This window comes from Thamnophis elegans, chromosome 5, assembly GCF_009769535.1.
Source record: "Thamnophis elegans isolate rThaEle1 chromosome 5, rThaEle1.pri, whole genome shotgun sequence".
In the NCBI taxonomy this organism is placed as follows: Eukaryota; Metazoa; Chordata; class Lepidosauria; order Squamata; family Colubridae; genus Thamnophis; species Thamnophis elegans.
In genome coordinates this window covers 1,223,882-1,368,060 of record NC_045545.1, presented here as the reverse complement: position 1 = coordinate 1,368,060, position 144,179 = coordinate 1,223,882, and the positions used below count along the sequence as shown (strand labels likewise).

Sequence of the window (144,179 nt, the reverse complement as noted above, 5' to 3'; positions counted from 1 at the left end):
TCTCAACCTTTCTTATGGTCCAACTTTTACAACTATACAATGCAACTGGGAAATCCACAGCCTTGACTATACACACTTTTGTTGACAGGGTGATGTCTCTGCTTTTTAGTATGCTGTTTAGATTTGCCATAGCTTTCTTCCCCAGGAGCAAGCGTCTTTTAATTTCATGGCTGTAGTCCCCATCTGCCATGGTCTTGGAGCCCAGGAATGGTTTACTATTGCCTTTTCCTTTTCAATGCGAAATAAGCCTCTGCTATTGTCCCTAAAATAATTAATCTGTCTCCAATATCTTCCTATATTGCTGCTCTTTAGTGTAGGGGTACCTTGGGATATCCTGCTAGGATTCTGTATTCCTGGGAATACACCCCGAGAATTCTTCTCCCATCTGTCCCAGGAACATTTTTCTGCCATGTGAGGCAATGGGGTGGAATCATACTTTTTCTAGCGCCACTAGGTTTTAGAGCAGTGTTTCTCAACCTTGGCAACTTGAAGATGTCTGGACTTCAACTCCCAGAATTCCCCAGCCAATGCTGGCTGGGGAATTCTGGGAGTTGAAGTCCGGACATCTTCAAGTTGCCAAGGTTGAGAAACACTGTTTTAGAGCTTATGTTCTTCTAAGGGTCATTATGTATGAATAATTGAAAATCCCTTGATACCACAAACATTAAAATTATTTTGACTGAAATATTAAAGTGATATTGGGACCATATTTCAGCCATAGGTAGAACAACTGCACAAGTTTGTTAGAAGCATTGTACTGAGGCTGGATGACTGCCCCTATTCAGGAGGGCATTCCACTTGCAACAAACAGGCAGTTGTCTTACAAACTAATATACATGTTATACACTACGACATTCTTCCTTCGTATTCCATTTACATTACAAATCTACATCACAATCCCACAGGCAAAATGCCTCCATCGTGGAAGTAATTCATCAAAAGGGAGAGAGTCAATTCTTTACTTTCCCTTCCATTATACCAATGCAACTTTCAAATGGCTTCCATTAGTATAAACGGACGCTATTTTAAAGCCAAGAAACAAAAGGGGAAAAAAATCTTTCCTTCTTCTTTTTAGATGCTGTGGGACTGGGAATCTTGGAAAGAAAATTAAGACCCCTAATAGAGGAGAAAGATTTACAATTGGGACCTTAAGAAAAGAATTGAGGCTTCAGGAAGGGGTTTCTGGATAATATAAGTGTCAGCCTCTGCTTTGCTGCTGCTTCGGCTGCCATTGAAACGGGGAGGGGGGGGCATGGGATTTGGGAGGGGAATACTAATTGTGCTGGAGGAAGATTCTGGAGTTTCTGCTGCCTGTCTTACTGCGCATGCGGTGGAGGTTTCCCGCCAAGGCCTACGGCACCGACATTCCATCTTGGTGATGCCTTTCGAAGTTATCTCGCACCCGACACTTGGGAGAATTATGATTGGACTGTAACTGGGATGCCAAGGGGTGGGGAATGGGTTATTCTATATATCATTTGCTTTCGCGCCTAAATAATCAGTCTTCGCTTTGCTACGCTTCTGATCATTTATAATTAGTAAAAGTACACTTGATTTCTATCAATGGAGTCTCGTGGTTTTCTTTCCTAATTATTCAATGGAGGAGTGCTGACAATAAGAAACTTCCACAGCCACTGACGTTAGGAACTAGGTAAATTTCCTGACTACATTTCATTGAATGTAACCCAAAGACATTCTGAAGCATATTTCAAGTGAAAGTCAAAGTTAGATCCTGGTTTTAAGTTGTATACATAGAGTAAATATTTACAATAAAGCTGTGCAGTTTCTAAAACCATGTTTTGAATTAAAGTCATATTCTATAACAAAAAAAAACTGTAGAGCATTCTTATATGTTGGACCTTTTTGGCAACGTCTTTTTTTGAAACATTTTTTTTTATTTTTTGTTACATATTTTAACTTCTTTTATAAACAAAGCGTTGCCCGGATTTCCCCCCTCAACATCTTCTCGCATACATAGTTCATTTTACATCATATTTCCATTTCAAATTTCAGCTATCTTATTTTCTGCACATGCAGAAAAGAATTTATATTTCTGAACGTTGGATTTAAAAAATATACATGGGGAATTATTATTTTTTAAAGGAAACCAGAAATAATTACTTTAAAAGCTGGTTCACATCAGGACAATTTATGTTTTAAAATTGCATGGAAGAAAGTTATGTAATAATGAATACTAAGAAAGTTTGCATTTTTTTTTAAAAAAAAGGTATAATTGGTAGATTTATGTGTAAAATGCGCATAGTCAGAGAAAGGCTCAAGTTTGTCAGAGCAATGACACCTTTCCTAGCATGTTAGAGTTTAACTAGTTTCTCTATTGATTCTAAAAGAATTATAAAATCACTTTATACAAAACAAAATAAAAAAGCAGGAGTTGGATTTGAGAAAAATTCACTCTGCTCTTCCTCTTCATGTAGAATTTCTATATCAGGAGAGCGCAAGCTGAAAATTTGATAGATATTTGCTGATCCTTTGACATTTCATCAGATTTGGCAATAATTCCTTTTCCAAAGCAATAATGGGGTTGCTAGATTTGAAGTTTACATTGAGAACTCTCTCAATGCTGCCGTTCAGTTTGATCTGATAGGAAGAGGAGTAAATGCATTGTCTTTGGGAAGGGAGGAGAAGCCTGACAAATGAATTGGATTAATCCGGTGTGCAGTTATCACCGATCATCTGTTATAGGGTAAGAGAAGATAGGAGGAAGGGTGGCTTTCGTTTTTCTTTGTTGTCTCCTTGAACAAAAGATCCCAGACTTAACCTGTGAGTTGCATGCATTATGCTGATTTGAGAGTGCATTCTGCTATAAAAAAAATAAATCACAAAAGAAAAAAGATGAAATAACTATGAATATAGTCATCTCAGTGGTGGGTTTCAAAAATTGTTCGAACCTACTCTGTGGGTGTGGCCTCCTTTGTGGGAGTGGCTTGCCGCCCATGTGACCGGATGGGAGTGGCTTGCCACCCATGTGACCGGATATGAAGATGCCGACGACACTTGTCAGAACCACCTTAAATTACCTCCCACACAGCACTGGCCTGCATAAGAATAGGATGTAAACTTGTTTTTTAAAAGGCATCTTTGGTTTGCATTAAAACAACTTCAACACACGCAATGTTCTGATTGCACCACAAACGCAGTAGTCATCCTTACCTTTCACAGAGGCACTGAGTTTTATAAATAGGAGCATGATATTGTGGAATAATCATATCCAAGGACCAGTGGTGGGTTTCAAAAAATGTTGGAACCTCTTCTGTAGGTGTGGGCTCTGAGTGCCACCTCTGGTTCACCATCACGATCCTAGGCAAATGAATCCAGGTGCATCTGTAACTTGTATATCTAGCAGTTTTCAGTCCCTCTATTCTTGAAGTCCCTGTTGCAAAACCTTGGATATTCTCTTACTAGCATCTACGTGTATGTTCAATTGTACGAGCGTTCTTTAGTTCTTTTTTGGCATTTGAATATATCTTTTTCCAGTCCCTTGCCCATCTACTTAAAAATGCAAGTTGCACTTTAATCTGCATCTTTTTTGTAAACATTTGGTGGTTATTTCATTAAAATTGATTTTGGGATTATTAATATTTTTCAACTTTCCATGTATTTGAGCAACCTCTCTTTTTCTCCTGTAGATTTCTGCCTTCTCTTGTGCCCATTTTTTTCACTAGTTTACTTTGATTCCTAAAATAAATACCTTATTTTTCACAATTATATTCAACTTCTGCAAAGAGCCGAGGTGGCGCAATGGTTAGGGTGCAGCACTGCAGGCCACTTCAGCTGACTGTTATCTGCAGTTCCGCGGTTCAAATCTCACCGGCTCAAGGTTGACTCAGCCTTCCATCCTTCCGAGGTGGGTGAAATGAGGACCCAGATTGTGGGGGCGATATGCTGACTCTGTAAACCGCTTAGAGAGGGCTGAAAGCCCTATGAAGCGGTATATAAGTCTAACTGCTACTACTACTGCTACTACTAACTTGCTTGATTAGTTATGAAATTATTTCTTACTGCTTTTTTGTGAAAATCGGCATTTACATATTTCCTTCTCTATCCGTTGTCTCTTCCTTCCTGCTTCTGCTAAGCTATTCAACAGACAGCCATTATATTTTATTTTATTTTATTTTTTACATTCTAAGGATAATTTTGTTTTCCTCCACCTTTTAAGATGTCATGAATTTCAGTCTGAACCTCTTCAGAAAATTTTGTTTAGCGGGTCTAATCTATTAGAAATATATTCTTCATTTTCACCATATAATCATGCGGAACATTTCAGAGGTTGTTCCTTCTTGATTTGAGGATACTGTTTTATTTAGCTTAAGTCGTAATTTTTCATGGAGTTTATTATCTGAGCTGTAGTCAGCAACAGCACATGTTTTTGCTTATTCAATATAGCTTCTTGATGAGCCGAGGTGGAGCAGTGGGTAGAGTGCAGTACTGCAGGCCACTTCAGCTGACTGCTAGTTCAGCGGTTCAAATCTCACCGGCTCAGGGTTGACTCAGCCTTCCATCCTTCCGAGGTGGGTAAAATGAGGACCCGGATTGTTGTTGGGGGCGATATGCTGACTCTGTAAACCGCTTAGAGAGGGCTGAAAGCCCTATGAAGCGGTATATAAGTCTAACTGCTATTGCTATTGATTGTTGCTTAGACAACCGATACTCAGTTTGATTTTGGTTGTCCATCAAGTGATAAAAATAACTGCTATAAACATTTAATTTTCCCAGTACACTCTTTCCCACATACAGTTTTTGTAATTGAGAAACTGGGAATGTTTTTCCAAGCCAAATCAGGACAGCTCTTGTTAGCATCCAAGAAGAAAGAATGCGTATGGGAATCTATACACAGAAGTCGGGAGGGCGAGCGTTACTTGTCACTAAGTATTTTTCAAGCTTTTGTCAGGCTTCCTATGGAATTATTTCCTTTGGGTTGCTTTTGGGACTTAGTATGTATTCTGTGCCAGAATCCGATTCCAGTTCCCATGTCTTGAAAACAAGATTGCCAAGATAATTTGTTAAGTCATTGGGACCTAACTATGAAGTCAGTATGAGAAAAATTGCTTCTACGGTAATAATGAGAAAAGCAGATTTTGTACTTGCGGTATTTCATTAGCAAAGTTTGTCGAGATCTAATCATCCAAGAAATGCAGAAGAATATTGTAAAGTAACCCATTGTTCTCTGTTTCACACTTAGCATCTATTTATATTCTGTTATATACTCTGTACACCAATGTGGAATGTTAGTCGTTCACATTGTAAATATACCGGAAACATCATTATTAATATCCAGTACTTGAGAGACCGCCTTCTGCCGATTACCTCCCACAGACCCATTCGATCCCACAGATTAGGCCTCCTCCGTATCCCATCTGCCAGCCAATGTCGGCTGGCGACTACTCGGAGGAGGGCCTTCTCTGTGGCTGCCCCGGCCCTTTGGAACGAGCTCCCCGTGGAGATTCGGACCCTCTCCACCCTTCAGGCCTTCCGGACGGCCGTGAAGACCTGGCTGTCCCAGCAAGCCTGGGATTGAGTTCCCCCCCCCCCCCGCACTCGAATTTGCTGTGTCTGTTGTGCTTTTAAGTTGTTCGTATTGTCTGATTGTCTTTGTCTTACTTTTTGTAATTTCCCCTCCCTTGGCTTTGTTCAGCCGCCCTGAGTCCCTTCGGGGAATAGGGCGGCCTACAAATTGAATAAAATCCAAATCCAGTAGTATAAATCCTTACAGGTGCTTTTCTCTGACAAAAAAAAAGAGTTTGATACTCGGCCCCATTCAGACGGCATTCCACGGAGAGCTTCAATTATCTTAGAGTGGAGAGGAATGTGCATGTTAATCTTTTGCTTTGGTGGGTTCCTTTGTGAGTTCTTGCCTCCTGTCTCCTGTTTTTGGAAGTGGGGAATTTCACACATCCACCATCCTCAATGGAATGCAATCCAGCTGTGAGTGCTGAGATTTGACTATGATTAATATGTCAGCCTAGTTTCATCTTTGGAACTAATTAGTGTAGAACGTATGCTAATAAATACAGGTGCAGCCATCCAGTATGAGTGCTTAGTTGCACACATTGGGGAACTCAATTCATTTTCTGGAAGAAAATAATAAATTAAGAGATTCACGATTTCCTTTGGAATAAATGAAGATGTTGCAATGGCAAAACCCAGAGAATGCATCTGAGCTTGTGGTGTCCATTCAGAGTTATCATTGTAAGCAAAGTTTTTCAGGTAACCCAGTTAGAGAAACAGAATCTCAGATCATAATCCTTCCAACAACATTTTGCTAAACAGTTCAGTTAGCAATTGCTAACATGCAAATGCTTGCTCCGAAATTAGAATAATTGATCTGTGATCCATCTTACAGGATTGGTTTATATATGTGTCCTAGTCTTCCCATCCCCACCCTCAGTATCTGTACCTGAAATTACATTTCTTGTTGGTCAGCTCAGGAAAGGAAGCCCCACCCCAGAGGTGACCTTACTCCACCAAAACTAATGAAGAATAATATTGAAGGCTGGACTCAAACTCTGCCATTACCCTTTAACTATATTCTGCACCACTGGATTTATCTGTGAGGATTGGGGCCTGGCGATTATAGTTCTAATCATCAAGAAGGGAAAGAGAGAGATGACCCTGCTAGCTGCAGGCCAATTAGCTGCTCAGCATAATCATGCTAAGGACCCCATGATAAACTTAAAGAGTAGCTGTCATCTGCAACTTCGTTTAATAATCAGGAAAGAAACCACTCTACTCCATTTGTTTGAAATCAAGTGTACTTTTACTAATTATAAACGAACAGTAGCAAAGCTAAGCTGAATCTGGTTAATTAGGCGTGAAAGCAAAGAATATCATGTATAATTCAATCCCCTCCCCTTGGCACCCCAGTCCATAGTCCAATTATAATTCACCCAACTGTCAGGTGGGAGATAACTTCAAAAGGCATCACCAGGATGGAATGCCGGACAGTTAACCTTGGCGGGAAACTCCCTTCCTCCACATGCGCAGTAAGATGGTCAGGTCAGCGTCTAGAATCTTCCTCCAGCACATCATTCATTCCCCTCCCAAATACCATGCCCTCCCCTCCCTGTTACAATGGCAGCCGAAGCAACAGCAAAGCAGAGGTTGACAGTAGCTGAATCGGGAAAATCTGATAGCAGAAGAGCAGGCCAGTTTCGGAGAAGGTAGAGGCATCATTGATCAATGCTTGATCCTATAGTACTTAGTTTCCCACCTTGGAAGGGGTATAATCAGAATCCATCAGAGCACCTCTCCAGATAACTCACGGTGTCTCAAAATTACTTATGATAAGAGTTGAGGCAAGAGTGTGTCTTGCTTCACAAATCTTGGGTTAAAGCTTAACTTCTGTCCTCAAGCCCTGGTGCCATTAATTTTCAGGACAATTTTCAGCCTATCTGGATTACATTTGTTTTATCTAAACTTCTCCATCTGGACTTCTTCCCCTCCTACTTGTTACAATACATGGACAGGTGAAACAAACCCTGAACCAAGGAATAGAACAGTGATGGCGAACCTTTTTTTCCTCGGGTACCGAAAGTGCCCATGCGCACTCGTGCTGACACCCATAATGGAATCCCCCCACAGGCCCCGCCCCGTGCATGCCGTGCAACCCCCAGTTTGGTGCTAGCAGGCCTCCCTGAAGCCTCCTAGGACCAAAAACGGGGTGCCGGGAGCGCCGCATCCCCCAACCCCACGCATGCATGTGCGACCCCCCCATAAACATATGCTCACATGTCTCCCAGCAGAGACCCAAAAATCAGCTGGCCGACAGGAGGCGCGCATGCATGCGCAGTGAAGCTGAACTGGGTGACGGCTCGTGTGCCCGCAGAGATGGCTCCACTCTACCTGGTTCGCCATCACAGAAATAGAAAATACCGAACATTAGGCACACCTATGGAAGGTCCCAACCTCCTGTCACCATCACACTACAGGTGCTGCCATTTACCTCACAGATAGAAACACCCAGCCGTCAAAAAGGTTATTCATTCCAGTTATGGGCCGCTCCAACTTTATCTTGACTACAACTTCTAGTAGGCTTCCTATCTTTGGACTTTCATTACAGTGCCCTTTACACCATTCACAAATTTGAGTTCATCTGCAAGGAGGGGGAGAATAAAATCAAAATAAATCAATTGTCATACTAAAGAAATGAAGTGAAGAAGAAATTGCGCTAGGCTTCTTTCTGATTTGAACCAAAAAGATGCTCTGATTCAAACATCATCGAACAAAGTATGTAACTAGTGAAAAGTTTAACAGTCAATGGTTGTTAGTACTAGGCTTGTAACACGATATTTTTATTTCCACAGATTGCCCTGTCAAGCTATAATATTTTGGGGAGGTACAAGAGAACGATCTACAGAGCTGGAAAAGAAGCTGAAAAAAGGGAGAATGGTAAATATTTAAAAAATAATCAGAAGGTAGTGTAGATTTATCTTTACCTATTTTCAAAGATAGAACTAGTACAAAAATACTTGTTTGCAAACTAGCTGCAGTCTGCTTCCCCTTCTGTGATCATTCTTAAATGATTTTTTCTTTATTCAGGACTTTTTTATATTTGTAGAAATATTTGTAACATTTTTTTTCCAATTTCCATAAGCCTTTGAATAAAATATAAGTTAATTCTGTGTACAGAAGTATTCATATAACCTTGGCACACGCTTTATTTGAATTTCTCTAATATGCATGTTATTGTGTGTGGATTTTGAACTAGAAAACTATAACACAAAACTCTTCCAATTAACATAAATTAGTTTAAAAATATGTATCTGACTAAACATTTTCCCCATCTCTATTTGTAAATGCCATAATTGTAGATTAGTTTATTTCCTGCTGCACTGAATAAAAACAAATAAACAGAGCCCCCCCCCCCCGAAAAAAAAACCTCCTACTTTTTTCAGGCTCGTTTTTCTTATTCATTTAAGTTAAAGAAATGGAGATTTAGATGTACCCTTTTAAAATCAAACCAAATGAAATTCTCACCACTCTGCAAATTCAGTAGGTATTACGATGGTTTCCTGTATAAGAACCATGGTAGATGATAGATATGGATGGATGGATGTTTGGATGACTGATAGACAGGCAGGGAGGCAGGCAGACAATGCCTTCAAGTCATAGTTGACTGCTTGGACAAGTATCTGCATTTTTTTAAAAAAGCTTTCAGAACGTGGTTTGCTGTTGTCCATTTCCCAGGGCAAAGAGAAAGTGATTGGCACAAAGTCGCCCAGCTGGCTTTCTATTTAAGGCCAAACTAAAGGTATCCTATGTTCAAGGCACTCTTAAGAATAAAATATCTATTAAAAATACTTGCCTATCTGGAGTCAGCATATCAACAATGGTCAAGTATACAGACATTTTGACTAAAGCATCAGAACGTTTCTTGAAAAAAATGAAAGAATTAAATGTGTGGGGTTTTTTTTTAAGAAAATGGCCCCACTCTTGTTTTAAATGTTAGATTACCTCCATTGTGTTCAAAACTATCATTAAATTTGTTTTAATTGAAATTCAATGGTTTTATTGATTGTCATTTGTTGTTGTTGTTGTTTAAGTAGCAAGCCAGATTGTTTTTTTTCACATAGAAATTTTTTTTATTTTCCATTTTCATAGCATATAATCACATGTATACTATTACATAGTCAATATCATGTTGTATTATTAAGTAATTACATCAATTCATCTTACCATACAAAAAAACCAGTTATTGGCTCTTCTGCTAAGAGCCGAGGTGGCGCAGTGGTTAGGGTGCAGTACTGCAGGCTACTTCAGCTGACTGTTATCTGCAGTTCAGCGGTTCTAATCTCACCGGCTCAAGGTTGACTCAGCCTTCCATCCTTCCGAGGTGGGTGAAATGAGGACCCGGATTGTTGGGGGCGATATGCTGACTCTGTAAACCGCTTAGAGAGGGCTGAAAGCCCTATGAAGCGCTATATAAGTCTAACTGCTATTGCTCTCCGTACACCATATTTATACCTTATCCGACACTTTCTTCCCCCTCTCTCCTCCCCCTTTCTACATCCTTTCTTAAAATTATCATTCAATTTTGAAGGACTAGATGTAGCAACCAGATGTAGGTATGGAGAGTAAAACTGCTCCATTTAGAATTTAAATGGGGGCACTAGATACATTTGTTGGTCCACAAACATTTTAAAATTAGTTTCCATTTCTTAATTATTTTTGACAGGAAACCTGTACCTCATTGTACATATTTCTTCAGTAGTTCAACCCCAAATCATCCTTGCTTGGCAATAGTGTCCTGTTCTCTAAATCATCCCACAGATGATAGAAATTGTGAAAAATGTGAGAAAAATAATAATCTATTCTCAGATATTAAAAATCTTAACAAATGAAATATTTACAGGTAGGATAATATGTATACAGGTAGTCCTCTAACATATGACCGCAATTGAGCCCAAAATTTCTGTTGTTAAGTGAGTCCTTTGTTCACTGAATTTTACCCCATTTTACGACCTTTCTTGCCAGAGTTATTAATAAAATTATTGCAGTCTGGAGAAATCTGGGAATTGAAGTTCGCAAGTCTAAAGTTGCCCCGTTTGGGGACTCCTGTTCCAACTAGACATTTTGAAGAGCAACCTGTTTTATATTCCCAAGGGTTTTTCTTTTGAACTCGTCAGAGACACCAAGGTTCACTTCCAGGTTGAAAGGATTAGCAGTGGCATCACTGTTGCCTGGGCTCTTTCATGTCCCTGGAAGGAGCTGGAGCGGAGGACAGGCGCTCAACCCTGCCCCATACAAGCATCCAGATCTTGGGTGCTTGCTAACCTCCAACCTAGCATCCTAACCACATAAGTCACCACGCTCCACTTGTTCCCAAGTTATCAGTCCATAGTAAAAAACATAATGTGCAATCTAATGTGGATTTTACCTCCTGCTATACTAATTTCTAATCCTATGAAAATGTAAATACCGTATTTTCGGAGTATAAGACGCACCTTTTTCCCTCAAAAAAGAGGCTGAAAATCTGGATGCTTCTTATACATTGAATACAGCATTTTTTTACCGCCCCCTTCACCAAAATGGCCGTGCATGGCTTGTAGGACGCTTTCAGAGCTCCTGGGGGCTAGGGAGGGCAGAAGCGAGCAAAAAAGTGGGCTGTGGTCTAAAGGTCTTGGCCATACCAAATTTGCCTCTTCAAAACCTTGGTGCGTCTTATACTCCAGTGCATCTTATATTCCGAAAAATACGGCAATTGTTTCTTCATTCTCACTGGGGAAAAAGCTGAAAAATAGCATGTATGCTCTTACAAGATTTCTGTCATAGGTTGCACGTTCTTAATGTAAACTACCTTATGAAAAACAAAGTTACTCTCTTCATCCACAGTTGTAGTTGTTTATCAGCACAGTGCAGTTATTCTTAAAATTTCCTTTTCGGCTTCTTATCTTTTGACATTGAAAGTGAGTTGAATGTGCTAAAAGTCTTGAAAGCTGACTACATGTCCCATGCTGTGATTTCTGGCTTCCTGCATATGGTAACATAGTACCACAAGCTGTGAATTCATGAAAGAATAGAATTACTTTTGACTTCTCACCAAATTTAATAGCAATATTTCAAACATCTGTGTCTAAAGGTCTTGGCCGTACCGAATCTGCAGCTGTTCAGTGGAAATCTTGCTGCAATAATAAAATAGTGAGAAATACAATATCAAAACCAAGATTCCTCATCACTTTTCTCAAGTAACTGTAAGGGTGGGACTTTAAATGAATCATTTCTTCATGTGTTCCTGATGCAACATGACATTTGTCAGAAAGATTGACACTGTACATATTGATCATAACCTTTTCACAGTTATTTTTTGAGATAATACTTGTAAAAATGTGACGCAGTTCATCTGGAGAAACCTGGCTCTCTATATATCATTAAGAAAATTAGTTCGGCATATCTAGTAGTTAAAAAACTACGCAAGGAACATATTAAAGTGCTATCAATAGCTATCAGTACAGTTTTTGTAAAAGAATAACCCATCTCATTTTATGGACAGTCTGAACTGAGATGCCGAAACCTGTGGTGATCAGAATAATGTTTTGTGATAAATGGCTGAAATCTGTAAAAAAAAAAGTTTATGTTAGGACTTAGCCATAATGAGTCTGTTATAGAAATAGTTAAAAAGATATAGTTCAATTTAAAAAAAAAACAACTATAACACAATATCAGATTAGAGTTTAGATTGACAAATCTAACAAACTTCATCTGATTAAGACATCGTCTTCGGATCTATTGATACTTTTAAGCATATCGATTATAAGTGCAGTAGCTACTATTTTATATTTTCCCAATTTCTATTTTTTTTATATGAGCTTGTATAACTAGGTGAACTGTCGCTGGCATTTCTTGAGTTTGTTGCAATGAATAACCTCAGTTGTAAAATTGCTATGCTTTCTAATTTTTGCACAGTTAAATAAATGATGTGAAATAATGCATGTTAATTAATTCTCTTGCTGTGAATCATCATCCTATATATTGGGGCTATAAAGGCAAAGGAAACCACTTAAAAATCTAGATAACTTGCACTGTTTTACTCAAAGATGCTTTTCCTTCTGTTCACACATAAGCCTGTTTCCTTCCTCCACACTTTTTTCAAATATCAAAATATAGCCCATTCGCAAAACGGTGCAGTAACCCAGAAATAATAACAATTACTTTAATATTTTGGTACCTAACAGAGCAAGTTAAGTTTAGGTTAGAATGCTCTGACATGTACAATTACACTGCTGGCCTGCATAACAAAAATGAGGACAAAGAGACATTTGTCCTCTCCACGTTCTGTGAAACTGTTTCTTTGTGTACTTCTGGACAAAGCTACTCCCTGGTGCAAGGAGTGAGGAGGGATAGGGAGCAAGCAGCTGATGTACATTCCAGCTCAGTTCATGGACACGGTAGCTAACCAGAGGGAACTTTGGATCCATTAGATCAGTGTTTCTCAATATCAGCACCTTTAAGGTTTATGGATTTCAGGTCCCCAAAATTCCCGGCTGAAGAATCCTGGGAGTTGACATTCATACATTTTAAACTTGCTGAGATGGAGAAAATGCATTAGATTCTAAGCTATTTTAGCCAGACTCGCCCCTAGGCATATGTCTGGAAGCTTTATGGCCACTGGAATTTCCTGACCTCAGAGAAAAAGCTAATCTCATCACTGACAAGGAAGAAGGATCTGATCAGGTTTCTTCCTCCAAGGATAGTATTTTCTTTCTGACCACAAAGGCAGACGCCAACGTATCTAACGGTCCCTGGGATGCCACTTGGTACTGGAACCATACTTCTTTTGCTTATCATATATGCACCTTGTTCTTTCATACAAACTTTATTAAGGTAAATTTACAGTTTTGACATTTTGTGTTGTCATGTTTGAATAGAATCTAAGCCATGCACGACTCCCAAGAAATATTTCAAAATGTCTTTGTGGCTGGTCATTTATGAGACTTGATGATAAAGCGTTTCTTCGAACTATTCCAAATTCATAATTGTATTACTTCTGATTTTCATTTTAACCCTTTGCAGATACTTCGCAAAAATTAGAAGGAGTTTCTACCAACAGATGTATGGCTGTAACTCTGATGAAACATTGCTTAGAAACTTCATGAGAGGTACAATGGAAGTTTTGCAAGCACAGGTTTATTCATACTTATGGAGTCAGGTGGATGTAATTTGTATCAGTTCCAATTTCTGTTTTATGGTTTTTGTAATTTTACTGCGGTTATGAGTATGCCTAAAGTTCTGCTAAAACACGATTGATCCAGCAGATAGACTAATTTCAGTACGAGAATCCTAAAAAGCTTTCAATTCTGCTGAAATCAGTTGGACTTAATTTTGGCTAGAACAAATTATTCTCACCTAATGCGCATATTGTATTAAATAACAAAAAAACAAATCAGATAATGTCCTGATACTGGTAGTGATTTATGACATCATTATTCTGCTCTGATTATGTAACATTAGCAAACTATTTATTATATTAAAATAATGAAAACACATTTAAATAAACTAACAATATTCATTCTGACCTTCAGCCTCCTACGTAAAAGTACAGATTGTTTCTAATTAACAGGCTTAAATATGCCACTCGGCATAACTGTTAAATATTCTGTACCGTACAGCATTCCTGTTTTCAATTTAGGTCAAACTATCAGGATGATGAAAAGAATCGAAGATGGAAGATGAGATGCTCTATTTCACATATACGCCCTCTGGAAGGGCTGGCAAAGGCAACCACTTAAATTAAGCTCAGGTCATCAGACAAGATATTTAATCTATTCCTAAGACAGACAACTTCTACAGCCGAAATCCCTGTGGCCTTTAAAGCAACACAATGAACTACTTTGTCGTGTTCTCCTGTCAAGTCACGTTAGGTTTCTTGGTTTTTAGAAGTGATATTTCATGTACTCTTATGAGCAAATTGCTCAGAGCAAGGAAAAGTGTTTTGGTTTATTTATGACCTACTAACCTTAAATAAAGAGAAAGAAGAGGTTTCAGCCAATGTGAATGTTCTCAGAAGCCTGGAGATACGAAAGGTACATAAAATAAATCTGGCATTTGTGGCACAGACTAGCAAAAGGCACACATGGCCAATCCACAGGGTTTCTTTAAAAAAGAAGATGGGAACCAGATGATGGAAGAAGTAGGGGTGAAAGTCACTCTTAACCAATAAATAATAGAAAATGCAGACTATAGAACTGAAAGTTTAGAAGCAAGCAGGGATTTTCAGATTGTATTCAAGGTGAGAAATAAACAGAAGAATGGATACTGAGCTTTCAAGTATGTTATTAGTAAAAAGAAATGGAAATGGAAAGCAGCCAGCTCTATTGTTAGGAAATATAATCTCAAGAACGACAACTAAGGAACTCATTTGTCTGATTGATATCATGGAAGTAAAATAATAAACTGGGGAAGGGAGAAACTATGGGAAAAAGAAAATAAATATAAATATAGAAAAGAAGAATATAATACCAATAGCACTTGGCTTATATGCCAGCCTGTAGTGCTTTACAGCACTCTCTGAGAAGTTTGCAAATGGCACTCTGCACGGCTGGAGAGGGGGGTTGCACGAGCAGCTGTTCAGCTCCCGCTCGCGCGCCTCCCAGCCTCACGATGTCCTGGCCCAGCTCTCCCTACAGAGCCAGGGCACCTCCGCTGCCACCGCCATCCCAGCATGGCTTTTTCGGCGGCTTCCAAACCGAGTCTTCCGGCAGTGGCTGCTCTGGACATACGCTCTATGGTTCTACGCTCTGGGAGTACGCTCTGCCGGCAGCTGGCCCACAAAACAATAGAGCGTATGCCTAGAGCGGCCACTGCTGGAAGACTCAGTTTGGAAGCCGCCGGAAAAGCCATGCTGGGATGGCAGCAGTGACAGCGGAGGTGCCCTGACTCTGCAGGGAGAGCTGGACCAGAGCATCGTGAGACTGGGAGGCGTGCGAGTGGGAGCGGAACAGCTGCTCGTGCAACCCCCCCTCTCCAGCTGTGCAGAGCGCCATTCACTGGCATTTTGAAGGTTCCAAGCCGCGAGAGCTGGGTGGCGACGAACAGGCGCTCACACGGCTTGGCGATGCCCCTGGGTCAGTGAATGGCACTGGGCCTGTTGTCCAGGGGGGCTTATTTGCGGGGAGGACTTATATTTTTGCCCACCAGAAAAATGTGGCAAGGCCTTAGTTTCAGGACAGGTCTTATTTTCGGGGCAACATGGTACCAATATATGTACATATATGGATGGTTTCCAGATTGAATTTAAATCTGTATCAAATTTACTTTACTTTATTTTAGACATCAAAGCATACTCCCAGAAACTGTCTAGGGATTCTTCCATTGAAGAGATCAGGTAAACTTTCCAGAAAGAGCAGTGTAATGTCCTTGGAACAATTATATGTAATGTTAATTCAGTATACCAAAGAAGAAAAAGTGTATTAAATATTCATAAATTGAAATGGGAATTCAGTTAAGAATTGTTTCATTCTAACTCAATCATTTACAAAATTGTTGAGTATTATGACATTGCCAAGTATGAAAGAATTATTGTCAGGTGGCAAGCCCATTGCCTTCAAATTTACATCTGCCTTAGGCATAATTAGCAGAATAAAATAACAGAGTTGGAAGGGACCTTGCAGGTTTTCTAGTCCAATCCCAGCTCAGGCAGGAAACCCTATACCAGGGCTGCCAAACTCCCAGCCCAGGGGCCAGATGTGTCACGCCCACACCTGGTTTAGTGAAGGGGGGGGGGGGAGTCCCAATATGACACATGACAACATAAGTTTGACATCCCTGCCCTGTAACATTTCAGATAAATGATTGTCCAATCTCTACTTTAAAATTTCCAGTGTTGGAGCATTCACAACTTCTGGAGGCAAGGTGTTCCACTGATTAATTGTTCTAACTGTCAGAAAAATTCTCCTTGATTGTTGTCTCCTTGATTAGTTTCCATCCATTGCTTCTTTGTCCTGCCGTCAGGTGCTTTAGAGATTAGTTTGACTCTCTCTTCTTTGTGGCAACTCCTGAGATACTGGAACTCTACTATCATGTCACATCTAGTCCTTCTTTTCATTAAACTAGACATACCCAGTTCCTGCAACCTTTCTTTATATGTTTTAGCCTCCAGCCCTTAGGCAATAATACTGTAAAATATTTATTGCAAAAATATACAGTATATATAAGAATAAATGCACGAGATGTCAATTTGGAGCCAGTATTGTAATAGTAGTGTTATTTTTTATATTTAACAATGGGCTATACTTATAATTTTGAGTTTACGTTTGATTTATTTTATTTTAATAAAGAGACACATTGCTCTGATGTAATATTTTTCTTCAGGGATTTATGGATATTTTTCTCTGCGTATTTAAATCCCCAAACAGGGAAAATTTAGATTTTGCTGAGCATTAAATATAGTGCAGTGGTGCTTTTTGATAATTCCTCAATAGATGGATTTGATAATAAGATAAGAAGACAGGCTTAAGATACAGAAGGATCTTGATGAACTTGAACATTGGTCACTCTCTAATAAAATGAAATTCAATGGTGAAAAGAGTGAAGTTCTACATTTAGGCAAGAAAACCGAAATGCACAGGTACAGTATAGGTGGTACCTTGCTCAATAGTAGTAACTCTGAGAGGGATCTTGGAGTCCTAGTGGACAACCATTTAAATAGGAGCCAGCCGTGTGCAGCAGCTGCCAAAAAAGCCAACACAGTTCTAGGCTGCATCAACAGAGGGATGGAATCCAGATCACGTGAAGGGTTAATACCACTTTACAAGGCCTTGGTAAGGCCACACTTGGAATACGGCATTCAGTTTTGGTCGCCACGATGTAGAAAAGATGTGGAGACTCTAGAAAGAGTGCAGAGAAGAGCAACAAAGATGATTAGGGGACTGGAGACTAAAACATTTGAAGAACGGTTGCAGGAAATGGGTATGTCTAGTTTAATGAAAAGAAGACATGATAGCAGTCTTCCAATATCTCAGGGGTTGCCACAAAGAAGAGGGAGTCAAACTATTCTCCAAGGCACCTGAGGGTAGAACAAGAAGCAATGGGTGGAAACTAATCAAAGTGAAAAGCAACTTAGAACTGAGGAGAAATTTCTTGACAGTTAGAACAATTAATCAGTGGAACAACTTGCCTCCAGAAGTTGTGAATGCACCAACACTTGAAGTCTTTAAGAAGATGTTGGATAGCCATTTGTCTGGAATAGTATAGGGTTTCCTGCCTAGGCAGGAAGGGGTTGGACTAGAAGACCTCCAAGGTCCCTTCCAACTCTGCTATTGTATTGTATTGTTATGGAAACAGTAATTTTTAAGCAGAATTAGTCTACCAAATTGAAAATAATGTCTTTTTTAAATTTTCCTTCACTTTAGACATTTAAGGATGGATACTGTGAAGTCTTTGGAATTCTGCTTCTTCTGGTTGCTTCAGTGAACATTCAACGCTGTCGGTGAGTTTGGGATTAAAGTGAAAACCATCGACCGTTGATTGTACCCTCCAGCTAACCATCCTCCTCATTGCTTCATGCTTTCAGAATTTCACTGAAGATAGCCATAAAGCCAACACCCAAGGTGATTTGTTTGTGTCTTCCCTTGCAGAATTTCACTTTGGTCTACACACACAAAAAAGGTCACAATCAACATTCATTGCTGTCGGTGGGTTTAACTTTGTGGACAAGCTCACTGAACAATGAATGCAACTGTGGCCCCACTTTTTACAGTCACAGCCAAGACGAATATTGCTTTTGGATATAGCGCCTGAAGTGGATAATATGACTGAAAGCTTTGGATCAAGAGAGCTGTGTGTTTTAAAGTATTTGTTTTTGTTTGTCTGACAAAGTTAGGGAGTCAGGAAATGCAAAATGCTACCCGTGGCATTTCACTATGATATAACCAAAAAGTCTGTTCTTTTTCTCTACTAATTGTTAGCCGGATTACAGTTTCTCCAAAGAAGAAAAGAAAACATGTCAACTTGAGGGATAAAATGAATTTATCCAACTTTGATATGATTAAACTCAGTAAGTCTCATAGACCAAATGATTATTGCTAAAATCAAATTTTCATTTCTTTTCAGTTTCTTGCAAAAAGTCCAAATGTTGTTTCCAAGAAGAAATAAAAAATTGTTGAAGTATTTTATTTAATCAAGGCTGTCAATTTAGCCATCTCCACCAATTCTATGAGCTTCTTCTACCATTCTTCCATTGTAGATATTTGTAAGTCTTTTAACTTCAGCATATAAATGTCTTGTCATTATCATATATAAAAAACAAAATTCCATAAAATGTTTTTCATTTGTTTGTTTATTAAAGAAACCAAAAGAAAAGCTTCTGGTTTCAATTATATACATTGAGTTTTAAAATCTTCTGCATCAAAATACATATCTAATCCCAATATTTTCTATTTTAGTTACATGTCCAAAGATGAAAAAACATTCCCTCAGCTTGATTACATTCCTGACAAATACTTGAAATTCCATTATACATTTTTACAATTTATCTGGGGTCATGTATCAACTATACATCATTTTATAAAAATTCTATTTAAGATTATAATTTAATGTAAACCTCACCCTTTCACTCTCCAACTGTGTATTCTATCCCAACATGTTTGCCCATTTTAACATACGATCCTTACATTATATAGCCTGTATTTCCATTTTTGATAAATGAAGATAAAGAAACCAATGGCATGTACGCCTTCTCTTGTTTTTAGGTACAAGGCTCCTTGGGAAAAATTCAGAAAATCAGATCAGTTCACCATCTTTGTTTAATTATCATCTCCCTCCTAAAAACACTTAGACTGACAACCATTAAGGGTTTTCAAGAGGCTATTTTGCCTTACACGTATTCCAAATTCTAATATGGCACAACTAATAAATAGCAGTAGACTTATATACCGCTTCATAGGGCTTTCAGCCCTCTCTAAGCGGTTTACAGAGAGTCAGCATATTGCCCCCAACAATCTGGGTCCTCATTTTACCCACCTCGGAAGGATGGAAGGCTGAGTCAACCCTGAGCCGGTGAGATTTGAACCGCTGAACTGCTGATCTAGCAGTAGCCTGCAGTGCTGCATTTAACCACTGCGCCACCTCGGCTCTTATAAAATCATTTTTGATATTTACATTCACTTTAACTTTGTTGTACCACAGATAATCATGCCATTCATATCTTAATCCAAAACCCTCCTGTTTCTTAAAGTTATCACTCTTTCATCCAAACTGAACAGTAAGTACCAATAAAAGAGAATATTTGTAACTCAGGGTTAAAATAAGGGGACAGACGTGCACAAATGAGTTCTGAAGAAAACAGAAAGGAAGATATTTTTAGAACCTTGGAGTTTTGGATTCTCCATATTGCACTATGACAAAATATTATTTACATTTTGTTCCTTTTTGCAATTCACAGATCAACTTTCATGTACTAGGCATCAAAAGTTTGCATCTGCATATGTTATTCTAATTTCTATTGAATATTTTCTTTCAGTAATATAGATTCCCCATTTTCCAACAGCTAGTTTCTTTTTCATTAGAGTATCGACAACAATATACCCTTGCCAAAAGACTTTTTTTCTTTAAAAAAAAACCCTAGGAGATCTTTTTGTTCTTGTAAGATTCAAAGCAATACTTTCCAAGTGAATACAAGAAATTAGCACACAAGATAGTTAATTTCAGAACATAACACACATGATTTTAATTACTACAAAAATAACCTACAGTACACTGATGCAGTTGCAATTATTTTTAATTATCTCTTCTTTATCATAGTAAAGGAATCAAAAGCAGGCAGTGAGACGTCTTAAGAAAAGGGATATTTGCATAGCTGAGTGAATATCAGATTGAAATACTGATATTTGGTAGTAGTTCAATTTCTAGAAGGAAAATTCTGGGTATAAAGATTGTTAGGAATTTTAAAAAATGTTTTTTTTAAAAAAAGAATGTTTATTTTTTCTTTATTCTGTCATTTCATCTGACCAACTAAATATTTAAAATATTACCCTTTCAAGTGATTTAAGTCTCAAGCTGCGTTGTATTCCCTGCAATATATGACAGCATTAAAATGAAATACTCATCCTTGTGGAACAAAGAAACGGGACAACCTGCCCTTAGAGCTGCTGGGAATGTCTTTACAATTTCTCAACACAATTTATTTTTTACTTGCTCTGCCAGAGGACTCAGCAGCAATTGTCATTTGCACTGTGGGCACTTCAGCAAGGGACAGGCCATCTGTACGCAGACTAACCACATGCAATTCAGAGGACCTTTGGAAAGTTCAAGTTGCCCCCGAAGCAGCAAAATACATTCAGAATCAGTGCCAAAAGGCAATACCTGCTTTGAATCCATCTCCATTTTGTCCTGAAGGAGGGGCGGTGAGGCAACAGGATTATTTTTTTGATAGAGTGAAATAAACAATTGAGAGATAATTTTCACAGTATGAAAAAAGTTTGAAAAGTGGACTCTGAACAAGATGGCAGATGTTGAATTTCAGCTTGAACTCCACAGGTAGGCTTGTGGCATTTCAACCTACGGATCCACAGTAATGTCAGAACAACATAATAATTCCAGATTTAGAATCTTTAGAGGAAGTTATGTAAAAGAAATTTGCCAAAGGTGTGAACAGACATTAAAAGAGGGGACAATCCAGGAAAGGCTTTGATTGATACAGCAGTATTGGGGGAGGCCTGTGTATTTTATTGGTTCTTTGCTCATATGAAATATAAAGGCCACTTCAATCAATAAATACTTCCAAGAAAGCATGAAGAAAGCAGATGCTCTAATTCAGTGTTTCTCAACCTTGTCAACTTGAAGATGTCTGGAGTTCAACTCCCAGAATTCCCCAGCCAGCAAATGCTGGCTGGGGAATTCTGGGAGTTGAAGTCCAGACATCTTCAAGTTGACAAGGTTGAGAAACACTGCTCTAATTGCTTGGCATTAAAATCTGGCATACATGATCGCTAAACTGGAATTTACAGCCATTGCTGGACCATCCTAAAAATATGGTTATTTTGTTCACAAGTTATCTTAGACATGGTTTTCTCCAATTTTCGAATTATATGGTGTATGAATACATAGTCCTGAACCTACCCACAAAGATCATTACTGACTATTCCCAAAATTGAGGTCTTCTGAGAAATGAAAGTCTATTTTTAGTAGAACTTGAAAGCACCCATCTAAATCTGTACACAGTAACATTAGCCATTACATCAAAGGTTCTCCTCGTCCAGTAACCTGTTTTCCACAGTGACCAAACACATTTTTCTAGGAAACTCATTGTGATTGTAGGTTGAATACTATGTGAATTCATTGTATGGATAGAAATCCTGCATTATCCTTGATTACAGAAAGCAGAAAGTATGATGCGGTGGTTGTGAGAATCATTTTGTTAAAGGTTAGCTAAGTCACATTCCTACAAGATAGCAAAAGGTGCCTTATAAAGAAAGATTGAATACTTTTAAGTACAGGAAATTCATTGTGTAAATTAGATTTCTTCCAAATCATGCAGAAGTCAATGAAAACACTATTACTCGATGAAGCCGTGAAACTGTTGTACACCATCATCACACAAAAAACTTGTGCTTTTCTGCCCATGGGGACTCATGTAGATCATCACTTTATTCTAGGTTATCTTAACTGCAAAATTCTTATTAGGAGAAAGGAAATATGCACTGTCCATTTAGATGGATAAAGGAAATGTTCACCCACAGACCAAATGCAATTTCCTGAAACGCTACATTGCAAATAAAGTATAGTCAATAATTTTGGGGTTGCCTGCTCACAGTGCTGTTAGTATACTACTTTATGCTGAATATTGGTTTTATGATTTGGGTGTAAAATCGATCAATTCCAGAATAGTGTTTTGTTTTGTTTTCAAAAACTGATAGGGAAGATTCTTGATATTAACAAATAATAATTCCTTAAAATGTTCATTGTTGTTTATAAGCCCCAAATTCTAATTTGGGAATACAATTCCTTCCAAAACAGTCTATTGAATTTGCTGGGTGTAAATTGTCTGAAACACATGGAGGATAATATATGCATTTATTCTATAGTTCTTATTGGTTATCTATATCTCAGAAAACGCATACTAAAAATTAGCCACTGTTAGCGTGAAGAATAATATCCTTGTGGAGAGTTTCTCAAGATACTGGCTTCCTTCCTGACATATATTTCTTTTTCCTTTATGCTTGTCTAAAACAAATACAATTTAGCTAGAATTATTCCAAATCAGTGACCTAGAAGTTGTGCAATTAAGTGCCTTCGGCTTTTGTGAAAATGTGTTGAACAAATCATCTTTTGAAAAACTGGTTGAAAATATCTATATTTAGCTTTATGGACATCCAAAGGACCTTGCTGCTTTCATGAAAACGATGAAAGCATATTGCTACAATTTATGCTCTTTTGGGGTACATGTATAACACCATAACGCATCAAACAGCGAAGGAGCTTATGCTACTATGCCATGGCACCATTTTTTGCCTTCTGATTCCCATTGTTAGTTTTGCAAATTCCATTACTTCATCTACTTTATTATAGTGATAATAACAAAGTAATGCATACAAAAATGCAATTAGCAAATTCAACTTTCAGTGTTTTATAAATACTAACCGGTCAGTGTTACATAAATATTAACAAACCATATTTCCTCAACAGTTAAAAATATGATCTGCCTGCCTAAAATGGCTTGAAGGTTGCATCATTTATAAAACAATATAAGAAACCTGTGTTGGAATTTTCTCAAAAAGATGCTGAAAATGAGGAAATCCAGAAGGAGCAACGGCACTGCATCATCTAAGTAACAATGCTTGGGGTGAATTAATTGCCAAGAAGCATTCTGAGGTAAATTAAGGTTAATATTATGCTCTGCAAATTTTATAAAGTGCTGCAACAGAGCTTAACAAATTCAAAGAGAAGCACATTCTAAAATTCTCAGTTAATTTATAAGCCAAGCTAAATAATAAAAGCTTGGAAGTGAAAGAAATTCACATTTTCAACAGGGTGTTGTACTCTATGCATGAAAATTTCAAAGTGTGATTCTGCCAAATAAAGTTGTTTAGCACCAATAATTTACTGAAAATAATATGAATGAATTAAAAAAAAAGCCTTTGCAATACAGTTTAGCTCCAAAATTCAGTTCACATTAATATTTACTGTATCTTCTTCCAGTTCTGTAAGGATATTCTGGATTATCTATCTAGGTTTTGCTTCCTTTATGTCAAAGTTAAAGATACATTTACTGACTGAGAAATCATCTAGAAATTACTATACTGAGATTTTTTTAAAAATCAGAATACAACTTTAAAATCTCATAATCTAGACCAGGGGTGACACACTCAAAATCCAGGGACTGGATCCAGCCCATGAGGTACCTAGATCTGGGAACACTGAAGGACCAGCCTATGGTGCTTCTGCCAATGAAAACGGGCTCCTGAGCTCCATTTTCAGTTGCCATGGCCTCCTGCAACCCTCTGCCAGTGAAAATGACATTTGGGAAGGCCTCCAATAGCTTACCATGGCTGTTGGAGCCACTTCAGCTCCAAACACATGTGTGAAGTGACATTAGCTTATGAGAAAGTGTCATTGTACCCTTTTGCTTAGAAGCAAAACTGATGTATCCAAGCCTCAAATGAAGTGAAATGTCCCTTTGAGGACATACCAGCCTCACATCTACATTTGGAAATGGGACTGTAGTTAGGATAGGATCCTATCCCTTTTTTGGGAAGGAGCGTGATGTATAATCTCACTAAAATGTTCACAACTGGAGTTAAGAGTCTGTTACTGCAACCAACAATTAATTCATCAAGTCAATGTCACAGATTGATCTGTACTATCCACTATTTCTTAACAAAGAAGACTCAGAACTGTGACAGCTGCGGGAGTTTCACATTCCATAAAAAATAATTTTTAACAAATGTTTCTAGGACTATCCTGTCCAGGAATTACTTTAGATAAAAAAATATTGTATTGCTCAATGTCTTTTTAACATCTAAAAGCCAGTAACTTGCTATACTTCTCATCATGTTTCCAGCATTATTGCCTAATACGATTCAATAAACATTCTGTTTTGAAAATATGAAGTTTGTTCATTCATAACCCACTTAGACTCTATGACTTGTACTTAGCCTATTACCAAATTGAAAGCAAGAAAAAATGAAGCTATCTAACTCGCTCCTTGCTAATTGTGGTCCTTTTTATGCTATTGGTGTTTTATTTAACATTTCTTGACAAATGTTACTTGCCTAGAGAAGTGGGAGGGGACATATGCTTGTACCTTTAAAAGTTCTTAATTAATTCTATTTACTTCTGAACATTCAAGTAGATCTCTTCTTTAACTATGGAAAGCCGTCTTTACAGAATTGCTGAATGAACTGAGAATATTTCAGCCTGAAGTAAACACACCGGGGAATTCAACGGAAGCGAAGGGAGGGAGTGACAAAATCCTGACATTGCCAATAACAGCCTTGTCAGAATTACAGTCTTGCAGCCATTAATTTCTCCCAACTTGTCTTTATAATGAAGCTTGAACATTTCTCCGTAGGAGCCCATGACTGTGACGAGAGCTGACTCTGAGCCAGATTTTGTGCTTCAGATGCCAACGTTCACATTTTTTAGACATATAAACCAATAAAGCTCAAAAAAAAAGAAGAAACATCAACGCTATCCTTTTCTCCCAAGCTGGAAAAGATTCAGTAGCAAAAAAGGATCAACTTTGTGAAATCTTTGTCAAAGGAAAAAGAATTATCTTGAGTTAATTTATCATTTAGAGGAAAGAAAAAAGACTAAATTAACTACTTTAAAATCATCCCCCCCTATTATAATGATAAGGGAAAGGAACTACAAATCCCATCACTTCTGGCTACAGGAGATGGCACAGGTGGTTGCCCCAAATGTCAATAACACCATCTGATGTGTAAATCATTTTAATTATCAAGTACAATCAGTGCTAATTGATGCATTTCTGCTGAAATAAGGCACAATGGCATACTCCCTCCTACAGAATGATTTTAACCTTAACTACTTCTGGCTATGCAGACAATTGCAGGTGGAACTAAGACAGGTGTGCTCTTGAGTAGCTCCAAAAGGAGTTACAAAACAGACAACGATCTATCAGCTGAGCCTTGGTTAGTATCACTTGGGGTCAACTGAGGCCATAATCCTGGCTAAGAAAGAAAGTCTCCATGTTGATAAGACTACCTCGGTACACCCACGTTACACCTATGCTCCGCGAGCTGCACTGGCTACCGATCGGTCTCCGGATACGCTTCAAAGTGCTAGTCGTAACTTATAAAGCCCTTCATGGTATTGGACCTGGGTACTTGAGAGACCGCCTGCTGCCAATTACCTCCCATAGACCCGTTAGATCACACAGGGTCGGCCTCCTCCGGGTTCCGTCCACCAGCCAATGCCACCTGGCTACTACCCAGGGGAGGGCCTTCTCTGTCGCAGCTCCGGCCCTTTGGAACGAACTCCCCGCGGAGATCCGGACCCTCATCTCTCTCCAGGCCTTCCAGAAAGCCGTCAAAACCTGGCTGTGCCGGCAGGCCTGGGGTTGATGAGTTCCCCTCCCCTCTCGACTTGTATGGTTGTATGATTCTTGTTTATTTTAATCACGTGTATTGTGTTTTATGTTCCCTTTTTTCCCCCCCTTTGAGTTGTTCGCCGCCCTGAGTCCCTCCCGGAGAAGGGCGGCATACAAATAAACTAAATCTTAATCTTAAATCTTACCTCCTCTCTTGCAATTCATATAAGGAAAAGAAGGAGCCTAACTAGAATATACAGATATTTAACCATGATTTGTTCCATTAATTTTCTGTGACACACTGATCACACCGAGGGGGGGTTGCATGTCCAAGGCTAACTTTGGGTTGTAGCCCAGTGTATCATATGACTATAGCCATGTTTCTTAACCTTAGCAGCTTTAAGATGAGTGGACTGCAACTCCCAGAATTCCACAGCCAGCTTTGCTGGCTGTGGAATTCTGAGAGTTGAAGTCCACCCATCTTTTTTTTTTTCCCCCAAGATTAATCTTTTATTACATTTTCATTTTCCTTTATACAATCACTTAAATACTGTGCAGTTAAAAAAAAGAAGCAATAAACAACTCATAACACTTCTATCCTACATACACCCTTCCTTCTACCCCTCCAACTTTCATTTCTCCCTTCCAACAATCCCCTCTTCTACTTCCCCTCCCCCTCAGCCATTCCTTTCTCCCCTTCCCACCATCTCACCCTCCTTACATTCCCTTCTCACTCCCTCTTAATTCCCCCCTCTTCTTTCCCTCTACACCTCGCTTCGGTGTATTTCTAGTATTCATTGGTCTATTCGTTTTGTACTAAAACAAAAAAAGAAAATAAAAGGAGAAGAAAGAAGGAAAGAAAAAGAAAACAAAGCAACAGTATCCAAGTGCATTCATTGTTCTGAAAATTGAGTCTATATTTCCACCCTCCCCCCCACCCACCCCCTGAACCCCCCTCCCTGACCCCCTTCTGACTTCCCAGATCCCATTCCCGGCATCGTTCTTTATCAAGCAAAGTCTGGAGTATATTGAAACCAAATAGCTTAGAAGTTACAAAATAATAATAAAATAAAAAAAGAACAAAAAAGAAAAGAATAATAAAAAGAAAAAAAGGAGGGAAACCCCCCCCCCAAGAAAGAGAAGTCAATAAACTCTCTAACATTAAACTCAGCTTCTCATTATTTTTAAAATCTTAAACACCCATCTTAAAGCTGCTAAGGTTAAGAAACAGTGGACTATAGTCTAAGGATAACATGCAATTAAACTTTAACACTGAAAATGAGTACAAAGGACATATTCAAATGTCAAAGCTTTTTATCGAGTTAAAGGAAATAGTATTGTACTATGTCTTGCTAGTGAGAAGAAGCATATGATATACTCAGAACTTGTCTTTACCTGGTCAGAGAGAATATATAACTATATATACACAGGGTTTCCAAGCCTAAATTAAAAAAAAAACCAAAATGTTCCGTGCAACTGTTTCTGTGTTGAAAATGAAAACGTCACAAAATTCTGCTTTATTTAGATAAACTATTTTGGATTCAAGCAATATAGCCCCAAGATTCAGACCAAGGGGACCCAGATAGCCTTGACAACAACACACTTAAAACATGACAGATGTTCATTGCTCTAGGTTCGTATCATTTTTTTTTATTCATTGCATAAAACCTCAAACATATGAAGTCATGGCAGCTCACTTACAATGACTGATCAGCTGTATGAGAATAGCCATACTTACTCAAAAGAAAGATGACACAGGATTTTTCATTCCAGCCCTGCTATATCCCATCTACCAAGGAAAGCTAATATTCTTTATTTGTCATACTCTAATTTCTCAGCAAATTGAAGACTAGTCTTCCATTTCAAATAGGGTTTCCATAACTGGATCTAAAAATCTGGATAATATTACTATAAATAGATACAGAAGCTGGCATGTGAGATTTAGATCTCAAGGAAGACCAACTACCGATCACAATAACTTTAATCACTGTTAGTTTTGATCCAAACAGATCCAGATAAACCATTTCCTCTAGAATCTTCCGTAGGTGAATCACCTGGTGAAACAGAGAAAGGCTCTACTGTTTTTTAAGATGTTCTCTGGAGAAATGGTGACACTCCAGTGTTTCTCATTATTGTCAGTAATGGATAAGCTTTTGGGAACTTGGAATCCAACTATATCTGAGAAACTCTCAAATAAATTACAGTTGAATACATGTTTTGTAAAGCAATTGTTAATCAACCAGGCATATTGGCACAACTCGGAAAACCCGAATCTGAAAGCTTCCCGGTTTTCTCCACCCAAATGAAAGTCCAAGCCCCTGCCCAGCACCCATGTGTCCGCCAGATGGCCCAATCAAGCACTGTCACAACTGAAGATGCCTCCCAATCACGCCCCTCAAGGTGCAGGGCGAAGTGTCCTTGACTGTCTGAGAAAGGAATGTTATGACTATGTATCTCCCATATTCCATTTAACCCTCCCTCCCATTTTCCCACAGCATTAAATGTGGCAGGCCTGAAGGTCCAGTGCAAACGAAGACTTCTAGACCTGACAAAAATAATATTTCACAACAATCAGAATTTTAAGAGCTGCCGTAATTTTCCCGCAACTGCTGTTTTTTTTTTTTTCGGATTAAGCTAACTTGGAATTTTTGTTCCTCTGCTGTTTATCTCTCTCTCTTTTCCTTCTCTCCCCCCACCCCTCCTTTTTGGCTGCATGCAATTTGGCTTCCTATTTATAGTTCGTATGTCTCTGAAAACATTAAATTAACTTTTGGATGAAGGTCATGTTTAGATTTTGGTCTACGGGGACATAAAATAAATCCCTTGGAATTTAATTCAGATTTATCCCCATAACGGGGTAAAGGGGGTTATGTATTCTTTTACTAAGACAAAATATGCCAAAAATAAAAACTGGTTTTTCATCTTTCAGAGCAATATTAGAAATAAAATTAAGGCCCACAACAAACAATTATACCTTTGCTTTTCATGTCACTTTACATCACTGTATAATCAGCCATGCTCAGAAGTGGGAAGGTAATATTCTAGGTCAGTGTTTCTCAACCTTGGCAACTTGAAGATGTCTGGACTTCAACTCCCAGAATTCCCCAGCCAGCATTCGCTGGCTGGGGAATTCTGGGAGTTGAAGTCCAGATATCTTCAAGTTGCCAAGGTTGAGAAACACTGTTCTAGGTCAATAATAGCTTTTGCCTCTAGTCTATCTGTTATTTTGACAATTAAATTTTAGCAATAGCAGTTAGACTTATATACCGCTTCATAGGGCTTTCAGCCCTCTCTAAGCGGTTTACAGAGTCAGCATATCGCCCCCAACAACAATCCGGGTCCTCATTTCACCCACCTCGGAAGGATGGAAGGCTGAGTCAACCTTGAGCCGGTGAGATTTGAACAGCCGAACTGCAGAACTGCAGTCAGCTGAAGTGGCCTTTAAATTTTATACATTTAAAGGAAAATTCTGATTCAAGGCACAGTTAGTGGAGATTCACGACCTACTACATCATTACTAATTTGATTACGAATCAGCCTCTGCCATAATTCCAAGTCAACTATGTACCTATGTCCCAACATTTATTCAGAATGGAAATTCAGTTTGCCTCCTTTGATAACCATATCATTAGTCGGAGTGGTTTTACTCATATCTTTTAAAACTTGTTCAGTAACTGTTATTTAAGCAGATTAGTTTAGCTAATGTTTAATAAAGATCCTTCCAGACAAATAACACCCACCACTGCCCAATTTTATAAGCTTTTTTTTTCTTCTTAATGACATTTTTAGAGAAATATTTTTTTTGGGGGGGGGGGAAGAAGGGCTAGAAATGGAAATGGTTGTCTATGTTCAATCTGTGAATTGAATGGCCATATAACTACCATGAATAGAGAAACGAGGTGGCACAGTGGTTAGAGTGCAGTACTGCAAGCTATTTCAGCTGACTGCAAGCTGCAGTTCAGCAGTTCAAATCTCACCGGCTCAGGGTTGACTCAGCCTTCCATCCTTCCAAGGTGGGTAAAATGAGGACCCGGATTGTTGGGGGCGATATGCTGACTCTGTAAACCGCTTAGAGAGGGCTGTAAAAGCACTATGAAGCAGTATATAAATCTAAGTGCTCTTGCTATGAATAAACTAGGCAAGCAAATGAAGACTCTAGGGCAGAGGTTTCAGACTCATGGCGTCATGGCGTCATCACGTGACATATCACAACTTTTCCCCCTTTGCTAAATCAGCTGTGGGTGTGTCCAGTACGTGATGCATCCGGGCCGCAGGCTGTGAGTTTGACAGATCCGCTCTAGGGCCATTATAATAGCAATAGCAGTTAGACTTATATACCGCTTCATAGGGCTTTCAGCCCTCTCTAAGCAGTTTACAGAGTCAGCATATCGCCCCCAACAACAATCCGGCTCCTCATTTCACCCACCTCGGAAGGATGGAAGGCTGAGTCAACCTTGAGCCTGGTGAGATTTGAACAGCTGAACCGCAGAACTGCAGTCAGCTGAAGTAGCCTGCAGTGCTGCATTTAACCACTGCGCCACCTTGGCTCATCAAGGTTTTATAAAAAAACCTCAAATCCTGCATGAGAAGATAATGGAAGGAAATGTTTATACACTGTATCAGTAACAGCTTTTAGGGGTTTTAGATTGAAGTCCTTCTTGAGTTTGGTGGGTGAGATTATTTAGAACTAGTTAGAGATATGGGAAACTGGTGTCACTATGGACAAGGGGTGCACTTTATCATAACCCTATTCTTGTGGCTGAATTAAAATACATCTCAGTACTTCAGATTGCTAATAGTTTGACAGTATAGGATGAAGTGATCAGTGTTTGCTTATTGGTGCAAGTACGTCTGCGTGCTACTCCTGAGTAGAACTTTCCTTACCACTTCCAAGGCAACCTACTCCAGTAGGTAAAACTATATTTCTGGACAAGGATAGGGGAAGGGTATACCAAATATTGTCCTCATTGTGCAAACTACTCTTATTCAAGATTCCCAATTAGTAACTTTCCACAGCCAACTCACTGCATGGGACAACTCGCCATGGGATAAGAGTTAAACTAATGTGGAAGAAACAGTGGAATAGAATCATTAAAGAAGGGATGCTAAAAGAGGGACAAAATAAAACATGAATGACAAAATGTAAAATATTTTTTCCATTATTTCAAATAATTGAATTGTTGAATTGGCCACGGAGAGTTCAACTTCGGAAAACTGGAAAACTGGCCATGATGGCAACTTGGCCCATTTTGGCTTACTCTACCACTGGGGTACCCCATCCTTTCCCATGGCCAAGCAGCTGTTTGCCAATCCCCTCCATACACAAGATTTTGTTTGAGGAGAATGGAATTGTACTTAGCTATTCTAAGAGGAGTCATAGTAATGGTGAACCAGCTTGACAGTTAAAAAAATACAGTAATATAAAGTTTAAAAAAAGGAGGAGGAGTGATAGAGAAGAATTGTGGGTGGTTTCTAAGCTTGGTTCTTTGCTTGCAGATGTTCTGTTATGACTTACTGCATGTTAGGTGTTACCTAGTCAAGCATAAAACTATCTGCAAACTATCTGCAAACAAGGTCAGAGAGCACCAAGAACTCCACAGCTTAACACTCAGCTACATATATTCTCTTTTATTGGTACAGAAGGATTCCATTACAATTGGGTTGATGAAGAAATTAAGTACATCTTGGTACATCTTAAAATTATATCTGCTTAAAGTTCCTCATTATCCTATTTCCTGCTATCTCTCAAAAGACAGGTTTCTCTTTTAAAAAAATCGGTCAGGAGCTGTCTCCAAATGTGATGTGTAGATTAAAAATGGGTCCTGCATTCAAAAGGTTAGAAGACCATGAAAACTGTATTTTCATGCAAATCAACATTTTGGTGTGACACTTCTGCTGCACTTCAAGTATATTCCAGAAACTTCTGGAGAGTGCAAGAGTGTCTGTGGCAGCATCATGTGAATTTCCTTCAATATTCAACCTGCAAAGGATTTCCTATAAATATTGAATTCTGCTGAGGCCTAGCAGCGATTGCTTCAAGATATGGGCAATATTCCTATGCTGAAATCAGTATAATCTTTATTGTCATTGTACTTAAATATAACGAAATTGGTTTATTGGTTTAAATCAATGAGAAATTCGAAGCCAACGTGTAATGCCAGCTTATCCATTCAAGACAAATTTATGGTATCGCATCTGTTTCGGATGCCAGGAGAAAGGGAGACCTCTTGTGCAGATACAGTCCTCACAGCCTACAGCAGGTGCTGTTGGTGCTATCATTGTAAAGGTTCCACTTAATAATTCCTCCACTTTCACTGCAGATCTTTATGAGAAGGAAAACAGAGGGGTTGTTGTACCAATCCTGAGAGCTTTCACATCCTGACCTCTTTATGTGGCTCAAGCTGTGCAGATCAGAGAAAAGAGGCAAAAGTTGTGCAGAGGAGAGCATTTTCTGCTCTAATAACTGTCTTTGTTAGTGCTCAGCCAAAAGAGAAAGAGAAAGAGAGAAATGTTAAGCCATTTTTTTTAAAAAAAATGACACACAGGTGCTGCCTTTCAGCTGTTTTTTTTTTTAAATAGTCAACTACTGGGATCACCAAGTGAGAGACGAGGAAGAATTAGAACTTGCAACCCAGAGGAAAAGCCTTATTAGCCTATCTAATGTCATGTGTTCAACCATATATGAAAGGCCATTGATGGTTTTCACATGGGAAAAATGTTTAATTCTGATCCCAGTTATGAAAGCTACCTGAAGGTCAGATACTTGCCTGAATAATGAAGAAGGGCTGCACAGACATAGCACACAGATATACACACAGAGAGAGAGTATGTGTGTGTTCTGAGCATTTGAATTTGTTACAGAAATGGTATCACGCTGCTCCATATTATTAACTTTGGAAGAGAACTGTTTGTCCCAACATTAAAAGATACTGAGTACTCAAGGGCATGTGCTGAATGTTCATTCTGTGTACACACTTCTATGTACACGCAAGAAGTGGAACTTTCCTCACTAGCATCATTAGGAGAGGTGAAGAATGATCCTATGGGGAGAAATCACGGCTTAGTATCCTGTATTTACCTGTTCAAGCACTGATACACACATAAATGAGGTGACCAGACGTCCCGATTTTCGCGTGACAGGCACGCTTCCGCACAATTTGTCCCGTGTCCCCGGGGGGGTCTTAAAAAGTCCCGATTTTTGTGACTGGACCCGGAAGTAAGCCTGCCCCACCCCCAGTCCCAGCAGGCCGGTATTTTGTCCCTTCTGTCTCCCCTTTGCTCAGAAAAGCAACTCTGGGAAGGTCCTTTGCTAGCAGGCAGGTTCTAGGACACCTGCCACCACCAAAGGACCTTCCCGGAGTTACTTTTCTGAGCAATGGGGAGACAGAAGGGACAAAATAACTCTGCTACTGTATTGTATTGTATTGTATTGTATTGTATTGTATAAGATTAATTTAAAGAATAAATTATAAACTCCAAATTAATATTAATAAATACTTAATTTAATGTCATATATTAATTAATATATACTTAATTCATTCTTAACAAATAAATCCTTGGCTTTAAGTCCATTTAAGTAATCCTCAGGCATGGGTTCCTTAACTTTTTACCATCATACCTTGCTTTAGTGTAATCTTAATGTATACAGCCTACCCTGAAAATCCAAATGAATGCAAATGATTCATGAAAATAATACATTGGAATGTTGGGAAATGTGGATTTATTGTAACAATGTGTAATTAAAAGGTTCTTTCTAGTTCCCCTGAATTCTGTATGTTCCATCCCAAGGGAAATATATGGTAGCAGTGGTGGCTTTCCATTTTTTTCTATTGGTTCACTCTTGCGCGTGTGCTCACTCGCTCGTGTGACACTTCTGTACATGCGCAGAAGCGTCTGGGTGGGTGGGCGGAGCCTCCCCCAGCCGCCATTATCAGTTCACCCGATCCAGGCCGAACCGGGATCAACCCACCTCTGTATGGTACCTCATAGTTTGAGAAACCTTGCCCTCTTGCAGTGGTTTCCAACCTTGACAACTTTAAAACTTGTGGATTTCAACTCCAAGAATTCCCCAGCCAGCCATATTCTTCTCACAGGTGAGACCAGCTTGTAGAACTCTCTTCACATCCAAGTTTGGAAAGCTACTTTTCACTTTTGTTTTAACGATTACATTTATCCTTCCATTTCCTCTTTTAAAAACCTGGTTTTTATTTTGAAGTTGTCCAGGTATTATTAGTTACAACTTCGATACTAGGTTTTGCAGTTGATATTACTGTGATACAGAACTGTGATTACTGGTTGATTTATATTTTTAATCAACATGTTTTTTTTCCAGGACTGAAGAGTTACAATTATGGTTGCTGATTGATATTAGAGAATGCTAAATTGCCTTGGGAATCACTGCAACAAATTTTAAAAAGGGGGGAAAAGAGAGAGAACCCAAATGAAAATTCACAGAACGTTAGAATTTTCATAAGCAGAAAGTAAACTTTGTACTAGGGAATTTTTTTTGCTACTTTTGATGTAAACTGGCCAGCCCCAAAATCTCATAAATAAATAAACTAGTTCTCCAAACTTTAGCTTGTTCCCACCCCCCCACCCCCAAACTCAGGTTACATGGTTGGTTAAATGTTAATGTTAAAGTTATGTGAATTTCAAAAAATTGAGTTAATTGAATATCTGTGTCTGCCTGGCAGACATTTCTTTTTCTAAAATAAAATGTTCCTTGAAGGGAGTAGGAGTAAAATTCGGAGTGAGGTAGAAATTTTCTAAAATGCAGAAATATCATACTGACAAGTAAAGGGATTTGTTGTCAAGACCATGGTTTTCTCAGTGGTAACACAGATCATAAAGAAAAAAATAATGCCATTTTGTGGTGCTGGAGAAAATCTTTATGGTGCTGAGAATACCTTAAATTGCAAGCATTCTCTTCCTCCTCCTCTTCAGGTTCCTGAAGGTTTTCAGGTTTTTTTTTAACAAGATTTCAAAATGGTTTAGCAATAGCAATAGCAGTTAGACTTATATACCGCTTCATAGGGCTTTCAGCCCTCTCTAAGCGGTTTACAGAGTCAGCATATCACCCCCACAGTCTGGGTCCTCATTTCACCCACCTCGGAAGGATGGAAGGCTGAGTCAACCCTGAGCCGGTGAGGTTTGAACCGCCGAACTGCAGATAGCAGTCAGCTGAAGTGGCCTGCAGTACTGCACCCCTAACCACTGCGCCACCTCGACTAGTGGGCGGTAGGGACCAGGTTGACTACCACTGATTTAGTGTTTGTCAATCTCAACAACCTTAAGCTGCATGGACTTCAATTTCTGGAAATCCCCATCCAGAATGCTAAACTATTCTGGGAGTTGTATTCCACACCTATTGAAATTGTGGAGATTAAGAAACAGGCTGGGGAATTATGGGAGTCGAAGTCCATACTTCTTAAAGTGAGGTTGAGTGGGGTAATTTACCAAACTAGCAAAAATCCTATTGAGCAACTGCACCAGCATGTTAAAAAAAAAAGTGGCTGATATGGTTTCCCCATATAACTTTTAAAACAAGCTTGCTGTTGTTAGGAGAACTGGAGACATAAAGTCCTTGAAGCAATTTTTCACACATTTCCATTACAGTTGCCCACTACCCGGGGGGGGGGGGGGAGAGAGAAAAAAGCAAGCAGTTAGTTTTCAAGAATGGTGCCTGAGTGTCTCAGAAGCCGCGCATACATTGCATGTCAGCAGACATCATGACTGCTAAAAAGTAAAGTGGGGGAACTTGCTTTTTAAAAATCACTTTCATCTCTAAATACCTAAGTTACTCACCAACCAGTGTATCTTTATGAATTACTCCAACACAGCAGGAAATACAATTAAAGCCACTGCATTCCAGGCCATAAATCAGAAATTGCCTGCTTGTTAGTCATAACTGTACAAAGTCTATATTTTATAAGGAATGCAATTAAAGATACAAACATATGTCTAAGATTACCCAGAGATTTTACTATAAAGCCTATTAATGGAGTCTTCAGCTCCATCAAGAGACATTTACTTAAAGAATCAGCGTATTTTGCCTTGTTTAAGAAAATGTGCCAATTCCCTGAATTATATACTGTAAGTTCCCAAAATAAAAGGTAAAATTGTTAAAGTTCTCATTTAGGACAAAATGTTGGATTCTGCATGTAATGTAAATTGTGCTTTGTGTCTAATTGTATGTAATATTTTCTGTATTGTGTGAAATTTCTCCTTGTTTCTATATTCTGTATTGGATCAAGACCATAATGAGCTCAAAAGCTAATACCTTCTACTTGGTTTTCAACACTCATGATTTTCTTTGTAAATAAATGAATAAATAACAATGCAAACAAAGAAGTTATGGTGCCTGGTAAGCTATAATAACAACTATTATGGGAAAATTAGATTTGGATTTAGTGAATGAGTTATCTTTTCTGCAAATAAACAAGAACAGTTAGTATTTTTTTAAAAATTCAATGTTATTTTGTTTTAATTCAGATTGAATATTCAAGGCAATGTGAGTCTCAAAAATGGTAAAATGTAAAATATCTTTTGCAGGCTTCCAGCACCTGTTTTCATCCTTGAACCTCTGTGGAATATGCAGGCTGAATATTTTTTTACCTTATTTTGACATTTGGGGATTTATCGGTCTTTTAAGTAGCGAAATGATGCCTTGTGGCAGTGTTTTTCAGACTTGGTAACTTTAAGATGTGTAATCTTCAACTGATGCTGGCTGGGGAATTCTGGGAGTTGAAGTCCACACATTGAAGTTGTCAAGTTTGAAAAACAGTACCTTAAGCCTTGCAAATGCTTCATATCCATTTTCTTTCTTCAAATCTCTCCCTTTCTCCACCAAAGTGCAAAGAAACTGGGCCAAAAGCTGAGGCCCACATTGGTGACATCACATATAACATAATTAGCTCCCAGCAGTGGTGGGGTTCAAAAAGTTTTACTACCAGTTCTGTGGGCGTGGCTTGGTGGGCATGGCAGGGGAAGGATACTGCAAAATCTCCATTCCCTCCCCACTCCAGGGAAAGGTTACTGCAAAATCCCCAACTCCTTCCAATCAGCTGGGACTCGGGAGGCAGGGAATAGATGGGGAAGGGGCCAGTCACAGATGGTATTTACCAGTCCTCCGAACTACTCAAAATTTTGGCTACCAGTTCACCAGAATTGGTCAGAACCTGCTGACTTCCAGGCAGAAAAAAAATTGCAAGCATCCTTAAGTGAGCTTCTGCTGACATCATTTTTCATGTAGATTCATATTGAGGTCAATGATTCCTCATATTGATGATTCTGCATAAGGCCTTAAATATTAAAATCAACTCCTTGATTGTTGCTGTGAAAGCAATTTTTCACCAGTGCAACCTTTCAATGTGATTTATCATGTGATGTGAATCTACACTGCTAAGTTGCTTAATGACATCTGGAAAACTCTTTATCCTTAATCCCACTATCATGAAGCTACTCAGAATTTCAGTAAGAGATGTAACTCATAGTTATGATTTGCTTTTAAACATTATTTTAATGTTTTTCGCTATTACTTTGATTAAATTTACTACAGTATTGGATCTCGTAGGAATTCTCTCAGACTAGAAATCCTCCATAGATCACTCTTGATGATAATGCAAATGGTTTCACAGTTAAACAAGGAATTTAAAAACCTTTAAATCCAGGATTCCCAATCTTTTGCTCAAGGTTGACTCAACCTTCCATTCTTTTGAGGTCGGTAACACGAGGACCCAAATTGTTAGGGGCAATATGCCGACTGTCTAAACCGCTTAGAAAGCGCTGTATAGCACTGTGAAGTGGTGTATAAGTCTAAGTGCCGTTGCTATTAACATTTTGTGAGCACATCAAATAAAATGGCTGCTGTAGAGAAGAGAGGAATCCATTCATGCAGTGGTAATGCTAGTTATAAATCATTAAGTTACCAAACTCAAAGCCAGGAAACTTCTGGCACTTTCTGGCTCTTAGTAAATGCCCTATTAACTCATTCATGTAAATATATTCTGAATAAGATGGCACTTCTGTAAGCAAAAACTGGAATGCAGCCATTTGTAGTTTCTAACATCTTGGAAATGGATCCCAGAGCTGATGCTTTGAGATGCCACATGCCAGCTTCCATTATAATATTGCTCAAATCTATCTTGAAGAATATTGGGGGGGAAAAATAGAATGGATTAAAACACTTAGAAGAGGGCAAGGAAGACTGAGAATACTTCTCCATATTTCAGGGGAAAAAACCCACATATGGTAGATTGGCAAAGCAATGAACATCATGGATCTGTGTGTGCTGTGTTGGGATAAATTTGAGCAAATATTTCTTGCTGAATGTATAACTTGAGATGAGAAAGTACAGTTATTCATTTTTGGCTTTCTCTCTCAGTTGCAGATAAGGTGGGATGAGCAGAAAGTAGCTTATTATCTGTTACTGGACAGTCAGGCTCCACCTAATATGTGTTAATTGCTAGATGCTTGGAATCAGGAGGATTTTTGTGGACAACTCTCCATATGTGAATATTGTTATTAGATTGTCAATACATAAGTTATGTTTACTGACTTAACATGCATGTTAAGCCAGGAATTTCTTTCTGGTGTGTGTTTTTTTTTAAAATTCTTGTAAAGCTTTCTGATTAGGGCTTCCTCTGAGCAGGGTGAAATGCTACCAGTTTGGACCGGTTCACCCAAACCGGTAGTAAAGATGCCAGGGGTTTTCCCGAACCAGTAGTAAAAAAAAATGCTGATCCAATAATCAGCTGTGCGGCACGATTTATATTAGCTAGAAAGCAGGAAATCCTGCTTTCTAGCTAATCTAAATCGCGTGGCACAGTGGATTTCCCCCCCCTCCCGCTGCTCGCTGTTTGCAGGTGGGCTTGGTAGCAGGCTCCGCCCACCCACCCAGATGCCGCTTTGATGCTCTCTGCATGCACAGAAAGTCCTGCGCATTCATGGAGGTGGCGAGTGCGCACACCCACGGGCGTTTTCACATTGCTACTGAACCGGTAGCAAACATAACCCCTACCTCTGAGCCTTCCATGACAGGAAGATCCACTCAGACCATCTGAAGGAACAATGCACACACAGTGCAGCTGCGCATTTGCTGTAAGCTTTTTTTTAAAGCATGTTAAAGGGTTGGGAAAAAATAACGGAAAAAATGAAGCAGACGAAGAGCCAGCATGGACTACATAAGAGTGAAGTCAAATTACTTTTGGGGCTGGAGGTTTATTGAATTGCATTTGCGGCCTTAAGCAACCCAGAGGTTTAACAGGTCTACTCTTGTGCTTGTGATCATGGCTTTTGAGACTACAGGGTTACGACTGGAGAGCCCTTCTTCTGAAACTTCACCGTTGATTGTGTGAAAATGGTTTGGGCATTATTAACCCCAGCAAAACCAATTCCTGAAGAGAAGGACAAAGGGAAGGGGGAGGGAAAACACCACTCTTGGCTAATTTAACAATTCAGAAATCACACTGATTTCTGCAAACCGGATGAGGAAGCAAGGAGCAAAAGAAGCTGAATGTTTGGTCTTCTTCTGTGAATACAATCAGATTCAACCAACAGTATCTACAAAAATGATTATAAATGTTAGCATTTCCCTCCTTTTCTTTTTACCCATCTGTTTGGAAGTCTGAAAGCCTACAGGCACCATTTCCCCATTTTCTCCAAGGGAACAGACATCCAATGCCTGTAGTATCAACCCACTACAAATTATCAGAATCCTTTTCTAGGCAGAATAAGGAACATATTAGCTATAATCAATCTTTCTATCAAGATATCTTTTCCCAGGTGGTTTAACAGGATTTCAGAACACCAAGGGAATCCTGTCACCCCAATCATTAGTGGTCCTCTTGTTCGTCCAGCTAAGTTTTCTTCTTCTCCCTTTGTTCATTTCCCCCCTTTATCTGTATTTCTTGCAGCCGCCTGTGTTTAATTCCACACTTTGTCTATCTGTACCTTTGTTCACACCTTCCCTCTCACAAAGTCTATCCTTCCTTAAAGGCACCGTGAAATTATGCAAAGCTTTCCCCTCAGGTCTCCCCTCCATATTTCCCTCCTGCAGACAAGCTCTCACACTCCTAATGAGGTTAGCGGCTGAAACTCAGCAGCTGCCTTCACTCATCTCAGATAAGCTCATAATGAGAGGCACTGACTCCTTGGAACATCAGTTTTGCACTATTTGAGGGAGGAGGAAAAGAGGAGAAGGGAGGGAGGGAGAGAGAGAGAGAGAAAGAGAGAGAGAGAGAGAGAAAGAGAGAGAGAGAGAGAGAGAATGGTGTGGGTGAAGAGCAGAAAGAGTTTGTTAGGGAAGAATTCACTCATGAGTACCAAAGGTTCTTGGTGAACATCATCAGAGTAAGACTTCACAGAAGGGAATTTGTAAGAGAGAATAGAAGCAAAGGCTTTTATCAAAGCCAAGGACAATTGGGTTGGGACAATCCTAGTTTTGTTCCTATCTTCTCCCCTCACACCCAGGATAATTGCCACATGGACAAGAGGAAAAACCTGCAAATGTTTTTATGTTTATCTATTGGGAGTAGGTGGGAGTTGATCATCAAATGAAAAGGGAATATTTTTTTATTGGGATTGTGATACAGACAAGGGACTCAAACCTCCTTCCAAAGTTATCTGACGTGACACAATTTTTTGAGAATCCAACTTATGGCTGCTGCTCATAGGTGTTTGTTTGTTTTTAAAGTCAAACTATAGTATAAAACATGCTTGGCCTGGTCACTTGGTAGATTCGTTTGGAAGTTTCTTTTATGTGTTTAATAATTATTTATGAGAATATTAAGTAGGCCTGGTGTGTACATTCCCATTAAGAGCACCCAGCTTTCAATCATGATAGTATATATAGAAATGACTTCTCTCCAGAAACATTTTATCCCATTGTGTGACTGCCGGGTTCATTAGCCAGCAAAGGCCATAAAATTAAGAGGATACAATTGGTGATTCCACTGTTTCATTGAGTTCTTTTGATAAAGGGTTCTTTCCATTTTAAACAAAGCATTTAAAACATGGACTTTAATCCACACAAGTTTATTCTTTTGCAAAACTCTTAGATTCTGAAGTGACCCAGCCCAGGGTAATTTTTAATGAGTCAAATTATTGTCCATCTAGAAAAAAAAAATTTCTGCTAACTCTAACTAAAGGACAAATTGCAATGTATACTATTCCCCCCATTTGTTTATAATGTACATTCCTAGTAATTCAGAATAAGCTAATTTGATTGGCCTGGCCTTTGACTGAGTGTTCTCCATTTCATATTTTAATTGTAGCAAGAAGATTCTTATTTTTCCACTTCATTTGGCTAATATAATGAACATATGCAGAGGAACATTCATAATTCCTTGCTATTTTTTCTGAATAGCAATAGCAATAGCAGTAGACTTATATACCGCTTCATAGGCCTTTCAGGCCTCTCTAAGCGGTTTACAGAGAGTCAGCATATTGCCCCCAACAATCTGGGTCCTCATTTTACCCACCTCGGAAGGATGGAAGGCTGAGTCAACCCTGAGCCGGTGAGATTTGAACTGCTGAACTGCTGATCTAGCAGTAGCCTGCAGTGCTGCATTTAACCACTGCGCCACCTTGGCTCTTGAAGTCCAGAACAATTGGAAGTTCCCCGATGGACTTTCCCAATCCATGCAAAACTTCTAGTAATTTATCTTTTGGGAGAAAAGAGCAAGAACATGTCAACATAAATAGCCGTTGTAGCATTTTGTAGATCAGTCACAGCTGGCTAGCAATAGAGGCAGGAAAACTCAGATTCTTTTGGGAACCCATTTAGATCCATCAGATAACCTTTTCTCAGACACCATCTCAGCCGAAGCTTAAAGTAGCAACCAATCTATATCTAATCAGTGAATGATATGCTTAGAACAATAGAGTTATAGATAACTTATTTAGATCACAAGTTTCACTAGAATAGAAACCATTCTGAGAGTTGGCTGCATGCGTCTAGCTCAGGGGTGTCAAATTCGCGGTGTGGATGGATCACGCACTGGCTGCGCTCATGCCCAATTTGGTGAAGGGGTGGAAAGTCACAATACGTCACATGATAACACTGTGATGATGTGATTTTGACACCCCTGATCCAGCCAAATACAACCCAAGTATATGGATTAACTGACCTGGATATAGCCTGACCCAGCGCATGTATCTGAAGAGATTTAGAAAATCACCCAGGGCTGAATAAATACAAACACAGACAATCTAACTGATAAGCAAACCAGTTGGGTCGGCCGTGTTGCTGTTCTGAAAGGACCCAAAACCGTGGTTTTGTCAGTGGGCCTGGGAATTGCAAATGGAGATACAGCCAATCAAGGGGTTGATTTGATTGCGTTGTTGCTGCCATGGGGGTGGGGTGGGGATTTGAATGGGGGGGGGATTATGTATTGGAATTTAAAATGTTGCAATCTGTTTGGAGTCACCTGTGTGTGAGTTGGGTGGCTATATACATCTGTTTAATAAAGAAATAAAGGTGATGAGCAGATGCCAAAATCACTAAGTCATGGTGGTAAGAGCCGAGGTGGCGCAGTGGTTAAATGCAGCACTGCGGGCTACTTCAGCTGACTGCAGTTCGGCTGTTCAAATCTCACCGGCTCAAGGTTGACTCAGCCTTCCATCCTTCCAAGGTGGGTGAAATGAGGACCCGTATTGTTGTTGGGGGCAATATGCTGACTCTGTAAACCGCTTAGAGAGGGCTGAAAGCCCCATGAAGCGGTATATAAGTCTAACTGCTATTGCTATTATATGGTACTGTGTTTTCCTGAAAATATGACCTACCTACCCAAAAGTAAGTCCTAGCTTGATTTCTACACATGCACCCAATATAAGCCCTACCCAAAAATAAGCCCTAGTTAAGACTCCAGGATCATGGGTATAAATTAAGCTAGAGTGGGGATGATGGATGGAGCTGCCCTACTACTTACCTTTGGACAGTTGCAGCCAGACCTCGACACCTGCCTTGCCAGGTCATTTCTTCTGCAGCCAGCAAGGCCAGCAAGACTCTCCTAAAGGCCTGCACCCCATAACAGAGCTCCGGATGGATCCAGATCTCTGTTATCAGCTGCAGAGGCCTCCAGGAGAGCCTTGCCGGCTGCAGAAGAATTCCCTGAAGGCCTCTGACAGTGAAAAGGAGGCCAACACATGCAAGTGAGGGGAGCCACTGGATGACATCCACCCCAAGAATAAGACCTGGTGCCTTTTTTGATGGCAGGAAAAAATATAATGGAGGGTTTTATTTTTTTGGGGGGGGGAATAATAGATACATGCAATTCGCTTTTGACCATATGATGAAGAAAAAAATTACCATGTGAATTGGTAGGAAAAAGTTGCAAGTTCATTGCCATAAGTCTCAGGCCTTCAGCTGTGATGACGCCTGACTCCTTGCCTCATATGAGCTTCTGCTGAAGGAAGTTTCACAAGCGCACATTTGGCAGCCACATACACTGTTTAAGTTGGCACGCCCACTTCCTCCAAAGAAGGTCAACAGCTGCACACCTGCATCAAGAAACTCATTTTTTTGTTTCAATCTACATCCTGTCCTTCTGCTTATATTTCATTAAACCCTGTTTTCTTGTGTGGTCTTCCCCTGAGCTGCTCTTTCCAAATGCCTGAAATCATTACTGCATCTTTGGATCAAGCCTCCAAACGAAGAAGTGTCATCCTTCAATGTGATGCATTTGAAAATCATTGCCAAGGAAGGTGGTTAGTATTGTGTGTTATGCTTTTGTGGATTGAGAATGTTGCTCATTCTTACATTTTGCAAAATATATTCATTTCCCTTTTTTAAAAAAAAGTTTGCATTTCATTTTTATTTCAGGATTAAAGTTCTGGCAAAGTACACCTTGCAATATTTGTGGGGGTGGTTTATACTCCTGGAAACAGAATTCTGGGTTTGTTGTTTACTTTTTGATGGTGATTTTTGAGCACGCTGTGTTGTTCGAAGTGTTGTGGGCAGATTTTCCCACCCTGTCTGCAGGAGTTTATGGGAATGATTGTGGGGGAGAGAGCAAAGGGAATGGTCAGATAAGAGACAGCGTAACCCACAGCTGCATAATGGGCAGAGAAAAAAGCTCACAAGGGAACCCTTGCTAAGTCAGGCTGTAAAGGTGACAGCAGGAGAATTGCATTTTCAAACTTCCAAGATTTTTTAATGGATTTTACCGTAAAATAAAATTAGCTCATCAGCGCGTGTTTCCTGTCTTAGTAACTACAATATCAACACTGTCAATTATGATGTTTGCTTCTATGAGTAGACTATGTTTAAAATATGTTGATGAAAGAATGATAGATGTAGAACAAATTGTATTGAATAAAATAGAAAAAGTATTGGAAGTGGAACTACAAGTGACGTGCCAAGAGAATGATTTGGAAAAGGACACTTTACTGGATATACAAAAGAAATGGGTCAATGGTTCAAAATTTAAAAGAGAAGTGCAAACAATAAACCAAGTCGATGACCTGGAAAATGTTTTCTTATTGGATCTACAGAAGAGGCTTGTTAAAGTCTTGAAGAAATCTGTGCGATAGTGTTTGATTTCTGCTCAATTTTTCTGTATCCCAAGACAATATCTGACTGAGTTAAAGATTAAAACTGTTAGAAACAAAAGTAAGGAATATAAAGTTGGTTTATTTTACCAAGGTTAAAATAAGACATTTCTTTTTTCAGTATTCTGGGAATCCTTTTTTTTGCAGACACCAGGAAACTTGGAAAACTTCATGTTTATGGATTTCCTTATAATCAAGGGATGAAGAAATACCTGTAACCTTACATAGGTTGAAGAGTTACTAAATTTGTTTATACCTGTTGCGATAAAGGCTGGAGGACATTTCTTCATATGTTTCTTTTTCTTTATTCTTTTCTTTTTCTTTCTTTCATTTTTTTTCCTGCACATTTTTGTTCCCCATTCTCTTCTCTGCCTGTAAGTTTAGTTTGTATTAGATTTTTACTATTGTAATTAAAATTCTTAAAATTGGAAGGACGCTGAAGAGGAGGAGGAGGTCTGTTTGCCCACTTGATTCCTTTCAGCAGTAACATCAGTTTGGAGATCTGTGAGAGGATATTATCAAAAACACCTGAACTAGAAATATTATTAGTTTCATCAATAAGCCTTTTCATCCTGCTGTATTTGCTTCGGTGCATATTTAAAAATGACAATGCATTAGGAGTATTTTAGCACAACCTGGTGGGCAATTAATGAAGTGCAAGAGAAACATTCAGAATTGAACAGAGAAGCTGAGCTGCAAAAAATTTTCCCCCAACCTATTAAAGTAGTGTTTCTCAACCTTGGCGACTTTAAGTCCCGTGGACTTCAACTCCCAGAATCCCCCAGCCAGCTGTGCTGGCTGGGGGATTCTGGGAATTGAAGTCCACGGGACTTAAAGTCACCAAGGTTGAGAAACACTGTATTAAAGAGTTGTTTAAAATTCACTTGGTGCATACATAGTTTACCCAGACAGATGACTCTACAGTTAAGATATCATGCACACACACAACTTCAAAAGACAACAACAAGAGGAACGAAATAGTAATAAAAAGAACAGCATTAAATGGGAAGGACAAAGAACAACGAAATGGAAGCAGGCAGGTAATTGGACAGCAAAAGTGTTCAGAGAGAGAGAATATTCCTGGTTATGCAATGCAAAAACAGTACGGTTGTCTGGCAGGAAGGTCTTCCAAGAAAGAGCTAGTGATTTAATCTTTCAGCTAATTTTAAAAATAATCTCAGGACCGGAGCCATTTGCAATTAGAACCGTGTTTTTTCCCGAAGCTGATATCTTTAAGAAGAGTGGACTGTGACATGCTGGCTGGCTAGGAATTCAAGTCCACTCATCTTACAGTTGCCAAGATTGAAAAAAAAAACTGATCTGTACCATGCATGTTTTCCTAGTAGTTTCCCCCTCCCCTACTTATTTATCATCCCTGCAAGATGACACGCATTCACAAGTAATCTTTTAACCAGCCCATGAAGGTGGTTGTGTACATCCACCTGCTACTCTTTAAAGCAGCTGAATTTTTTTCCTGTGAGTCATGCAGCTGTCCTCCACAGTTCCTTTGATCCAGACAAAAGTTGCATTCATTTAAAGAGTTGCCAACAGGTGTTGTGCCCGTCTCCCTGTTTCTCTGCATTGAAAGCAAGGTTTGCCCTCAATACCTGAAGCCTCACGCGGCCTTTATGATTTCCTGGCTCTCCCCTTCGCCGTTACTCCAATTTGTGAAAATGGCATGCTTTTTTGTTTCCTATTTTTCTGAAAACCTCGTTTAGAAGCTTCCTTACAAATAGTCCTTGACTTACGACCATCATAGAGCCTGTCCCTCATGGTCATAAGTCATGACAATTGTAAAGCAGGTCACCCATATGACCGATGCAATTTTAGGACCCTTTTTTTTACAATGGTCATTGACTTGACTACCATGGTCATTAAGTGAATCAATGGTTCACGGTTTTGCCAGAAGCCGGAAGTAGATCTGATTTTTGACAAAAATGTTGTAAAATGGGATCATGTGACTCTGCAGTGCTCCAAATGGCCATTAATGTGGGTTGCTTGTCAAATACAAATATAGACCATTGGGGGGGGAGCAGCAATCCGAACTTCAGAACGAGGTTGTAGGTAGTAGTTGTAACTGATAATTGATAATTATTTAAAAACAAACACGAATGTTATATTATATATATAACGTTTGGAAGGTTTAGCCTTACATATTGTCTGAAGTTTTTTTAATCATAATTTTACTTTCTTCTTTATAAAAAAAAAATCCTACACATTATTATTTTTTTAAAAAAAGGAATGGTCCAAAAATATAATATCCTGATATTATAAAATAATAAAAATAAAATAATCTGAAACGGTTTTCCATATAAAATTTAATACAAAGTGCAGCCTTTCCAAAGGAATAAACTATAAAGAATAAAATATAGCCTCTTGTAAATAAAACTTCTATTCAAGCCGTAGAAACAGAGTACAAAACAGAACATCTGTATTAACATGTCTAAGTAAACGTTAGCTGAATTAACCTTATGCAGCTTTCAGCATTCATAACTTTAGATTTGTTGGTGGTTCAGATGAATTTCTTGTACATGCAGTGCCATCTCGAGGCCACGTCTAGATTTGCAATTCAAAAACTTTTACTAGAAATTTGTGCTTTGGCAAAACACTTCTACGTTGCTCTTGAAAAAAGGATATCTATCGTACCTTCTTCACTAGCTGAGCTCAAGTCAAAGGAATTCTAACTTTTTCAGGTTCTTTGCTCAGATTCTGTGTCCACGTTTATACTAACCCAGGTCATAAACTTTATTTTACATCTCTCTTGTTTTGATAACATTTGTTTGTTGTCTCAGTTCATTATTGCAATGTGACCTGCAAGACTACAACCTGTTTTAATATCCTAATATAATATAAAAATATATTACGGCATATGCAGGGAAGGTTAAAACAAAATCAAGATGGTGACTACAAGCTTATACTTGAAGCCTTATCCCTTTTTTTAAACAAACTCTGGGCATTCAGAATCAGCTGTGCTTTCTTTCTGGATACCAACCTGAATATTTTCACAGACAAAACCGTTTATGAATAATTTTCTTTCCTCTTAACAACAACAACAACAAGGAAGAGAAGAGCAGTTCTCTTCTTTTGGAACTATGGAAAAGACCTTTATATAAAAAAAAGTGTGCTGTGCTTCGAAAAATATTAAACAGCACAAATCACAGCCAGTGATTAAAATTCTATGCAAACACGCATACAAAATTCACAGTCTTATTATATCTATCCAAAAGTTTCTCATCCTTCCATATTGTTCCTGGGAGGAAAATAATCCTTTGCATTTTACAAGATGTGTTCTGTAAAGGAATGCCATTTCTAATATTCTGGTTTCAATTTTCTTTTCAAGGAATATTCTCTATGGTGCGGACCGAGGATTGATACAAATTCTAAGCCATGCCACTTAAAACTGGATTTGTAGGTCCATTAATAGAACTCTCTGCTTCCCTAGATGTATCCTTGGCTTTGAAATCATCGCACATCTCAGCATCATCTCCACTTTCTTGACCCATAAGTTGGAAATCAGACTCCAAAGAGTTACTCCCTTCTTCCTTCTTGACTTCATTCTGGGTGTTAGTAATTTGTTCGTGGCATTGGGCATTTTGTAGCTGTCCATTCTGGGCAGGATACAGGCTTGCAATAGCATCATATAGAAATTGATAACCTTCCTAAATGGCATTTAAAAAAAGAGAGAGTTAGCATATGTGCAGATCCACCATGTAGTTTTACTTAATGATATGATAATGGTCTAAAACCTGAGAGAAAGACACAACATAGTGCCTAGACTTAATTAGTTAATATTTTCCAGTGTTTATAAAGTTCTGCTACTCTCACATTTGGTTTTGATGAACACAAGAAGCCTTTATAAAGGATTCTTAAATAGAAGATCTGAGTAACCACTGGCAAGATTTCCTAAACTGTATATTCTCACTTGTCCATCATTTACCATCCCACCCCCCTGTGATAGCACAGAGTTATAGCAGAGGGTCCCACAGCAGGCACAGGAAAGTATCCCCTCTCTTAAATATACACAGAACAGAAGCCAAATTTATAGAAGTAGTTACTTCTTCAATTCAACAAAGTATGTGTGGCCTACTTTATTACTAGCAAATATGTTCAGTATTCAAGAATTAAATGACCTTCCAAAATAAATAATAAGGCAAAATACACCAGCAAAGGAATCATTGTTTGGACTCTGGACATTTTCCTACTGAATGGTAATAATGACAGTGGAAGTATTTCTGTAGAACAGAGAGACTTTAAAAAAGAAAATAAAAGCAATTAACCAGTAATATATTTACTTACAAAGGAGGAAATCATTTCTGTTCTGGCTCTACGAAGAGCTTTCACAACTTGGAAAACATCGATTACGCCTTCAGTCTCAGCACATTCCAAGAGATTTAGCAAAGCACAAAATACTCCGGTTTGTTTAGAACCATCACTATAAAATATATATGTTAAATATAAGTATGTATATATATCAAAATCAAAAATACTAGTTAGCAGCAGAAGTAAAATGGAAAGACCAACAAAGCTTAACATAGTACAGGTAGTCTTTATGGCCACAATTGAGCGCGAAATTGATGTTGCCAAGTGAGGAATTTGTTAAGTTGAGTTTTTGCACCATTTTACAACCTTTCCTGCTACAGTTGTTAAGTGAATAACACGGCTCTTAAGTGAATCTGGTTTCCCCATTGTCTCCGCTCGTCAGAAGGTTGCAAAAGGGGATCACGTGACTCCGGGACACTGTCATAAAGGTGAGTCAGTTATTAAGCATCTGAATGTAAAAGTTGCGTGATCACGGGGATGCTGCCATGGTCATAAGTGTGAAAAATGGCCATAAGTAACTATTTCCAGTGTTGTAACTTTAAACGGTCCCTACGTGAACTGTTGTAAATCGAGGATTACCTCTACAACACCTGTACAACTACTCTAGAAGAAATTAGAAAGAATGGCTAAATCCTAAATTAACAGAAGTTCTTAAAATGTAGGCGAAAAACAAACAACTTACTTTGATATTAAAAGAAATGTTGCTACCATTTTTGAGATAAGTGAAGAAACAAGAATGAATGAATTCCAATGAATTAACAGTTGAATAATACAAGGGGGATTAAAATTAAGTAATCCCTGGTTCCTTGGAAAGAGCTCCAAGAGATTAGTATGGAACCTTGAACTGAAGCCTGAGGTTTTGATTTAGGGTTCTGTGCAAAGTACAGATTATTATTGACGCAATTTAACCTGATTTTATTTCATTATTTATATGCTGCCCATCTCGCTCTCCATCTTGCTCGTTGGCTTACTGGCTACATGTGTGAGTTAACAAAGCGCAGTTGAACATGGTAGGTTTGTGCTGCCCTGTTTCATTTCACATTTTCCTGAGCCTTGTCCAGACTTCTAACTATTAATCCTTGTGTAAAGATAGGTGAAGAGCAAGCTGTGGTTTAACACGTTTGTGCACCGTCCACTTTTCTCTATAGCAGCACCAAAGTTTTGTTGAGTTGCCTCTAGGAAGGAAGTGCTGTAAGCTTTCGGTGAGGATCTGCATTGCACTGGATTACAGATGCTTCATAGATTCAGGTAAAACAGTTTTGAATTCAGAGAGAATGAATACTTATTCCAGAGTTTGGTCCTGGCTAATATTTAGCCACCATGTTAAAGGGTGCCGCGTGGAAAAATAGACTCTAGGCCAGTGTTTCTCAACCTTGGCCACTTGAAGATGTCCGGACTTCAACTCCCAGAATTCCCCAGCCAGCGAATGGTGGGAGTTGAAGTCCAGACATCTTCAAGTGGCCAAGGTTGAGAAACACTGCTCTAGGCCTTTTAGACACCCAATGCACAAACTTCTGGCCAGCAGGAGGCATCCCAAAACCCTCAGTGCAGCTCTTCCGTGTTCCTGTTTTGTCGTTTGCAGGAAAACAGGCGCTCACAAAAGAAATACCACGGAAATCTGACCTAGCGAGACGGCACGTATGTCAACAGAGAGGGCCCTGTGTGCCACCTCTGGCACGCGTGCCCATAGCTTCCCCATCACGGCTGTAGACTAAAGCCGTATAGAAATTACAAAAATGGATATAAAATGGATAATTTAACTCCTTTTAGCATAGCCAAGAGTTTCTTGTTTGTTAAACTGGTGGCTAAAGAAATCAGTTTAATTCAGCAATAAATAATGTTGCTTTTTTGAACAAATAATTTATAAAATAGCAATGGAAGATTCGTTATCATCCCTGCCTGTGCAACAAAGTGGTGTGGATTCCCAGGAGCGAGGGGGGGCTGCTTTCCAAGGGCAAAAACGCAGTGGACTTTGGAAAGATTGGTTGGCAGGAAAAGAATTAAAGGGGCTCCTTCTTAGCTTCTCCCAGAGTATATTGTAGTTATACAAATTGTTGCTTTTCTCTGGCAAGATTCTGTCTATAGATGACATAAATACTGTTAAATCAATTTTGCTTCTTGGACCTGATATTATCACCCCCCCCCCTATTTTTTTAGCAAGGACAGAGCGTTTCTATTTATGGGACTCAAATTTGTACTCTGCTTCAGAATCAAGAACTATAGAACATAACCATGACCCGTCAAAACCGCGCTCGACAAAACCACGCTCGACGAAAGCGCGTACCTGACGTCATCAGCAGCGTGACGAAAAAAATTAAAAAATAAATTAAATTAAAATTAAAATAAAATTAAAGCAAGCCGATTCACATAAAGGTAAGGGTTAGGGTTAGGGTTAGGGTTAGGGTTAGGGTTAGGGTTAGGTTGAGGGTTAGGGTTAGAGTTAGGTTAAGGGTTAGGGTTAGGGTTAGGGTTACGTTAAGCGTTAGGGTTAGGTTTAGCGTTAGGTTAAGGGTTAGGTTTAGGGTTAGGTTAAGGGTTAGGTTTAGGGTTAGGTTTGGGGGGTTAGGGTAAGGTTTTCGCTTTAATTTTAAATTTACCGCTCACAGCGCGATGTTTTCGTCATGCTGTGATGACGTCACGTACGCGCTTTTGTCGAGCGCGCTTTTGTCTACCGCGGTTTTGTGGTGGAACTGAACATAACCTACTCCAATATAAAGATGAAAGCATTATATATGCAACAGGCACACCTCAACGCATGTCAAAATATCTCTAAAGGTGGTACCTACCCACAGTGGACAACAAGTGGGACGTTCTTGCCCTTGTTGATCAAATGTGCTTCAGCTCCATCTTGGGATGAAAACTTCTGTTTGAGATTCTGGATCATGGTGATTAAATCTTGCGGGGTTTCTGGGAGAGCAGAACTATCCCACTTATGGTACTGATACTGAAAGACTTTCCTGCTGTCTTTCCTCTGTAACAAATGCCAGAACAAGACAATCTACACATGTTTACTTGAACATGCACAAAGATCAAAATACCCGAATCCGGAAAGTCCGCCATAATGCTGACCCAAATGGTGACATTTGCCACTGAAAGCAAAAGACCCCACTAAGGCTTCCTCAAAAAAACTACCTAAAACCTTAGGAGTTATGAGCTTCTTTACTGAGATTATGAAAGTGTTTAATTGCTTAGTGTCTTCCTCCAGTTTGTCAAATAAAAACACAAGTTGATATTTCTGTCGCTGTGGGGGGCATCTTTTGCCTGCAATGGAGACAGAATTCTCCTCAATCCAACTTTTCCACATAAAGAAAAACACCAACCTGCAACTAGATGTAAATGACACAAACTTTTAAGAGGGATTTCGCACTAATATGTAGGTGACTCTCACAGACCTGTTCTCCAATGTCTCATTGACTAGGCTGTTTCTAAAATTAATGAAGGCAAATACATAAGTACCAAGATTTTGTTGTAGAATCTGATCTGGGTCGGTTATAGCAATAGCAATAGCAATAGCAGTTAGACTTATATACCGCTTCATAGGGCTTTCAGCCCTCTCTAAGCGGTTTACAGAGTCAGCATTTTGCCCCCAACAACAATCCGGGTCCTCATTTTACCCACCTCGGAAGGATGGAAGGCTGAGTCAACCCTGAGCCGGTGAGATTTGAACAGCCGAACTGCAGAACTGCAGTCAGCTGAAGTAGCCTGCAGTGCTGCATTTAACCACTGCGCCACCTCGGCTCTTTTTTGAGAAGTTTAATCTTCCAAGTTTCGGATTCATGCTGGAGCCCATCCTCAGGGAAATTCTCTCAGGCGGGATGTGTTGGAGTGAAGTTAGAAAGAAATTCCCTGAGGATGGACTCCATCATGAGTCCTAAAGCTTGGAAGACTAAATATCTGGTCCCAGATTGGATCCTGTTTCTACAATACTTGCTGGTTTCACTTTCCTTTTCTCTAGTAACAGGTCAATCCTCACAACTTCTTTTGTTATTGTTTCTATTTCTGTTCATGTGTTCAACCATATTGAAATGGCATACTTGAAAGAGACACAACAAAATAAAATTATTTAAACATAAAAATAAATTACTGCAAAAAAAAAAACAATCATACATAGGCTAGGGAAGGGAAAGGAAGGGAAGAAACTCCACATCCTGGTTTAAATTCAAGATACATTCCTAGTATGTTGGAGATCATTAGAATCCCCCAGAAAATATGGTCAAGGTTCATCAGGTTGGCTGGATCATAATACTTGAAGTCTAGCACAGCTGAAGAGCATGAGGTTGAGAACGGTTGCTAAATATGCCTTCTTCCTACATGCTACATTAAATCATTGGAACAACTATAGGTTGTCTCCAAGCTGTGTGCATTAAAATAAATAGCAGTAGCAGTTAGACTTATATACCACCTCATAGGGCTTTCAGCCCTCTCTAAGCGGTTTACAGAATCAGCATATCAGCCCCCACAGTCTGGGTCCTCATTTCACCCACCTCGGAAGGATGGAAGGCTGAGTCAACCTTGAGCCAGTGAGATTTGAACAGCCGAACTGCAGATAACAGTCAGCTGAAGTGGCCTGCAGTACTGCACCCTAACCACTGCGCCACCTCGGCTCTTATGTATCTCCATCAGTTCAATATTGTTTATGTATCTCCATCAGTTCAACATTTGAAAATATCTATAGCGTTGTAGCATTTAAAATAAACCCAGAATTGCTTCGTGATATTAATAGAAATATAGAAAGAAAGAGGGACACCAAAGGAAGTGGAAGATAAAACTTTAGAAGTGCAGAGAAGCCAGAGACAAGATAGATGAGGATGAAGAATTAGTCCGCTTACCTTTACGTGACTTATGTCGAAGGCACGCGTGGTGTAACTGGGGCTGCGGCTGCTTTCCTTTAGTTCAACGGTGATATTATCATACGTCATTTTGTCTTCTTGCCAATACTGTGCACAGAGTTCCTAGAATTGAAGAAAGACCAAATCCGTCTGTGTTCAAATGAGTTGCCTTGAACCAAATTATATCAGAGCAACATGCAGGTAGTCCTCAATTTGCAATCATTTTGTTTAGCAAATGTTGGAAGTTACAGCGGCACTGAAAAAGGTGACTTACGGCCATTTTTACAGTTATGATCTTTGACCCTTGATCATGTGATCAAAATTCAGCTGCTTGGCAACTGGCTCATACTTATGACGATTGCTGCGACCCAAGGTCATGTTTTGTGACCTTCTGGAAAGTTGGGGGGAAGCCAGATTCACTTAACAACCAGGTTACTAACTTACCAACCGCAGTGATTCACTTAACAACTGTGGCAAGAAAGGTCATAAAATGGGACAAATGTCTCACTTAACAACAAAAGGTTTGGGCTCAATTGTGGTCGTAAGTCAAGGACTATTTGTAATTGCCATTTGCAGCTTTCCCAAATAGTTTCCAACAAGCAAAGTCAGTTGGGGAATCCAGATTTACTTAACAACTGATTGATTCACTTTAACAACTGCAGTGATTTCATTAACAACCATAGCAAAAAACCCGTTGTAAAACCAGGTGCAACTCTCGTAACAACAACCTTATTCAGCAAGGGAAATTCTGATCATCGCAATGGTGGTCATAATTCGAGACGTACTTGGTATTCCATTGAGAAAAAACAGCCATTCACTTTCTCATAAGGTCACAAAGTGGATCATAGGACATAAACACTGAAGATCTTTTCAAACATAATTTAGTCATGTAGCACGAAGCCCTATTTGTGTGCACAGATCTGTTATTTAGATATGGAAAACTAGCGGTATGGTGAGAAATAGGAAACCAGGCTGAGGAAAACTAGAATAGCAGTTAGCAGTTCGACTTATATACCGCTTCATAGGGCTTTCAGCCCTCTCTAAGCAGTTTACAGAGTCAGCATATCGCCCCCAACAACAATCCAGGTCCTCATTTCACCCACCTCGGAAGGATGGAAGGCTGAGTCAACCCTGAGCCGGTGAGATTTGAACCGCCGAACTGCAGATAACAGTCAGCTGAAGTGGCCTGCAGTGCTGCATTTAACCACTGCGCCACCTCGGCTCTAGAAATGAATTGCCTTGATGAAATTTATGGATGCGTCTTTCACAAATTCTTGTAAATACTTAATGCAAATGTGAAAGGCCGGATATCTCCAGAATATTTCATTTTGAATTGTGGATGATATTTAGGGAGAAGTTTGTTTAGTTTTTTAAATTAACCCAAGTTTGCATTTTTTAAACTAATATATGAACTCAACATTATAACATACTGAATATACTTTTCTAAACACATATTTCTTGATAAATAAAAATACTTAAAATACTTACAATCACATCTTTCCACCTAGGAGTAGGTGCCACTGAGCCTAGACTCAATCGGTATATTTTGTTTCCTAATGGATATGCTTTCAGTAAGGGTATTTCTACAGGGTTTGGTTTAGAAAATTGAAATTGGCATTTTTCCATAACAGAAACATCACGGTCTGACTCTAGAGAAATAAATTTGCTCACCTGATTGTCTGTCAGCATCACAATAACTTTGACTTTCTTTTGATAAACCATGTTCCAGAAGTCACCTATTGTTTCTGGAAGTGGTCCTTGTGTTGCTATAATTCCATTTTGAACCCAGTAACTCTGTTCAATAATTAAAAAAAAAATTAGAAACCAATAGTATGAAAATATGCAGGGAGTAACATATACCAATACAGATAAATTGGATACATGATAAATTAAAGAAATGAAAGATAAATCACTGTCTGACATCACTTAAAAGTTGATAAATATAAAGGTTCCCCTCGCACATAGGTGCTAGTCATTCCCAACTCTAGGGGGCGGTGCTCATCTCCGTTTCAAAGCCGAAGAGCCTAAGACGTCTTCCTGGTCATGTGGTTGGCATGAGTAAATGCTGAAGGCACACCAAACACTGTTACCTTCCCACCAAAGGTGGTTCCTATTTTTTTACTTGCATTTTTACATGTTTTTGAAGTGCTAGGTTGGCAGAAGCTGGGACAACTAACAGGAGTTCACTCCGTTATGCAGTGCTGGGGATTTGAACCGCCGAACTGCCAACCTTTCTGATCGACAAGCTCAGCGTCTTAGCCACTGAGCCACCATGTCCCAGTAGTTGGTAACTTGATTTAAAGATCACCCATGCAATTGGGAGAAATCAAATAAAACAAACAGACAAAGGCAAATCTCTGTTGACTTAGTTAATTCCTGATGCAAAGTTCAAGAAAGGAATATATACCGATCCATATGATTTTACATATCTATAAGTATCCATTAAAGCATGGTGGCTCAGTGGCTTAATGATGCTGGAGATGGTCTCAGCTCCAGCAGTTTGAGCCCAAGCACTATCTGTCAGAGTGAGCTCCTGAAACTCCCCCCAGCTTCTGTCCGCCTAACAATTTTAAAGCATGTTCAATGCAAGTAGATAGATAGGTACCACTTTGGTGGGGAGACGAGCTGGTGCTCTGTGCAGGCAGTCAGATTGATGGCTCTTCCCAGTTGTATTGTCCATTTGTGAGGCAACTCCAGGAAGGCAGGGCGGGGGAGGGCTTGCCTGGTTGACACTACAGGAAGAGCCTCTTTCCCTCTGGTGTGAAACCAGCTCACCTTCCTGTGGCGTGCCTTAGGAAGCTTGCAAGCATTTCCTATAACAGGCGAGTACCTTGGCAAGCCAAACTACTACTCTGCATTAGCACTGTGGTCTCCTGAAAACTGTAGCAACGCCGTACACTAATAATAATAATATCCATTGAAAGTAGGAGGGGAAGAAAACAGATACTTTTCACCTCCATGCAAAGAAATCTTATAAGGGCATTTTCAGTTTCTATGTTGTGAAAAATGCCTTTTCATTAAATGATTTTTTTTTTAAAACAAAAGTTGGAAAACAACCGTGACTTCAGAGACCTCTGGCAGTGGCAAAATGAATCAAGTACACATACGGGTATAAAGGAAGCATTGATGTATTTATTGGGTTCCTCTTCACAATCGCTATCCCCGTCAGACGAATCGACGTCTTGTTCACACTCTCTGTTCCCTTCTTCTTCGTGTTTGAATAACACTCTGTTGTAATCATCTGGATCACAAGATAGTCAGAACATACAAGTCAAATAGCTTCGTAGGAGTTAATAGCACATCTCAGTTAGTCATAAACCACTACAAAAGCTATGGCAGCCTATCAGTCCTGTTAGTCTAGAAGAAATTATACAAATAATTCTTTTAATCACACAAGCTGGATTCTTCTTTGGTGTTCCAGGTAATCAGGCATGCCTACTTGAGTCCATGATATTTCATGCCACTCTTCTAATTCTCATTCATTCATTCATTCATTCATTCCCTCCCTCCCTCCCTCCCTCCCTCTCTCTCTCTCTCTCTCTCTCTCCTTCTACAGCAATCAATCAGCATTCCTTGACCACTAAGTATTCATTCTTTGGCCACTAAATAACACCACTCAATCTTATTGGGCTACTCCAGAAAATGCACACCTTCATTGAGTACAAAAGAAGCAGCCCGCTTCCTGACAAACAAGGGTCAGCATAGGTACTTAGTATTTATGTTGTAAGCTCTGAGTTGGCTCCTCCTGGGTTTCCATGTGAACTTTAGAATGCTAATGTTAATTTATCCATGTACTGCTAAAGTTCTTATGTCTGTCTATTTCTAACCTTCAATTGGGTGAAATGGGGCATTATAAGGCAACGGTTTTTGAACCAAGGTACCTCAAATGGGCGAAATTACAGAATGCATCCAAATCTAGGATCATTGCACCCATAGGATTAGATTTGGAAATGTTGTGCCCCCTTCAGCACTGCCATGCTGACACACTGCCATGGTCATCCATGGTTACATGAAGTCATTTCCAATGATCTCTGGTTGCTTCCCACAAGTCAATGGGAAAGCCAGAAGGAATGGAGCCAAGGTGGCGCAGTGGTTAAATGCAGCACTGCAGGCTACTTCAGCTGACTGCAGTTCTGCAGTTCAGCTGTTCAAATCTCACCGGCTCAAGGTTGACTCAGCCTTCCATCCTTCCAAGGTGGGTAAAATGAGGACCCGGATTGTTGTTGGGGGCAATATGCTGACTCTGTAAACCGCTTAGAGAGGGCTGAAAGCCCTATGAAGCGGTATATAAGTCTAACTGCTATTGCTATTGCTAAGGAAATCCAGGTCCTGGTTCATCCTTACTCATGGAAACTCACTGAGTAACTTTGGGCCGCTTTACTCTCAACCCAACTCATCTCAGAGGGGTTGTTACTCTGGGGAAAACCCAGGAGGAGGAGGAAATAACCTGTACAACATTTTGAGTCTTTATAAAAAGTGTATATAAAATTAATTAACAAATCAAGGTTATTGGGAAAAACTAGGAGATGTAAAATTCCAAAGGAACTAAAAGTGCATTCATTCATCTTATATTTCTTGATTCCCCCCTCCCCCAATTAATTGTATTGCTTAGATGACTGAGGCAAAAGCTAATGTTTTTAGGGGTCTTTACTTTTGCAAATTACTTGGAAAAATGTGTGACTTCTCACAGGAACAGAAGATGCAGAAAGAAAGTTTCCACACAGTTTGTTATAAAAGGTGTAAGCAAATTGTTTTAAAATGTAATGTTATTTTTTTAAAAAAATCAGTTGGATTAGTTAAAATATCTGATTTGTAGGCTTCCCCTTGCAATACTCACATGGAATTACTGAGGCACTCCGGTTTTTCTCCGCGTTCTCTTGTTTTCTACCAGCTTTCTGATTCTGCCAGTTTTTGTATAAAGGCAGTCGCTAAAAAAAAGAAACAGATGCACCAAAGAAAAGTTATAGCTAAGCAGAAATGCTCAACTATATCTCACCATTATGCTACGTTTACTCAATTTTAAATGCCAATCAACTAAAATGAGCAGAAACCAACTTGCAATGATGCAGAGTATTAACATTCCCACCTCTGCTTAAAATTAAAGTGTTAGTTTAGCAGTCATTTGCTGTATTTATTTTACTTCATTCATTTATCTATAAAAAAAGGGAGTCCCTGCAGATTTTACTCTGCTAATCGTTGCTGACTATAGGAGGCGGTTCTCATCATTTCAAGGCCATGTGATGCTGGTCACATGGCCAGCATGACATCACAAAGGGCTGTTACCTTCGCACCAAAGTGGTACCTATTTATCTACTTGCCTTTGCATGCTTTCAAACTGCTAGGTGGGCAGGAGCTGGGCTGAGGACAGAAGCTCACCCCATTGCAACCCAGGTTCATTGTCTTGAACCTGGATTGCGGGCTTTCCAGCTGCTAAGCCACTGCACCGCCTCATTTAATTATATCCCATTATTATTGTTGTTATTGTTATTATTATCACAAATAACTCAAGCCAGCGAACATACCCAACACACCTTCTTCCTCATATTTTCCCACAATAGCAACACTGTGAGGAGAATTGGGCTGGAAAAGAGCAGCTGTTGTAAAGTCACCTAGCCAGCTTTCATGGCTAAGGAGGAACTTGAACACAGAGTTTGTTCCTTTTTAGCCTGGTGCCTTAACCACTAGACTAAACTGGCTGTCTCTGTATAGGGCCAGAGAAAGACATTCTACTTACCTGAAATTCAGCTTCCAGCAGAGATGGATCACTGAGAGGATCCTTTTTCTTCAGCTGACTGAGATAGTTGGGCAGTTCTGAAACAAAGACCTCTGTTTCGCCAAATTGGACATATTCAACCAGAGCGTGATGGATCAAGATGTACTGTGCCTAATGGACCCAAGGATTGCAGATTTTGTAAATGGCAGAAATGGAAAGTTGCAATAACAACGGGACTGGTAATAGAATCAATCCAACATTGCACAAAGTGAAATGCAGTGGTACCTAGGTACTCAACATTAATTGGTTTGGGGAGGCACGATGAGTATCTAAAATGATGAGTACCCAAAAAAAATTTCCCATAAGGAATAATGTAGTGAGTCACAAAGCAGTTACACCAACAAGTTCTAGCTTGTGCATTGAGTACCAAACAAACGATGAATACAAGGGCAAAATTTCATTGGATGAGTTTCATAGCAGTTGAGTACCAGGGTCCCACCATATTCTATATGAAATAAAATTCTTTAAAATGCCCATAGCATATATGATAAATTGACCTAATAGGAATTCTATTTTAAAGAATTTGCTGGAGAGAAGCAAATTCTTATCTTTGAATTCCATGGTGGTTGTTGCAGAAATCTATACAGTTGTGGGCAAGTGAAGTAAAATATCCCAATATAACAAAGGTGACAATTACCTCATACATTACAGAAAGGCAGTGCTAATTAATCAAACTCTTTAAAATATACCTCCACTTGAACCATGAGGCATCGCTGACGCCGTAATTTTGCAATATATCCATATACATCAACTCGTCCTTCAACCTCTAATCCCTCCAGCATTGCATCAATCCCAATATAGGTCCCAGTCCGTCCGACTCCAGCACTGTCGCAATCGTAAAAAAAAAGAAGAAAATGCAACAAGCATCATTCAAACTGCTGTTGTTAAGATTGACAGATTATGGGAAACATGCTGAGCTCTGCCCTTAAATCAGTTCAACTGAACTCACAGAGATTTCGATGTCTGATAAATTTATTCCTCTAGTTACACGTTTATAACATCCCTTTATTGTTTAAATTGTTAAGTAAAATTTAAGCAAATGTATTGCTTAAGCCAGTGTTTCTCAACCTTGGCAACTTGAAGATGTCTGGACTTCAACTCCCAGAATTCCCCAGCCAGCATTCGCTGGCTGGGGAATTCTGGGAGTTGAAGTCCAGACATCTTCAAGTTGCCAAGGTTGAGAAACACTGGCTTAAATTGTTTAGTAAAAAATGTATGTTCTTATCACTATAGCAGGTTTTATCAGCATCATCTAACCGCTTGTGTAAAGGAAGATCAATGGAGCAAAACTTATTTTACCTGCAATGGACTACTATTGGGCCGCTGAATAAGTTGCTTAAAGTATTGACTCGGCGGCGCAGCTTGAGCAAAAGATGGGGGTCATCAGGTACCCCATGATCTGGCCAGCTTGTAAATTGAATGTGGGTCACATCTCTTCCTGCTGACTTGTCTCTTCTCTGGGGGGGGGGGGAAGACAGTTTAATGTCAGTTATATATCAAAAGGTACCGTACATGTAGCAATCATTGATTAGTACAAGCCAGAGGCGAATAAGATTATGAAATGCCATCAACACATATTCCCAGTAACTTTTGTTAAGACTTTTTCAGGATAATCCAGTAAATATAACCATAACCCTAAAATTTACACAGTAGATATGTAGGTGCAGGATAAAGAAAATGAGATATGAATCAGTAAACCACTGGTTCACACCTCATGATTCTAGCCATGTGGATATTATAACTATCATCTGGATGTCACATGAACTGTCTCATAGATAATATCTAGTTCTATCAGCCCCACCAGGTAGACTAGAGAGAAAATCGATTCCACTGGAAGACTAAAACTATACTTTATTGACATAGGCTATAATACTAGATATAGTTGCAAATCCCCTTGTTATATCCAGTAAATCAGAAAGTCATTTGCCTGAGTTCCTTCCAGATAGTATCTTGTTCCTCAGTACCAGGATAAAGTTTCAGTCCTCTTTGGCTAGGTAACAGTTCTGAACAGGTCATCCCCCTTACTACTATTATTGACCAAACTCTTACAAGTTTTGGTGTTCTTACTTACATGGTTGATGTGCAGCTTCTGAATTATGTAATCCGGACACACTTTGCGTTCATTTATGCTTACTATAATGTCCCCATAAGATGCACTCTCCTCTTCCATTGAGGGCCAATACTTGGCACATTTGATCTATGGAAATACAAAGATGCTCAACTATTTGGGCAGGGTGGAACAGACACATTCTGCTTTATTGCTAACCTAACGAGTTGCGTAGATTTTCAGTTTGTCTTTGTTATTGGGTATATCATCGAATGACACCTTTACACAATGAACTAGAGCAAAATATATTTAGATTAAAAGCAGCCATGGTGGCGCAGTGTTCAGAATGCAGCATTGCAGGCTAATTCTGCCGACTGCCAGCAGTTCAATTCTCACTGGATCAAGGTTGACCCCGCCTTCCATCCTTCTGAGCTTGGTAAAATGAGGACCCAGATTGTTGGGGGCAATATGCTGACTCTGTAAACCAGAGTGGGTTTTAAAAGCACAATGAAGCAGTATCTAAGTCTAACAGCTATTGCTATTGCTAAATGGTCAAGCTTTGGCAACGCCAGGTGAAGACACTAAAACAGTTGTTCACTTTTATGCCTTCTCGGTAGCATGAATTAAAAAACAGGTCACACCAGAAAAAAAATGACAGCAGTTCGAAACTAGTTTAACATTCAAATCAAATCAAATCTTTTTTATGGCCCCATACCAGCGTAGATTTACCATGAGCGTAAGTAAGAACTATTTTCTACTCTTCTTTCTCCCATTCCAGTTTCGTAACCACCTTTTCCCTTAAACAGATTAAGTCGCTTAAAATACACTTAATAAAACAAACGGCAAACTGCAAAACCTCAAGACCATGATGTATCCTTTCAGGTAGGTTATAGCAACGAGGTTTCATACTAAATTAATCAGCTAAGCAAATTGTGTCAACTTTCAAGTAGCCGTTGATATACTGCAGTGGTTTCCAAACTTGGCAACTTTAAGACTTGTGGACTTCAATTCCCAGAATTCTCCAGCCAGCAGAGCTGGAGAATTCTGGGAGTTGAAGTCCACAACCAGCAGAGCTGGCTGGAGAATTCTGGGAGTTGAAGTCCACAAGTCTTAAAGTTGCCAAGTTTGGGAACCACTGACATCCTGGAACAATGGATGTTTCAAAAGTGGGATTTTTTTTTTCAAGGAAAGGGACTAATAAATAACACAATGGATGTTTTCTGCTCACCTTGTTGCCTTCCTCACAGCGAGTCACCATGACAACAATGGTGGCTTTTTGTTCCCAGATCATTCTCCAGAAATCATCTATGGTCTCTTCCTTTGGACCTGCCAAAAATATTGCTTTGATCACAGGAAGCATTTCAAGGTGATAATTAGGGACGGGCTAATTTGTCACCTGAAATGTCACTACATTTTCCTGTCTCCAGCCCTAAATGGATCGCATCTCATAGCTTCTTTGGGTTTTCCACAGCATTGAATATTTGCAAAAGTGTTCTTTTTCTGTGGTTAGCAGAACATTACTTTCTCCAAATCGAAGTAGCACGGAAGAAACACACATGCAAATATTCATATAGTCATGTAATTTTTTATATTTTAATAATAAACATTTATTAAACCTGTATATCACCTGACCAGTGGTGGGTTTCCATTTTTTTTACTACAGGTTCACTTATGCGCTCACTCACGCTGGTGATGCTTCTGCACATGTGCAGAAGCATCTGAATGGGTGGGCGGAGCCTCCCACTGCCACTCCTACTGGTTCGCCTAATCGGGCCGAACCAGGAGCAACCCACCTCTGCATCTGGCTCTGGATGACATTTTTTTCCTAATACATGCTTGTTTTAGAAGGAATTTTCATTAATATCCACAGATATGTATTTAATTTTATTTACAGGACTCATAGGTCATTTCAATGCATTTGGCATTTGTCTGTAATATATGTATAGTGCACTAACTATTTACTTTTTATCTGAAACATCAATAATATTTGGCAGAATCTACTACAAAGTTCTTTCAAGACCTGTTTTAAGTAGATTGTACTGAAATGGTTTGGATAGTTTTTTATGTGCCTTCAAGATATAGGTATCCAAAATCTAGGCAATTAAGTATTTTCTGATTGGGTACTACACTCTGGAATTTGGCTAAATAAAATTTGTTGACTCTCAGCCTTTCAACTAATTTTGAATCAATTAACAGACAGGATTGGAGAATACTGCACAGTATCATATAGTCTAATTTTAGTTTGCTGAAATTCCATAGCAACCTTTGAATTAATGTGAAAAGAAATGAAATTGCTGTTCTTAATTAGCACATAATATCACATTAAGACTTTTAAACTGTATTATAACTTTAAAATTCTAAAGGTTTGGCGTTTTTATTATTTTCCCCTTTCCCTTGTGTTTTATTTGTAACTGTTTATTTTTTATTCTTCCCTATTTGTTTTATATTGTTTTCACTCAATGCCATTTATTTTAATCAAGCATAATTTCTAATTAAAGAACATAAATTAAGAAGATGAAATGGTATTTATTATGACGAGTTACCTAGAGACCAAAATCACAGTGAAACCCAATGTAAATATTGTCAGTTTTTGTATAACAAATATTATATGCAACAAAAGAATTTTTTTTTTCATATAATGTTTCTATGGTTTTTTTAATTACTTGGTTTTTCCTTTTATATATTATTTCTACATAATACACCCACACATACAAACACATACGCTCACAAATGCATACATATATTTCAGTTGGAATATGGAATAAGTATATATATGTACACATACTCACTCTCTCTCTCTCTCTAACACACACACACACACACACACACACCATATTCCAAGTGAAAAAAATAACCCCAACATAAAATATGAGGGTTCTTTGCTTCTCTCTGAGCTGGACCAAGCTGAGATAACAACAAGGAAACTTAGTCCTGAGCTGTAAATATTCTCCTTTACTGATAAAATATTTACTATTAATTGCTGCTAAGTCAAACATCTTTTAAATCTTTCAGAAAGTGAATTTCAGGTCTCCTGATTTTTAAAATGTTTTTAACTATTTTAATAGTTTTCTGGATTTTGTAAGCTACCAAGACCCAGTTGGAATGGGCGGTCATAACAAACACACAAAGAAATCCTTAGAGATGGTTAACAACAACCAACTAAACCTGACTCCCCCCCCCCCAATATGACTGCTAGCTAGATACATACTTGATCATCTTTGTACAATTGATGGAACTGGAGTAAATTAATCCCTAGTGATGGTTGCCATGAACCAGCTGAAGGTAAATCCATGGAACTTAAAAACTTTGGTTATTTTGCACGTTCTTATTCGCACAAGGAACTCATTGATCTCCAGGACAGAAAGAATAATGGGTGGGCGAGTCATGATGTAGAATGGGAAGGAAACTTCCACCCCAGTTTATTTTGTGGCATGGAATCGCACCACCATTTCTGCTTGGTGGTCTAATCAGACAAAAATAGAGGTAGCAATGATTGTATTGATTCATTTCTATGTACTACTCAAAGTCAGAAAGATAATACGAACCTTGGGCAGCGATGTATTTCTTCAATTCTTTAAAGCCCTGTGATAGAAAGTCATGTATTAATACCCTGCATGTATGGATGGGCTCAGAAAAAAACAAATATTTGCGCAGTCTAAGAGTTAGAAGACTACGTCCGACTATGAGTTTGCGCATTTTAAATGAAAGTCACTCACATCGATATAGCTTGCATTGATGTAGTCGTATCCTTGCTCCCCGGGGCTTGAGTTAAGTTCCACGCGATTGTAATCATCTTTTTATATAGAAACAAAAAAATCAAGACCGAGAATGTCAATCAATCGATACTGTTAGTCTGTTACGATTTTTGAGAGCGGGTGGGGGGGAAGTTGAAAGGTTCATGTTTGCATGATGTGGCTTACATGGGAGGATATCGATGTAACGATTCTTGTTCTGGTTATAAGGCTTGCGTGCTTCTCTTATGGGGTATTTACTGAAGACTCTGGGAATGCTCTGCAAAAGACAATAAGTGTCTGTGCCAAGGACTTTGGGTAAAAAAAAAAAACATTATAAACTCAGACAAAGAGAATGACCTACTGAAAGCCTGGTGGATTATTATTTTTTTTTGCTAGCTATTCTGAATCCAGTTTTCTATTTCCATTTGTTTAGCACAAGACCCAAATCAATCAGCAGGATATATTGAATTGAATTTTATTATTTGTATGCCGCCCTTCTCCGGGAGAGACTCAGGGCAGCGAACAACTCAAAAAGGGAGAAGGGGAACATAGAACACAATACAAATAGTTAAAATAGCCAAGAATCACACAACCAGGTCGAAAGGGGAGGGGAACTCATCAACCCCAGGCCTGCTGGCAAAGCCAGGTTTTGACGGCTTTTCGGAAGGCCTGGAGAGAGGTGAGGGTCCGAATCTCTGCGGGGAGTTCATTCCAATTCGATATATTTCTAAATAAACCTATGTTGAAATAACAATAATTCAGGCCTATTAAATAAACGACGCAATCTGAATGGAGACATAAAGAATGTCTATCTTCATTTTTCATATACGTACTTCAGATTATTATGAAGAGACTATTATAGCTCTATTCAGACATATCTAATCTCCCTGATATTGAAAGGGACCCTGCAATCCCTTGCTTTGGGGTGGGGTCTGGGCAACTCATTGGAATTGAGTGTTTATTGGCCAGGCGCCCTTCCTGATGCCTTTGCGGAGTTCGTAGCAGACAATTACTCATTGCACCCAGATAGAGAAATATCTGTTGCTATCTAGGATTGAATCCAAAGTCTCTTGATGGTGAGACAAGAGGTACCCCTCTAGGCTCCCTGATATTGAAAGGGAGTAAAAGAATGAAAATGTGTGAGATCCTTAGGGTGGGAACTATCTATTATAAAAGCTAACCACCGAGACCATACATAGACCCTCTTTAGATTTCCCATTGGAATACTAACCTGAAATTCATCCAGAAAAAGCCTTCCTTCATCGGCTATTTTTCTCTTATAAGATTCCCACAATAACTCCGCAGGGATGGGGTCTATGTTCTTCATGTGTCTTTCATCATCTTTAAAAGAGGTAGAAACACTTCCAGGTAAGTATAGGTGCATTGCTTCTGATCGGTGTAATGAAACTGTAAATTTAATACATGCCTGAGCACATGTGTCAAAATTATTGAATGGGTTTGCTGCCCTGAATTCAGTGAGCTAAGCTTTAAAACTTACTACCAAATTATTCAATCCAAGGGCATTTAATTCACTTACGGCATATGCATTTAAGCCTTCATAATAACCATAGAGAAGTGAATAAAGCAGAGCCTGAAATTAATATGGTCATGGAACTGTAATTTATAACAACAGTTTTTTTTCCCATCTTTCCTTCTGGAGAATTACATTTGCCAAGGTTTAAGACACTGATATGAAGGAAGCCTACATTTTTCCTGTACTTCTTCCATTTTTCAGGGGTTATACATGGGTATTACTTTTAGGTACTGTTTTTAACATTCTTCAATGGTACTAATTGCATTTTTTTTTAAAAAAAAATCCTATGTAGCTACAAGGGCTTTGAAATTTGTTTTGATCAAGGATCAGGAAAGAATTAGTCTTTTCCCACATATTGTATAGTTTTTGTGATGCTAATCAGGCCACATTCTATTTGCAATCCAGCCTGAATTAGAGCAAGATGACTTTTATGTCTTATTGAAATTGGTCCTCGTTTACAAAGGGAAAAAAAGTCTTTTAGAGTGCCTAGTTTAGCACATGTGTTCTTTGTGTTAGAAACTCTTGAAAAGGCTCTAAAGAAATGTGAAATTATGCTGAAATGAACTTTAGGTTCACTGCTTAAAATGACATCATAATAAAGCTAAAACTTCATTTTGGAGCAAATAAGATAAAGAGTGGCCCCCACTTTTCATGGTTATTTTCGCAATAATAATGAGGGTGTGCTAATTACATTGATATATAGGCCGTGTGTCCACTGGTGTAAGAAGGAATGCTGAAAGAGACAACATTGTGCTTAGAATTTCTTTTTTAAAATTCCCTTTATTGCACCTTAGTTCAGAAGCAGGGAAGGAGGGAAGGAAAACTCATCAGCGTAGAGTAGGGGTGTCAAACTTGTGGCCGGATGCATCACAGGCTGGCCATGCCCACCCCTATTTTAGCGAGGGGGGGAAAGTCAGAATACATCACGGGATGACAATGTGACAACGTGAGTTTGACACCTTTGGGGTAGAGATGTGGCAATGGGCTTTATGAACATCTAGAAAAACCTTTCATAGTACCATTTCAAGGATCCCCATACTTTCATGAATTTTTTTAAGTATTTACCTCTGGTTACAAGCCTTACTCCTTCTTCTTCATCTCTGCAAAAAAAAAACATCAAGACTGAATGTTGAGAACAAAATATTACTATTTTTCAATAGATGTTAATGAGTATGTATACGGGTATCAGAATGTGAGAACATTAAGCCTTTTTTTTTCTAATTCTGCTACTCCAGCTTTGAAAAGGAGCAGGTCCCCCCCCGCTCCTGCTCACACAAGACCCAGAACAGCAGATCGTAAGATAGGCATAGCTCCAATGTATGGCTCAGAACTTTTTGCCACGGTTTGAACATGCGAAACCTCCATATGATGATTTTGTTAAGGCAGCTCACTTAATTCAAGAGCAATCTGGACACTTGGTGTCAAGAATTGGTTGGAAGGTCTATGTAGCCGCCCGGAGACCTCTGGGATTGGGCAGCATATAAATTTAATAAATAATAATAATAATAATAATAATAAAATAATAGTAGTCCATGTACATAATAAACACACAAACATCTGGGTACTTATTGGGGAAAAGTGTGGAAACCCCCCCCAAAAGGACAGAAAAATAAAAGGTCATCTCCTAGAAGAAAACTTGCTGACTGGAACTGAACTATTCAATCAGCATCTTTCTAAATGTTCAATTTAAGTACATGTTCATTATGGTCATTGACCTTTTAAAAATAAAAATAAAATTATCAAGTTCCAAGGAGACTAAAAACCAAAAGAAAAGGTAAATAAATGAAAGAAGTACATAAAAGATACTTTAGATACTAAAAGGAGATTGCAAATAATGTTAAAGAAAAATAAGTTCTAAAAATAAAACATTACTTGAGTATTAAGAGCTAAATTAAAGTCAAAATATTAATACGGGTAGCCCTCAACTTGAAACATTTGTTTAGAGACTTTTTGAACTTCCAACAGTGCTGGAAAAACAATGAATTGTGACTGGTCCTTGCAATCACAACTGTTGTGGTATCCTCATGGTCACCTGATCTAAAATTCAGCACTCGGCACTAGTGTCATGGGGTCATGTGATCACAATTTGTGATCTTCCTAGTTGGCTTCCAATAAACAAAGTCAATGGGGGGAAGCTGGATTCATTTAATGACTGTGTGATTTATTTAACAGCTATGGTGATTCATTTCTGCAATGATTCAGTTAACAACCGTAGCAAAAATGTCATAAAATTGGGCACATTTAACAACCACCTTGTTTTGCAATGTAAAGTCTGGTCCCAATTGCGATTGTAAGTTGGGGAGTATCTGTATAGAACCATTCTGCCCCTCAGGAAATCAGATTTGCAATGAACTTCCATAAAAGCAAAAGAAATCAATCAACTGAGGGGATGGGGATATGGAAGTGTAAGTAGTTAAAGTCTGGAAGGCATTGGTCTCTACCTTCAGTGCAACTCACTGTAATTGTGATAATAATAAAGAATTCTTATAATTTTGTGCAACATTTTCTACAACGCAATAACCATGATAATTGTACAGTTCATTTGCAACAGAGAAGCTGCTTGAGTGGTCACTGCCAGGCATATGGAATAGGACAGACCAGGTGCAGCTTCCTGTTGTTGCCATACACATTTAGGACAGGAAACATTTCACAAAGTTACCTTGAGTTCTTTCTGTTCAGGATGTATATTTTATACAGGACAAGAAGCAGAGCCACAACTGTTACAATAATCAGGAATGCCAAGAATCCAATGACAGCTTTAGTATTATCTGTATGAATGAAATGAAGGGTTTAGGAAATGTCAACATTTTGTTATCATCCTGTGTTTTCAGTAAGCAAATTAAACTAATCAGTAAATTAAAAGGAATTTTTTAAATGTTAACATACATTTGGTGCTTATTGTTTTTGATATTGTATCTGAAGAATGTTCTCCATTGGAAACAGACACCTGATAGGAAAAAGAAATAATTAATGTAGAATCTGAAATGCACAAAAAATGAACTGTTGTATACATTTTCCAAAATCTTCTATGAAAGCTATACCATATGAAACCTTGCGGTATAGGTCATTAAGACATTTATAAGAATATAAATATCTTAATGAGATATAAGAATCAACTCAAAAATACAAAATAGAAATAAGAAAATATATATTTCACCCTGCCCTCATTTATGAGGAAGATGAAAACTTTGATACTATAAAAAAAAATTGCAACCCAAACGTTCAATGCCAGAAACATGTTAATTTTAAGGAAATGACTGAGGATGCTTGGTTAATTAATTAATTGATTCAATTAACAATTTGACTGTACTCGATTTAGTTTTGTTTAAAAATGGTGGCAGGGTGACCCAGGCCAGATAAGGATTTAGTTACTACATCCGACCAAAGGAATAAAAGATACACTTGGTCTGGAAACTACTTGTTAATTGACAACTAGTTATGACAATGATAGATTGTACTGCTAAGTATTGTTCCTATAATTCTGGAGCAACCCATTCCAGAACAGTCTGTCCTGAATTTAATTATCAGATTAACCAAGCACAAACCATGATTTCGGTTTGCGTGCATATCAGACTTTACCCAATCCATTAGCTTGCTGAAGGACTGATTCAGACCATCAACTTAATTCATTATTTTCTCAAAATTTTGACTTCGCTGATTGATGAATAAGCAGATAGATATGCTGCATTTTGAGGGGTGGGGAGTGAAAAATCTCAGTCTCAAGTTTAGAACAATGCAACTTACGTGAAAAGTGTACGTTTTCAAAAAAGAAAGATTGTCCACTTCGAATTTGCAAGTTTTGCTGGTCTGTTCATTATTGCCATCCCATTTTAAAGTATAGTGTTTTTCGGGTCCATTTAATTCATCTGGTCCCATACAAGAAGCATCTACAATATTGTGTCCCTTCTTGGATAGGTTTAAGCTAAAGTCTTTCAAAGGACTTGGTTCTGTTGAAAATTAAAATGGTTTTCATTAAAAGAAAATAAGCAGTGCTAAGAGTGTAGGAATCAGAATGCTTCCCCAATTTCAGGCAGTTCTTGTTTAATGACTTCAATCAGCTGTTAAGCAAAATGGTCACTAAGTGAAGCCGTGGCTAAGAGAGAGACAGTCATGGACATTGTGAAATTCACTGGTTGCTGCTGTTTCACTCAAATGAAATTCTTTTATTCAGTCTCCTGTGTTTTACCCATTTTTCTTCTTCTTTTGCTCCTTTGCAGGGCAGAGAAATTGTTTTAACAAGCTACAAATAGTCCTCAACTTACAACAGATCATGTAGTGATGGTTAAAAATGACAATGGCTCTGAAAACTGAGCGTTTTTCCCAGCAAAAATCCACTGACAACCAAAACTGCCGACTTTCCAATAACAAAGTCGAAACTGTTTCACATTTAATATGTGAATGCAGCAAAATTGCACAAACTGATTACAAAGTTAGACATGACCGAGTTGCTAAATTAATCCACTGGTCATTATGTAAAAAATATGATTTACCCGCATCCAGAAAATCATGGGAACATAAAGTGGAAAAAGTTATAGAAAATGAGATCGTGAAGATCTTGTGGGATTTTCGAATACAAACGGATTGTCATTTGGAGCACAACATGCCAGAGAGCCGAAGTGTACAGTTTATTGATATCGTTGTATCGAGAGATCCCAGTGTCGAAGAAAAAGAACTAGAAAAAATAATGAAATATCGCGACCTGGCCATCGAAACTACACGGCTATGGATGAAGCATGTAATAGTGATACCCATTGTCATTGGGGCACTTGGCACCATGTATCTTTTACAAGATACATCAACAAATTACAGCTTTCTGCAATAACACCAGCGGAGCTGCAAACAACTGTGCTACTTGGAACATCTTATATTTTAAGAAGGTCCTTGGTTGATACCTAGGACGCTGGCGGCAAACCGTATCAACCATTAGCACCAGTCACTGGTATTTGTAATGCATTTTTTAATGTTCAGTTGGCTGAGTTTCATATTTAATGAATAAAGTAAATAATAATAACAACAACAACAACAACAACAACAATAGGCAAGAAGAGGAAGCCTAAATGGAAAATTCAGTTGAAGAATTGAAGATCAAAAAATTTCGTGGAGACTTGAGCAACTTGAAGAACCCAAGGCAAGGTCATCTAAAGAACAAGCAGGTCAAAGGCAGCCTGGAAGCAACGTACGATTTGGAGAATAAAGAGATTGCGACAGTAATTGAAGAGCTGAAGCAGAGGGTTGTTGCCGTTGCTGAAAAGATTAAAAGGTATGAAAACCGAGTAACTCAATTCAAGGAAAACTCACAGTTCAGAGCAAATCAGCACCAGTTTTATAAGAGCTTAGAAAGTGGCGATGGAGTAACAACAAATGAAAAGCCTGATAAAGAGAAAGCTCTGAAATTCTGGAAGAATTCGTGGGAAAACAACAAGAAGCACAACAGAAATGCAAAATGGATCAAACAGATTGAGGATTCTATTAAAGCGCATAAAATGGAAGGTGTGAAAATAACAAAAGAAATGGTGCAAAGACAGTCAAGAAAAGTGAAGAACTGGAGTGTGCCTGGACCAGATGAGTTACATGGCTTCTGGTTTAAAGGTACTTACAAGTGTGCACAAAAGATTGGCAGCCCAAATGAACCAGATCTTAAAAACACCTGAAAATGATGAATGGATGACAACTGGAAGACATTTTTGATCCAAAAAGATAAAGAAAAAGGAAAGGATCCTGGAAACTATAGGCCAATCATCTGTTTGCCAACTACATACAAGCTCCTTACTGGTATCATTGCAAACCAAATTTATGGATATTTGGAAAGAAATAATTTGCTTCCTGTAAAACAGAAAGGATGCTGCAAAAATTCAAGAGGAACAAAGGACCAACTGCTGATTGACAAACTAATCCTAAAGAATTCAAAGAAAAGCCGAACCAACCTGTTCATGGCTTGGATAGACTATAAGAAAGCGTTTGATTCAGTTCCCCATAGCTGGATCAAGAAATGCCTGAAAATCTTTGGCATCAGCAGCAACATACAAAATGGTTTCTGGCTCAAATATCTGACCGGTTTACATGCAATATTGGCCAGGCAACTGAATGAAATTTTACAAAAGGGCCAAATTGATGAATGGTTGACAACTGGAAAAACATACTTGATTCAGAAAGATGCAACTAAAGGAACAACACCTGAAAACTACAGACCAATAACATGCTTGCCAACAACCTTCAAATTACTCACAGGCATTATTGCAGATAACATGATGGATTATTTGGAAACAAACAACATCTTGCCAGTAGCGCAAAAAGGCAACAAAAGAAGGAGCAGGGGCACAAAAGATCAGCTCCTAATTGATAAAATGATATTAGAAAATTGTAAGAACAGAAAAACGAACTTGAATATGGTCTGGATTGATTACAAAAAGGCATTCGACTCACTGCCACATAGTTGGATCATAAAATGCTTAGAAACAACTGGCATTAGCAAAAATATTACATCCTTTACTGAAAAGGCGATGAAACAATGGAGAACCGAGTTGGTTGTTGATCACATACTCAGCTGCTGTAAAAGAATTGCGCAGACTGATTATAAATTGCGGCACAATTCAGTAGCACAAATGATCCATTGGAATTTGTGCAAAAATTATAATATTAAAACAGCAACAAACTGGTGGGAACATCAGCCTGAAAAAGTCACCGAAAATCAGATGGTCAAGATCTTGTGGGATTTTCGCATACAAACGGACAAAATACTGGTGCATAATACACCAGACATCACACTGGTTGAGAAAAATAAGGTCACAATCATAGACATTGCAATACCAGGTGATAGAAGGAATATGAAAAAATCGCGAAATACCAGGACTTAAAAATAGAAATTCAACGATTATGGCACAAACCAGCAGTGGTAATTCCAGTGGTAATCGGCACACTGGGTGCTATTCCAAAAGCACTGGAATTACATTTGAAACAGTTAAAAATTGACAAAATCCCCATCAGTCAAATGCAAAAAGCCGCACTGCTTGGATCTGCACGCATATTACGAAAATACGTTACGACATCCTAGGCCCCTGGGTGGGGCCTGACTAGTAACCAATGCCAAATCCGGCGAAACAACTGGCCGCTGTGATACAATTGTATAATAATAATTGTGGTTATAACCTTACCCCATAATTATATTTTCACAATGAAATTAAATATTCACAATTAAATATTCACAACTTACTTGTTGACTGAGTCCAAATATTCTTAATACATTCATCCCCCTTGAGTGTGCTGTTTTCTGTCTCTGTGTATGCTTGTACCATCACTGTATATTCTGTGAAAGGTTTTAAACCAGTCCTATTATATTCCATGCTGTTTTTTGCTATCCCATGTGGCAGTTTTTCTGGAAATGTTAAAAGCATAAATACGTTCAAATATAAATAATGTTGATGCAGAGACACAATTTCAGAAATAATTATTGGTACTGATTTTCATAGAAGGAAACCAATCTCCCATTAAGTTTGCCAAAATATAGATGGATGAATGAATATATCAGATTTGATTTCTTGTTTTTTGTGAATGCAGCAACTTTCATTCATCAAACTGAGATCCATTTTTTAAGTTTAAACTTTTTATGTATTTTATGTATATTTTTTCCAAACATATCCATTTCATTTGCAGTTTTGTGTATTGCACAATTATTGCACAATTTTATTTAACAATGCATTTACGAACATTGTTTTTACAAATATATACACTTTTCTCTAATATACTTTTTAAAATAAGCATAATATTTTGCTTCGATTAATTTACCCTTTATTGATTTTTACCTCAGAATATTTATTGTAGTTTACAAGATTCCCCCCCTCCCCCGGTAATAATACATTGTTCACTTCAAATGTGTGTAAACATTGGGACAATTATTATTGGTATTAATGCTGGAATTTGGAAGATGCTCCATCTATCATCTGTCTGTCTATCTAATTGGGGAAATTAGTCTCCTAAAAAACTCATGAGGCTCATCAGGTTAGCACTCCGGGCTGACGATTGGCAGGCTCATTGGTGCAGTGGATGGGGGGTGCTTCCATCACACACTCTTCCTCCTGCCAACCCAGCAGTTTGAAAGTGGGCAACCATGACTAAATTAATGGGTGCTACTGCAGTGAGCAACTTCACGGGGATACAAAAAGTGCTCCCAAATGGGTGTCCCTGAGCAATGGTCTTCTCACTGGCAAATCCTTTTGCTACAGAAGCACTTTGGTGATTCTGACATGGGAAAAAGTCTCCCAAGTGGAGGTGAAAGATAGGTGGATGGATGCAAGGACGGATGGATAGATAAATAGATGGGTGGGTGGGTGGATAGATAGAAGGATGGGTGGATAGATAGAAGGATGGGTGGATAGGAGGATGAATGGATGGATAGATAATTTCCTGTTCTTTCTCTTTGCTGAACTCCTAGCTAAAATATGGATTTTCCTTTATTTCTATATCGGTCTATATGATAGAACTTTACTTGTAGTTTAAAATAATCTCTCTCTCATATTTAGCAATAGCAATAGCAGTTAGACTTATATACCGCTTCCTAGGGCTTTCAGCCCTCTCTAAGCGGTTTACAGAGTCAGCATATTGCCCCCAACAACAATCCGGGTCCTCATTTTACCCACCTCGGAAGGATGGAAGGCTGAGTCAACCTTGAGCCGGTGAGATTTGAACAGCCAAACTGCAGAACTGCAGTCAGCTGAAGTAGCCTGCAGTGCTGCATTTAACCACCTCGGCTCACCTCAGATATCTGAGATGTAGCACTGGTTGAGTGGCATCTACTGCCCCACCTTCCAAGACAGAGGGAATAATTTGAGGTCCAGAAGGAGTGGCTGAGGAGTAACCACTGTCCTCCACCAATATCTACCACATCTGTCTACTAATTGAAATGGGGATAATACTGTCAAGATACATGGGATCTACTGAAAAGAGAACTCCTTCCATATGGAGGAATCAATACAAAATCAAACTATTTTCAGTGTTAGTGATAGAGATTAGAAAACTACTCTGAAAATATCCTTGAAATTAACAGAGATTAATAGAGCAAACCTACTACTAGGAGAAGAAACGAACAAGAGCTGCTACTTATCAAGATAATTGCAATTATCCATCCAGAAAATTTTGAAAATCTTTTTTTTTTTAAATCCTGAAAATGCATGGGTAGATGCTTTCAAACAATTAGAAATACATACCAATAGTACATATCAGTAGCAATAATAGTATTAGTATATATACATACCACCAGTTTCAGTATTGCTTATATTGATTATATAACCATGAATAGGGCCATTTCTCTCGTTTTGTGGTGCCCTCCAATGAATCTTTATACTTTCTTCAGTTGACTTTGGTGAACAGTTTTCAGGTGTATCTGGCTCTGATACAAAAATTAACAGAAAAGCAAGTAATGATAAAATAACGATCTCTGGGACATGACAACAATAAATAGAATATGAGCAAAATAAACCATGACTACCATGGCTTTACAGAAGGGAAATAGAATCAGTGGCGAGCAGTACATTGTGTATTTGTGCAACATTCTGTATTTCCAGAAAATGTCAGGAATTTCAGGTCTTACAAGTTTATCAACTCCGAACAGAATAAGAATACAAGATCAGCCAGTCCTATGTTGAGTTAGTCAACTACCCACATAGACCTATCACTTCAATTCCAGCTCTGCTTTTATAACTTCTACTTGCCCCAGCGGTGATATTCATTCCTTAGGTGCACGATAAGATTATGGTGATAGCCTCTGTTGAGAGTTGGGTGGCAGGTAAGTATACTAAATTCCTCTTTCCACAAAATACATATCTTTAAAAATCACACATTGGTCTCTAGAATCTCCTGCCAGCTGAGGCCAAGAACAATGAATCATAAACTTTCATCATTTCTAATCGGTTGCATTTTTTACTGGTGACTATAAGAGCAGTTAATCATTCCCAATGGTTTCTGATTGGATGAGATGAAAAGTCAACACATCCCATGCTAAATCCGGGAAGTAAATATGACTAATTATCCTGTGCTCTTTGTAAAGAGAGAGAGAGAGAGAGAGAGGGAGGGAGAGAGGGAGGGAGGGAGGGAGGGAGGGAGGGAGGGAGGGAGAGAGAGAGAGAGAGAGAGAGAGAGAGAGAGAGAGAGAGAGAGAGAATGTATAACAACAACAAAATCTGCAATTTATTGAAGATTTTGGAAAATCAAAATACAAATGACCCACATTCTTCACGTAATGTGCAATATTCTTGTTATTTGAGGTTTTGACTCCTTCGAGTTCAGCTTGACTCCTTATGATGCTATGGACATATCCATCTAATTTTCTCAGCAGCAATTACCATATTTTTCAGAGTATAAGATGCACCAGAGTATAAGATGCACCCAGGTTTTGAAGAGGCATATTTTTAAAAGGTAGGTAGATAGAGGGAGAGAGGGAGATAAAGAGAGAGAAATACAGTAGATAGGTAGGTAGGTAGATAGATAGATAATAGAGAGAGAGAAATACAGTAGGTAGGTAGGGAGAGAGAGTGTGTGTAGATAGGTAGGTAGAGGGATGGATAGATAGAAATACAGTAGATAGGGAGAGAGAGAGAGAGAGAGAGAAGGTAGGTAGGTTGGTTGGTAGAGGGATAGAGAGAGAAAAATACAGTAGATAGGTAGGGGAGAGAGAGAGAATAGGTAGGTAGGTGTATAGTAGATAGAGGGGGAGAGAGAAAGAAATATAGTAGGTAGGTAGGTAGGTAGGTAGGTAGGTAGGTAGAGAGAGAGAGAGAGAGAGAGAGAGAGAGAGAGAGAGAGAGAGAAGGTAGGTAGGTGTTTCCAGGTGTATTTATCCATGTGCTGGAGAAGGAAATCGCTGACAACCTGTAGCACCTAAAACATTGTTTCTGCTGGCAGAGCACTTGACCAATGTCATTCTCATCAATCCCTCTAACAGCTTTCTGAAAGGGAAAAAAAAGTTTTTGCACTCTGCAAACCTCCCCAAAACGCCCCGTTTTTTCGCAAAAACAAGCCCATGTTTCACCAAAACAGGCCCATGTTTCATAAAATGGGCCATTTTCTGTCAAAAAAAAATTGCATGCATAGCCTTATGGAGGCTTATAGACTGTTCCTGGGGGCTGGGGGGATAGAATTGAGCAAAAAACAGCCTGGTTTTCACTCATTTCTGCCCCCCCCCGCCCCCAGGAGCTCTCTGAAAGCTGCCATAAGGCTCTGCACAACAATTTTGGTGAAGGGGGCGGGGCTTCAGGAGGCAAAAAATGCTGTATTCAGTGTATAAGTCGCACCCAGATTTTCAGCCTTTTTTTAGAGGAAAAAAGGTGTGTCTTATACTCCAAAAAATACGGTAATAGCATTGAGTTCCCATTGTATTTTTCCAGGCTTTTCACAATCTAATCTAAAGTCCCGAGATTACTAATGTTCTCAATATCAGCTAATCATACAGTATTTATACTGTTGCACCAAACAAAAAAAATTGAAGAAAGGAATAAAAAATTAGCAAGATTCTATGCATTATACATCATCTTTTAGCTGACCATGAACATAAATGTTTCAAAAGCTTTGGGCTAAACTAAATGTTGAATGCATATTCGCACTTAATATGCATGATTTCTTTAGTCTTGAAAAGAAGTAAATATTTCGAAGCAGTTACCTACACAAGGAGGAAATCACAAACTGCTGCCATTCCTATCTTTAATGGCTATCTCATCTTGCATTCATTCTCTTTAATTTCATTATCCTGTGATAATGAGATGAAAGAGCCAGCCGATGCTTCGGTCAGAGAGCTTTAATTATGGAGTTTTTCAACTTAATTAAAAAAACTTTGTTGGTCTGCAGTTGGCCAGGCAAAAGTAAAGCCATGCATTTCCAGGTATCTATGATGTCTCTACAGCATTCATGGCATGGAAACACTCCCAGGATTCTAAGCAGATCCTACCAGAGATGTGTGATCCTTGAGCCCGATCCAATAGTTCTGACAAAATCTTTTTAGGGCATGAATCAGTTCAGTTAGTTTCCATTAAAATTATTCGGATGTTGGCCAGTAAGACTAAAGTGCAAGTTGAGGAGAATGATCACACTTGAAAACTCTGCCTCCATTTTCCCTGTGGACCTGGCTGTTTATAATGAACTTGGCTGATTTAACATTATAATCATATATCTTACTAATTATCAGTTACCAGGATCTCAATAAATATCTCTTCCTGTTTAAACACATGCAGAAATATTAAGTTTCTGGGGAAATTCAGTAAGCAGTAAGTAACAAAATATTTAAAAGTCACGGTGTGATACTCACTTCCATAGTCCGTTTTTATGTTACGTATATCATATACTGATTTGCCAACAAATCTTGATACTTCAATCGATGAATTGCATGTGTAGTTTGTGTTGGCTAACACTTGAAACTGATACTTATTCTTGTCATGTTGAATGGGACTACACGTATGACCTGTAAGGAATTTAAAACAATATTGCCCTGTAATTCTGGCCATCTGGGAGATTTTACATTTTCCATACTTGCCAAGCCTAGATATAATTGTCCTCCCAATGTGTAAACTTCAACTCCTAGAATTCCCAACTATATAAGCATCGCTGAAAATTCTGTAAATTTAAATGCTCAAGAATATCTGGGGTTGAGAATTTTGACTTGTCTGCTGAGTTTTGATTTGATTTTTAAAGAAGAAAAAATGATTTGCTATTCCAAGGAGGAAAAAATAAATAAATCTACAATGGAATAGAAATAATTCTAAAGACAATCTACCAAAAGGTTGTATTTCACATAATAAATAATAGTACTACAGATAGTCCTCATGTAGTGGCCATAATTGGGACCCACTATTTGATTGTTAAATGAAGCAGTCACTAAGTGAAACCAAGGCTGTGCTTAACCATCTTTCTTCATCTTTCTTTTGCTTAACAGATGTTTGAAGGTCATAAATGTTAGGACTGGTCACAAAGTCTGTTGCTTAATGAGGACTTCTTATATGAACATACACAAAACTCGGATTCTTTAAACATTTTTATAATATTGCTCTATCTTTTTTAAGGTGAAGTACTTTTTGATTTTCCCATTAATTTTAGGTCAAATGCCAACTGATTGCTTTTAAAAAAACCTCCTACCATTTTGGAAGCAACAGTATGAATAGTTCAATGAACAATTATCAGCAGTGTCCCAAGATAAAGTTATTGTAGTATCATTGAAGACTGATTTTATTGCCTTGTTATCTGGAACAGAGGAAGAGAGAGAGAAAAATGAATTCATTTAAATATTTTTCATGTTTTTTTTTTAAAATGCTGGCAAATTACCTCCTTATTTACATACAATATGTGGGTTACAAAACTGTACACTGGATGAAATATGAAAGAAATTTTCAACAATAGCAATAGCAATTAGACTTATATACCGCTTCCTAGGGCTTTCAGCCCTCTCTAAGCGGTTTACAGAGTCAGCGTATTGCCCCCAACAACAATCTGGGTCCTCATTTTACCCACCTCGGAAGGATGGAAGGCTGAGTCAACCCTGAGCCGGTGAGATTTGAACCGCCGAACTGCCGAACTAGCAGTCAGCTGAAGTGGCCTGCAGTGCTGCACTCTACCCACTGCGCCACCTCAGCTCTTCCTCTCAAACAAGAGAGGAAAAAGAAAGGTAGAAGTGTAATCGCGATAATGAGCAGCTCCTTATTAATCATTTCAAAGAATCTTTTCTCACATTTCGATCACAACATTGGAAGCTCTTTTTCTTCCATGGTCTGATGGGCCTGGCTTACCTCTCCCAATGGGACTGAAGTATAAAATGCCATTGCATTGCGATTGTGGGTGCACCAAGGTACACCCACGTTACACCTATCCTCTGCGAGCTGCACTGGCTACCTATTAGTCTCGGAATCCGCTTCAAGGTGCTGGTCGCTACCTATAAAGCCCTACATGGCATCGGACCTGGGTACCTGAGAGACCGCCTCCTGCCGATTACCTCCCATAGACCGATTCGATCACACAGGTTAGGTCTCCTCCGGATTCCATCCGCCAGCCAATGTCGGCTGGCGACGCCCCGGGTGAGAGCCTTCTCTGTTGCAGCTCCGGCCCTCTGGAACGAGCTCCCTGTTGAGATCCGGATCCTTACTACCCTCCCGGCCTTCCGCAAAGCCACCAAGTCCTGGCTGCTCCAGCAGGCCGGGGGGAGCTGAGAAGCATCTACCTCCACGGAAATTGTGAATGTTGGTTTTGTTTTTAATATGTTGCCTTTGTCTCGTTCCCCCCTTTCCCTTGTCTTTTGTGAGCCGCCCGGAGTCCTCCGGGAGTGGGCGGCATACAAGATAAATAAATAAATAAATAAACAAATAAATAAATAAATAATTCCCACCCAGAGTTCTCTTAGTTTCTCCCATGTTTCTCGCACTGAAATCTTCACCTGCCTACCAACCAGAGTTTCTAGGAAGCTGGGATGCAAGCTGGGATGAGGAAAGCAGGTCTAGCAAGTGAAACCAGTTTCTGTCTTTCAGCTGTGAAATGGGAATTCCTGGATAAATTCTCTGAAGATTGCTAAATCTTCAGCTTTACCTTTGAGAAGCAAAATGCTCCAGCCATTCCTATTTTAGATTTATTGCACAAATATCCTTTCAAGGGGGAGTGATGCTTGGTAACACTTGAGATCTTGAGATCATGTCAAACAAGAAAGGAGTGTTTCCTCATCAGAAAATAGCTTTCTGGTGAGTTACTACCAGCTCCACCTACCTGGCAAACTCAAGAGCCACTAGGATTTCAGGAAGGCATCTTTAGGGCTAGTAAGGATGGAAACATAATTTTGAAAGTTCTGATAGTCAAAGTAAAGATAAATTCAGGTTGCCTAAGTCAGTGGTTCCCAAACTTGGCAACTTTAAGACTTGTGGACTTCAACTCCCAGAATTCTGGGAGTTGAAGTCCACAAGTCTTAAAGTTGCCAAGTTTGGGAACCACTGATGCAGTTGTAAAGCATGACGCCACATGGTAGTGCTGACTTTCAATGGCAATGTTGACATTTACAATTGCCACTGGTACATGAATCCCACATGACTGTTAAGCAACTCATCTGTCTGGTTTCCACAGCATTAAAGCAGGTCTATTCAGTCCATCTCATTTAGCTAAATGTGATCAATTTGTACTATGTATTGGTAAGAAGCACATTAGGATTTACCTACCACCCAAAAATGATGTTTAAGGCAGGGTTTAACAGAGTACGGAAAACATCACTTAAGAACAATCATGGGGATTTTGTTTTAATGAATTATAATTACCAGAAATGTTAACATCAATGGAAAAATCTTTCTCGCAATCTTTGCTGAACCTTGCTGTTATGTTATAGGTTTTGCATTCTGTCAGATCAGATAAAGTATTGGTCTTTTTTTTCCAATCACAATGACGGCAGGTAACGTCCAGCAAATCTAATGATCCATTAAACGTAAGATTTGCATCACGACGGTCCTCTGCAAAGTTCACAGAATGCTGAATAGCGTCTATAAGACAAAAGAACAAATCAAAGTTGGCTGTAATCATTCTGAAACTTTAAAATAAAAGAACTAAATCCACAGAAGGCCACAAATGTATGTAAATCATAAGGTTACAATTTTATTCCTGTATTCATTAAACTACGGTCCTCAGTACCCAGAAGAGTCGAAGTCTGCTCTGTGGCAGTGACTCTACTCGTTTAAAAATACAAATAGCAATAGCAATAGCAGTTAGACTTATATACCGCTTCATAGGGCTTTCAGCCCTCTCTAAGCAGTTTACAGAGTCGGCATATTTCCCCCACAATCTGGGTCCTCATTTTACCCACCTCGGAAGGATGGAAGGCTGAGTCAACCTTGAGCTGGTGAGATTTGAACCGCTGAACTGCAGAACTGCAGTCAGCTGAAGTAGCCTGCAGTGCTGCATTTAACTACTGCGCCACCTCGGCTCCACAAAGCCTCTAGAATCAGTGTAATCTACATTTTTCTGGTTAGATTTATAAAGCCACCTCAAATCATTCTTCAAGGTCCTTGATGTGTTTACTCAATCTGGATTAGGTTTTCCTACACTGCTTAAGTAGTGATTAAAAATAAATTACGGAAATTTGGCTTAACTAGTTCTTATAGTTAGATTTAATTCTTTAGGGGGGTGGGGTGGGAAACAGCCATTTTTTTTCCCTTGCATCTTATCGGTTCAAGCATTAACGATGATGGGACAAAGCTATCTCTGAGACCACACCAGTGGTGGGTTGCAGGCGGTACGCCCCGGTACACGCATACCGGTGCCTGCCGGAAGCAGCAGCCACCGTATCGGAGTGGTGCTTTGGAGGGCCCACCCGCCTACCCTCGTTCCTTACCTGTATTTGAAGGAAACAGGCCATCTGCGCAGGTGCGCACAGCATACGGTGCCTGTGCAATGCTCCGCTGGGCACATACATGCGCAGCGCATGTGCCCGTGGTGCACGCCCGGCTCCCGTTGCAGCGTGCCAGTTGCAATGGGAGCTGAAACCCACTACTGGACCATACAACATATCGTTGACTTCAACAGAGGCTAACAGATCCAAACTCTTAAATTATGCTTCCAAATGACCTTTTCTGGATATTTTCATTCTCAAACGGACAGACACTTACCTTACATAGTTTTGATACTCTATCCTCCAGGAAGTAGAAGATAGAGGGGTAGATCAGCAACTTTTTCATTCTAGAACAGAGTTTCTCAACTTTGGCTATTTTAAGATGTCTGGGCTTGAACTCAGAACCCAGAATTCCCCAGTATGTTTAGCTGAGAATTCAGGCAGTTGTAATCCACACAGGTTTTCAAGGTTGAGAATCGCTGCCCGAGATTGAAGCTGATGCTATTAGAGTGGCGTTGTCGAATGTGGCTTATCCAGGGCTCACTTTTATTTTATTAAATCGAAATCTGTACTCTGTTTTCACGTTTATATAAGCATTTTATTGTTGTTTTTCAAGAATGAAAAAGTATTAAAAAGCAAAAGAAATTAATTCAGTCATAATTAAATTAAAACCAGTCTCATTAAAACCAGTTGACAATTAAATGCTTGGGGAAAAAATGTGTGGAAATTTCGGGTTTTTTTTATTTTTTGCCATTTTCCTAATTATTGAAAGAGTGCAGACCAAATAGACATTCCTGGGGAAATGTTGGGAGCCTCAAGCAGAAAGGAATACCTAATACCAGAACTTCATCTAAAAGGATCTATTCTGCTGATCTGAGAAACCATCTTCTTTGTAGCAGGCAATACGGTCCTTCAATTATTCCGTCCCACAGCCATGCATGGCTCTAAAGTCAACACCCACACTTCAAATTGTCTCCCAAAGGCACTTTTCAAAGAAGAACTGGATTTTTGTTGTTATTTTTTCCTTGGAAAACATTTCACTTCTCATCAAGAAGCTTCTTCATTTCTGACCGAATGGTGGGGAATAATATAATAAAAACTTACCACAAATCTTACTATGGTCTGCAAAGGAAAAAAAAAACAAAAATAAGAGAAAGTCAATTGTAACAAATGCCTCTAAGTGAAAAAAAAATTATTTAATATTTACATATTCATCTACATTAGTTCACTGTGTTCTGGTTGAGATGATGAAGATTACATAATGTGTTCCATTGCTTAATAGAATTATTTCATAATTTCATCAAAACAATAATTGGATATTCAGTATCTTGCTATATTTGGCGTGTGGCTCATAAACCATGCTGAAATGACATCAGACCTCAGCAGGCATTAATTTCAGGATATAATCTAAACCTGAAGTTTTAATAGGCACCTCAGCAATTCTTGGCTATATCAGACATCCCCAGATCCTTATATTGGATATGGTTAGTTGGACTGCTCCAATCAGTTGCAGAGTTTTCAACAGCTTCACAGCAATTAAATGTAAATGCAGATAATCTTCAGTTTACCACCAGAATTGGGAATGTAATTTCTCTTGTAAGTCACTACGATCGAATTGAGTCACTCCATGAACAGAACCAATTTTATGAAATTGTTACGGTGTTGGGAAGAGAGTAAAGTGGTCACAGCTTCCCTAAGGTGGATTTTTTTGCCATAATTGGTAAGAAACTGGCAAAAAAGAAGCTTGCATATTGTGGTAACATGGCCACAGACATTGCAACTGGTTGCAAAGAGAGTCAGTTGCCAAGTGCCCAAATTATGATCGTGTGACTGCAGGGGAAGGTGTGACAGTCATAAGGGTGGGTGCATGACATAAGTCGCTTTTTATGAGACTTATAATTTTGAACCATTGTTAAACAAATTGTCATTAAGGCAAGGACTTCCTATAACTGGGTAATTTACCCAAAACGCTACACCAACAAGCTTATCAAGAGTAACCATATTGTAAACTTGCCTTATGCAAATTTCAGGAAACCTTTTGCCAAACATACATCATAGCTGAATTTAATTACCTTGCATGCAAGATTGAATGGGAGCCAGATAATAAATAATATGTCCACCATCCTCTTTTTTTCAGAAAGTTTTCTAACATGGGGGAAATTAAACATGCTCAGAATCTTCATTAAGGTTGTGGCACAGTAGAACATTGTCCTTGCCACAAGAGGCAACAGCATTCCACATGCTGCACCATCCTAAAACCTCCTTCTATTACAGTGGAAGGCAGACATCAAAACATCACAAAGCTCCATGATCTTTATTTAGTGACTGGGAGTAATCTGCAAATTTAATGGAAAATGTATGCTGTACCAGCAGATTCTAATATACTACAGAACTCAATTCATCTCCAGCTGTCATTCAATATTACATATACATGTGCTGTTTGAGAATTTTTAGCAGGATTATTATCTACAGATCACAGCAACTTGAAGAGCACATCATAGTGGACCAGTTTATAGTCAACTGGCCTCTTCCACTGACTCTGCTGACTGTTGAATAGCAGCAATGGGATTAGATCATCCTATGGAAATATTGCTCAAGCTAATTGGAGATTTTAGATGCATTACTCCAACCTCCAATCTTAAGGCTGTACTGGAAACATATTTGGAAGCTTGTAAAGCTCTCAGTTTTTAATTGATAATTGATGTTATGGTTGTCTATGTACTCAGTTGAGCAAGCATGAAGTTTTGTTAGGATGGGAGCTTGAAAAGGGGAGAGCAACCTTAATATCTTCTTTTTCCTTGAAGACGTTTCACTTGGTGTGGTGGTTGAGGCACCAATCTAGAAGCCAAGGAAACCAACGGTTCTAGTCTTACCTTAGGCACAAAGCCAACCGCTTGACCTTGGGCCAGTCACTCTCTCACTACCCTAAAAAGAAGGCAAAGGGAAACCACTACGGAAAATCTTGCCAAACAAGCTCCGGTGATCTGTCCAGGAGTCAACACTGACTCAAAGAGACAAAACAACAACAACAACAACAGCCCCCGAATCAACTACTTTATGAATTTTAGCTCTTCATTCAGATTATGGGGCTGAGTGCACAATTCAGAAACAGTTTCTTCATTAACCATTCAATTCAGTTGACTTCTACGAAAAACATTTTCAACAAATGTTCATAGGATCAAACCACACTTTAAGATTAAAGTGTGGTTTGTATTTAAACCTTTGCATGCGCAGTAAGTAAATGGGTGCAGGTTTGTCACCTATTGAGGTGGTGTTTGGGAGAGCTGAAGAGATGTTTGTTGCGGTGCCAGTGGTTGGAGTAAAGGGAGTACTCCCGTCATCTGCCAAGAAATAAACAGAATGTTAGCATCACATCCAGAAATGACTGCTAATATATTTCCCATCCAGGGAAATAATTTCAAAGCTGAAAGGAAAGTTGCCGTGTTGCTTTTCCAAATCAAAAGTAAGGAAAAATATAATTTTTCTACTACACATTATGTAGTATTACATGCTACAACAGTCTATTACACAATGACAGAGCTTACATTCTGAACAAACATGAGCACAACTAATGTTAATTTAAGGTGAAATCCTTCTACTTAATTGGAGATTATGACACCTCGCAGGGGTTGTATCAGAGGTAATGATGAACAATGGTCTACCATGATGGTAATCAGATTAGGGCCAAATTAGCCCCTTTTTTTTCACCCCATGGCTTGCTATAAAGGAACAAGCTATTAAGAAAAATGTCGCAAATTTGATAGAGCAGTCATGAAGATTTTAGAAAAGATATTTACATGCTATAACGTTTTTACACTGATTGTGCAACCCATATTAATTGTTGAATTCAGTACACTTTGAATGTAATAATACATTGATTTCAACACTACTGAACCAGTAATTTTCTAACTTCCTAGTACTACGATATCCTATGCTAATTTATAAAACTTTTCCTTAAAAAAATTACCAATCGCACTGATGTTAGGGTTGGACAAGAAATAATATGCCATTTATGTTGTTAAGCTCTTTCAACTATTTTGAAGGGTTTAGACTTTTACTATTCTTTTACTATTTATAATGTTTTTATTTATTTATTCCTATTAAACATCTCAACATTTTCTATGACTCTTGTAACGTCTTTACAAAAAAAAAATACTGATCACTGATCATAATAAATATACTACTGCTAATCTATATCTAATCTATTAATATGCTAATCTAAATATCATAAGGGTTGTGAAACTTTGTGGTATTGTAGCTACTCACTTTAGGTTTTGCAGACAGAAGAAGGACCCAAACCCAGAACATGTTTTCACAGCATGTTTACTCTTCCTGCATCAGTCCAATCAAGTTTTTCATCTCACATAGATATGTACCCACAGTGACACACACAAACACACACACACAAGTTGCTTGAAGCTTCCAGGGGGTTTAATCCACAGATTGAGAGGCCCTGCTTTCCATGGTCATAGCACATAATTTGTCTATCAGACTGTCACAACTTAATCAGGCAGCAGTCTTATACATTTCCCAATGTGATGCTCTCCAGATATAGTGGACCAACTCCCATAATTCCCCCAGCCTGCATTGTTAAAGTATAGATTACTAAGCATCCTGGGAGTTGGAGTCCAGCACATCAGAAGAAGGGTCAGGCTGAAGAAGGTTGCGGTGCATACTTATCTGAGAGTAAGTCTCACTGAAGTCAAAGGGACTTTGCCAAGCCTTCGTAACTACACAATTCGTTGAAACATTGCTCTCTTGCAATTTTGCGAAAAAAGGAAGATGCTACATTATTCAGATGATCAATGTCCTGTGACTTATGCCTCGGCTTGTGGAAGCCCCCCCTCCCCCCAAACAAACAGAAGTTGACCTTCAACATCTTAATTCTATGTTAACATTTGATTTATTTGACAAATTTAGGTACTGTCCATCTCGCTCTGAGTCAGATACATAATGTTGCATATTGGCCCAAGCATCCTAGTATCCATTATGTGGTTATCTTAGTGCAGAGATGTCAAACAGTGTGTCACATTGTCATCATGTGATGTAGCTTGACTTTTCCCCCCTTCGCTAAACCAGGGGTGGGCGTGTCCAGCGTGTGACACATCCGGCCCATGGGCCACAAGTTCAACGCCCCTGTCTTAGCGCATAGTCATAGCCCAGGTGTCCCACTAATTGTTTCACTTATTGCCACACTAAGCAAATGGGGTCAACATTCCTGAATCTCAAAATTTTCAGCAGGAGGAGGAGAAGGTAATTCTGACTATTGCTTGACAGCTAAGGCTAGTTGAAGTCTCCCTAGAGGTTCAGCCTTTGCTGGTGCATAAAAAAAAGTAGACTTAAGTCCAGCTTGTGCCTTGATGAGATGCGTCACTTTTCACACTTTTCCGTGTATTTATCTCTCAGGCACTCTAGAAAGAGCTTCTGCCTCATTTCCTACTTAAAATTTGAAATTTAATAAAATTTGTATGCCGCCCAATCCCGTGGGACTCTGGGTGGCTTACAGAGCAAGATAAAAAAACATTTAAAATTTAAGAATAAAAATACAGTTGTTAAAATTACATATCATCCATTCTGTCTAAGTGGGGCTGGACATTAATCAACAGCCACAGGCCTGCCGTAACAGCCAGGTTTTGGTGGCTTTTCGGAAGGCCGAGAGAGTGGGAAGGGTCTGGATCTCTATGGGTAGATCGTTCCACAGGTCGGCGCAGCTACAGAGAAGGCCCTCCCCCGAGGGGCCGCCAGCCGGCATTGTCCGGCCGACGGCACCCGGAGGAGGCCCAACCTGTGAGATCTTGTTGGTCGTTGGGAGGTATACAACTTATTGTCTAGCTACATGTATAAACAACCTTTGCTAGCCTGATGCCACCCAGATGGGTTGGGAGAATAGTTCCCAGCGTTCTCAGTGTATCAGTCTCTGTCTAGGAGAATTTGGAGAGCTTTGGGTCTAACATAGGAGTGTCAAACTGATGGCCCATGGGCAGGGCACACCCACCCCAGCTGGTCATGTGCAGGCTATGCCCACCCCGGCTCCGCAAATGGGAAAAACATCATGAAAATTACGTGATGGCACAAGTTTGACACCCATGGCCTAACACATCAGAAAGATGCCAGGTTGGGGGAAGCTGACGTAGGGACTGACCATTCCAGGCAGAGAGCAGCAGAACTGTCACCATTACCTGTATTCCTGAATTGTAACTTAGTACAATCCAGCATCCCAATGAAATGCCTCCAGCCCTATGGGGATTCAACTTTGCAACGTAGACACGGAGCTTTCCCATTGCAAACAGACAATATTTACAAGGCATTATGACCCGAAATTCTCAGTTTATCCTAGTTTCCTTATGCCTGAATCGCTAAAGCAAACCTGTGAGAGTGAGGGAAGCAGTTGTAGAAGTAAAAGCCACGCTCTCTTTGCTAAGAGAGGTTTCAGTAAAATTAACGGCCTGAGAAACAGGAGGAGGCACTGTTTCGCTGGTTGGAGAACCAGGCTTTGCTTCGAAGGTGCTTGCAGGTGAGAATGGAGTGGTGCGTGAAGGTGTCAATGAAAAGCCAGGAGTTGTTTTTCCTACGGAGGGCAGATAAGGAAAAAAATTAATTTAAAAAATCCCCCAAATCGATTTGGCTCACTCAGAAATGTATGAAACACAGTACAGGTAGTCCTCAATTTACAATTTAATTTAATTTAATTATCAAAATTTATATCCCGAAGAACTCCGGACGGTTTCCAAAAAAAAGAAGAAAAAGAAAGAGAAAAAAAGAAAAAAAGACAGTTTAAAATCACAAAACCACATGCATTCATTCTAATCGGGGCTGGACCTCAACAATGAGGTCAACAGCCCCAGGCCTGCTGGAACAGCCAGGTTTTTACAGCTTTCCTGAAGGCCATGAGAGTGGGTAAGGTTCCGGATCTCTGGGGGTAGCTGATTCCAAAGAGTCGGAGCAGCCACAGAGAAGGCTCTCCTCCGGGGAGCCGCCAGCCGACACTGTCTGGCTGACGGCATCTGAAGGAGGCCCAATCTGTGGGATCTTACTGGCCGCTGGGAGGTATGTGGCAGTAGGCGGTCTCAAAGGTACGCTGGCCCTAAGCCATGTAGGGCTTTAAAGGTGATAACCAACACCTTGAAGCGCGTTCGGAGACCAATTGGAAGCCAGTGCAGCTCGCGGAGGACAGGTGTAATGTGGGTGTACCTCGCGCGGCCGCATTCTGGACTAGCTGCAGTCTCCGAACGCTTTTCAAGGGTAGCCCCATGTAGAGCGCGTTGCAATAATCCAGCCTTGAGGTGACAAGGGCGTGAGTAACCGTTTGAAGTGCCTCCTGATCCAAATAGGGCCGCAATTGGTGCACCAGGCGAACCTGGGCAAAGGCCCCCCTGGTCACAGCCGACAGAGGATGTTCCAGTTTCAGCTACGAATCCAGGAGGACCCCCAAATTGTGGACCCTCTCTGAGGGGCGTAAATTTTCACCCCCCAGGGTTAAGGATAGACTGTCTAAGCTTCGGGGGCAGCATCCAAAGCCACTCAGTCTATCGGGATTGAGCACAAGCTCATTTAATGGCCATTCAAAGTTACAATGACACTAAATGAAGTGACTTATGGCTGTTTTCCACAGTTATGTTCTTTGCAGCATCCCCAGGATCATGTGATCAAAATTCAGATGCATGTGAATCACTTAACGACTGGGTTACTAACTTAACTACTGCAGTAATTCATTTAACAACGGTGACAAAAAAAAGGTTGTAAAATGGAGGGGGGAAACTCAATAAATATCTCACTTAACAACATAACCTTTGTGCTCCATCGTGGTCATAAATCGAGGACTACCTGTAATGACCTGAGACCATTTCTCAGGCGTTTTATAATTAAACATTGCAAAACACAGGTCTACTCACCCATTCCTCATTTCATTACTCTAATATCACTTCCTTCCTTAAATTTAGCAATTCTGCCTCTGTTAAAGGCAGTTAAACGTTTAAATACAAATTACACTTTAGAAGAACACAACACTGATTTTCTGATAAGGGTTATTGTAGCCGCAATGTGCACTTTTAGCACTTTTAACCCTTCTAATTCTTCAATTATATTGTTATTATTTTTGAAAAAGCGTTCTGGAAGTTGCAACATATTAAATATATTAAATTAAAATAAGACGAGCTTCACTGATCAGAAAGTCATGAAAATCACCCCAAAAGGTAGTAAAAACAATTAGAACATAAGTAACTGAGGTAAATTTTTCAGTACTTGCCGCATGGAAAGAAATTGTTTAAACATATGTCAGAGAGAAAGGACAGCATTCATTTATACTGTTAGCGTATCATTCAGCAACCACATTTCTGAGTGCAGTTTGCAAAACCAGTAAAAGTATAAGATACAAACATAGGGAGGGATTCTACCGGTTCGGTCGAAGATCAGTGCACACTCAGCAAACCAGTTGTTTAACCGGTAAGATCCCACCCCTGAACATAAAGCATAGTCACACATCTCAGTTGCACCTATGCAACTATGCTCAGCAAGTTTGATGAAATCATTTTAAGAAAATCTTTTGCAGGCTGAGATACGCTTCCCACAGCTTGCAAGATATGCACAGATATCAAATGATAAGCTACCACATCCGCCATTGGACAAGGTCTCTGCTGCTGTGCCTTGCCATTATTCTCTCCCTCTCCCCCCAAAAATAATAATAATTGTGAATTATTTTCTCTTCTGTGAGTGGGTCTTCTGGGGCTCACATGCACGCACACCCACACCCACAAATATCTACACTCTTGGGTATAAGTGTATGTGAGTGTACATTTGTGAACACACTTATACACCAAGCCATCCACAGCAAACTAGTTTAAATAGATAAGAACACTTGAGATGAGCTAAGATGGAAAAGTGCATTTCAGAGAAAGAACAGAAAATCTCACCTTGAAGTTGTTTTTTTATAAATCAGAGTGTCAAGCTTGGAAGCATCTTTTACAGTGGGCCTCAAGCCTGCCACATATTCTACTGTGGGAAAGTGAGGGGGGATTGTATGGAGCATGGGAGGGATGTAGTCAAAATAACATTCTTCCTCAGTGAGTCAAGGTCACCTTGCCCCTGCAGCTGGAGTGGCATGACTGGGAGGAATCTTCCTCTGGACAGTGACTGATTGGACCATGTGATGGACACGTGGGTACTGGGGCAGGATCTTGAACTTTCAACTGGAGGGGGAAACCTGGAAGCTTTCAGATTTGGGTTTTCCCAGATGTGCCAACATGGCTTCTTTAATAAATTGGAACTTAGAGGAATACTTAGTTTCGGACTCTTATTTGATTGAGGATGCTATTTGGAACTCTGGCACAGAAATCCCTAGAGGGTGGCATTGTCCATTTTTGCTTTTCTATTTTAGCAATAGCAATAGCAATAGCAGTTAGACTTATATACCGCTTCATAGGGCTTTCAGCCCTCTCTAAGCGGTTTACAGAGTCAGCCTATCGCCCCCACAGTCTGGGTCCTCATTTCACCCACCTCGGAAGGATGGAAGGCTGAGTCAACCTTGAGCCGGTGAGATTAGAACCGCTGAACTGCAGATAACAGTCAGCTGAAGTGGCCTGCAGTACTGCACCCTAACCACTGCGCCACCTCGGCTCTTTGGCAATGGGACAACTGGGCAAATAAACCCATAAGTACTACAACAGAATTAAATTAACACCACCAGAGGAAACGAGGAAAGCCAAACTAAACAAATACTTCCCAAAAATGTGGAGAGACCAATGTAAATGTTAAAACCATTAAAGGTTAGTACCATTTTTTTTTCCTTTTTGCAATCCTGTAATCCCTTGCATCAGAGTGGAGTTGGGGCCACTGAGTGGTGCCAAGTGCTGGCCAGATGCCCTTCCTGATGCCTACATGGAGTTCACAGCAGATACTTTCTCTTTGGGTCCTGATAGAGAAACATCTGCCTCTGCCCAGGATCGAACTCTCAGCCTCCTGATTGTGAGGCAAGCGTCCTAACCTCTAGGCCACCACACTGCTCAAAGGTTAGCACCATTGGATAATGTTACGAAATCAATTATGGATAGAATGCAAATCTCTTCTGTTTTTGGTCACTTTATAGCAACTTGATTTCAAAAGTGCAATAATGCATCTCCATCCCATTGCCCTCATTTCTTAGCAAGGAAGGATGCTTATGAGGAAGTTGCTGATGAATGGCTATTGTGGCATAAGATCATATCCCATGAAAAAACCAAAGATTTCACAAAAACAAATTAAATACACGTACTGCTTACCATTTGTTTCTTTCAGAATAGATGTTTGTGGTGTTGTTGATTGGCCTAAGAAGGAGGAAAAAGGAGACATGAATACATGCATTTATTTATTTTATTTGAAATCTATACACATGAACTAAAGGGTAGTGTTTCCCAGTATTCTGCATTGGCCAATCTTACTATATAAAATGTAATTAATGTGCTTAATCCACATTATTACATGACAATGACATGACATGCAAGATGATATTGTAGCTTCGATACAACAGAGGGAAACCTTCCTTCGAGCTCTTGGAGCGAGACATAGTTGTTAAGATGAGATGCTCTCAGACTAGAGACTCTGTGATTCAATAAGTTAACTCCAACATAAGCAGACCTCAATCTCACATCATACCTTTGTGGGTTTAATGGGAACCAGGTCCAGCTCTGTCCATACACGTTAAAAATACTAACATAGGTTTATCAATTTGAAATAAAGGGCGCCCACCTCATCCAACATAAGCAGTTTATTACTTTCGGATGCCACTTTGTATCCAAGGAATATTTTAACTGATTGAAGTTCCCTCCTCACCTCTTATGTAGTGATATATTTGATTTATAACCTGTTTTTTGTTTTAAAGACGACGGCTAACAAAACTTAAAGTACACAATAAATTGTTAAAATGTAAGTTAAATGGAAGGCTACGCTGCATGAACAGCCTATCAAAAGAGAATCCACACTGGTCCAGGCTCAAGGTTTTGAGATTGTTCACAACTGGATTCACTTGTGGGTTCCTGGGGAAAATATGTCCCTTACTTAGGACTTCTTATCTCAACTTTAGGAAAGTCACTGTCAGTCCTGTCAAGTTTTTAGACATTGTCTTATTGCTTGAATGGAATAAGATGAGATGAGACAGTCACAGGACAGCTTTAAATAATGCCAACACTGTGTTACCTAAAAACAGCATTCTGGAATCTGTAGAGAGTAATGTGTCATTCATAATGACTTCTCCTAGAATTCACAGTAAAAGCCTCTTTGAGCACCTTCCAAATTTCCACACCTCAAGGCGAGAACCTCTTTGAGCAGACCATCAGATTCCAGGTTAGAAAATGGTAATTAAATCAATCCTTTTTAGTTTCTTGAATGTAGGGAAGGAAAAATATGTGAATGTATAGGTGCCCACATAAAACATTCATCTGTTGTATACACAACAGACACACACAAGTTACCTACAGAGACCGATATGCTCATTGTACTATGGATCTTCAACTTCCGACTGGTTACTTAGCAATTGTTTGAAGTTACGACAGACCCCGAAAAATCTACTTATGACCTGGATTCAAAGTTCCAGTATCTTCCCCCCCCCCAGGGGTCACATGACCACATTATGGATGCTCACCAACGGGCCCTCATTTATAGCTATTTGCAGGGCCCTGCAATCTTATGACTGCGATTTATGACATTTTTTTCTGGAAATGGATGTTTAGGAAAAACTGCCCCAAAGGAAACAATGGATTTACTTAACAACCACAGTATTCGCTCAATGACCACTGCAAAAGAGGTCTAGTTATGTGGCTTTACGACCATGATGGCTTAGAACTGATGTCGTAGTTACAGTCTTAAATTGAGCACCACTTGCATCTCATGATTTCCTTCATTAGATCACAATAAAGCATAACTCACAAACCACGGTGACTATATGTTAAACCCCAAACAAATAAACCAAATTATGATTTAATATGAGGGATGAGTCCAGCACAATCAACTACCTACACAGATACCGCCAGATACAGAATAAAGTAGCCACACAGAAAGACAGGGGCAGAGAAGGAATACAGCTGATGCATTTCTGTGTTGTGAATATACCGTATGTCCACATGTGCATATAAGTAAGATTTATATACTATGTGCTGGGATATAAAGTTTATTAATACTTATATACCGTTATTCAGCTGTGAAAGGTACAGTAACTAGAGGACCGTCATTAAGTTATTTTATTTTTTTGCTATCTTTACTCTCCCTTGAGTTTTCTAAAAGCATTTAATAAGAAATCAGTAGATGGCACCATAACATAACAAACTCTAAAAAACTCTGTGACGTAGAAATCAGTTTCACTATAACAAGGTAGCTATGAGCCACCCAGGCAATTGATGAGGAGATCTGCTTTTAAAAGACAAAGATGTAAAACCCCATGGCTGCGATCACATCTAGCTAGTTATTTATATTTTACACAGTCCACCACGGTTTAGGGAAGCTTACATGATTGGATCTTCAACATAAATGTGATATTTGTAAGAAAACATTGCTAACTTTTGGCCTGTTTTTGACAATAAAACTGGTTTACTGATATTAGATCATCTTGGGGCCCATTGTTGTTTTTTTTAAAGGCCATTATTTTAGAAACTACAATTAAGTAGTCACAACAGATTTGGGCTACAAAAAACCAGGTGACCAACAGCAAAAAATTGCCATCTAGTTTTTTCCAGCCCATGTGCCGTCTACCTTCAACAGGGTACTAAACCTTTCTTAGATAGAAGAAGATGGCTGCCAGTAACATGCCTTGAAATGAAGGATCTTTCATGCAAGGGGGTGTCAAACTCAATTTCATGGAGGGCCGCGTCAGGGTTGCGTTTGACCTCAGGTGGGGACATGGACTGGTTGGGCATGGTCAGCTCAATATCACTTGTGTCGGGAGCGCCTGTGGTGGTACGAAAGCTCAGCCAGCGAAAACAGGCATTCCGCCCTCCCAACCTCCGTTTTCACTGGTAGAGGGTTGCAGGAGGCTGTGGCAGCCAAAAACAGGACACCGTTTTTGCTGGCGGAAGCACTGCGGGTCGGTCCTTCGCCGTTTCCAGGGCGGCCACGTGGGCCATATCTAAAAACCGGGGGGGGGGCAGATTCAGCCCCCAGACCTTGAGTTTGACACCCCTGGCTATAAACTCTAGAGGCCAGAAAATAACCTTTCTGCAGTTCACTGCAAATCCTCCAAAAGTGGAAGGAGTTTCAAATAAATTTCAAGGCGTGGGAGAAGGATTGTTACTGATGTATCAATCTGTATGATGGTTGTTGCGTCCTCTCGACGCAGCCGGCAGGCGGGGCCAGAGTCGAAGGCTCCTGATTGGCCCGGGCGCGCCAGCTGGCTGGCGGGAAAATCACTGGCTGCCGATTGGCCAGCCGCCTGACAGCTGTCAAATATAAATAGCTGTCAGGCGGCCCGGGCGCTGTCCGTGTTCTGAACTTGTTCATTGCTGTTGCCTGTTAATAAAGACTTATTTTATTTCACACCTCGTTTGTAAAAATGGTGTGTGCCTGTATGACTGTATGTGCCTACATATCAGACGCCAAGCTTGCATGCAAAATGCTAATGCGCTGATAACAGCCTATCCAAACAGTCCAGCATCATGGATGTTGATTGAACGCAGTTTCCAATAACCAAATCTACTGTAAAATTAGCATCTTGTGCAAGCTTATTGAGAAGTAAACGCTTCTCTGATTATATCCAAATGAGTCTATAAAGTGCAACAGCTATTCCCACCACAGATGTCCAAAGTGAAGTCATACCTAGCTGCCTTTCTAGGCAGGTGAGACAGGAAACATGAGCTAATTCTACTTCGTTGTAAAGCTATATGTTAGTCTGAAAGTGCAATTCTCCCTCCATTTCTTCTATAGTCTGAGAAGCTGAGAAGGGTCTCTCTTGAGCCTCTCATCCTGTCCAGTATCCAGTTGCCAGCTATGCTGTCTCTTACCTGATCACTCCTAGACAGCATTTCCTGGCCCATTCTCCCAAGATCCTTCTCACCTACGATTACAATACCTGAAGGGAAATGGGTGGAAGGTGGAGAGAGCCGGTATGAAGAACTCAGCTAAATATTTCGTTGTTGCATTTTGCTATAAAAGAAGACTGTGATCAAACTGCTAGACTCAAAGGCTAGTCTTGCACAAACCATCAAATGAATGCAGCAACTGGAAAGAAATCATTGGGTGTCGTGTCATGGAATGGCCCAGGGAATTCAAACAGTGTTCTTACTTCAGAGAGAGACAAAAATATGTTGGGCTTGGTCAGGAGAACCTATGAATATTGCAACTGCTTTGCAAATATTGGCTTATATTGGCTGATGTACCAGAGGTGGCATGCAGCGCCCTCTTTTATGGGCACGTGCACCAGATGCTCTTCCTGGTTCCATCATGCACACGAACAATGGTCAACTGCTCTCTTCTGGGTTCCAGTGCATGCATGCATGCTGGCCAGCTGGTCTTACGAAGACCAGCTGGCTGGTGCGCATGCATGCCAGGACAGTTATTCGGCACACATATGCAGGATGGAACCCAGAAGGCCAGCTGCCTGGTGCACATGCGTGCGTCAGAACCCAGAAGGGAGCAGCTAGCTGGTGCACATGCATGCACACATAGTGGGATGGAACCCAGAAGAGCATCTGGCCGCTGTTCATGAGGACCAGCCAGCTGCTTTCTTCCTGGTTCTGGCACTCTGGGGTGCACACACGCTCACTCCAGTTTCAGCATTTGGCGCTGGAAAAGGTTAACCATCACTGGCTTATAACGCACTGTACATTGCTAGCAAGCTCATTCAACCTGCACAGTTCCTCAATTTTGATTTGATTTGATTTTTGATTTTATTGACATTTGTAGGCCGCCCTTTTCCCTGAGGGGACTCAGGGCGGCTCACATAAAATCAGGGAGGGGGAAATGCAGACAATAACAAAGACACATGTAGTAAAAACAATAGGCAACATGCATTCATCATTCGGGAGGGGCAACTATCCTTGTCCCCAGGCCTGACGGGCTAGCCAGTTCTTCAAGGCTGTGCGGAAGGCCTGGACGGTGGCGAGGGTACGAATCTCCACGGGGAGCTCGTTCCAAAGGGTCGGGGCTACTGCTGAGTAGGCCCTCCTCCTTGTGGTTGCCAGCCGACACTGGCTGGCCGATGGAATACGGAGGAGGCCCAATCTGTGTGATCTAATTGGTCGCAGGGAGGTAATTGGCAGAAGGCGGTCTCTCAAGTATCCAGATCCACTACCATGCACTACCTCCTAAGTTAGCTAAGAGGCCTGGAAATTCTTAAAGCCTCTTCTGAGGAGCACCCATCACCACCAGAAGCTGTAAAACAAGGGTGTCAAACACACAGCATCACGGTGGCTTCATGTGGTGTATTGGGACTTTTTTTTTGCCTTCGCTAAACTGGGCGGGGGCGGAGCCAGCACATGACATCCTGCCCGCGGGCTGCGAGTTTGACAACCCTGCTGTAAAAGGAGGGGCATGTGGAGCTGTAACGGGGATATGTTGAACATAAAAACAGCTTTGCTAGATATGTCAGTGTGAGATCAGGTTTTGCTGAGCGGAAACCAGATACAATCTGTTTGTAATGTTTGTTTGTTTGTTTGTAATGTTTATTAACATTTGTAGGCCACCCTTTTCCCTGAGGGGACTCAGGGCGGCTCACATAAAATCAGGGAGGGGAAATACAAACAATGACATAAACACATATAATAAAAGTAATAAGCAACATACATTCATCATTCGGGAGGGGCAACTATCCTTGTCCCCAGGCCTGACGGGCTAGCCAGTTCTTAAGGGCTGTGCGGAAGGCCTGGACGGTGGTGAGGGTACGAATCTCCACGGGGAGCTCGTTCCAAAGGTCGGGGCTACTACTGAGAAGGCCCTCCTCCTTGTAGTTGCCAGCCGGCACTGGCTGGCCGATGGAATACGGAGGAGGCCCAATCTATGAGATCGAATTGGTTGCAGGGAGGTAATTGGCAGAAGGCGGTCTCTCAAGTATCCAGATCCAGATCCAGATCTGAATTCTATGTCAAGCAACAGATCACACACCTGGTCTACAGTGACATGAGTTCAGGCATATTGATCTAAGATGTAAATGCCTTTTTCTGCACTTTCTCCATCCGCAAAACAATCCCATCCTCCCCTCTTCTTGCTCCATTATTTTAACATGGAAATGTTAAATTTTAATATGCAGAACATGGTTAAAAAAGAAGGCAGTCATGAATGTATGATTCAGGCTCTGCCTGTTTTTAATATATCCCTCTATCAGAGCACTAATAGACAGTATCCTCACAGCCTCCATTTTGCCATTTCTTTTTTTACCACATCCTGGAAACCTCTGAAAATGGGAAATAATGACTTTAACCTTGCCACATAGCCATATGTTGGGCCAGAACTTTGATCAAGTAATAGAAGGAGGATGACTTCAACCATTGATGTCTTCTTTCTTTATTATGTCTGATGAGTCTCATTCCTGATAAACTTTGCAGAAATATCTAAACTGGTTTTTAAAAGTCTATCAAATATTTGTTACACGTGTTTATATTTAGGCTCATTCTATTAATAACTTTAAAGGGTTTTGTCTTAATTAAAACCCAAGCTTATCCATACCATTATATACAGTTACAGATAAAGGATGGTGCTGGTTAAGCATATTGCTCCAAGTCAGCAACTGGAGCCCTGCTAAGTTCTTCTGACCTACAGAATTGAAAGCTGAAGCCACTCGTGATTCGGGGTGGAGGACAACCCAGCCGATTTCAGTTTCACCAAGGCTAATTATTTTTTCACCCCAGATTTGGCTCAGCTTGTTTTCAAGAAGCTTTGCCTGCTTGCATCATAAAACGCAAACATGATTTTGTAGGCTTCTGATGCAATTTTACTAATGTGCATCTTTTCTAAGCCATTTAATTAAGCTATAATTAAACCCTTTGCTGTAACGTAAGTATTTTATAGACATTTTTTCTGTAAAAAGAGGTGTTTTGGATCCATTGTTGTATCTTAAGAAATACACTACAAAATCTAGAAAATTCAGACTTGAGCACATCACTCTGCTCCAGTAAAGGAGAAAATTTGGGAAATAAAAAGGAGGCTAATCTGCACTGAAATGAAAATATGGTTAATTTCTAATCCTTGGTTGCAATTCACGGTGAGCTGCAAGTTCCCCATTATCTGATGTCCAGCTAACCAATTTAGAAAAAGTACAGCAAACAGGATACCTGCAGCAAATGAGTCCTTAGTTACACATGTGTGGTTTCTCTATGTGTATTTCTGTTTTTCTTTTTCAGAAGCCTGTAGAAAAGGAAGAGGATGTGCAGCACATTGTGGTTTTAGAACACAAGCTTGTCTAAGTGGCGAAACAGTTTCCATAGCAGCAACAGGCTCAGAGTCCCAGCCCACTCTGAGTGCTAAACCACAACTTCTCCAGTGCAGTTGTCATGTTTCCTGGTTCTCACTCTTTGCTACAACTCGGCATTTCTAATGATGCTCAAAAATGGTGTATAGTTGTACTAAAGGTAGAGCTGCTTTTTCAGAGTGAGATGGGTGATATTATCAGGGAGGGAGGGAGGGAGGGAGGGAGGGAGGGAGGGAGGAAGGAAGGAAGGAAGGAAGGAAGGAAGGAAGGAAGGAAGGAAGGAAGGAAGGAAGGAAGGAAAGAAAGGGAAGACCCCACAGATGAAGCCAAATAAATAAGAGTCAACCACTACATTTTGCCCAGTCCAGACTTGCTCATGAAAATGTCAAAAATAATTGTTCATGGAGGCTGAAGGCCTGGGGTAGGGGGTCTGCAACCATAAACACTCAAAGAGCCATTTGGACCCATTTCCCACAGAAAACACCAGGAGCCAATAATTTAACAAGCGGTGTGACTGGGTGGGTGTGGCCAACTCCACATCACTCACTCTCACCCAGGCACATAACCCCCCTCCCAGTCACGGCACGGCAGGATAGGGCCAGTTTCTTGGGGCAGAGAGCAGGTCATGCACCACTCTGAATGACCAAGGTGTGGCCAGCACCAACAAGGACCGGAAGAAGCACCCATGAGATCCAGCAAGAGATGAGGCACCAGGGAATCAGCCCTGTCCTCTTCTCTCCGCAACTGAGGGATGAAAGGAGGGAGCCACAGCAGAGGGATAAAAGAGCCACATGTGGCTCTGGAGTCACGGGTTGCTGACCCCTGGCCTGGTGGTAAGGAGGGCAGTTCTTCTTCCAGCGAATATCTTGTAATACACGAGAATAAGCATAATTCACTCCAGATAGCTGAATTGAACACCCAGTTATGAGGGCACTGCCACACCCCTGTAGACGTTTTGTATATTATTAAATGGATTGTGTGTGTACAATCCACATAATAATATATTTCTCTTTGTTATGTTCTTATTGTACATTAAATCAATAAAGAATAACTTCAGAGGAGTTCATTTATTGTACTTTCAGCCCGGCATGTTCCCTGATTTAAAGAGGTGCTTTCCAGAGGAACAACTCACCATCAGAGCCAACAGACAACTTCTGCTCATGTTATATATTCTGCTGTGTGTTTTCATTGCACAATCCAATCTTATATATCTAATGTGTGTGGAAAGACTTGCAGCAAGGGAAGCTGATTTCAGGGAAGGAAATCCAGAGCAGAGGCACGAAGGAAGGCTCCTCAACAAGTTATATATTGTAGGATTAGAGATATTTCACTGCAGAAATGCATGACGTATCAGCAATATTTTCATAGTAAGTGTCTGAACACAGAGATACCAAATTACCTGGCTAAGGTACGAAGCCTACCTAGAAGCCGAGTTTGAAAAGTAAAGAACAGAAGAAAGAATGGAGGGAAATGCAGCCGGGAAAGAATGGAGAAAATGAAAATTAAGGGAGGGAAGATGGATTATTTGATTCACATATAAATCATGTTTAATCATATTAAATTTAACTCATATGTCATGATAACTCACATACTGTGGGTTCCCTAAGCCAGTAGGCAAACACAAGCACAATAACCTAGAAGTGTTTCTTCCCTAAATACAGATGACCCTCAACTTACAATAGTGATGGTTCAAATGGCACTGAAAAAAAAAGATTTATAATAAATGATTTATGACAATTTTTCACAATTATGACCATTCCCATGGTTATGTGATTTATGTTCAGATGCTTGACAACTGGTTCATATTTATGACGGTTGCAGTGTCCTGGGGTCATAGGATCAACTTTCGTGACCTTCTGACAAGCAGACTGCAGGGATTAACAAACTTAACAAATGTGGCAAGAAAATGGGGCAAAACTCACTTAAGAAACTTCTCACTTAGCCACATAAATTTGAGGCTCAATTGCGGCCATAAGTCAAGGACTACCCGCACTGTGACAATCAGATATCAAAACAAAATTGGGTGTGTTGAGATGGGGAAGGTGCCCAGAAAGGTATATTTGAAAACCTTGTAAACCTACAGAGCTTAGGCGATGCATTACACAAAATGGGCATAAGGGAGAAATACACATGAAAAAAAAAATAGGAATTTTTGCTTGGCATTTAAAAAAAAATCTAGCTATGTATAAGCACAATAAATCATAAAAATAGTAAATTGAGAAGCTGAAAAAAAATGCTATCAAATAAATATTTCCCTATGAGAAAGAAAGTCCGTGGAATTTTCAACTACAATTTATTTGACTGAATATGCACAGATTAAAGTAATATAGTGCTAGAAGAAAAATCAGTCTGGGTTCACAATGACCTTTTTGTTAGCTTTTCCCGACAGACAGAAATAGGAAGATATTAATCTAAGGCAACGAGTAAACTTTCATTCTATTCTACTTTCAAATGTCATCAATGCATTAACACATAAGTGGCCGATCCCATAACACAAAAAAAATAAGGGAACTTTTCCATCTTTTTGCCGTCCTTTTGCTGTTCCAGAAATCTATAACAAAGATGAAAACCTTGACTCACTACTTGTCTGAAACTGGGGTGGAATTGAAGAAGTGAAATGCACTGAGTAAAACTCAAGACATATTTTTAGATGCCAAACAGAAATGCGGGAAGGACTTAGAAACCTATAATATATATTCACGGTCAGTTTTGCAAATACAAGCCACCCTTGAGTTACAACCACAATTGAGCCCAAATTTTGTCTTTCATATTTGACAAAACACTTGTTAAGTGACTTTCACCCTATTTTATAACCTTCCTTGCCACAAATCAGGCATCAAAACACAAGATTTTTCTAAAAAAAATCCATTTTAATTATGACAATAAAAAATGCAGTCTTGATAGTGGACTATAAAAAAAAAACAAAGATTAAAACCTTAAGAATTCATGAACACTTTTGGAAAGTTTTCACAAACTCTATGTATTTCCCAGAGTATTTGTCCAGTATTTAGAGTCTGGTTGTGAACACTATAGCATTGCTGGGATTCTCAAGTAGTACACAGGTCACATAAAATATGTACAATTTTGAGACACAACAGTGTATTGATAAGACTGTGTACAAAATAGCAAAATTCTAATACGACATTACACAGTTCGGTGCCAGGGCCTCATGCGATCTTGGCAAGCCTACATAAAATACCATGGTAGATAACAAAATTACAATTTGGTAATCTTGTGAGGTTTCTCAAAAAAATACATTATTTGAGAGTTACCTGCTACATACAAAATTGCATGTTTGTCCCTGAAGCAGAAAAGTTTACTAGTTACTCACTTGTGTATGTCTACACTGAATTATAGCCATAATACATAAAGCTATATTTGACTGAAGAACTAATTACATACATTAGTTCCAGTCTGAGATAAGTACAAGGCAGTGATGGGAGCTTTTTCTTACTACCGTCTGCTGAAACCTGATTGATGAATTAAAATTTCATTTTAGTTTATTGAATCTTGGACCTTTTTCTTTTTTTCATTCAAAGCCCTGTGCTGAATCCTAAAAGGTTCATTTCTTCAGAATAAATTTTCTTCACTGGATTTTTAAAATGTAGGATATGGTCCATTGAAAAACTTTCAAAGTGGGAATCGAGCTGGTATTAAAATGAGTCTTAACCTAATTTCAGTACATTTATGGACATTCTTCTCATTATGAGTTAGTAAAATTCCTGCCCCAGGTAAGCTTAAAGTGAGCTGTTAGGGAACACAAATGGTCAACTAGGGACAATATTAAGTGCCTTGTGACTCCTTATGTTGGTATAATATATCTCATATTCAGGGAGAGGACTTGGGTGTGGAGGAGAATTTAATATTAAAGGATGTAGGTTGTGGTTTTGAATATCTGCATACTCAATTCCATGGCAGTAATGATTTCCCATATTCCCCAGAATCATTAAGAAGGTCCCAGATGGACATCTAATATTGTCAATGATGAACGGCAATCTCTTCCAGTTATTCTTTTAAAAAAATAGGTCCTGGTTTTGAAGATAGGTGGACTAAGCAGCTGAAATGAATCCCATGTTCACAATGGCTCTGAGAATGGCCACGGGCAGCATCTTTCCATGAGTCTCATGCTATGCAGTAGCCCAGGATTTCTGAAGAAGTAGGACATGGCAGGGTCATGTCCTATTCTGTCTGGGCCAGAGAGTGGGCAGTTGGTCTTCCTTTCATAGGGAAGCAGAAGTTACAAGGGTGGCTTTGCGGAAAACGTTCTCCACTTGATTCTGCTCTGATATGGCAAAAGATTTACTCAGGCTTATGCAACAAGTAATCTGAAGTTAGGTCCTCTGACACCATCAGACAAAACAGAGACAGATGTAAGCTTCCTCTTCTTCTATTCTGGTAAACCTGGTGACGTCAAAGGACAAATTCTTCTTCAGAAAGATTGGAACCCTGAAGAGCTTTCATGATGAATATTCCCTTGTGTTTACGTGTATGTGCTTTTCAGCATCCTTTCCAGGGCAAAATGTCCAAAATATTTTACTTTGGGGCTGAAGAACAAAATGGAATCCCCAACAAACCATTTGTGTTTTTTTAAATAGAATTTGTGGCCTAAGCTCACCGGTTGCCCAGCTCTTGCTTTGATATAACCCAATATATTGCCCAAGATATGGGTGGGCTGATGCTAGAACCAACATAAATAAGCTACTTCATGTACCATATTTTCACGACCATAAGGCGCACTGAAAATCCTAAAATTTGATCAAAAACCAGCAGTGCGGCTTATAACCCAGTGCACTTTATATATAGAGCAGTTTCCCTCCCCAGCGCCCAGGCTTTCTCCTCCGTTCCTGCCTCCCGTCCCTTCCACCATCTGAGCAGTTTCCCTCCCTAGCTCGCCCAGGCTTTCTCCTCCGATTGGTTTTAATGGGGAGGTCCGATGGAATAGCGCTTAATGGGAGAAGGATTAATAGTTTCTCGGGTTCAAGCTGCGGATTCTAACTTTCACAAAGGGAACTAAAGCTGAGCAGGTAATTGCTTTATTAAAGCCGATTCAGTTCGCGGGAGATATTTGGTGCGCTTCTTTGAAAATCTCCCTCCCAATTCTGCCCAACGCCTCCCCGGCCTTACTGGACGAACGGTGCGGGGGGGGGGTGTATCATGTAGTGCGGAGTGCGAGGAGTGGCAGATGTTGCGATTTCGTTAGTAATTTGTTTGCTAAAGTTGCGCGCGGATGAATGTTGCAAAAAAAACGTGCGGCTTATAACCCGGTGCGCTTTATATATGGAAAAAGTTTGAAAAATTAACGTTAACTGATACTGCAGCTTATAATCCGGTGCGCCTTATGGTCGTGAAAATACGGTACCTTGATTTATAAAATTTAATTTCTTTAGCATATCTTATGGGGATGAATGGCCCAAGATAACAATGCGGTTGATATCATTTCAATTGTTGTAAGTTCTAAAAATATAGACATTTAACATGATAAAAAGAAGGAAGGAACAAGGGTTTCCCATTTACAACTGTGGAAAGAAAGCAACTTCTGCCCTAATTTCAGTTTGGAAGAAGTAAAATAGCATTTTATACATTTTAAAAACTGTTTTAAAAAGTGCTTTCTTTTGAAGTACATATTGATCGTAGTTTATAATTTAAGACAATTTTATGACGTCGTGGGCGACCCAGAGTCACTCGACAGTAAGATCGGTGGCATATAAATTTCAGAAATAAAATAAAACAAATAAATCATTTAAGCCCTTCATTCCAAATATAGTTTGGATTAGCGGTGGGTTCTGGCAGTCACGACTGCTGGGTCACTCCTGGCCTCACTGCGCACGCGCATGCACAGGGCAATAAAAATTACTCTGCGCATGCACAGAAGCAAAAAACAAGGAGCCTATGGCGCCTCCAGGAAAACCAGTTAGGGGCGTGGCAGGCCTAGGTTGCTGCCGGTTCCGGCACTACCAGTTTGGCCAAACTGGGCCAAACCGGTAGTAACCCACCTCTAGTTTAGATCTTTGATTTTGCATGATTATGGGCTTCTCCTTTCCTTTCCTTTCCCGGTGGTTTTCATTTTGAGTGAAAACATTCAGAATATTCCTGTACCCTGGCAGCACCACACGGTACTTTGCAGCATCATTCCTCTGTCTTTTATGGTTCACCGACTAAACCGCGCCTGACTAAACCGCGTCGCTGACGTCAACAACAGGGCGACAACAGCACGGAGACAGAAGCACGCTGTAAACCCTAAACCTAAAATTAACCCCTAAACCTCAACCTAACCCCCCTAAACCTAATCCTAAACCTAACCCTAAACCTAACCCTTAACCTAACCCTAAACCTAACCCTTAACCTAACCCCAAACCTAATCCTAAACCTAACCCTAAACCTAATCCTAAACCTAACCCTAAACCTAAACCTAAACCCTAACCCTAAACCTAATCCTAAACCTAACCCTAAACCTAACCCTTAACCTAACCCTAAACCTAACCCTTAACCTAACCCTAAACCTAATCCTAAACCTAACCCTAAACCTAATCCTAAACCTAACCCTAAACCTAAACCCTAACCCTAAACCTAACCCTTACCTTAAGTTGAATCGGCTTGCTTTCAAAGGGCTATTTAAAGCGCCCTTCTTTCTCCGCGCTGGCTGTTGTCGCCCTGTTGATGACGTCAGCGACGCGGTTTAGTCAGGCGCGGTTTAGTCAAGCGCGGTTTTGACGGGTCACGGTCTTTTATAGTGCTAGGAAAGATCTGGATTAACCATCGCAACCATGAAGTTCTCCAAATCATAATAAGTATTATATTGCAGCAAGTCTTGTACAAGAACTTTGTTTAAAGAGCTGAGGTGGCGCAGTGGTTAGAGTGCTGTACTGCAGGCTATTTCAGCTGACTGCTATCTGCAGAGACTGGTGGTCTCTTAAGAAGTGGCTCGTGCTTTTCACCTGCCCTGACCTCAATTTCTCATTATAGTACCTACAATCCCACTGCCTGATATAAATTTAGCACTGCTCTTACACACACAAAACACACTCACAGTCAGAGTCATGGATTAATTCTGTATTCAGTCCTGAGTTAGCTCAAAGCAGTAATCACTGGCCCTTGAAATTAATTATATAGCCACAAACACTATATATTTGAGTTTCAAGCATTTGCCTGATTAAATGGGATAAATCCAAAACCAGGATTTTGTTTTGGTTGGCGCTCAAAAATTTGTCTTCTTCTGCTAACAGAGATATATCTGAAGAATGGAAGTAACACTGTACATATGTCAGACATACATACAGAAACATAAATTGTCTTTCAATAATATGAAGATCATAAGCAAATTTTTCACACAGGCGTGATTAGTACAATGGTAGGCAACATTTATTAATAGTGAGCAGCTACTTACGGTCTTTTGATTAAAATAATTTTATAGGAGGCTATATGAATGCTTAGAAGTGCATTATATATTATGAACCTTTTGCAAAATTTTGATGGCACCAGAAATGGTACCGCATGAAACCAGTTTCACCAATATCAATATCCTTATAAACTTGTTATACATTTTACTTGTAAAGTTTCCAAGAGAACCTAAACTATAGTTAGTATTAGAGTCATTACAAGGATCAACAGGCATTTTACAAGATTCTTCTGTTTCTGTCACCATTGTTCTGTCAATGCAGATATTCAAAATCCCATTTCAATGAATGTAGATATTTAGGGATGTTATCAATTGCCTTAAATACCAATTGCTTCCATTTTAAATTATTGCCCTGAGAACTGAGCCATTATCAGTTTTGCATTTAATCCTGGATCCTCCTTTAGGAGGAGAAGATTCTTAGGATTTTTTTTTAATCACCACAAAAATTTGGTAAGCGCATGAGAATTTTTTGGTTTTCAGGTGCTTTTAAGGTACTTCAGTCACACCAATCCAAGGGGCTCACAACAATATATTTTTAAAAAAATTCTACTAAAACCAAATCTATAAAACACCATATTCACAAACAATAGTAGCAAAACAATATCATAGTAACAGTTGTGTAATCAATCCAGCATCATACTCAATAATATTTAGATTAATGATGGCATCACCCATCGGTGGTCTGACTGTTCTACTGACTATCCAGAAACATCTGGGAGAACCATCTTTTCAGCAGCTTTTAAAATGTCTTGTGAGATAAATAACAGATGAACATATTGATGAGTTGTCTCACCAATGAACAAGTCTTGGGGTACTCTAGCAACCATGGACACCACAATGCCATTCAGAGGGTCTTGATTGTCCTTATGGGAACTACTATCATTGCGTGATTTCTTTAGTGAGCGTTTCTATGCTAATGTGTGCAATTACAAGCAACCGCAAAATAATAGTCCCTAAGTTAATGTTTGTATGGGGTTGACTACCCTAGATATGATGAAGAACTGAATCAGTGCCATGAGAACTGAGAACCAATTTTTTTTTGTGTGTAGATCATTCCTCCTGATATGGCACCTTCTCTACTTGTCTAACTTCAACTTTCCATTAGCTACTGCCTTGTCAATCTTAAGTCTGCCTATCTTGTTCAAAAATCTTGAAGGCCTACTGAAACTCTCTGGAAATGACATCAAAACACAAGCCTTCTCCGTAGAAGTCCCCAAACTATAGAATATGTTTTCCCCAAGATGTGTGTAGCTTCCTCCCTCTTCTCTTTGCAGGGTAGTGACATTTTTTGTTCTACTGTGCATTTGATCCTGATTGAACAAATGTGTGTGTGTGTGTGTGTGTGTGTGTGTGTGTGTGTGTGAGAGAGAGAGAGAGAGAGAGAGAGATTTCATTGTTTTTATTTTTTTTTATCTATTTACCTTATTGTGCACTGGCCAGAGTTATGATTCAGTGTTACCTACAAATTTTGTAAATATAGAATTACTCCCACCTCAAAATTCCTAGCAAGTACAACTTTATAATTTGTTTTTCTTACAAAAGTGGCTACTAGTTTCTGCTACACCTATTCGTCTCTTATATTTTAGTCCCATTTTTTAAATAAACCTATTAGTTAACATTAATCTTTATTTTTTGTTTCAGTTTTGGAAATAATGGGCATTGAATATTTTTCCAGATTTTTCTAACATTTTTCTAATGTTAAGAGTTACGCTTAAATATATAGTTATGACCAAGAGTATGCTATCTTTCTAATTATTATTAAGATCTCACAGTACAACCTTAAAAAGGCTGACTAAGATATAAATGGCACTGAAAGACAATTTTGTCAGACTATGTATATGATTTGAGTCTTACTTTTATAAAACTAGACATGATCCAGCAAAATGAAGCCACTTTTTAATTTTAGTGAGAACTATAAGCCTGGCTAAGTAACTTCCTCATTCAAATTAAAATGATTTAGCAGGATTGATTCATTTGTCTCCAAAATGCAATGTTTACAGCCACAAAGGTCTTTTTTTTTTTTAAAAAAAAAAAACACTTTAATTTTATTGTAGCTACGTGCACCGTTATACCTGTTTTACAAAATGCTGCTAAAAAAATTAATAATAATAAGAAGCTTCTACAGCTGGCTATCCCTTTCACCCAAATGCTTATTTTATTCATTTTATGCCACACATTTAATTTGTACCACGCTGAGGAAAAAGTGACAGGCAAAGGAAAATGAAAGAGTTTGTGTGTCTGTTTTTAGTTTTAATACGTCGAGGTGCAAAGTCTTGAGCGAAGGCTGAGGCTTTGAAAATCTGCCACGACTTTTAAAAGTCTCTGCTCCAGGCTTCAGATAAAGCCTTTGGGCGATAGCTGAGAAAACCTGTGATTACATGCTCCAGTGAATTTCTCTCCGACCCTTCTTCCATTCTCTGATAAACATGAGCCAAAGGATTCAGCAGACCTGTAAACATCTTTTCTGGGCTTGACAACCAAGTATTTCTAAGGTGGCATTTCAAATATTCCCAGCGAGACGCATAGAGAAAATGTGAGAGCGCGAACTATCACAAGGAAAGGACATCAGTGTTATTAGCTGTGTCAACAAAACAACCCTTGGTGTGCTTCCACAATGATAAATGCTTGGCAGTAGATTTGTGTCTATTATCACCAGTAGGCTGTCCAAAAATAAAACTTCCTAACGTCCTGTTGTAAAAATAAGAGGACCTTTTGTACAGATTTCAGCTATTGTACAGTACTATTTGTTTGCCTGACCTGCTACAAGGTGGTCTTGATTTTTTAAGGTGCCAGCCCAGTGTTTCTCAACCTTGGCAACTTGAAGATGTCCGGACTTCAACTCCCAGAATTCCCCAGCCAGCGAATGCTGGCTGGGGAATTCTGGGAGTTGAAGTCCGGACATCTTCAAGTTGCCAAGGTTGAGAAACACTGGGCTAGCCCATTTTCTAAATTAATTCACTGGCTTGCAAAGCAGTTCTTTCTGGAGCCTGGTGGAGCCTGGACTGTCCAGCTGACAGCATCGGGAGAGCCAATGAGGAAGTCACTTTCTTATAGCTAAAGTTGCACGCTGACATAGCAATCCACAGGACACGAAGGCTAACTCAGGAAATGATAAGTCTCTTGCTCTTCCTGTTGGCCTGGGATGTAAACAATTAAAGATGAAGTTCTGGTTTTCGGGTCTGAGGACACAAATGCAAATTTCAACAAGAGGAAAGAAATGTAGGCAGAGTCGAGATGGTGCCAAGAAACACTGAGAAACCCAAGAAGAAAGAATGAGAATTGAACCTTATTGGGAAAATTATAAGTCAACAAAAAGGCAGCAAGCCTTGAGGCGAAACAACTGGTATATTTTAGGTTACCTTTTAAACCTGTTTAAGCAAATTACCAATGCAATTTCAGTAGGGATTTAGAGAAGTACTCCATCCTAAGCAAAAGCTGGAGAGAATATTCTGATATTAATTCCATTCATCTTTATGTATAAAAGCATTAATAGTATAGGATGAAATCTTGTTTCATTTACAATCCAATTCCATTTGGTAGGAGAGTAGAGAAAGTTTTGCTTTCTTGCTTGTAAGCCGCCCAGAGTCACCTTGTAGAAAAGATGGGTGGCATAACAATTTAATAAAAAAAATATTGTAAATATCAGGAGACCTTTCAAATACAGTACAGTACCTATAATCACATCATAATTGTGCCATGAAATAAAAGTTGTCAGTTAGATTCTTTTGTCCATTGTTTGTGAAGTCCAATGTGAAATTTGTGAAGTTTCTTTGAAAGTCCAAAGAAAAATTTTGCATCTTAAGTTAGCCAAATGGAGGCCTGTAATATTCATGCTTTAATGTGTATTTCCTTCCTTCCTTCCTTCCTTCCTTCCTTCCTTCCTTCCTTCCTTCCTTCCTGCCTGCCTGCCTGCCTGCCTGCCTGCCTGCCTGCCTGAGAGAGGGGGGGGGGAGGGAGAGAGAGAGAGAATAATGGGAAAATATATTTCCTTTATGAGAAAAAATAATAATTGCAGACAAAAGCTGGGTAATTATTTCAGCATCGAACAATTCACAGAGCTTGCTCAGCCCTCTTTAGTAAGGGCATGATAAGCGTTGAGGCAGTGCACTGGAAATACGAGGGAGACATTCTAGTCAAGTGTAGCGTGGAACACAATGAGAAAAATAATTCCCCTCTTCTTGTGCAACAATGAAGAAATGAATTTTCCCTGGAATTTGGCCACCCCATTAACAGTGCATATGTAAATACAGCTTTTTGCGTTTCATTAGTTTATTTCCTGGCATAGGCTTGATGTGTTGAACAACTGACTGGCACCGGATGTGGCTATGTTAATTTTATCTTCAGCATACAGAGTCTTTTTACTTTGCAATGGGAGCTAGCTAGCACCTGTTTCAGTTCCTACGCTTTCAGAAGCGACCTTCTCATTTCCAAGATCAGATTCTTGTAAATGAAGAAGTGAATGAGCACCAATGAGCAAAAGCAACATTGCAGAAACTCATGGGGAAAAGTAGATAAGGATTTTGACCCATTTTAAGAAATTGCAATAACATTACTGGGTGTGAAGTCTATTACATACAGTAGGGGAATAAACATCTATTGCCCCATCAGCAGTTTGGAAGAACTAACTAAACTCCTTGTGTTCTTGACACAAAGTTGGATCTTGTTGGCTCTTTCACACGATTCTTTCCAACATTTTTCCTATCTGGTGTCCTTTATTTGTTGATATTTGGAATTGCATTGTAAGATTTTCAACCCGCAGCAAGTTGGAAAGGCTTGCAAAATGAAGTCTAGTGTTCTTAGTGGACATTCGGGTATCAGGTACAGTGTGTCAAGCTTGTAAGACCATAACCCTGAACACAATTATGTCCTGCATCATGTTGCTTTCTTGAAAATTAACTTGCTTTATTTGGTTTTCACTTAAATTCACTTAATTTTTCTACCTGGACTAGAGTAAGATATTCTTCCTTAAAATCCTTCTTTTGCATCAAAATATCTTGTTGTCACTGAAACTCCCAAACACTTGCTAAATTAGAGGACTCTCTTTTTTTAAATCTGAGTATTCATTTAAGCTAAAATTACATTTTACTCTGTGCTGATCTTTACATTCTAAATGTGAAACAATTCACAACGTAAACCACATGGATTCTAGAATGTTTCCATGCACATCAATAAACTTTATATATAAATGTAATGAATGTTAGTGTGTTCTACCTGAATTTTCTTGAAATAACAAAGGTCTATTTGTCTGATGTTGTATCCACATTCTTCAAATGTCCAGTCCAGAAAAAAGTCCTCCTAAACATTCAAACTTTTTAAAAACACATCCAAAAATAGAATTTCTGATCTGTAAGAAATTAATCAGATATCACCTAACACTCTAAAACAGTGTTTCTCAACCTTGGCCACTTGAAGATGTCTGGACTTCAATTCCCAGAATTGCCGGCTGGGCAATTCTGGGAGTTGAAGTCCAGACATCTTCAAGTGACCAAGGTTGAGAAACACTGCTCTAAAATGTTGGATAAAAATAGGCATGTGAACTCATTAAATAAGTTGAGAGTTTTGGGAAAAGGAAATTGAATATAAATGGAGGGAGGCCTACAATTATTGCTACAAGATGATTCTTAAAAACAGAAATTTCAAAGTCTGAAATATTTCTGTGTGTGGGGTGGGTGTTATATATGTATTGTGGACATTTAAATATGTAAAAATCTACATAAGGATGTGATACAAATATCAATGGGAATTAGAATTAGAATGAAAGAGTTGGAAGGGACCTTGGAGGTCTTCTGGTTCAACCCCCTGCATAGGCAGGAAACGCAGTGTTAGAGTGTTCACAACTTCTGGACCATATAGAAACATTGCATGGAGAGAACTGGTATCTGTTCACAAGTAATGTGGCATGCAAATGAGGATAAGCAACAAGTAAAAACAAAACTTGAATAGCAATAAGTATTTACTTCATATTCCTGGAATTACTTTCTTGTATGGAAAGTGTATGGAGGAGAGCAAAATCTTTGGAATTACTATGGTAGATGTCTGCCTGAATCTACCCTCAAGGTTAAGTGACACAATACATTAAACTATTTTCTGTATAATAAATGTTTTACATTTAGATAGGCAGACCTAAACAAACAAAGAAGTTGTCACGGTGATGGTCTAAATCGGGTATTGTCCGACCTGAAGACTTGGGAAAGTATCTCCATCAGTTCGCTAAAACAGCTTTAAGATCTGCAGACTTTAACTCCCAGAATTCCTCAGCTATCATAAAGTTTCCAAGGTTAATAATCATTGTCCTAGAATGGTTTTAGACTCAAATAACATGTCACCAGAACACTAGAGAAAAAGATCCATGCACACCAGAGATGGTATTCAGCAGGTTCTGGCCATTTTTGGAGAACTGGTAGCGGGAATTTTGAGCAGTTTGGAGAACCAGTAAATACCACCTCCGACTGGCGCTGCCCCCATCTATTCTCAGCCTCCCAAATCCTAATGCTTCTAATGGCAGGATCAGCATGGATTGCTCCCCGGACAGCACACACACACACACAGTAAAAATGCATAGGGCAGATTTTTCCCTTACAGGTGAGGATTGGAGTTCTGCTTGTATCTTTGCTTTGCATAATCGGTAAAAGAATTTCTTCTAAGTGCCCGATTGATACTGGTTCCTGTAACTGATGTAGATTAGTTTCACATCCTTATGCACAATATACCGCATGTTGCCATTTCATATTTAAAAAGAGAGCATGCTGTGGGTGAATGTAATCTAGAGCTGCAGAAGGGAGGGGCTCTTTCAAGAGATGGTGCAGCTTGGAATCTTTGGTAAGCAGGAAGAGGGCAAAGGTGGACCCTTCCTAGCCGTTCTCAGGGTATATGCGCCAAGGTGGCGCAGTGGTTAAATGCAGCACTGCAGGCTATTTCAGCTGACTGCAGTTCTGCAGTTCGGCTGTTCAAATCTCACCGGCTCAAAGGTTGACTCAGCCTTCCATCCTTCCGAGGTGGATGAAATGAGGACCCAGACTGTGGGGGCGATATGCTGACTCTGTAAACCGCTTAGAGAGGGCTGAAAGCCCTATGAAGCGGTATATAAGTCTAACTGCTATTGCTATATGCAGGTAGGTGCTTTGCTCTGGCAAGATTTCTGTCTGTAGCAGAGGTGGGTTTCTGCCGGTTCGCCCAGGATTGGGTGAACCGGTAGTGGCATTGGGTGAATTGGGTGGATTGGGCGAACCGGTAGTGGCAGCGGCAGGAGGCTTCGCCCACCTGCCCAGACACTTCTGCACATGCCCAAAAGTGTCACACGCACATGAGCATACCAGTAGTAAAATAAACTGAAATCCACCACTGGTCTATAGGCAAGCGACAATTTTAAAAAACTGATATATGCTATTGTTGAATGATTTGTTCCGTCTTAAAGGCCTGATAATAAATCATATACATGCATTAAGTTTTCACTACATGCATTCAAATACATGCCTGTAAAGCACTTTTGCTTGCTCTTGGTTCACTGCATTTTTTGATTTTACTACAATGTGTGGCTACCAGTCACCACAAAGTCAAGGGGTTGAAAGATGTTCCCCACCCCACCCCACTCCTTGCTTTTTCTGCTAAAGCAAGGTCAACCATTTCAACAGATGCCCTCTGACTTTGTTGGCTTAGGTCCAGAAAGGTTCGCTGCAAGATAATTTTGAGCTAAGATGTAGAGCAAGCAATAAATCCATGAAACATTCCGACTGACTCCTTAGAGTGTACAAAACCAACTGAAAATAAAAACTGAACAAGAGAAAAAAAAAATATTACGTCCAAATTGGCTGAGCTGTTAGGATTTCTGGGATCTCAGATTTACAATGTCAGATTTATTACTTTGAAGGCCATGAACATGCTTGATTTTATGTTCTCTTATGGTGCCACTTCTTATTCTCCCGGTTTTCACATGGCTAGTGAAAACTTTTAAAATACGGGTGTCAAACTCGCTGCATCACATTGCCGTCATGTGACATTTCACAACATGTTTCCCATTTGCGGAGCTGGGGTGGACATGGCCTGTGCATGATGCATCCACCCCGTGGGCTGCCAATTTGACACCCCTGCTTTAAATGGAAGGTTAATTGGTAAATCTCCTAATTTGGTTAAGGATATGTTTAGGCTACCTTGGTCCTGACTTTTTTAATCATATAAAATGTATAGAATAAGCATTAAAAGTAGTTTCTCCTTCAGCTTTTTTTCTATTTAAATGTTAATCTTTCTTTAAATACTACTAAAGTTCTTGTTTTATACATTGAACATGTAATTCATTAGTTTTTAATTATTAAAAGACATATGGTTAATCCACTAAAAATAATTAGTTGAATGTCTCAGAAATTGACCAGTTAGTTAACCTATGTTAAAAATACTGGTTATATGAATGAATGAATGAATGAATGAATGAATGAATGAATGAATGAAAGGAAGGAAAGAAGGAAGGAAGGAAGGAAGGAAAACAAGCAGGCAAAAAAGAAAGAGAGAGAGAGAAGAAAGAAAAGAAAAGAAAGAACCTATATGTGGAGGAAGGGAAAATTGACCATTTTCAACGTTAAACAGGAACATACTAGCAGAAAGAGAAAATGCCCAAACATACAGCAAGGAGGATAAGGAATGAGCACAGTGAAAAGGAAGTAGAATTGAAGAACCAAAATAGATTGAGAAAGAAAAAAACTGAAGGAGAATGATCAGTCATGAATTAACTATTAATCAAGATAAGCACATGCTCAGGGCACCAAAAGGAGTAGGGCACCCCTGAGATTTTTCCTTTAGATATCATGTCCTTCACTCTTTCACTGCAACATTTGACTATACTTTAGATTCTTGTGATTTTCCTTGAGTGGAATAAGGACAATTCAACTTTAATCTGCCTTCGGCATGGAGATTGACTAAAGTTTAAAAGCTTGGTTGGAATGAATCATCAGTTATCACTGGTTTTCATCCCAGGGCATGAGAATGTTGCTTCTATCGAGATGTACTAGTGCGGCTGCTGTTCTTCAGGGCATTGCTTGGCCTTAATCTGACTCTGAAAAAGATGCTTGATGGAGACAGTCAAGATCTGGGACAAGAATGTGTATGAATGCTTGGAATAAGTGTGGACTTCAGTTTGAAAAGCACAGATGAATGAAGAGGAGACTAAAAGGTTAAAATAGAGGAGAAGGGTAAAACAGGAGAAGATTTGTAGGATTGGTAATATAAGCGCATTTTTAATAAAGTTTATTTATTTCATTTTTTTTAAAAAAGGAGCAAAATGAGGGTTTTGCAGAAAGTGTAACTTATTTAACATTGAAGAACATTTTAATACAAAGGAAAGGAATTTAACTGCATGCAGCATAGATGGGAGTGGTCACACACATCCGTCATCCCTGAACTAGTCCTAATTTCCCTTGAAAAACTGAAATGACACCATCAACCAAGAATAAGTACAAGAGAGTTCGTGTTTTTACATTTCATAGTCTTAAAACATGGGTCTTCCTTTGGCAGGCACAATGTTTTAATAAGGATGCCATGTAAATGTCACAACAAGGCAGCTATTGTTTATTATAGCTATTTACTTTTCCTCTGGATCAGTTTGACATATACGGCTCCTCCCTCATTTTAATCCTCTCAAGAGCCTCGTGGGGTAGTATGGGCTGAGAAACAGAGGAAGCTCACCTACTGAATGCAATAGCTGAATTAACCCTTTCCAGTCCAACTCCTAAACTAGATTAGTGACAACAAATAAAATGTAGGGTTTTGCAGAGAAAAGAATGTTATGACTATGGAGCGTCTCAGCAAATACTCATGCTTTCCATTTATGATACCCTTTATAGGATTACTCACAAAATTATTCCCCACAATTTGTATGCTAGTGCAGAGATAGACACAAAGATAGAGCAGAGTTAAGATATTTGCATACTGTTGTGACAGTCATTATATATTATATCAAGGGTGTCAAACTCAACGCCCAGGGCCTGAATCCAGCCCATCGGATGCTTAGATCTGGCCCAAGAACCCGGCCCGCGGTGTCTCTGCCAGTGAAAATGGAGCTCGGAAGGGCCGCCCATGCAGGAGGCCATTGCAGCTGAAAATGGCGTTCGGGAGCCCGTTTTCTCTGGCAGCCACAGGCCCCCCTGACATGACTGATGTCTAGATGGCCATACCCACCCGGGCCCCCTGAGGTCAAACACAACCCTGATGTGGCCCTCAATGAAATTGAGTTTGACACCCTGTCTTATATGTTTTTTTAAAATGCTTAATGAAACTTTTAGGTGGATATTTTTCAGATATCTGTATAAACTGGAAGATGTCTTGAAGCAAGTTTAGAAAAAAAAAAAGGAATGAAAGCAAAATTGGCATATCCCAAGCTAGTTCTAACTGAGGAGTTAGAAAATTGTAGCTGGTAGTTACATATTGTATAACGAAGACAAAGAAAACATACATGGTATCTTTAATTTTGTAAGGCAAAAATGTCTATTCCCAAACATTCTACTTACAGAATTCCTGTAAACACAATTTGCTTCCAAATAACACCTATATTGGTCATAAAAGATTCCTTAAAGTCTCTTTGTTAGTCTAAACAGCCCCTTAGATTGTCTTTAATTCTGCTGACGGTGAAGCAAATGCCATCAGTATATCTGCATTGATTAGATCTATAGGGAGGCAGATAAACCTTGTAATTGTATATTGTACCTACATAAGGAGTCAGGTTCTGAATCACTACTGAAACATTTTGAAATCGACCATTAATCATGGGGGGGGGGGTTGTCAAATAAAATTTCCGTATTTGCATTTTGTTTTCCTTAAAAAGAAAGAGATCCTGGCAATTTTAGCACTGACCAGACACACGTAAATGAATTTCCTGCATTGTAATATGAAGAGCCAATGGGTTTCATATCTCCTGTGTTGCATTCAAAACGGCTGAACAATTTTTCATCACTCAGTAATAAAACTGCCTTCTTTTCTACCTTAAAAGCCATGCGACATATTCACTTCATGAAAATTCATGAGGCTGAAATCACTCCTTATTAGACTGGGTGGCCGAATGTGTCCTCTGTTGTGCGAGTGTTTTCAATACCATAAGCCTTGTTCAATTTTCTGTTATCAACCTGGCCCGTGTTCCTTAACAACAGCCATAATATTTGTGACTTCCACTTCACTCACTTCGTTTCCTTCTTACCATTAAGAGGTCATGGTGATCTAATCAACTCAAAGAGTTTTTATCATATGTCATGCTTATACCTTACGCAGGTCGTTCCATCTTCAGGTTATTATACATTTTGACAAAGCAAAGTTGTAATACATGATTGTGAGCTTTTATTCTACTATGCTTTAAAAAAATTATCTAGGCTTTGCATTTGAATAGAGTTCGGCGATGGGGAAGAACAATGAATTCTAACATGGAGGTTATAAATCAGTAAAGAATTAAATGCATTAAGTTCATTGACTGTTTTGATTTAATTTGTTATTTTATTCTGACTGATTTAATCCTATCCTTCAGTCGTTACTGCAGTTCAGTACACAAGGTGAATCTTGCTCTTAGAATTACAGATAAAAGATTAAAGGATCTTCAGAGGATAATTGCAGAGTATGGCAAGGGAGGAAGCTCACATAACTTTATGTTCTGCTGAGCATTTTTATTTATATTAAACAAAGGTAGCAATGCTTTAATTAGCTATCTTTACTTAACTATCAAATGCAACCTAATGGTTGCATTCATACAACATGCTAAACTCTCTTTGGTTAGGATTTCTGTGATTTAGAATAGTATTTGTACAAATAAGTTATCAATCAGTGAAGACCAAAATTGAATCAGAAACCCATAACAGAAAAGGAGGGTCAAGGAACTACTCAATGCAGAAAATGCAACATTCAGAAAATGCAACATTCTGCATCTGGCTGCAGATAAGACCATTCATCAGTTCCAGGCATCAACTCTTCCATTATTAGTGACACCCAGAAAGAAATGCTTCCTGATGGTCTCATTAAAGGACGACGTAGCTGCTGCATTCTAATACTGCACCCAAAACGACCAAGTATAACTTTGTTTTCTGTTCCTGCCTCTTTCCTCCTCCTCCTAGATATTCAATCCTATTGTTATTTATTTGCTATTTATCCATTCCATCTGCATGGTCATCCATCTCAATAAGCAACTCTGAGCAGAGAACAAAATGTAAAGCTATTTCTATTATCCAAATGCCTGTTGTGAAAAATCAAGGGTTTTTTAAATTTACGGTAAACCTTAAATAAAGTCTTTATATTCCATTTTGTGCAATTCCAGGGACGGTGTATAAATAAAAACAAATGTGAAAACAGAATTAGGATTTCTATTCAATTTTGGCCTCACCCCAAAGCAAGGTTGATTCAGTCTACAGATTGGACATTAAGATACAAGAAGTCTGCATTATTTTTGGCTCATGCTGAATGTGAACCAGCAACATTTAATCTCCTTGGACAGTGGGGTCAAACTCGCCACTTGCAGGTTGGATGTGTCATGTGCTGGCCATGCCAATCCCCAGTTGAGCAAAGGGGGGGGGTCACAATACATCACATGACAACAACATGACTGTGAGTTTGACACCCCTGTCCTAGGACAATTTTTTTGTGAAGCAAGCTGGATGTAGCCTGAGCAGAGAATGATTGTGAAGCAGACAATCTTGTTATGGCCTCCATACTTTAGAATAGAATAGAATAGAATAGAATGGAATGGAATGGAATGGAATGGAATAGAATAACAGAGTTGGAAGGGATCTTGCAGGTCTTCTAGCCCAACCTCCTGCCTATGCAGGAAACCTTATACCATTTCAGACAAATGGTTATCCAGCATCTTCTTAAAGACTTCCAGTGTTGGGGCATTCACAACTTCTGGAGGCAAGTTGTTCCACCGATTAATTGTTCTAACGGTCAGGAAATTCCTCCTCAGTTCTAAGTTGCTTTTCACTTTGATTAGTTTCCACTAATCATTACTTCTTGTAATTCCTTGGAGAATAATTGGACTCTCTCTTCTTTGGGGCAACCCCTGAGATATCGGAAGACTGCTATCATGTCTCCCCTGGTCCTTCTTTTCATTAAACTAGACATACCCAGTTCCTGCAACCGTTATTCATAGGTTTTAGCCTCCAGTCCCCCAATCATCTTTGTTGCTCTTCTCTGCACTCTGTCTAGAGTCTCAGCATATTTTTTTACATCGTGGTGACCAAAACTGAATCAGTGATGAGAAAGTTCATAACTTTCTAAGCAGTTCGGAGAACCAGTTGTTGGAAGAAATCTTATTTTATTTTTTTTCCACTTTCCAGGGCTAATCCTGTAAGGAAGGCAGGAAGGAAACATTCTGGTGTTGTTTCTAGCCTAATCTTTATTGCCCTGCTTACAGAAACTGCCTCTCTGGTTAACCCACATTGCATTGTAACAGCTAAGGCGAAGCGTCCATTGTCATATGACCACTGAGCTATAGGCCTACCCAGCTGGTCATTATGGCAGAAAACAGGTTGTTAAATTATTTGAATCCCACCACTGAACTGAATGCAGTATTCCAAATATATAATTTAAACTGGCTTAGTCTAATGCATCTACTCAGAAACAAACTCCATGTATTTATTTCAGTGGCACGGCTTCACCTGTGACATGCAAAAACCAAACCAGGCAACCAACATTTCACTGTTCCATCATTGTTACTTTGTTTTTAAAAGGAAAAAAAAGCTGCTTTCTGCCATTTCCTACCATAGCTTCCCACCTGCCTCAAAAATGGTAGCAGAGTATATCAACCTGTGACTGGAATGGAAACGGGTTCTGTACCACCAGCCACAGTAGCCAAATGACATGGAGAAGTTTGGTTACAAGGAATTGAAACTCAGTGCGCACACCAGACCTCATGGCTTGAGACAGACCAGAATGAAGGCTGCTCCTTTTGATGCTATACTAGGAAACATTGCTGAAAATTGTTTTGGCTGCTGGCTGGGAGTAATTTGATGATATCAGACATTCCTATTCTCCAAAAATGGTGATTGGCTCATGGTGAGATAAGATGGAAGCATGAATCTACCCACACGCTTTCACTTTCCTCATTCATGCATCAGGTTTCAAATCCTGTTTGGGGGGAAGAAAAGCCTTCCTATCTGAAAAATTAGGAAGTATTTTTTCTTTTCTTCCCAAGCCTAATTGCAATGCAGGAGAGAGGCTGAAAGAGATGGCAGGTCAGGCTGCCTTCTCCTGGGAGAGGAGGACACGTTTTTCAAATGGAGAAATAACAGACTGACCCTCACTTTTTAAGCATCCTTTCCTAGAGAAAAAGGCAGAAGAATAACACCATCTTCCACAGCAAATTGTTAACATAAAGGCATATTCGCACATCCACTTATAATAAGCCTGACCTACCTCTATGATCCATTCCCCCCCCCTCTTAAATTGTACCTCTGTAAAAACTTTTTCTTGTTTGAGTTACAGGACACTTTATTCTCTCGAGTACAATTACTTAGATAACATTGTTTTCCTGAAGTCCAATCATCTTTTCTTATTTGTGGAATTTTATGATGCTGGACAAGCGGAGAGAATCACAACTGTAACATCTTCCATTTCTAATTTTTCCGTGTCTTCTGTTTCCCCCCCCCCCCAATGTTTGTTCTTTCAAACATAAAAAAGACAAGGAAAAATACAAAAAAAACATGTGGTCCTGAACTTACAACAGTTCATTTAGTGACTGTTTGAAGTTACAAAAGTAACTTATGACTATTTTTCACACTTACAACTGTTGTGGTATCCCCTTGATCATGTGATCAAAATTCAGACACTTGGCAACTGATTCATATTTATGACGGTTGCAGTGTCCTGGGGTCATGTGATCCCCTTCTGACAAGGAAAGTCAATAGGGAAGGCAGTTTGTTTCACTTAATAACCAACTTAACAACAACACTGATTCACTTAACAACTATGGCAAGAAAGGTTGTAAAATGGGGCAAAACTCACTTAACAAATGTCTCAGGTAGCAATGGAAAATTTTGGCCTCAATTGTGTTTGCAAGTCAAGGACTTCCTTTAGTGTCACACATTGCTTTGGATTTGATTCATTGCACTAAGAACTGTTGATGTGGAGCAGATGAGAAACGGAGTACAGCACATTTATTAAGTTCCTGATTTTCATTGGTATGTGGGGATTAAATTCAAAAATGGGAAGGCAGATCTAATATCTGAGATATTAAGGCTCATATTCCCCCTAAAATCTGTTTGGTTTGGGATAAATGTTCATTTCTTGGTTCACTTAGATTGGAAAAAGGAAGCAACAATCAACTTTCTAATCCCAAATTTCTGAAACTGAGTTTGCATGCCTGATAGAGGAGTCCATTTTCAAACACTGTTTATATTGATGTAAATAAGGATGATCTTTATATTGTAGGAGGCTATTTCCTCCTGTGAGATTTGGACAAAAGTGCCTTTCTTTTCAATTTGTCTTCTGGTATCTGGTGAGGAGATGAAAAAAATATATCTTTATTTTGAAAGTGCAATTACTGATCCCTTGATTTACATTTCTGAAATTTCTCATTCAAGAAGAACACCTGTGTTCCACTGTCTTCAATGCCCAATAATTGAACTTTGTAATCTAATTGTTGAGAGTGGAGAATTATGAGTTTCCATTTGCATTTTTTTCTTTCTGTATAAGATAAAAGTATATCCAGAGTACGTCTGTATAGAATCATACATACTTCTGTGTTTAAACAAATAATTATTAAGTCACCTTCCCATAAGTTAATTGATGCATGTTTCATATGGGATACCTACCCAAAACCTTTTTTAAATTCATAAATGTAACCTGACATGGTTTTCAGGAGCTTATGTTATCTTATCCTCTGTGAATAACAAACTGTATATCCAGAAGTAATCTTTCTTAGCAACATTCTGCGATTCATTTAATTCATTTCATGAACCTTATTTGCTATTGCTAACAAGAGACAACAGATCTCTTCGCAAAAGCAGCCTTGATCTATCTCCATTTTCCACTTGCCTACCAGTCAGTATTATTTTCAATGTTTTTCAGATAAAGAATGTTTCAAAAGTCATTTTAATACCTCAGAATCTTTTGAAACAGACAAACATTCTGGCTCGAATAGGTCTAATGCAAGTTCTAGCTGACAATGCCAACTTTATTGAGGCAGAAGACTATGAGTTGGGAGTAAAAGGATGCAAACTCTTTGAACTGGCAAAAGAAGAATCAAGCAAGCATATCAACTAAGGACATGTTGACACAGAAGGAATAATGGCTACCCTGAAGAGCGAAAGGAGAATTTTTTTTTTTTGAAAAGAGCTAAAAAATAGCCTGCTTCTCTTTTGAACATTGTGTACATTGGTGGAGCATGCTGAAAGAATCATAGCTAGTTTTTAAACATCTAGATAACCACAGCCACAAAAGGATTTCTTTCTTTTATTTAAAGAATGGAGAAAATATTTGAAAATAGATAAATGGGCTTAGGAGTTCTTAAAAGGATAGCAAGCATGACCTGCTTGCAAAGGGTCCCATTTTATTGATATATGCAGCTGAAACTCAGCAGATGGCATCTCCTGCTAGAAATTCATTCTCCAGCTGTGCTTTCCCGTTTCATTCTTATCCCAGCCTTTTTCTTGTCGATTCTAAAAAGCCTTCTAAAGTTAATAAACAATTTTTTTAACATCAAGAAAGACACTGAAATATACAAAGTACACGGGGCTTATGTTTGACTTACTTCTTTTTCCTATTGTTACCCTAAATTATTTTACTGGGGCTTGTGGGTCAGAAGACACAGTTGATACCATATATCGGTTATGCTGGTTTATTACTGCTGAGTTTATTTTGAACCTTGACTGCTGTTTATATACACGATGTCATTGCCTGTTTTTTATTATTATTATTATTTTAATGGTTTTTAAAATATATATAGTGTTAACCGTCTAGAGTCATGAATTTGAGATTGCCATATAAATTGAAATATAAATCAACAATATGAAGAATAAATAATTCAGCCATCATAGTTATATCAAGAAAATTTTAGAAGGCTCACAACTGTAGTAAAGAAGGAAAGAAGAAAGAATAATTATGATTTATCACCTTGATTTAAAATAAACATCTTCCTGCATGATATAAATAAAGGCAGTAAGTAATGAATCAAAATATAATTTTGATTCTTGGAATCACACCTTGCAATGTTAAATACATTTTACTTGAAATCATTATAATCAGAAAAATAACTACTAAAAATTTAAGGGAGAATTGCAGCTATTGTGTTAAATTTTTCTGTGTTTTTTTAAGAACATTAGCCATAAGATGGTACAACAAAGCCTTAAATTAAACTAGCTTTAAAGCAAAGTTGTCGGCTTCGTATAATCTTCCTTTTATGTATTTAATTTTAATTTAAACAAATTTGAAAATGAAACTGGTTCCCCAAAACTAAGCAGTCTCAAACCTGGTTAAATCTTGAACAGAATCCACTATAGTTACCAGGGCTTTAAACTAAATTTAAGCTTACTTATTACTCCCCAAAAGTTAATTGCTTGGTTGGGCCTAGTTAGTGTTTGGACTTGAAACCATTAGTTCTAAACTAGACTAGGAAGTTTTTTTTTTAAAAAAAACTATAAAGAGGCAATGGAAAACTACTTCATATTATTGCCAAGAAAATTACATGGATTTGTCTGTGACATCACCAGAAGTTCACCTCAACTTAAAGAACTTTATCTGTTGTTGTTGTTGTTGTTGTTGTTGTTGTTGTTGTTGTTTTGATCTTTGCAGGGCTTAGATTGAGAATTTTATTTCTTTTTTTATGACTTGGTTGCAATGTGCTTTATAAAATACATTACGTGAATAAAAAACGCCATGGACTCTGATATAGAAAGAGAAAAAAAATGTTTTAATAGACTTTTTATCACAGTTACCAAGACTTAAAAAAAATGAAAGCCAGAGTTTGGTGGAGTTCAGTTTGTTCACAAACTCAAAGTTACAATAGGCACTATTACCGTTCCATTATTTGAAAAATAACTTGTATATGTTAACTCAGTTGGCTTTAGAGGATAGGTGTATCACCGGGGCCTCTTAACAGCTTGGAAAGCAGCTATCTGGATTACTGTAATGTGCTCTACATGGGGCTGCCCCTGAAGAGTGTCCGAAGACTACAGCTAGTCCAGAATGCAGCCGTGCGAGCGATAATGGGTGTACCTAGATACACCCATGTTACACCTATCCTCCGCGAGCTGCACTGGCTTCCTATTGGTCTCCGGACTCGCTTCAAGGTGCTAGTCGTTACTTTTAAAGCCCTACATGGTATCGGACCTGGCTACCTGAGAGACCGCCTCCTGCCATTTTCCTCCCAACCACCAATAAGATCACACAGGTTGGGCCTCCTCCGGGTGCCGTCGACCGGACAATGCCAGTTGGCGGCTCCCCGAGGGAGGGCCTTCTCTGTAGCTGCACCGGTCTTGTGGAACGAGCTTCCTGCTGAGATCTGGACCCTTACTACCCTCCCGGCCTTCTGTAAAGCGACTAAAACCTGGCTGTTCCGGCAGGCCTGGGGCTGTTGAGTATTCCAGCCCCATTTGATGAAATGGATGCTGTGTTGATTTTAATTTTGTAATTTTAAATGTTTTAAATGTTTTTATTTGTTGTTTTTATTTGTTGTGAGCCGCCCAGAGTCCCTAGGGAGTGGGCAGCATACAAATACCATTAAAGTTTGAAAGTATTATTTCTTCCTCATTTAAGCCACTAGATATTACTGAGAAAGGAGAATGGCTCATAGGATGTGGCATTTGTATTGTTTTGTAGCTAATATTTCCTTTTAACTCATGACTTCATTAGAAGACCATCCAGCCTAGTTTCATTTTGAAGGGGTACCTTTTCAGATCTGACTTTTGTTTAAAATATCTGAGCCAGGGTCACTTAAAAAGGTGGCCTTGGGTCAGTCACTCTCGCTCAGTGGGGTTGTTGTGGGGAAAATAGGAGGAGGAAGGTGTGTCATTTATGTTTGCTGCCTTAATTAATTTGTAAAAATAATAAAGCTGGGAAATAAATACATATTATTCTTGAGGTAAAACATAAAAATCGTGACCCGACAAATGCGCGCACGACAAAAACGTGCCGACGAAACTGCGGTGAGAAAACCGTGACGTCATAAACACGCCCACAACAATGCGTCGACAAAACTGCGCCGACAAAAGCGCGATTTCAGTTAAGGTAAGGATTAGGTTCAGGTTTAGGGATTTCACTTAAGGTAAGGGTTAGGTTTAGGGTTAGGTTTAGGGTTAGGTTTAGGGTTAGGTTTAGAACTCACGGTTATTACTTGTTTGTTGAAGGCACGCTTTTGTCGGCGCGCTGTTGTCGGCGTGCTTCTGCTCTCATTCGTCGGCGCAATTTAGAACTTGCTGTTTTCTCGGTGCAGTTTTGTCGGTCGCGCTTTTGTCGCGCGCGCATTTGTTGGTGAACCCATAAAAATATGATTTCATTCATGATGGCATTTGTGGACCTTTAATCAAGTGGTACAAGGCCCAGTTTGGTGTCGTAGTTAAGGCATCAGGCTAGAAACCAAGGGACCATGAGGTCCAACTTAGGCACAGAGCCTGCTGTATTACCTTGAGCCAGTCACTTTTTTTCAGCCCTAGGAAGGAGGTAATGGCAAATCATTTCTGAAAAACCTTGCCAAGTAAACAGCAGAGACTTACTTGTCCAGGCAAGTCTCTGAAAATCAAACACAATTGACCAGAATTTGGGGAGGGGGGGTGACGACCAGTGGTACTACTTGAGTACCAGTTCCCGGATCAATCATTTTCTTCAACAAAAGCCTGAAATAATTGACTTTGCAGAGATGTCTCAGCCCCATTTGAGCAACCCACATCTAGCAACCCACATTTCAGAGGATCTGGATATTTATTGCTCTGTGAAGGAAGAGCTGTAGCATTTCAGATGTTGCTAGATTTTAAGCCTTCAGCATCCCTCATGATGAGCCATGCTAGATGAGGTTGTATTTTAGCAACGTCTGGAACATCAGAGTTTTCTTACACCTTCTGTAAATGCTTTAATCATTGTAAAATACATCAACCAAGACTTTCCTATCCTGACCACCATCCATTAGAAATTTGGAGCACTCTAAAACTCTGGGCAATTTGGTTGGAGCAATGGACAAAAGGCACTGCTTCAATAGAATGCATCATTGTAAAAACTAGAGGAAATATTGACAAGACTGTAGTATCCCCATTTATTTGGGGTTTTTTAGAAAATGCCTAACACACTTTTGCACTTCTTTTAAAGATGCTGTTTTCTGCAAGTTTAGAAAAGAGAGAAAGGTTCTCATTTTCCCCCTTGAATTTTATACGTGGCAATCTTTCCAAAATTTATTTCCTCTCGATGATGCACAAGTGAAAGAAATACAATCTTATTAAACATCTCTGTTATGGGATTTTAAATGAATAGAGACCCATATAGGAGTTAGGAATCATTATTTTCTTACATTGGGCTTCTTGATTATTACTCTTCTTAGAGTGAGAAGCATTTTTTTTATTTTATTTTTTATTACATAAACCACAAATAGACACAATAATAAAATTTAAAAAAACACACACAGAGAGACTAAAAAAAACCATCATCACATACAGCATGTCGTTTGGTTACAAGTGTTTTAACATTTATCATTCTTATACATTTATTATTTCATTTAATAGGTTATAATATACTGTTTGGGTTGCTTTATTTACCATCCCTTCCTCCTGTTGTAACACCACCTTATTTTCCCTTTCTTTTCTCCCATCCTCCCTTCTCTACTTTCTTCCTTCCTGCTCTCCTTTCCCTTCCTTCTTCATGTACCTTTCTCCTACTCCCACTCTTCCTCTTCCCCTTCCTACCCTCTCTCCTCCTCCTTTCCATCCTCCTCTCCTTACCTCTTTCTTTTCACCCTCTCTCCCTTCTCTACTTTCTTCCTTCCTCCTCTCCTTCCCCTTCCTTCTTCCCTTACATCTCCTTTACTCCTGCTCTTTCCCTTCCTACCCTTTCTCCGTCCTTTTCTCTCCTTTCCATCCTCCTTTTCTTTCCCTTTCCCTTTCTCCCTCCCTCCCTTCTCTACTTTCCTCCTTCCTTCTCTCCTTCCCCTTCCCCAGAGTGAGAAGCATTTTTAGCAACACACGTGGCAGGATGTTGAGAATGTTTTTTTTTTCCTATTGGTACATTTTAACATCTTATTCAGGGGTGGTATACACTTACTTTCCCTACCAGTTCACAAATATGAGTGTGGGCGCTTAAGAGCTTGCTTTGCTCTCACGCGCCACCTCTGCGCATGAACAGATCATTCCACACATGCGCTTTTGGTGAAAAAGGGGCCTAAATCAGGTGCCATAGAGCCGAGCACAAGTGGGCGGAGCCACCCACAATTTTAGCTACTGGTTCAGGCGATCCGGTCCGAACCGGTAGAATTCCTCCTCTGATCTCATTCCAGCTAAAGTCCCCCACTAAGCTGTAGGTTGCAGGGTGACCTGGGCCAGCTAAACTCTGGTGGAAAATTTCTCTCTGCTGTCAGGGATCTCTGGGTTCATCTAAGGCAGTGGTTCTCAACCTGTGGGTCGGACGACCCTTTCACAGGGGTTGCCTAAGGCCATCAGAAAACACATATTTTCAAAAAAAATGCGGAAAACATAATCTTATCGTTGGGGGGTCACCACAACTTGAGGAACTGTATTAAAGGGTCGTGGCATTAGGAAGGTTGAATCCCACTGATCTAAGGGCACAGTGCTATGAACAGCGCCACCATTAAACCTCTCACAACGCCTTGGTGTAGCCTAGGTCATGGGCATTGTAGGAAATCAATGCAATAGCTAGGCTCAATGACTGTGTTACTCAGGACACAAGAAGAGAGGTTATTGTTGTTGTTGTTTTAACCAGCAGATCCTGGTAGATCTCTGCAGTGAGACACTATTAATTTGCTGGTCCCACTTCTCACTCCAATCTCCCTCACAAATGTGTGCTAACATGGAAGAAAGAATGTAACTTTAAAATCCTAGAGAAAAAGTGGGATATTAATACATGAGTAAATGAAGAAATAGTTAGGGAGAATATTGAAACGAATGTAGTGGGGCAAAGAATGTGGTAATTCAGAAGGATTGTAAAGTGCCAGGATCTCAATAGTAACTATGATAAGGGAGAGCTTTGAATGATTGTTTGGTTTCTCTGCCTTTCTAATGTGATGTGTACTCAACAAAAGAAAAAGAAAAATAGAATATATGGTTAGAAGCCATAAATTAACATTTAAACAAAGGCCTGGGGAAAGAGGCACATTTAACTCATTTTCTAATGGAATAATATTGGGTAGTACCTTCTATGTGGTTATGTGTCAGAAAAAGAAACCTATGATCCCAGGTATTCCCACTTCAAACAGATATTTCCTGTGGATCAGTGATTCTCAACCTTTTCTTCACCATGGACCCCTTTTAAATTCCTTTTCTGGCCACAAATCATGACCTGTGATGAAATTCATTTTATTTTTTTGCTACAGGTTCTATGGGCGTGGCTTGGTTGACATGGTGTGACTTGATAGGTGTGGCTTGGTGGGGGTTGGCAGGGCAATGATACTGCAAAATCTCCATTCCCACCTCACCCCGGGGGGGGAAGGATACTGCAAAATCTTCTTTCCCACCCCATTCTGGGACCAGCAAGAGGTGGCATTTGCCGGTTTTTCGAACTACTCAAAATTTCTGCTACCAGTTGTCCAAACTACTCAAAATTTCTGCTACCAGTTGTCCAAACTACTCAAAATTTCTGCTACTGGTTCTCCAGAACCTGCTGGATTTCAGCCCTGCCACTGACACCCCACCCCCCCACCCCTTGCAAGGCTTAACTCAAGATGACATTGTTCCCCCTTCCCAGGGGTCCACAGGTTGAGAACCACTGTTACAGATCATAAAGTCTAGACAGTTTTGTAAGAAAGGAGATGGTCCCAAGACAGTTGGATTGCAAACCATCTCGTCCTTTAATGATCAATTCCAAAGATGTGGTAAGCAGTTGGCCATGAGGACACTATTTATCTGATCCGCAATAATGTTGAATGTTGAATGTTGATTTTATTTATATGCCGCCCTTTTCCCCCGAAGGGGACTCAGGGCGGCTCACAACTCAACCAGGGAAGGGGGATACAAACAAGAATTTAAAACGACATAAAAAACAATGCATGATTAAAACACAGCAGTCATACCAATTCGAGACGGGGGCCAACCATCTTGCCTCAACAACAAAAACCATCAGGCCTTTTCTGAGGATAACCCCCATAGTAAGCCTGCTATAAGTGGGAATAACTCTTGCCAAAACAGGCTGCACCAGCTATAATTATGCAGAGGTACAGATGCTACCTGCAAATTGAGTAACAGCCGTGGGTCAGGAGGCCTCCCCAGACCACAGAGCTGCTCTTTCAGAAACTGCACCACCCACCCCAAGGCAGAGGGAGCTTCAGGCTGCCTCTCCTTATTTACCTACGATGCCCTTTGCCTTGTTCATGACTGAACTTTCCTTTCGTCTCTGCCCTGGAGATAAATTAGGCAAGAGGAAAAGTATCTCCCGGACTAATTTATGTGGCAAGAGTAGAAGTGAAAGTCAGAATATGAGAACTTGGGAAATGCAACACATTCTCTGATGGGAAGGTTCCTATGTGCTCAATCAACTTCTTGAAAAATGGTCTCTTTTGGTTTTATTTTCAGAAATGTATATCCTGTTTATTCATATCCACGACAGGCAGAGCAACACACAATCTCCTCTTTCACAAAAAGAGGCACCTTTTCCGGCTGAAAAGTACAGACAATGTCCTTGCAACGGGTGATGCGATAGATGCACAAGTAGTCCTCAACTTACAACCACAATTGAGCCCAGAATTTATGTTCTTAAGTGAGAAATGTGTCAAGGGAGTTTTCTCCATTTGACAACTTTTTCCTCACACTTGTTAAGTGAATCACTGCAGTTCTTAAATTAGTAACATGGTTGTTAAGTGAATCTGGCTTCCCCACTGACTTTGCTTGTTAATAGGGCGCAAAAGGGGATCACGTGACTCCAGGATTCAGCAACCGTCATATCTCTGAGTTAGTTAAGCATCCGGATGTAAATCACCTCACCATAGGAAGGCTGCAACAGTCGTAAGTGTGAAAAAGGGTCACTTTTTACAGTGCCATTGTAACTTTTAAATGAGCTGTTGTAAGTCTGTACAAACACACGGAAGAAGGCCAACAGGCAAGGATTCCCTTCCAAAATGATAATTGAGGGAGGAAAAAGATACTTTCTTCCTGGCTTCTCAGTTATGAAGCAAATGAGTATGAGTATGAGTATGAGTAGTTTATTTATATGCCACCCTTTTCCCTGGGGGGACTCAGGGCGGCTCACAATTCGGAAGGAAGGGAGGACAAACAGATTAAACAAATAAGACAGTACATCATTAAAAGCACAATATTCATACAATTTGGGTGGGTTATGGTCTTTGACCCCAGGCCTGACGGGACAGCCAGGTTTTAACGGCTGTGCGGAAGGTCTGGAGGGTGGTGAGGGTACAAATCTCCACGGGGAGATCGTTCCATAGGGTCGGAGCTGCCACCGAGAAGGCTCTCCTCCGCGTGGTTGCCAGTCGACATTGACCGGCAGATAACTCGGAGGAGGCCTAATCTATGGGATCTAATTGGTCGAGTGGAGGTAATTGGCAGTAAATGTATCTCGAAACATGGTTTCTGTCTCTTAGGTGATAACGAGCATTTCTACAACAGCAATTTGTTAGGATATCCTGGATATCTCTGTCAGGTAGGCAAAGCAGATTGCAACCTGGTTTCTGAAGAAAATCATCACTGCATATCTTTCCCTGTTGGGCATCGTATGAAGTCACGATGCAGGGAAGCTGCAGAAATAAACCCTGGGCTGCATCAGCAAGAGAAACGGTTGAGGAAGAAACACAATTTTCTCCTATGTTGTCGTATATATTTGCTTTCATACCACAATCACTCAAGCCTTATATTATCTCTCTTGATGACCAGTTTAATAAGGAGATGGCCAATTCAATCGGTGTTGGGAAGAAAGAAAGGTGTTCATTTTAATGGTCACTTTCTCATTTCAATATGCAACAACAAGTAAACAGACTTCTTTGAAATGTGTCCTTTTCTGAATTTAGCTGTCCCATTCTCCAATAACAAAAAAAAAAGCAGACAGCACAATGGGTACAAATAGTCTTATTACTGCCATGTGCTCATTACGGCTGTTTTAATAAGCATATAAGAATAATATTTGGACAAATATGTCAGGGAAAAAAAATGTTCTGTTTGCAGTTTGTTTTTTGATTGTTTATTTGATATGCTTTATTTGTTATAAATCCCATAGAAGGGATTTTACCCAATTTTATATTCTCATTTTTCTATATTTTATGATGCAATTATATTTTGCCAAAAACATAAACTGCATATATATATACTGCCTAACACATCTGCCTAACATGTAATACAACCCAGGTTTGAATCCCAGTAAGGGTATGATGAGAGCTAAATAGCTTGACATAGATCTATACTAGTCTCCCTTTATTTATTTATCAGCACAAATACAACATATATACATACACACACACACGCACACACACACAAATTTGCAAATCTTTATAAAATGGTGCAGAGAGAAAATTTTCAGGATTAAAACAATAAAAAGAAGCTGAAATTTCAATACTGATACTCTTATTCAGGAAACCTGTGTCAGTGCTGGACTTTCAGATTCTTTTTTTTTTCAATTTTAAAATCTTGAACAGATTCACTCATAAAACAGGCATAAATACGTTCAGAATAAATACGTTCAAAACACCACCTTCATGTATTAAAACAAAACAAAACATGGAACATTTTAATAGATGTTGAATCATGGTGATTTTATTTTGACATATTAATATTTTAAATTTTAATATTAACATTTCAAAAATGTTTTTTCATTTCCATTCACACCTTAAAAAGTGAATTATACTAAGTACTAAATGTTCACAGAAGAATAATATTTCCTCCTTCTGCACCCCCTCCCCCGGCACCCAAATACAGATGTATACAAATTGTTTTTTAAAATTTTGTAGCAATTTTATCAAGTTGCAAATTAAGCTCAAATGAATCTACTTAGCATTTGCTGTAGACAACAAAAGCAGAATCATCCGGACAGAACTATGTATTAGAAAGAAACGTGGAGCTCTTCATTCTCAAACTCTCTTTATAACACTAATTTGGCAAGAAGGAAATGGCTTGTTGGATGAAGAATCATTACTGAGAATGCACTACTAGCCTTTTAGATGGAAACAGCTTGTGCATGAATCCATCATGCGAGGACCTTACATACAGTGTCACCTATTGTGAAACTTCTGTAACTCTTACATTTCCATATCCAGGCAGATAAAAAGTTATCACAATGTCTTTATTCCAGAATTAAATCAGCTCTCATTGGTTGTAATATTAGGATCATTTTTTTAAGTCCATATAAAGGTACTCCTTGACTTACAACCACATTTGAGACCGAAATGTCTGTTGCTTAGTGAGACATTTGTTAAATGAATGTCGCCCCATTTTACCGCCTTTCTTGCCACAGTTAAGTCAATCACCGCACGTGTTAAATTAATGACACGGTTCTTAAATGAATCTGGCTGCCCCATTGACTCTGCTTGTCAGAAGGTCACAAAAGGGGATCACGTGAAACTGGGGCACTGCAACCGTCATAAATATGAGTCAGATGCCAAGCATCTGAATTTTGACAAGGGGGATGCTGCAATGGTCGTAAGTGTGGGAAATGGTCATAAGTCACCTTTTCCATTTTTTCAAACAGCCATTAAATGAACTGTTATAAGTCTGCATTTTATGAGCAGCTGTGAATGTATTAGCTAACACTTTACAGATATTCTGGTGCAAATTTTGAAGTCTCCCTTTGCCTTGTTTCTTAAATGGACAGTGCACTTTTGTGATCAGGCTGGACATCATCAGTGGAAAGAAAAGCCAAAAAAAGCCCCAAGCCACCAGTAGTACCACCAACGGCAGAAGAGGTAAACTGTGGGACCTCAATATTTACTAACCATTTGAGGAACTGTTGAAGTTAAGCAATGGGAATGAGAATTCTTAAAAGTTGGAGGCCAATGTTCTATTCAGTGAAACATTCAGCAGGAAACAGATTTAGAATCTGGCTGCTAGTCCTAGCTTGCAAAAATATGCAGACATATACTTTCAAAGAGCATTCAGATAAAGGTCAATCCATCCTTACATACAGCATCACTACAAATCAAGCCATGAGCATCTTCTCACCAGCTAGACGTAAAAGATGCATTGGACACATACTTCTATCAAGTGAAGCGGTTTTCTTCCTGTGAATAATAAGCTTTTTGGCTTATTATATTTTTGCCTGAATCCAAAATGGTCATCTTTGGGTTTCCCAAGGAACTGAGAGTTATACTGTACAATAAGTTCAGGTTTCCAGACACTCAAAATGGTTCACAACTTGGTTAAGTGCAATTGAAATAAAATGGCAGTACAGTACAGGATGACTTGTTAACTACCTAAGACACGTACCCCAATCAGTGGGCGAACATGTATAAAATAAGATTTCTAATCTGCGACATCATAAAAATAATGAGCAGTCACGACTGCATAAAATGAAAAATATAGATGTGTCACCCATTATAGACTATATCTATATGCAACATATCGGCATCATTTATAATCTGATGATGATTTTAACTAAAGAAAAACAAAAAAAAATATGTGATGCAGTAGAGCTTGAAATCTGAGGAACTAAATACAGGATCTGAGATTAGGGAGTGGCTCAAAATGTAATGCAGAAGTCCATCTTAAAGCAGGGGAAATTCACTGTAACATTATTGCTTAAACAAACATGTGAAAAAACTGTGTAATTGTATAACATCCAAATGTGAATCTATTGAGTTACATATCATTCTTAGGAATATCAGCATTAGGACTGCAATCTTAAATGTTCTTCACACAAAAAAGCCCACATTTTAAGCACACTGTGGTGTGAACACTTTCATGGTTAGCACAACCCAAAGACCACATAAGCAATGAAGGAAGACCTTAACCCCTGGTGGACATCCTCAGATGCCGTGTGGGAGGAAAAATAACTAAACCACATGGTTCAGATCCCAAAGGATGAAGTTATCTGGGATAAAAAGAAAGTTCCCCGTGATAAGGAAACTACTTCCATGTGGACACTTCTGCTTTCTCGAATGTTGCCGGAGTGTTTAGAGATCATTTCTGCATGCTATTTGTTCATATAACTCAAGGCTGTACCTGAATTTTACTCAGCCAAATGGTGTTGCTTAGTTTAAGGTTCTTGATGATTGTAGAACTGTACAACTCAAAATGAGGGATATCACGGCCTAAGACTTTTAAAGATTATGGCCAACTCAAAAAAACCTAAGCTTGAGAGCTTGACTTTCAGTTTTAGAGCCAATTATTTGATGAGACTGATTCAAGGCAACATAATGCTGTTGCTACAATTACCAAGAGAACCTGTGGTATCAAAACAAATAAAGGCACCTACCATTTATGAAAACTTCCATGTCCACAAGAGCCAGGCCAAACACCAAGAGTTCTACCCACAAAAACATGGTTATATCCAGGGATTATATGTATCCTTACAAAACAGCATGTGGATGTCTGTCTCTGGAAAGTAAAATAAAAGTTATTGTTCCCTATGAAAGTCGTGCAAACTCTCCAGCATCAAAATGTAGAAGAAGGCTGCACGCATACATTGAAACACGTCCTTATAATCCAAGAGGCAGCTTCCTCTGTCAAGCAAAATTTAACTACTGACAGCCCCACTCTACAGCAAAGTGGTGTCAGTTTTACTCACTTCTCTAAAACCACTTTTTCTTCTTCCTTCAGTTTCCAGGAAGTAACGAAGAGTGTTTTTTTTTTCTCCCTAAAGTTATCGCACTGCTGTTCTGATATCCTACTTAAGAAGCAGTTGCTTCTGTAGAATTCAATGTTGAAGTAATTTTAAGTACTCTTGCCCTTGATCAAAGAAAAAATAATAAAAACTATTAAAAAATAGAATAAGGCAGACTTTTCTATGATATAATATAGTGACAAGTTTAAAAACAAGCTTACACTAAATTATCTATTTTTTTTCTTTAAAGTACTTACTAGTAAAGTAAATGAAGTAACTGTGTTACGATTCTCATTTGTGATCAAGGAAACTAGCTAGGGTTATAGACATTAGAGTACAACATAAGAAGAAATTAGCCTGGGAGATAATTTAAGAATCACTCATCTAAATTAGATATATGCAACTTTTTTTTAGACCAAAATCCCTTTTGGTCCTTCACATAGTAAGAGTAGGTCTGCCTTCCAGAAATGAATGAGCTTTGGGGGGTGGGGGGAATCAAACTAAATTTAAATGTAATTATAATTATATTTATATTAGCATGCATTTAAGGTCTTTTTTCTGTTACAGTACAGTAGCAACTTCTAGAGCAGTGTTTCTCAACCTTAGCAACTTGAAGATGTCTGGACTTCAACTCCCAGAATTCTCCATTATTTGGGAAAGCATAAATATTGAAGATCCCAGGTTCATGCACTCCTTGCTGTCAATTACTTAATTTTTTTTCAGGTCATTGTTAAAGTAACCTATCATACAATGGAATACATTTAAATTTTGTACATGATATCCCTAATTATGCTTCCCCTGCGAAGTTTTAAAGGACTTTGGCTAAAAACATCAAAGAGCAATATAATAATATTTTAAAAGACAACGAATATTTGTTTTGTGAAATTTTGAGGGGATGGAGAGCTCAGGGTTTACATTAGTTAAATTTATCATACGGAAAAAGCCAAAAACATACCTGGGGGGGGGAATGGAAAGAATTAAGGGAGAAAGAAAAGATTCAAGTAAGTTGACATTGTTAATAGCAAATCTGAATATCCAAATCAAATAGGATTGATTTGAGATTTAATTATACTTTGTATAGACTCAATTGTAAAATTGTATTCTTTATATCCAGGTTTTTCTCTAGGAACCTGAGGTGGTACCCATCCCATAGTCTTTTCCCAAAACAATAAACCTCAGCTCAGAGAAGTTGTGATTTATCAGTCCAATCTATAATATCCTGGCTCTCATAATTGATTGAATGCTTGTAGATTGCTAACATTCTTTTGGGGTCAAGAAAATAAGTTTCCTGTTCTTCTTTCATACATCCTGCTCCTCATGTATGTATCTGTGGGTGGATACATGCATACCTATACATGCATATGTGGGTGCTGTCTTATTTTCACTGGGTGATCAAAGGGGTAAGGATCACACCATCTGGTAAAAGCAAGGGCAGCTTATTAGAACAATCATGCTTTTCCCTGGAATTGAACCATCTGTTAGAGGCATTTTTAAATAATCCTTCACATCTGCTTAGACATTACACTGCATGCAGGGCAACAATTAGTTACAAAAAATAAATGTTGTATCTGGTCATAGTAAGATCTTTTTAAAATAGATCTTAGGAGAGTGTTTGGGAATAAAAAGTGAACATTGCATGCAAGAGTTTAATAATAACAAAAATTAAAGTAGAATTTTTTGAACTGGTGTTATATCAGGCCTTAAGAAGATAGCTCTCTTCATCTTTTTCAGCACTGAAGATTCTTTGGTTCTAAATGCTTATGAAATCAAAAATGCGAATTCACATTTATGAAATTAGTCTATGTGAAACTGAAATATTGTGACGATTAGAAATTATTTTCTACCAAAGACAGCAACTTAAAAAACCCCGAATAATTGATTCTGAGACCTAATCAATGAACGAATCTAGAAGAGGAATTAGAGAGCTGTGATCAGATTTGACCATTTAAAGTTATGTTTAAGATTTGATGCTGAATTTAGCCAAAACTCTCTTGAGAGGTATAAATCCCTTAGAAGTGGGAAAGTTTTAGAATATAGGTGGGAAGAACTATTGTAGGAAGTGGGAAATATATTTGATGGTAGCTAAGTGTGTATGTTGTTAAATTGTTTGTGGATGTGAATGTGGAAAGGAAACCAGAAGTGATACAGAGGAGAAATAATGAGATGGAATGGAGTTTATATCAAACTACCGTAGCTATGTAGAAGAAGCCTATTGCATACTACTGCCAATTCACTAAGGAGTGGATGATAGGCTGGGGTTAGTTCCAAACCAAGTTAAATCTGTTTTATTTCAATGTGCTTCTTTTGTAGTTAGGCTTTGTTTTAGGTATTGATTTTGACTTAGTTATTTATTAACTTTTTCTTTGATGTTGCACAGTCTTCTGGGTCCTTTGGGATGGTCAGGTTTATAAGTATTTTAAAACAAACAAACAATGAGACCAGAGAAAATCTTCTAAGGGTTTCCCCATAGTATATGGAGTGTGAAGCAGATAATGGGCTTTCTTGATTGGGTTTTTCATTCAATGGAACACCGATCATCTGGAAGTCTGATAGCTCCAATCCTCTTTGCTTTCTAGAAGGAAATTAAATCTGCATCCATTCAATGAGCTTTTGGTTGTTAGTGATTTTGGGTGACTATTGTTTACTATTACTACTATTATTTATTTATTTATTTATTTATTTGACTTATATACCGCTTCATAGGGCTTTCAGCCCTCTCTAAGCGGTTTACAGATTTTTTTTAGCAAATTGAGTCAGCAACTTGCCCCCACAGTCTGGGTCCTCATTTCACCCACCTCGGAAGGATGGAAGGCTGAGTCGACCTTGAGCCGGTGAGATTTGAACCGCTGAACTGCAGATCACAGTCAGCTGAAGTGGCCTGCAGTACTGCACCCTAACCACTGCGCCGCCTCGGCTCTTTATTATTGAAGTGTTGTTTGCCAAAAGAATCTGTACAAATTGGAGCAAATTGCAAATATTGATTGTTAAAGAAATAAAGAACTAAGTATTTAAATATGGAAAAAAATATTCATGGGATCTTCTCATTAAATCATGCATGCAGCACTTCTTACTTTTTTGCAGTGATCTGAAATATGTGCAAGGAAAAATAGAACTCTGACAGGTAGTCAAGAGAGTATTTTCCTCTAAGAAGTAGGTGGCTTTCAATAGGGTCATTTCATGCTAGACTTTGGCCAGAATGTCCTGTTCTTCTCATCTATTCTCCCAGATCATTTCTATTGTACCCAGCTTCTATGCCAGTTTCTATAGCTTCTTTTTCCACTGCATCTTTGCCCATCTGTGCCACCACACTGTGTCTTGCCATTCTTCCATTTCCCTATTGACGCAACATCTCCCTTCTCTTCTCATCAAGCTCTCCACTTTTCTTTCCCATCCCATTTCTTTCTTCAATGTTTCATTCATCTCATTATTCCATTGTTTTCCCTCCATATCATTTCTGGTTCCCATCCTATCCTCCTGTTTTCCATCACTCTTCTTGCCACCAAAGCTGCTTTCTCCTCATGATATCCTGCCATATTTTAAACAAATGGCCTTTGAATCTACTTGTCTCTCTGTGTGTCTTTTACCCTGTGTTTATTAACTTATGGTTTGTGTTTGTGTGAATGTATGTATCTGCATTTCATTCTCAGTTACTGTGATTTTTAGTCCTAAAATACATGGACGTTAGGTATTTTTCTACCTGCAATACATCTGTTTGTTTCAGTATTTGTATGCAGCTATTTTTGTGTTTGTGTTTCTTTGTATTTTATGATTTTGATCTATCTGTATAAATGTGTGTATTTGTCTTTGTATGAGGAGGTTGTTTCTTTGTTGGTTTAAGGCAGTTATACATATGGTACTTGGAATTTCTATCACTTTATTTCATTTATAACACATTGTTTCTCCACTATCTTTTTTTCTCACAGTATTCTTGAGAAACAGAGTGTGGTGGCGGTGGTTAACAATTTCTACATTGCATTTTGCGTGTTTAATTTACAAATGAAACTGGCAACTGGACAGCAGACAGAGATGATCCAACAGAATGAAGCATCTGCATTAACATTTATTTACAATTCTCATCCCCTCAATTGATGGGATTAATATGTGCAGACAGTATGTATGTGAATGATTGGGCATGGATTCTGTTATTGCAATTACATAAAAAACTAAGTTTGGTTAATTTTAGTCTTGGCTTTTGACGAAGCTGCTGGCCCATTGATACCAGCGGTCTGTTCTCACAATGACCAACCAATTGTACCACATCACCAGCAGATGAACTTCAGAGCATTGATACTGCCCGAAAACTATTAGCCATCATTCCCATGATTTCCATGAAATTGTCCAATCTTTTTTTTTTTTTTTGAAGCTAGCCAAGTTGGTACCCATCACATTTTCATAGACGCAAATTCCAAAGTTTAATTACGTGTTATGTAAAATATGTCCTTTTCTCTATCCTGGTTCTTACTAGCTTAGGAGCCACCATGGATTTCTCCAATTCCTCTAATAACAATGGAACTTTAGAAATAGCAATAGCATTTTCTGAGTCAAACACATCATATCTAAAGAGAGGAAGGATGTGATATTGACTATATTTCACCAATGTAACATTTTCTACCACGATTCATTCAATATTTTGACACAAGTCAAAATATTTGTATTCTTTTAATTTATGTTTCATATTTCTTAACTGCCCATCTCCCTCAAAGATGTCTTCCTTTGATAGATGTCTCTCTGTATTCCTCTAAGGCTTCTTATAAGAGTACTTTTGATTTTACTTGTCAAACTATATTAAAAAGTTGCAAAGGGGACCAAAGAATGGAAAATGCTTGCTTAGCAATCAAGTTTCAAAATACTTTAACGTCTCAAATACACTGAACATCTGCTGAGATAGACAACTTAAGCAATATGTAGAATAAAGATCAAGGTGAACTAATCAAATTCAGAATATATGCAGGTCTATATTTTACTGGGAGTATAATCATAATAGAAGCTTTATAATCTGCAAAGCAAACTTCTCGGTTCCACTATTCTCGTAACTGAGAAATAGCAGAAGAAAGGAGGGTCAAAATGTAGTTTATAGGTTTATAGGTTTATAGGGCAAAATGTAGTTGGCCAAAAGATGATAAATAAGTTACTCTTACTGCCATCTAGAAGTAGTTCAAATTTTTGTAGCCAAGATATAGCAATTGTATAATAGCAGTAATTGGAGGGATGCAGTGGCTCAATGGCTAAGACCCTGAGTTTATCAATCAGAAAGGTCAGCCGTTCGGCAGTTTGAATCCCTAATGCCGCCTTATTGAGTGAGCTCCCGTCACTTGTCCCAGCTTCTGCCTACTTAGCAGTTCGAAAGCACGGAAAAATGCAAGTAGAAAAACAGGAACCACCCTTAGTGGGAAGATAACAGCGCTCCGTTCCCCTTCGCCATTTAGTCATGCAGACCACATGATCACGGAGACATCTTTGGACAGCACTGGCTCTTCGGCTTTGAAACAGAGATGAGCACCGCCCCCTAGAGTCAGGAATGACTAGCACATATATGCGAGGGGACCCTTTACCTTAATAGCAGCAATTATAGGTAGTTCTTTCTCATTCCGGCAGGCCTGGGGCTGTTGATTAGCATCTAGCCCCATTTTAAGTAGTATGTATGTTGTGGAATTTTAAATAACTGTATTTCTATTTTAATTTTTATATATTCCCATGTGTGTCTGTAAGCTGCCCAGAGTCCCTAGGGAGTGGGCGGCATACAAATGTCAATAAACTTCAAAACTTCGAAACTCATTCACTCCCTCTTTTATCTCACATTGCTCCTCCTGAATGGATCCTATTGGGGTTTGTTTTTGTCAATTGAGGGCCCAAGGAGTAAGCAAGGGGGGAAACCAACATGCTTCCATATCTGCAGGCCTTCATCATTAAAAGAATGCTATTGGACATTGGCATGATGATGATGATGATGACGACGACAATTAATTGAATATTAATAGTTATAGAAGAAAGGGTCAAATTCCATGGTGCTAAGAACAACCATATAATCTAACACCGAGAGCCAGTTTGGTGTAGTGGTTAAGGCACCAGGCTAGAAACCAGGTGCCCATGAGTTCTAGTCCCTCTTTGCACCCAAAGCCAGCTGGCTGACCTTCAGCCAGTCACTCCCTCTCAGCCCTTGCAAAATAGCAATAGCAATAGCAGTTAGGCTTATATACCGCTTCATAGGGCTTTCAGCCCTCTCTAAGCGATTTACAGAGTCAGCATATTGCCCCCAACAACAATCCAGGTCCTCATTTCACCCATCTCGGAAGGATGGAAGGCTGAGTCAACCCTGAGCCAGTGAGATTTGAACCGCTGAACTGCAGATAACAGTCAGCTGAAGTAGCCTGCAGTACTGCACCCTAACCACTGCGCCACCTCGGCTCTTGTGGGGAAACCTGTGGGGATTTTTCCAGGCCATCACTAAAAGTCAATGTTGACTTGAGAGGGGATTAAAAAAACGAAGGTGTCCTGTTGGAGAAAGGTGACTTTATCCCTTCTTCTTTTTAGATACTTGGTTGTCATGTAGGGTAAGAATAAGGAAAGGACTTCTTCATCCGTGGCTTTATGTTCGTTTTCTCTTCCACCAAAGCCAGTCATTATTTCACATAGTTAACAAGCTTATGCAATGGGTTTATACTTATAAGTTTTAATTTTATTTACTGAGCAATCCTGCTTTTTCATTGTGGTTTTGCTTTTGCCCATTTTTGCAGAACCTGGATGGGCCGTGTGGCTCTGAATTTAATACACTGTTATCTGTGGTTAATAATGATAGGAAGCTATCATAACCAGATGAAATTAGGCTTTTTTTAATACTTAGTTGAACTGAAACTATAGAGCTAAGTTAAAACTGAGAAAGCTGAAGCTGATTCTGACTGGCAAAGTAGAACAGGAAGCTCGGAGTGTGATATCATTTGTTTTTCATTTCATCTAGAGGCTCCCTTTTAACGACCCTGTAAGCCCTTCATTTACAGTACCCTCAGGGCAATTGGGTGGAGCTGAGTATTTACTGGCCGGGTGCCCTTCCTGACACCACGTGGAGTTTGCAGCAGATATTTTCTCTTTAAACTCTGAGAGAGAAACAACTGTCACTAAGTAGGACTGAACTCAACTTTCTGAGTGGGCGGAGAGCGTATTCACCACTAGGCCACCACAGTACTTATTTTTCATTTCATCTGTGAATATGATTAATTAGCCTTTTTTCCCCCTCTTACGTTTGTCAGAGAGTTTTCAACCTTCAGCAAAGCTAGCAAAGAATTTTCCTCGTGACATTTCCTCTACAGGCAACGTTATTCCCAATTTCCTAGTAAATTCCACTCAGTGATAGATCACTACGGGAGAGCACTAAACCCGTGTAAAGAAATGCAACAACAAATCCTTTTACCCAAATAATGTCAATCCTTCACCTTAGAATTGAGTTGCCTACCT

The 144,179-nt window shown here is 39.2% G+C and overlaps 1 protein-coding gene across 3 annotated transcripts; it reads right to left on the bottom strand.

Moving 5' to 3' along the window:
• Positions 1-46,851: 46,851 nt before the first annotated feature.
• PTPRC (protein tyrosine phosphatase receptor type C) lies at positions 46,852-136,657 on the bottom strand. Of its 3 annotated transcripts, XM_032218405.1 has the most exons (31): positions 136,592-136,657; positions 136,383-136,504; positions 93,369-93,413; positions 89,483-89,683; positions 86,376-86,456; positions 84,220-84,237; positions 82,052-82,270; positions 79,902-80,006; positions 79,078-79,230; positions 76,036-76,170; positions 73,999-74,160; positions 70,533-70,735; positions 69,675-69,735; positions 69,448-69,556; positions 67,854-67,888; positions 66,486-66,595; positions 65,441-65,531; positions 65,237-65,313; positions 65,066-65,102; positions 62,749-62,846; positions 61,545-61,670; positions 60,773-60,930; positions 60,163-60,298; positions 59,435-59,584; positions 58,538-58,628; positions 56,808-56,941; positions 55,372-55,494; positions 53,701-53,823; positions 51,658-51,842; positions 48,848-48,983; positions 46,852-48,210 (listed from the first exon to the last, which is right to left on the bottom strand). In XM_032218405.1, the coding sequence occupies exons 2-31, from the start codon at positions 136,447-136,449 to the stop codon at positions 47,932-47,934; spliced, it is 3,648 nt and encodes a 1,215-aa protein (XP_032074296.1). In that variant the 5' UTR covers positions 136,450-136,504; positions 136,592-136,657; the 3' UTR covers positions 46,852-47,931. The 3 variants fall into 3 exon arrangements, with proteins under 3 accessions (XP_032074296.1, XP_032074297.1, XP_032074298.1); XM_032218406.1 differs by lacking the exon at positions 89,483-89,683; XM_032218407.1 differs by lacking the exons at positions 86,376-86,456; positions 89,483-89,683.
• Between the last annotated feature and the right edge of the window lie 7,522 nt (positions 136,658-144,179).

What these genes read in the sequence shown, in the direction of transcription:
- PTPRC (XM_032218405.1), bottom strand. Translation starts at nt 136,449, where the DNA reads ATGTTTTTGTGGGTAGAACTCTTGGTGTTTGGCCTGGCTCTTGTGGAC. An exon ending in AAAAACAATAAGCACCAAAT is followed by an intron (nt 69,557 to 69,674) that starts GTATGTTAACAT and finishes TCATTCATACAG; the next exon opens with ATAATACTAAAGCTGTCATT. An exon ending in GCCTCATGGTTCAAGTGGAG is followed by an intron (nt 59,585 to 60,162) that starts GTATATTTTAAA and finishes TGGGTCCATTAG; the next exon opens with GCACAGTACATCTTGATCCA.